Source organism: Chrysoperla carnea, chromosome 1, assembly GCF_905475395.1.
Source record: "Chrysoperla carnea chromosome 1, inChrCarn1.1, whole genome shotgun sequence".
Taxonomy (NCBI): domain Eukaryota; kingdom Metazoa; phylum Arthropoda; class Insecta; order Neuroptera; family Chrysopidae; genus Chrysoperla; species Chrysoperla carnea.
Window position 1 is genome coordinate 111,264,850 of NC_058337.1, and position 108,791 is coordinate 111,373,640.

Below are 108,791 nucleotides of genomic sequence, written 5' to 3' on the forward strand. Positions count from 1 at the left end.
GAGAATTTAAAAAAGTCCAGTTCTAAGTTATTCAATATGATAACTACCCATTGCCCATTTTTTTTGCTAATGGCAGATTAATTCAGGTTCAAAAGGCGCTTAGTTTTTAAGCTCCGCTTTATATAAGACATCTTTGAATCGAGAAACGAACTATCGAACTTAAAACCTAGACAGTTTAGTTTAACCTTTGTAATAAATACCAAGCCTTTTTAAGAGAATTCAAAAGTGTGGGAAAAAATTACCAATTACGTAAACCGAGACCTGAATCTCACGAAATAGATTGGGTTTGATAAAAAAAAAATTATTCATTTATAATTTAGCCCTTTATTGGGAGTTATAATTCTAAAAACCTGAATTAGCATCAAAATAATTTCCAAGAAGCGAGGATCCACTGTAAATAATCCCGTTCCCTTCCAGCATTCCGTATTCTCCTCTTCCTCTATATTATTGAAATAAATTACAAATCCGTGAATACTGATGTATAATAGTGTTCGCTGACTGAGCCGTGGGAACTAAATTCAAAGATTTGTTGAATGCTTGGAAAAAATCAGACTGTTTCTGCAAAATAAGGAAAAAATTGAACAATACCCACAGTTATTGGATGTTATTTGGCTTTCAAAATTGATGTTTTTGTACAGACGTATATTAACGTTTCATATGCCGACAAGCTTCGAATGCAAGAAGCTTCAAGGCACAAATAAAACAATTACCATCATGATAGTTCTCATTCGTGCTTTTGATGCTAAACTGCATGCTTTCAGGAACGATATTATTACAAGTGTTTCTCAAACTTCTCCAAACAAGATATCAAAGTTTCTTTTATGGCACGTCTATGGCCTGATTAAATATTTCTTTAGGAAAAATGGCATTTTGATACATCAAGATTCGCCAATCCTGTCCTATACTGTAAGAAGATATTTTATGCTCTATATAGATTTAAAATATTTTCGATTTGTCAAAAATAAAAATTTATCTAGTCAACTCTTAAAATAAAAATTTTATTCGACATTAACGACTAATGCATACATTATGAAAAAGGATATATAAAATATTATGGGTACCATTTTGAGCATTGAATAATTGTTTTATAAATTTATTTCGAAATGTTATGTTTGCAACATAAATTTTTCCAGTTATTGTTATTGGTAATATAAAGTTAATTTTATTTTCTTATAAGGAAAAAAAGGGAATTTTATTAAATATAAATAAAATATCTATCGGTACCAATTTTGGTGTTTATACAATCTAACTTTTATACAATCTGTATGGTACGAGAGCTGGTAATCCTTTTACATTTGATGAAGTTAAACGAACACTTCTATCATTGTTTGCATGAAAATTGTCAGTGCCAAACCATCATTATTTTACTAAAACTTTCTTAAGCAAGCAAGCGCATTGATTTTTCGTATAGCCTTCTATGTATTAAAAACGTTTAGTGCCGACATTTTATTGCACTAATGGCTGAAAATTCAAATCTTGCGTTTATTTTGGAATATACTTTATAATTATGGGTGAGTAGAATTTATACAAACAAATAATCCATCAGTACTTGTCGGTGCGTCTGTATGTAATTGTGTAACTTCTGTACGACTTCACTGATTGATGTTAATGAGAGAAATATTGTACAAAAAGATATTACCACTTAAATGGGCGATTCATTGTTCAAATATTGTAGTCTTAAAATACACTTTTTCCTTTTCTACGGTACGAGTGGTAACATCTTTTTGGACGGCACATCACTCCCGCAATTAAAGTGGTCACTTAACATTGTCCTATTAACATGGAAATATCTTGTTGAAAAGCTTTGTATATTAACGAATTTCCGAAGGAATTGGAGCTATTGCTTTTGTATTGATGATGGAATTTGCAAAAAATTTCTTTAAATGTTCATCGATCCTATCTAATAGATGTCAAAAATGAAAATGAAGAAGGGTTTTAGTATTTGAAAGGTCAAGTTCGTTAATGAGAAAATCGATCGATATATAGGGGTTGGTATGCGTAAAGAAATAATTTTGAATTTTTTCCAAATAAAAAATATTTTTTTAATTTTTGATCAGTTTTAAGCAAAAAAGTACCCTGGTGATATTTTCTCTATAGACGCATAGTTTTCGAAATTCTTGAAAAATTAAAAATGCAATGTTCGATTTTAAGTAAAGTGTGTAATTTTTATTTAATCTCTGAGGGAATTCGCTTTGCTAACGCAGCTCCTTCCCTTAGAATTTTTTGATTTTGTCAAATTGATGGTTCTTTGCTATGTTAGTCCATTACCTATTCTTGCTCGCAGTGACGTAGCCAAGTTAAAAAGCCATTTCGAAGGCCAGGTAATCACTGCGAGAACCAATACTTTAAATGTGTAGAGATCATTTCACTTTCTTTAAGTCTGAATAGCAAACCATTTACAAAACAACTGTTGTTTAAGAGAAAAAGAAAAATTGTGTGGTGATGCGAATGTATATAGTTAGAAATTGTCCAGCGATGTAACGGGTAACGGCTAGAATGTTTATATAAATTTATTATTTCTGATTATGACAGTTATATTGACCTTTTGTGTATGTATGTTAACAATTTTCATGTACATTTCTAGGTAATTTAGTTTGGATATATTCAAACATACATAAGGGTTTCAGTTAAATAAAGGGTTTTGTATTGGTACACCTACGTTCAAAAGAATTTAAAATAAACAAGAAGAATGAAGATAATCTTATACCGAAAACAATACCGCTCGACTTGGTAATCAGTATAACTAATTCATATTCCATTATATACAAAGTTGTTGAATAAAAAGTTACACCTTAAATGGGAGAAACACAATGTTCAATAAGATGTAGCCACTTAATATTTTATTTGAAAGCTCTGTAAGGCGAAAAAATATCGAGAGGTGCCGTGAGACACCCGGTTGGAACAATATTCTGTTCGTACCTTGGTACAATATAAATGTAAGGATTATTTTTTTTATTTACAAGATATTTGATTCTTTAAAGAATTTAATTTTATAGCTACTTTAAGTTTTTACTTTATGAAATAATATTGTAGTATTGCTTTAAAAAAGACATAATTCTGATTTAGTAGTCAACCCAATATATGAGTACATTACGTTTGGTTTGATTGTAAAGACATAACATATTTTGTAAAAAAAAACAAATTGACAATTATAAAAAGATTTTTGCCGCTCCTCAGAAAGAACTAGATAAGAAACTCATAAGAAAAAGTTGGAAGTTAGCCTAATTTATAATTTATAAATTTATATAGTGTAGCTATACTAATATTAATATTTAGTTCAAAATACAATTTTTAATTTACTTAAATATTCAATATATGTAAAAATAATTTCTTAAATAATTTTTTACGTATAGACCAATCTTTGTTTCTGACTATTTTCAAAATAACACTCTTTGCCCAATCTTATTTTAAAGTTTAAAATTTTGTAATCTAAAATTAATTTTGTAATGATTCATTTTCAATAAATTCGTGTGTACAAAAACTATATTGATTACAAAATGTTCTTATTGTTTTTCGTCACAGATTTTAGTAAGTACTGGTATGAAAACATGTTCATGCATATTTTGTTTAATGTTTCTATTTCTTTCCCAATTCTGTTTTTTATTTACAAAACGAACACATGTAATAGATACTTAAAATAAACTATTATTACCGTATTTACCCTACGTGATGCAAGAAAGTAACATAATCTTACGTCAATGTTGTCAAATATAAGTAAATAAATACTTAGTCAAATTGACAGATTCTAAAATAAAAAATAATATAATTCTATACCAACATGATCCAATAAATCTGATAAATAAAAAGTCATTGTTCTATAAGACTATAGCTTAAAAAACGGTAGGCCAATGCTTAAAAAGTTTACCGATTACGTCCCTGAAAAGATTTTGTCTTCAGTAACGGGATGTACTTTTTCGTGACCACTTTAAAAATCCAGAAAGAGAATATGGAAAAACATAATGCCAATACTTTTAGTGAGCTTCGCAGACTCCACTTTTATGGTTTCAACTGGTAGAAATTGCTAAAACGCGGGAAGTTAGCATGTTTCCTTTATTTCTAATTCAACTTTTTAACCACTTTTCTGTCCATTGTTTTCGATGAGTTGGTGAAATCAACTTGTGAAAAGTGTGCTAGGAAGTATAAAAGTAAAAATTAGTTTGTAAGTGGTTCGAAAAAAAAAAAAATGAATAATCAATCACTACTTTGACCAGCGAAAAGTATGTTAAGGAACATATATCGTCAGTCGAAACCATAATACAAAAATTGAACAAATTGCAATCAGAATTTATGAAATAAAATTTTTTAAATTCATTTTTCCATCAATGGAAAACAAAACTCGTGAGCAGTAGAAATGTGTTCTTTAAGTCATAGTTCCCCCTCATTTAATGTATTTTTTATTAAAATCTGTTTTGTAATGGCAGATACAAAACACAAACATACTTTACTGCTTAGCAAAATTGACATTTTTTGGTGAACCTAATATACGAAAGCAAAAAATATTCATATCACCTTCGCCACGTTGTTTAAGTCTATATTATTGGGGAAAGTATGACTAAAAATCTAAGCAAAAAATGTAAATTATATAATTGATATTTATTAATGTTTTTATTATTTTCGAAACAAATTGATATGCAAAAATCCCTTACAGGTATTTTTTTTATTCATATCAGTATAATGAAAATAATAAAGAGTAAAAATAATATGAACATACAATTAATTCATCAATTTTGATTTGTTAAATTTATGAAAATATTTAGATGAAACTCGTTGAGAAATCAGTGCATTAGATATTGCGCATTAACAGTAGTAAGCCGAAACAAATTTCTGCAAGTATATCCGTGTCATATTATATATTTTAATTTATTTTAATGAAGTTACATATTTATACACCAGAATTTGTACGTATCCATTTTCTAAAACTTGCAACACGTGTATATACACCTGGATATGGAGTAAGTCCACATGGTTTGATTGACCAAGATACCAAGCCAACTATTTTTCCATTAAAAGTTAATGGACCACCTGAGTCACCCTTAAAATTAAAAAACAAATGAATTTTTAGCTCTTAAAATACCTTGAAAACAAAACTTACATTGCATTGTTCTTTCTCTCCACCTGGACTTCCCGCACATAGCATACTATCAACAACAGTCATTCCACTATTACCACCACCAAGATGAATACTTTTACATTCTTCAAGGTCCACCACAGTAAGGTTAGCTTTTTGTAACCTAGTAGGTGAATATCCACTTAAGCTCTGTGTAAATATAGAAAATGTTGTTAAAATTCTTTTTCCGTTTTCTGGAATCTAAATTTTTTAAGCAAACTTTGGATGGGTTTAGTATAAAATAAGAATAACAAGTAGGTGGTCAGGTTAGAGTTGCTGTCCTGGGGTGGGACACACTTATACCATAGGGTTCGTTGTGATACCGAAAAAGGATAGTCCGTTTATAATAAATTTATATCAGTGCTTGTATAAAAAAGTAAATTTGTGATGTTACTGCATAAGAAAATTTAGTTACAAATAAATTACTTACCGAATTAACTCCCCAGCCAGCTAAAAGTACGTTACTTCCTGCCGGTACAGGGTCGTCTGTATCAGGTAAAATTGCTGGTTGAACGTATTTACCAAACACTGCTGGTTCGGCTAGCTGTGAAATTTAAAATTCTTTTATATACCTATAATTAGAGAGTTACCTCTCATTATCGAATAAATAATCCAAGGGAAGATAACAAGTAACTGAGCTGACTGTTGAAAAGCTATGCATATAGTTACATATTAATGCTTGTTTAGTAATTCTTAAAATTGATTAATGACACAAAATAAAACCGTAAGAGTTTTTGAAAAAATTGTTTCAAACAAAAGGAGCAATTTGGTCTTACTAATTTTTCTTCCATTTATTACGGTTTAATAAAGTATTAAAAGCTCTATAATCGAATCCACAAATTTTTTTTTCTAGAACATTTTATATCTAGAACACGTTATACAAATTTGAACTTACTATATCTTATCGTTTTTTGAGTTATCATATTCAATATTCCCAAGTATTACACTAAATTTAATGTAATCCTAGCATATGGCATAAAAAGGATATAGAAATTTTTATGTACCTTGAGTAAAGCAATGTCATTTTCTAATGTCCAGCTATCATATTTTTTATTAACGATTTTTGCTGCAACCGCAATTACTGTTTCATCATCAGCGTTTGAATCAATGTCTAAAACTCCGTATTGTATTGATTCGGCACTGTGAAAACAAATAAAACTTATTACTGGCTTCTAACCTTTTCATGAAACTCATCATCATAATGATCTATCTATCAAACACTTTTTGCCACCAAAATCAAAAAAATTTTGTTTCAGATTTTTTCCCATAAATACAATAATATATTTGTCACAGTTTTGGGTTTCTAAACAAGTAAGCGAAGCAGTATATTCAGGTTATTAGGCAGTTAACGCGCTTGATATATCGTTTAATAATCCTTTGTTTACTAGCAACGAAAACTGGTCAATAATTATTATGTGTTAAAATAAATAATATAAACATCGAAATTGAAAAGATAATTTAAAATGTTCTTACGATGGAGCGCAATGTGCAGCAGTTAGCACGTAATCCTTAGAAATTAAAACTCCACCACAGTTTTGATCACCACTGTCCCGACGTAAAGAAACCTTTTAGAAAATAATTTCTTATTAAATAAGTAGTCTTTAACTACACCAAAGATATGGAATAACTCTTACAATTGAAGGAACATCTCCTAAATTGGCATCTTCACCTCCTATAACTCTATTTTCAAGAGACGCTCCTAAAATCACAAAAATTTAATGAATTGAACACCTAAGAATATGTTTTCACTAAGGATTAATACCCAAAATTGGTATAACCAACGTAATTAGAAGAATACAAAATCGCAACATGATTATATATCTTGCTTGGAAGGAAAACTTTTTTAATTGTACCAAAATACTTGATTTTTAAGTGACTTATATATTTATGACACTTGAATTTTATCACTAATATTAATTCAATGTTATCTAACCTTGTATCAAATATTAAATTTTGAATGTTTAGGATTATTATTTTTTTGCCAAACATAGTCAAACTTCCATACGCGGTATACCTACCAATTATAGCGTGTTCAATAACCGCTGCAAGATAAAATTCAGCATGTTATGGACTAAATTTGCCGGTAGTGGACACCAAATATACATATAACCAAACAAACCATGATTATTTTTAGTTACGGGAACGAAGTTAGTCCCTTACTTTTGAGGTCGTATTCTTAGATTAAATTCCAATACCTAATTAAATAACTTGTGTAAATTTTCTAACTCAGTTTTTCTTATTTATGAACGAAATATCATGAAATTTGAGGTTTTGTGCACCTTCATAGCGTTTCCGAATTCATCTAAAGTGTTTTAAAAATATACAAATAAGCTAAGTTCTTTGTGGGATCAACTTCTTATCACTCTTATTCTTTTTTTATGCCAAAATATCATTTTTTTACGGTTAAAGGATTAGTTAATTCTAAAGGAGTGGTTTTTTTGTAGGAGTAACCTTTCTCGAGTCGCATTCCAATAAAAACCTTCTAATGGAAGGAGAATGTGACCTTAGTGATGGAACTCTTCTACTCACGATTTTTTTATCAAACAATAATTTTTTAAAGTTTTAAAATATCATACTTAGTGAAATGTATGTATAAAAATTATCTGAGATTATACTTCCTGTTATGATGAGGGAGTTAACAATTGGAAACAAAATTATTTTGTATTAAATATAAGAATGACTGTGTGAACAGGCGTTTCATATTTTTGATTAGGGTTTTCTACCAATAAAATATTATGTCAATTTGAAAGTTACACTGATGATAGTAGATTCTATGTGGAATCGATTGCTTTGTGTTTTGGCAGTCAAGTCAGAACGAAGGATAGTACAGGTCAATTAATGGGAGGATTCCAAAACAACGACAATGAAATATACAGTGCTCAAAGTTACCATTTATTTATCAAAGTAATTATTTATTTAAGTTACAAATTTATACACCAGAATTTTTACGTATCCAATCTCTGAAACTTGCAACACGTGTGTATGCACCTGGAAAAGGAGGTGTTCCACATGGCTTTATTGACCGTGATACCAATCCCACAACTTTTCCATCCAATGTTAATGGACCACCAGAGTCACCCTTAAAAGCAAAACAAAATTAATTTTTACTCTTAAAGTCCCTTGGAAGAGATAATTACATTGCATTGTTCTTTCGATCCTCCTGGAACTCCTGCGCATATATTACTATCATAAATAATCATACCATTTCCATTTTGATGGATACTTCTACATTCCTCAAGGTCTACAATGGTAATATTAGCCTTTTGTAATCTCTTGGGCATAAATCCACCAGTCTGAAGAGTAACAAAATTATGTAGAAAAGAGTCTATCTAGAAAATGTAAAAAATTTTTCTATGTTCGGAACTCCGTTAATCAAACGTAGGAATAGGTTAGGTAAGGTTATATTGGTTGTCCGTGAAGGACACACTTAGGCCAAAGAATCCATTGTGATACCATTTATGTTTTTATCACCTTTTTCGTTGATAATTTCATTTATAAACTCCTCAATTAATTTGAGAGGCCGAGTGCACCTTCTTCATGCATAAACCTGGTACTACACGAGTCCATCACAACTATTAATTAAATTAATTTTTGTTGTGACGGCGGTAATTGAACCCGCTAGCCTAGGCATACTGCGAACGGAATTGGTTACTCTTTAATCAGTTGAGCTACTAGGATTGACAAACGAAGGAATGGTAAAGTTAATTTTATAACTTACAGCTGTGTATCCCCATCCAGCTAAAAGAACGTTACTTCCTCCTGGAGCAGGCTCGTCTTTTTCAGGTAAAACTGCTGGTTTTACATATTTACCAAATACTGCTGGTTCTGCTAACTGTAAAGTTTAAAATGTTATATTTCTCTATTCTAATTTTCGAACTTGATTCCAATGGCATATTCAAAGATGATACATATGGGTTTTTTTACTTTAACTTTCAAACACTATTAGATTTATTGCAAACATTGTACGTTCAATTTATTTTCCATTTCGCACTTTGCAATAAAATACGATATCTTACATAATGGGTTATTAATTAACATTAAGATTGAACATTTATATAAATTTTGGTTGTCAAGTGCAAAAAATTCAAGAAGGGGACAATTCTAAATATTACCTACTATCCAACGTCGAATTAAAAATAAAGAATTCTTACGCACTTTTAATAATGCGATGTCATTTTCCAATGTCGAGCTGCTATAATTCTCATGCAGGATTATTGCTGCAATAGAAATGACTGTTTCGTCTTCAGCACTTGGCTCAATTTCGATAACTCCATATTGTATAGACTTTGGACTATTTTTGTAAAAAAACAAAATTAGGACTAGAATATCTTAACCATTTCTAACTTCGCTCTCATGCTAATATTATTAACGAGAAAACAATTGTGTCTAATGATACCCAGGGTATTAAACAATGAACCCTTTTAGTATATTTCTTGTAATCAATCTTTTTTTGAAAAGAAAACTTCTTCAGGAACGTTGAGAGATTTTTTTAACTTTTGGATGGCAAAATCTTATGGGTTCTCTAGGCAAACCGACATGCAAATATTAGTTGAATATACTGCACTATTAGATAAGGTAAGGTAACCATAACCTAACCTAATAGTTTTGAATCTGAACATGAATAGCGAAGCAAAGAGTACTAGTAAAAGAAACAGTTCTTACGAGAAAGCACAATGTCCTGCAGTTAAAACATAATCTTTGGATATTAAAACTCCTCCACAGTTATGTTCGCCATAACTTCTCAATGAAACCTTTTGAGTAAAATAATTTTCTTATTAGATAAAGAGTCTCTAATTTAACCAAAAAATACAGTAATTCTTACAATGGAGGGAACATCTCCCAAATCAGCATCCACGCCTCCTACAACTCTTCCTTCAATTGATGCCCCTACACACAAAAAGTAATTTATTAAAAGCTAAACACGTGATAAATGTCTTTACGAAATATTAGTACCCAAAATTGGTACAGCCAATGTAATTAGAAGAATACAAATTCGTAACATGATTAAATATTACAGTTTCAAGAACAACTAACGAATTTTACCAAAATATTTTATTTTTAAGTGTATTATTTTTTTGTTTAATACTTGAATTTTGCCTCATAGATTGCAAATCAATTCAGTGTTATCAATGGATGAAACAGGTAAAATTTGCTTGCGCAAATACAGATATGGTGCGAATGAAAGGAGACAGCAATAAAAGATAAGGGGACGCGAACAAATAAAAATTTTTTTTTGTTAATATTAAGAAAATTCAGGTTCTGATAATTAGTAAAGCTTTTACTTTTGTTTTTAACTAAAAATTAAATTAATAGACATTATTTTCTATTTTTTAGTTCAACTAGTTACAAAAGCGTGTTTTTTTAGTTTCTTTTTTTTTAATTATTATTTATTTATAAAAGATATGCCTTTTATTCGACTTTTCACCATTTTCGAGACGTATATAAAATGAAATAAAAAGTATGCTTTATTGAAGGAGAATTTACTACGATCGCGTGATACAAGTCAATAGTTAAATAGTTTTATTATTATCCAAAAGTTATACTTTAAAATGCATTCATTTCTTTTGACATTATCAATAAATACTAGAAATCATTACGCGATATTCAAAGTTTCTCATATTCATACGGCAAAAGACTCTAAGAAGAAAAATAATGTGTATATAAAGTGAAAAGACATAGACACAGGAATCACAGTCAATAAAAGAGGGAAATATTCACAATTTATTGTATAATCCCTAAGTAAGTTCATAATGTATTGAAATAAAACTAAACACAAAACAAAATTCGTCACACAGCAACTGCCTAAGCTAAACAAACTCTCTTTTTAGAATTATTAAAAATAAAATTGTCATTTGATTTGAACAAACTTAAACTTAAGTAAAATTCTCAGATACTCACACAACTTTGTATAAGGGAATATTTTTACTTTTCCCGGAAATTCGATTTTTGTGTTAAAGACCAATGTTGAATTTATTTCCATTTACATTGCGACTGTTCCACAGCAACGACAATGGGCATATTTGCATTAATATTTTTATTTTCTCTTTGAGTACTACAGTTTAAAAAATAGTTACACATTAAATTTTTGATGGTAAATTAGATATAGCCTTTCCATTGTTTAATACGGTAGTTGTCTGATGCCGAATTTGCCATATTACGCATAAAAATGTAAAACTAGAATTGATACAAAATATGCAAGTGAAATTAAAATTGATTATAAAACAAAGAAGTTATAAGCATTCAAAGATTGTTGTCCATCTTCTTTTAGCAAAACAAAGTTTTATATGTATTTTATATGTATCTATGGTGAAATCGAACAATGACGTCACTAATCTATATCTTCCTCTTTGTTTAATAAGGAATATTAAACGTTCATATTTTGCGAACTTCTATAGCATTTCAAAACCAACTTCATTTTTCTGTCCGTGCAGTGAGGGTCCTTCACCTGTAGTGATATTCACTCATACCACATCCCTGTTGATCCCCCGCCATTCGCTGGAATAGAGTACATTTATGATTCTGAAATGAGCAAAATCAAGCGTAAATTGCTTAAAACTTCGTTAATTGCCACTATACATCCTGGCAATCTGTATCTAGACAGATGTAGCCATTATTGACGTAAGGCTTTCATAGGGACAAATATCCCATTTCAAGAAAACTACTAGAAAGCTTTTAGCCTGTTTAATTAAGCACTTACAGCCATCATTGGCGTAGCTTCATTGTTTTACTTTGGAAGGCTATTGCCCAATTGTACCCCTTTTAGTTACGCTCATGATATTAATTTGTAAAAAAATGGTACCTCGACTATATGCTTTTAAAGATTAAAAATCTACAATTTTACCTTGAGAAACTGCTTATTTCAAAATTTAACAAATCAAAGGTTAATAATTTTTAACTTTCCGGACTATACCTTTACAACGCGAGGAATCACTGTTAAGCGGCACAAAACCAATATCTGATTTTCTTTCAAGTGAAAAATACGCTTAAAAAATATAATAAAACATACGTATATAATAAATTGAAAGAGAAATAAAATGATTGATTGAATTTTATAAAATAATATAATATAGCTATTTATTTGATCTTTATATGATATTTTATTATTAGGTACATATAAAAGAATGTATCTTCTACATAATAAAAATAGAATAATACAAATCGTTTTTTTTTTATACCTGTATATACAAATTTATCTTTATAAATACGAGACGTATGAACTGATTATGCAGATTATAAGCTCGATATTTTCATACTTTTAGTAAATTTTCTTTCGTAAATGTACATTCTATTATACAGTTTATCTCAGAAGACATTAACTGTGCTTTTAATGAGGTCTACCTTCTTTATTAAAATACGAACATGTTTGTTTGAATATATTTTTTTGAAACAAAACTAACCATCAAGATCTAAATGTAATCTAAGACGCCCATAAGATGGCCACTTTTGATACGAACAACTATTGCTTGAAGTATTTTTCTGTATCTTAGTTTATCTTAGAAGAGAAATCTTATAAAATGGGTAACCTAAACTCCTGACATGAGTAGATATCAATTATGTAACGAGAAAAGGCTTACTTAATTGAATGTCCGCAAATGGGGGTTTTGAGAACTGTGTCATCTTTCATATAACAAAAATGTGGTCAAGAATGTCTAGTGTCTTCAAAATACCATTGGTTACTATGTTATGAACAGCATTTTTTAGGGGTGTGGTATGAAATTTTACGGACCAGAAACGATAAAAAAATTTGCTTGAAAGCTGGAAAACAATTCACTTGGATAGTAGGAAAAATGGCTCCAAAATTAGTGATTTACAAACCACTTTTGTAAGAAGTGATTTCAAACATCAAACCTTAGTTTAAGAAGTGTCTATTTTATCTCTTGTCTTTCGTTTTTATAAATTTTTAATATAAAGTTTTTAAATAACTTTTGTGTTAAGATAATTTATTGTATTTTATAAAAGGTAATAAAAGTTTTCAATTTTTACTTCGTTTTGTCAACTTTTATTGCAAAAAGATTTATGGGTAAAAAATAAAAAGATATTTAATTACTTGAGGATAACTCCCAAGTTAATGGATGCCTGTAAAACTTTTTGGAAATTTTTTTATTCTCGAACCCATTAAGAACAAAAAAAACATTGTCAGTAACTTTTCCATGTCAATCATTTTCCAAAATCAGTCTGAGCATTGAATAAAAACTAAAATGAATAGGCCTGAATAAAATTTATTCAAGTTTGGACGTATGAAATGGATAATTGAGGTAATAATATTGTTTTTCGCCAGTATGGTGAATAAACAAGAATATTATAACAGATTATCGCTTATAAATAATCTGTTAACATCAGCAATATTGCTCTTATATTTTAAATACCAATTTACATTATTCGATAGAACAAGAAGAATGTATTCAATCACGAAATTATTCATAAACAAATTCGGATGCGTTTATATATAGAGGTTTGATGAAGCGGTCATATTACATTTTTTATAATCTATAATGATTATTGATAGTCACTACCGACAATTTTACATACCTTGAACAATTATACAATAGCTTTTATTATAGTTTGTTAGTCAATTTCTTTTTAAATAGATAAAACTTTATTATTAAGACTGTAACTATTCAAGCACATTATTAATTAGTTACATTAATTAAAAAGATTCTATTCAAACTTTATGATAAAAATAAATAATTTGTTTAATTAAAGTACTTACGCTTGTAGAGGCAAATGCTTGCACAAATAGTTATAACCAAATAGCATTTTTTTTATCAAAATATATTTTTAACACCATAGAATCAAAATAACATATTGAAAAGTATATTTCACATCTAGGGAGAAAAAGTAATAAATTTCTCAGATTTCATGTTCATTGACGTCGGAGGTGAAGCTGCGGGTGACACACATTAAATTAATCTTAAAATTACCACTTAAAAAATAAAAAAGAACGAAAGGTGTCGTGGGAACCTAGTAGAAGAAATTTTATTCCATTCGTACCTTGGTTCATTATGAATGTAGAGCTTACTTTTTTTATTTACAATAAATATATTCTGAAAATTTAAGGTATTAATTTTAGAAATCAAATACTTGATGATTGAGTTAATTTTATAGCTACTTATAGTTTTTACTGTATCAATTAATTGTAATATTAGTTAAAAAAGACATAATTCTGATTTAGTAGTCAACCCAATATGTGCGTACATTACCTTTGGTTATTTATTATGACATAACATTAAAATTTCTGAAAAAATTCGGCAAAATATTTACATGGCTTACTATATTAATTTACTCCTCTTGACCATTACCTTTGAGGACATAAAAGTGCACATTTCTTATCCATTGAGTTTTGGATAAAAGTATATAAGGCACTTTCAACTTAAAATTGCCAAAAGAATGCGAGAATACTTACTTATAGCTATGTCGATCGAGTCATGGGGACACCCTGTGTATTACAATTGAAATAATGTATCAAACAACACGTTTTCAATAAATAACATAAATTTAGTTTCATATTAGTTTACAGGATAGTAAGTAGTCAACTATTATACAACAAGAGAGAAAGTCCGTTGAAAAATCAAAGTCGTCCTTTTTACATATGATATTTTTGTATATCTTGTAGCCGTCGATATCTTGTAACACTGACAAAATACTCACTGATACAGGGAAAAATCGTTATATAAAAGTTTTAGTTAAAGACGTTTCATATATTCATGATTTAGTATGAATATAGCTTCAATTTAATATGATGTGATCAAACAAAGTCAGTTTGGTATCCTGTTGACTCCCAAAGTTTTCAGGACACAAAAGGCAAAAAATTTCTATGTCATCGTACAATCAAACACTACATGTCATCAAAAGTTTACCTTTGCTTGCAAAGAGTGAGAAGTGAATACCCAAAATGAGTATACTAACTCTCTGCCTTATCGATATGTACTAATTCAATAAGTTCTGCACAAAATTCTGTCCTACTATGTGGGAGTGCCTCTTCTACGAAGAAGATTATACACTACACATCGAACATTTAATTATATTCGACATGTGTATATATGATGATAAATGCTGTTGAACAGATTAATATCTATACTTCCATTGTACACACAAATAAATGGTATAATGTAATTTTCCTGGAAACCGCCACCTATGTGTTGAAAATAATAATCATATATGCATACATCCAGAGAGAGTGGGGCAGAGAAGTATGCGATTTTGAGTATACGACATGGGAAAGTATCAAGAGAGAAAAAAACTGTGTCAGAATAACCGATCAGCAACAGTTAACACACTGAAAGAACGTAATTGACAATATGTAGTTTAAATTTTCCGAAATGTGATTATTGACTTGGTTGTCAAGAAGAAAGTGTACGCTTGCAGTTTTCAAAAAATGATACTCAGTCACTAATGGAAGAAGTAAACAATTAAAACTTTTAAGGCCCGAACCAAAAAGAGGGGTGTTCTAAGTTAAGACCGCTATGTGTATGTGTGTCTGTCTTCTTTTTCTGTGTGTCTGGCTGTGTCATCGTAGCTCCTAAACTGATGTACCGATTTTGATATTTTTTGTTTTGTTTAAAAGGTACTTTAATGGAGAGTTTTCTTAGCTTTTTTCCATGTGTGAATTTAGGGTTTCGTACTATTATAGTATAAACAGTTAAAATTTCTTTGAATCATTTTTGAATGGCAGTCCAGCAGCGATACCACTGATTCAGCTGGCAAGTCCCAAAAGTGTCCAACATGCCTAAAAAAGTGTTTCACTTAAAAATGTATGGGATTTGTTTGAGTGCGTTTTCAAAATCGTACACTTAAGTTCTTCCTTGTATAAGTAATATGCGAGACTACTCACTACTCTACCATACCTATTAATCGCACACTTCAGCCGTAACTTGTATAAATAATATAGGACTATATACTTACTACTTACTCTACTATAACTACAACATTTAGTAGTGAGTGATTTTCCAATATTGCCGTACAATAGATTTCAATTTCCGATATTTGAATGAACCACTTCTATATGATATTGATGATATGTGAAATAATAATATATGAAATATTAAATATATAAAATATATAATGTTATCAAATCATATGTGTATAAAACATTCAACTGGTAGCAAGTTAATATTTGCTTGGTTCAACAAAATGCTTAAGGATGTATGAGCACGGTCGTGGAGGTATTCATTTAAAAAATTGAAATTTTGTGGCGTGTATTGTATTTGAAAGAAATGACTAACAAATTATTTGTTACACAGAAGTAATAATTTACCAATACTCCATACAATATTTTTAATAAAAACAAGTGAAAACAAACAATTGACTGAGTTAATTGTTGAAATACCATGTATAGAAAGTGTTGATTACTTTATTATATTACACATACATACATGTCACACATATACAACTGATATTCCTATATATTTGCGCTTTCATGTGTAAACAGCGATGTTTACGAAAAAATGTTTCAAGCAAAAGTTGTTTATTATTTTGTAAGGAACATTTTTTACATTTAAACTTTTGTTCTATCTCTAACAGTTTACAAAATGGGCCCTACGGACCCAAGACCTAATTGGCCAATGTTGCTCATTTACGAACTCGACCTCACTTTTTACGTCCTTAGCACGCTATACAAATTTCAGCTTCATATCTCTTTTCGTTTTTGACTAATCGTGATGACAGACGGACAGACGACAGACAGACAGATAACCGGAAATGGATTAATTAGGTGATTTTATGGCCACCTATACAAAAATTTTGTTCATAGCATCAATATTTTTAAGCGTTGCAAACCTTGGGACTAAACTTAGTATACCTTGGTATATTTCATATACATGGTATAATACGTGTGAAAAGTAACACAAGTTAAATTTACCCCCGGCAAATTTTTCGGGTATGGAAACCTAAACTCGCACTTGAAACATATCTAAGAACACTCTTCATTAAATTACCTTTAATGGAGCAAGTTTACCAAACGAAACAAAATCAAAATCAAAATCGGTTCATCCGAACAGACAGACACACACACATGGAGGTCAAACTTACAACATTCCTTTTTTTAAGTCAGGGGTCAAAAATGCGCTGAATCGAACTTTGTGCATTTTCATATCGAGTTTAATTGGTCCAATATGTACCAAACCAGCTTAAGCACAACTTCCTCTAATATTTGTATCGAATTAATATACACTCAGTATATAACTGCAAAAGATAAAGGTTGGAGTTAGGTAATAAATAATTCGAATACAAATGAGTTTCTTACAATTCTATTCTGTATTTTCCTAGAAACAATTATTTTATACAAATTATTCACCATTAAACACTCATAGTTAACTTCTTAATAAACATTCATAAATTAATATAATTCAAAGCGTTTTACACTAATTAGGAATCCATATCGAAATATTTTATTTATACCTACATATATTGCTATAACTCGTGATTATTATCTTGCCACAAGCTCTAAAAGCTTATAGCAAGTTCCTTTTACATCACAGAACACATTACCTTTAGGATACCATTTTTGTTTGTGAACATTTTTGATCAAAAATCTTTTCGTTCATGTAATAGTTATTAATACTAATGAAATAGCCGTAAAATATTATAGACAATACATGTCGAATAAACTTTATTCAATAGAGAATTGGAAACGAAAGTCAGAATTCGAAAAATTTTAATTGTGTGGTAATCTTAAAATTTATGAATATTTATCGAAGGCTTCAAAAGTCATTAAATACACTTCTCTTCGCGATCGATCGTAAAACGATGTTTTCAACGTGGTATGTATGTGCGTGATATGCTTCCAAACTGACGAATTCCAAAGTTTTACTCTTATCCAAAACCGCTCAACATTGGTGGCTGAAGAAGTTCATTTGAAAAAAGTAAAAATAATTTTGTTCTACAGTCAAATTAACCAAATGTTCGTTGTTCGAAGCCTTAAAAATTACTATTTTAGAGTCGGAAAATGACAACTCTACTTTGTTGCGGACAAAATGATTTTTTATTCAATTAATATTTATCAATTTAAAGCTTAATAATTGAAAATTTTTGGTTCACACTCGCCCCTAACCACTGACTACCAGATTTCCAGTTGCTCTTCAATGGCTGTTAAGTACTACATCTGGTTCTAGACCTACATGTGTTAATCAACGATAAAAAAATTATTGTTTACCAATTTACACAGCTAAACGAATATGATATAGTTTGGTTATATTCATTACGAAATAATTACACCTAACTAAACTAATGCACCTTGACGTATTAATAAACTAATGGACACGTTCATTTATTACTCGTGACAGTTTAACAAATACGTTAATTAGTTTTAGTTTACTCTTTTCATTAAGCAAAATTTATTTCGTTGATAATTCGAGACAAAATAGTCTAGCACATTGAAACAAACGATTGGGAAAATTTTTTGACAAAAGTGGTTTGGTAGATAGATATTACTGAGATAGTAGTCATGGCAGTTTTGAACGCTACACAGAAATACAAGTAAAATTTACAAAATTTAAAAAACCCGCGATAAATTTTTCGGGTACGGAACCCAAAAATCGAATTAGAACATACCTAAGAACAATCTTCATTAAATTGTCTTTTTCCTCACAGCCTTTTCCAAATTGAGTTGATTTGGTAGATCTTCGCCAATTTTTAGTTTTATCGGGTACGAAACCATAAAATTGCACTTTTTAAACATTGCTAAGAACATTCTCCATAGCGATCAAACTTATAACACCCTTTTTTTTAGTTCGAGTGTTTGATATATTATTTCTACGGAATCAATATTATATTATAAATACGTTTTTGGAGAAATATGAAGTGAAATTCCTCATATTCTTTTTGTCTACCAAGAATGAAGATCAATTTGGAAATAAAGAAAATGAGTGTTAAATCGTTTATTGTCTATGTACAAAATCATTCAAATACGAATATAAAATCTCGTAAATCGAAAATATACACTCGAGACATGATTGAAACCGCATTTTTCTTCATTACTAAACTTACCTTTATTTATTATTCTCCTAGTACGATAAAATACCTAGTGTCCTCCGTCGTATATCGTCAGTACCTGGCAAATAGTCCACGGGACAGTACTCTTTTGGTTAAATGGTGAATAAATACTTGAAATTTTGTAAAAGGCTTTTTTTCTAAAGTGCTGTGTTTTCAAACGAGCCTTATAACATCTGGTGGAAGCTATCGGTCTGAAAAAGCGCAGTAGATAATTTGTTGGACACTATGACCAAATGAAATTTTTTCGACCAAATTACTGCGCCGATGAGCATATGTCTACCACGTCGAACAGTGATTTTGTTGTTCGATACATAAATAAATAGTTCACTTTGGCTGAATTGTTTTAAAATTATGTTATCAAGTGGTCATAGTATCTGACAAATTTCCTTCTACGAAAAAGGTCGTAGAGAGAATGTTGATCATGTCAACAAGAGAATGTTGATCAACAAAAAAGGTGCAGCTCTGTGGCCTAAAAAATTTTGAAAATATACTTTCAAAACTTTGACAATAAGCCTAAGGACTGTTTCATTAAAGAATATGTAAGAGGACAATTAGTAGTGGTTGAAATACAGTTGAATACTTTAATTATTATAAAAAAGTACTTGTGTGCTTTACAAATATTTTTTTTCCTCCTCACAATAGAGGAGTTTCTTTTTTTTTTATTTCATTTCATTGTAAACTTCAAATGTAAACAAACACAATCTTTTGTTTTTGTAATATTCATTTTACTACGCTTTTTATCTACAACAGACGAATCCAGACAAATCTGGATTCATTGATCAAAATTTCTTAAGAGAGGGATTTTGAAGAATAAATAAAGTGATATAACCACACTTATAAGACTCTTTGCGAGAATTTTTATATATATGCAGGTCCCTAAATTACAAGAACTCTTTAATAAATTCTAAGAGAAAAGTCATTTTTCGAGACAAGCAAGTTGATGGATCGGAAAGTAAATCAGGAAGAAGTTGTCTAACGCCACCTCCCCCTCGACAATTCATACCACCAAAATACTGAGCTGACCTCTTCTGATTTAAGTATGAAACGAAAAGGAGGATGTAAACATTATCTTAGAAGGTATAAGAAAATGACATAAGAAGGGAATTGCTACTAATTGTCGTACGAACTAGAGCTGTGAATAATATAAAATAAATTATATATTCTATGATTTTTTGTTTGTTTATATATCAATTGATTGATGTTTATACCCTTTTCAACCGCCATCAATGTGCCACCTTTAGTTTCGCAGAGTCGCAAATTGAATTATTGAGAAATATTACGTTTAGTATGATTTTCCAACGAGATTTTACTAGTAGTTATTTTTATCGAGAATATGATCGATAATCGCTATGAAAATTAGATATTAAAGAAATGGAAAAATATTTTGCGTTTATTTTAGTCAACCAACTTATTTTAGATAAATACATTTTCATAATTCGATATACATGCATTTATAAATATATATATATACTTTTATGAAAATTGTGTAGTGTTTTTTTACAAATGGATGCAAGTACTTTCTTGACATTTTACACTAAAAGATAACGTCTATAAAATATGTAGAAAATAAATATGTGTAGATATAATGTGTGCAAAGAGTGTGTAGCTTAGCAGTGAATTTTTTCATATCATTTTAATGCAAAAATTTCTATAAATAATGCATTTTGCCTAAAAAACCAAAAATAAAAAATTATTACAAGGTCGGTTTCATATTTGTAAAAAAGCACAACCTTTCAACTTCTGGTATGTTCACGCAATAATTAGTATTCGTTGCAAAGCGAGTCCTGTAGCCCAACATTCAATCGAAATAACATAGTTATATAATTTAAATATACAAACAAGTGAAAACAATTGACTGAGTTAATTGTTGAAATACCATGCATAGTCAGTGTTGATTTCTTTATCGTATTACACATACAAACATGTGACACATACATAACTGATAATCAAGTATAGTACATATTATAAAATTTCCGCCTAATTGGCGCCCTCACGGGTAAACAGTGATGTTTACGAAAAAATGTTTCAAACTAAAGTTATTTAATTTTTGATAAGGAACATTTTTTACATTTAAACTTTTGTTCTATCTCTAACGGTTTACAAGATGGGTCCTACGGACCCAAGACCCAATTGAACTATGATGCTCATTTACGAACTTGACCTCACTTTTTACGTCCTGAGTACGCTGTAAAAATTTCAGCTCGATATCTTTTTTCGTTTTTGAGTTATCGTGTCCACAGAGGGACGGGCGGACGGACGGACGGACGGACAACCGGAAATGGACTAATTAGGTGATTTTATGAACACCTATGACACATTTTTTTCCTAGCATCATTATTTTTAAGCGTTACAAACTTGGGACTAAACTTAATATACTATGTATATTTCATTTATACATGGTATAATAGTACATACACTTTTACTGTTCTCATTAGCTACAGACCATGGCATTGGTCGTACGTGAGATACCCAGCTATCTTTGTTAAGCCATACTCACACGATCGGACAGTGCCAAAGTACGTCTAACGTGGACCCTTTCCGATAGGGCAGGCGAGTGAGATACGCTCCAATTATTTTAAGGCGGCTGAATTTTCTTATATTTCTTTCCATGTTAAACTTAGGTGAGGGAGATGTATGTCTCGCCCTTGAGAGCAATTGCGTTAATTTACGACGGCTAAGCACCTAAGCGCAAACGAAGGCTTGCCTGTCCAATCAAAATTACATTCTTTAATTATAAAACTATCTAAAAATTATAATTTATATCTATTACTAAAAGGACATAAGAATGGTTTTTAAATTAGCAATTTGCGCAGATTTTTTAAGTGCAAACTTCTTTCTTTTGGCACGTTGAGCACTTTTTAGAATAATAAAACTCTCATTATCGCTTGTTTGTAATTGAACACCTCCTCGGAGGGACCGATTTTGATGAAATTGTGTGTGTGTTTTCAAGTGTATGCGAGAATGGTTTAGATTCACAAACCTTCGCCTAGAATCACTTTATCTATTAAAAAAATCCGCATCAAAGTCCGCTGCATAGTTTTAAAGATCTAAGCATACATAGGGACATAGGGACAGACAGCGAGAAGCGACTTTCTTTTATACCATGTTTTGATTTTGATTGATTTTAACATTACATCTTACTATTCAAATGTATTTACTTGCGCTCCCACCATATCTATCCAGAATTGTAAACAGCTATTTGAAGAGTATTGAAGTATTATTTATTATTATTCAGGTATTGTGAATAGGTATTTATTAGAGCTATATGAGAGAGTCAGGACAAAGGTCAGGCCAAAAGCCAGTTATTTCAAAGTTCTAAGTATCCACTTCCGTCGACAGCCCCCAAGACTGACTGTCTTTTTCTTTTAGAGATGCTCTCAGATGCAAGATGTACTTTATCTTTACTCAATCTCATTAAGAAAACAAATATCAAAAATCCAACCATCATGAAATTTACTTTTTCGTGACATTGCTAATTCTTAAACCATTCAAAGTGTTGTATCATATTGTACATTTAACTTTTCCTGTTGACTATATTAGTAAACTTAAAAACCTTTACGACAGATGAACTACGTGAAAATGGTAAATACACGTCATTTATACAATGGTAGTGAATACGTATGTATGTGTATACTTATAGCATTTAACATTTTCTATGTCAAAGATTTTCTATATTAGGTCACGTACCTATTTATATAAATATGTATATTTGAACAAAATAATATATCTTGTCAATGATTATAAATATCAATTCAAAATCTGAGTGAGACGTTTATACATAGAATACCTACAGCAACACATTTGTTAATATTAAAATTCAAAAGTTTGAACCTCTATATTCAAACTTAAGTTTGTTTTAAGGTGTTTGTTTTGCTACGGTATTGTAAAAGTTTTGGTTTATATGCACGATACATGCATATAAATCAAATACATGCTTTGTAGTCAAATAATGTGATATTTTTAGCTTTACAATACCACGAAACTACAAAAATGTTTAATATATTGTGTGCAAGTGCTGCTTATAAATTTGATAATATAGATATCTCTCTTCAACCATCAATACTCTAAGTATAGTCGTCTCTGTTCATCAAATGATGGATCTTTGATGAGCTCGATAATTAAATTAAAATTTTGTTTTTATATCATCAACAACCTCATATTTTTATGGTATTATTATAAATTACAAGATTGTCTAAATATTTTAGATAATTTTTTATCACACTCTCTAGATTTTTTTATACCTATAGAAATATCCAATTGAAAATGGATAACCACCATAAGATTCATCATTTTTTCAGCCAACTTTGAACGATAAAATAATAATAAAGAGCCCGAAGGCCTAGGAATTTTTTATGATTCAGCACAAAAAATTTTAAATATTCTTCATTGACTTTCTTCTTTGAGGAACAATATTTGAGTTTCCTTCTGCTCAATTATTCTATTTGCGTGTGTCTGTCTGTCTGCGGCATCGTGTCGCCTAAACTAATGAATCGATTTTAATTTTTTTTTTGGTTTTATTTAAAAGGTAATTTAACGGAGATTATTCTTAGCTATGTTTCAAAAGCGAGCTTAGAGTTCTGTACACGAAAAAAATTTGGCGACGATCTTCAAACAGCTTTAAGAAAAAAAGAAATTTAATGGCAAGTGTTCTTATATATGTTTCAAGTGGGAGTTTATGGTACCATATCCGAAAAATCGGAAAAATTAGGGTTTTTCAATTTTGTATATTTTACTTGTTCATACTGCATATAGACGTTGATCGAATGGTGTAAATATGAGTTTTCTTTGTGAAAAATATTTGATGGGTAGTAACAAATTATAACATTTATGTTTTGCATAACTAAATAATGTCACCAAGAGCAATACATTGTTTATTATAAATAAATAGCGTGGGAAGACACACGTTTTTATTAAACAAATTTATTTTAAAATATTTTATACGTTTTTTTTTTTTTATTCAAACAGTAAATTATATAAGAAAATGTTTTGAATTACATAAATATTCATTCGTTGTCGATAGAAAATCATATGCCTTTTGAACTTTTATTGAAAGCAATACAAAAATAAAATACAAAGGATTTTTTAATAAAATAAATAGTTTTTCTTACTTAAGTTGTTTAATTATTAACATAATTATATGTTAAATTATAAACAAAAGTATCTAGTATATTTACTTAAGTTAAAATTTGAGCGTACTTTGGTTCCTAAAGTAGCATATACCTATCTGTAAACGAAGTGTTTCAGATATACATACAATGACGATATTATACAGCATATTGCGTTAAGGGGGCATTCAAGTATTACGTAAGCAAATTTCCTACGATTGTAGACCCCACCGCCTCTGTATAAGCAAAAATAAAAAATGATGAATCAGTTACCTTCCCTAAGAATGATAGGACGTTAGCATCAAAGAGTTTTTGGTACAAAATTAAACACCTCACCACACGACACTTAATAGTCAATAATCAGTGTCATAATCATAGAGTTATGAAGATGAGAACGCTAGCCTGTAAGTTGATGCGATATGATGAATGAGAAAGAAGACTGTCAGTGAGTTCCCCTGTGTCCTTGTCTAATCCACATACATATACTTACTAATACATATAAAAAGTATATTTGTACATATGATTATGACAAAGACACAGGGGAACTCACTGACAGTCTCCTTTCTCCTTCATCATATCGCATCAACTTACAGGCTAGCAGATTCCTCGCGTCCTCTATAACAGAGAACAGTGCACTTTATATATTTGTATAATTTGGGGGGAATTCCCCGAATCGAACATCGGTATAGTGAAGAAAAAAAATCTTAAAAAAAAAAACTATAGTAGTGTAGAGTCAATTTTCGGAAAACTCATTGATTTATCTTTGCTCTAAAGTAAAGGAAGTATGAAAAAAAATTCGGAAATTCGAAATTACATTATAATAATGGATTCCCATCCCCTAAACCTGATTAAAGAATATTCGAGTGACTCCTTTCTACGACCTGACATTCGTATTGCATTTAAACGAATATCGTTTCCGACTGCAGGTAGAAACGAAAATAAAGAAAACCAACAACTGATTGACAGTGTGATATAGATAATACTAAAGATTTGTTCAAGTATCAAATGTTTCAATTGTACCTACATTTAGTTCATTCTTGAAAACATGGATAATAAACGAGAATAAAATAAGAATAAAATATAAGAAACGAAAAATATTTCTGTTATTTTTTGATACAATACTTTGTTACATAAAATTTTTATTTTACGGTCGCTGAAGATAAATTTTTGAAGTCTATTCACTGAAATGTAAACACAAAGAATATTATAATCAATAATTCAAAAAAATTGTAGTATTTCATATACATATGTATGTGCGTTATCTGCATAAACATACAAAATCATTTTATACCATTTATAGTTTTCATGTACATGAAAAATTTGATAATTTCAAGTAATTTGAGTATTATCAAAAAATTATTATCATTTTGGAAAACTTTCAATCAATTGCTTAAAAAATAGTTTGCTAGTCATAACGAAGTTTCACTCCAACGTATCTTTTTCGTTAAAGTTTTGTAGTCCAATGACATTACATAAGAGCCTTCACCCGAATAATCTAAAACTTGTTATTTGTGTATTATAATCTTTCTTTTTAAGAAAAATAAAATAAAACTTGACTTTTAATAAACTAGTACAACCAAGAATTTGGAATAAATTTTGGATGACGATTTCATTCGAACTTATATTTGGATTGGAAAATCCTATTAAGGTAAAAAAATGTCAAAACTATACAGGTAAAAATTAAAACTGATTTTTTGCATCGATAATTTGTTATTTTTCCGAAAATTGTTATACAACTGAACTACTTCACTTTTAAGGAACATTTAGTATTGAAACAGAAAGAGTCACACAAAGTTTATACCAAAATTCTTTTCGTGTTTGGGTAAAACTTCATTTTACTTCTGCTATGTTTCAAGTACACTTTTTCTAGAGTTGCTCAATATTTGAGTTGTTTTATCGAGGCCAACTGTTTGAACTTTTAAGTGTGTTTTCGAGCCTAATAGTACAATTTAATTGATTCGAATATTTTTTCTAAATATAAATTATCTTAGATTGGAATTGAAAGATTGAACTACTTACATTAAACTGTGTGCTTTAAAAATGTACTTTGTTTTATTAAATGTTGGCCTCAATAAAACAACTCAAGTATAGATAGTTTGAAAGGCTATATTTACACGCGATCTCTAAAGCCGTAGTTAATAGACCAGTTTAATAACTCCGGCTTAAGTTAAAGCGTATAAATGTGATCTTATACTTGCGGACTTGCGAACAAAGCTGTCTACCAGATATATTTGGTGGTTGAAAAATACCCATTAATTAATATGACTTTTAATGCCATCAAATATATCTGATATACAGCTTTGTCGCATTTTTAAATTCCGCAAGTTACATTTGCCCTTAGTCTTTGCAATTTTGCAAGAATTTTTTTAAAATTTAAATCTAGGCAAATTTTTATAATTTACTACAATTTAAATTTTTAAAATAAAAAAATCTATGTAAAAAATACAATAATCATTGTAAAAAGTTTTCGACAATATTTTTTGTCAACAATTTTTTACAGTGTAATCCCTATCATGGTCATCAAAAACAAAATTTTCCAGTCTAAACCAAGCATTTTATAAAATCACATTTCAACATGAATATTTTAATTTTATTTTCTTATTTTCTTCATTTAATAATAAATTAATAATGTATTCAAACAACAACAACAAAATTAACATATTTTCACCTGATGTTAGAACAGTGTAAGGAGTGGGAGAGATTCATTTATTGTCAATAATGAATTGGTGCCATCACATAAAGTGGAACATGCAATACGAATGCTACAATTACGACATCTAGACCAGTATTATGCGATACATGCAAGACCAAGGTGATACTACTAACTATATGACGATGGTAGAACCATAGTGATCCAAGTATCATTTTTCTTAACGTAAATTTTGGCATGTGGGCATGATAAAAAACGTTATTCGCCCAGTGCCATTTGTCATCATTCTTTCTCGAGATATTCCAACCTCTTAATTAATGAAGTATTAATTTTTTTCAAGCATAAAACGAATAATAGGTTGGCTGATAAGTCCCCGGTCTGACACATAGATGGATATTATATTTTTAAAGAAAATAATTTATTAAAGATATTTTGATAAATATTATCAAGTAAAATCCATAATTACCTTAAAACTTAAAACAAATTTTCTTAATTTTCTCACAAATAGTAAAAAATTACTTGGATCACTATGATACTACCGTCTCCATATAAGCTTTATGTTAAGCTTTAAGCTTTTGTTTTTTATTCTATATATTATATGGATTAAAAAAGTGATTTTGAAATGTTGTTAGTTTGTTTATAAATTGTATAAACATTTTATTTAATTATAATTTTATTGTCTATAATCAATTCCATCGTTATTCGTATATTGATTACATTTGAATTAATTGTATACGATTACCATGCAATGGAATGCTTAAGTTCTAAACATATGTAATACAAGAGTAAATGGTGATCAAATTGGGTTTATAAATTTTTAATTTAAAATAAAAACAAAACGGTATAAGATATCAATCAGATATCAAAATTTATGTATCAGATTTTCAATTTTGTTTAACAAACAATGATATCATGGGAATGAACGCATTTAAAGTAACAGTAATTTAATCGTGTTCGATAAACAACGTGTGAGTTTCTTGATTACAAAAAAAGACTGTTACGTATAAGAGGCATTCATTAGTTTACATAACATCATTTTCAAATGAAAGTACCTTGATCCAAAATTTAAAAAATTTAAAAATTGTTATCTTATTGATACTTTGTTTTTATTCCAAATTAAAATTATGTAGCTCTTATTTGTATACATATTTACTATATACCTTGTAGCAAAAAACTACCTAATGGCTAGCCTGCTTCCTCAATCGTATTCACAAAGTCTACACAACGTCCAAAATGAAAAAGCTTTATAAGTGTCTTATACATTAGGAATTATGATTTAAAATTGAAACGAATTTTAAATAAGACGTTGAATTTGATCTTTACGAAGCTCTTTTAAATTAGTATAATATGTCGCTGCTTAGATCTAATTTGGAGATAAAAAAAATCGCAATTTCTTGAAGATATACGCTAAAATTTTGTATAAAACCATCGCAATAATGAATATACGTCACGTCCAAATTAGAGCCGTGACTTTTTCTTTTTAATATCGAAATAATTAATAAGTATAGTTAATCATTACAATATAAAACCAAAATCAAATTGGTGACTCGTTTGATTATAAAGTGAGGCGAACCATACTTGTTAACCGGATAATTTTATTGTACGATAATTGGTTCAAGATATTTATTATTCATAGAATTAAAATCAATACCATTTTTTGAATACCGATCTTTTAAAAATTTTAAGTAGTTGATAACACTACACATTCGTTTTGCAGGATAAACATTTTTCTGTGAAAAATAGTCTAAATTTGGTATAGAAACGTATCCAGCAATATTCTATTTACCAAAATTGAACCAGAAGTTCCAAAAAATTACTACTACGTACATATACAAACAAACAAACTTCATCCCTTTATAATATTTGTATAATAGTTATATCCACAATATTCGTTGCGTGCAAAATCGGTTTTATCGCTGTCTCAAGAAGATTTATAACTTCTATATTGTTTCGTTTCATATTTTATTAGTGTTTTCACACAATGATTTCATCATTTGTGTACCAATATTGCCTATATCTGCAAATAAATAATATCTGCATTTTATTATGCGCGCAACGAATGCGGAGCATAATGGTTCTATACTCATTTCACGCTGAGTCCTTACCCATTTAAGTTAATACAGTTAGAGGAGCAGTTGGGGTAATGGTATCGACCACAAAATGGACTTCTCTAATGCTCGCGAAAGACATAATTAAGAATTTTATTTATTCACACCAGGGCCGGGGTTAGGTACTTACGTTTAAGGTTAATCTGTTATTTTCAAGTAACCAGAAAAGTATAAAGCCGTTCATAATTAATACAAATTTATATTATGGAAATTATTAGTCTTATTAAGAATATTTCTTACTAGGCTCCCATTCGTTCATGCTCCTCTACTGTCTAATCTAAGGACCTAAGGGTAACAATCGTCAAATCAAAAATAAATAGACTAAAATATTTTGTTTTATAATTTTCATTATTTTAGGTACTAAAATTAAATTAAAGTTATAATTGTTAAATAATTTTACCAATAAAATGTCAACTCTCAATTTGATTATTAAAAAAAATCAACAATAATAAAAATTTATTGAACAAACAAATTAATTTTCAATTTAAATTAAAAATAAATAATAATAAAAATGTCAACAAATTGAATGATAAAAAAATATCACTTTTTTAAACCAATATATTATATATAGAAAGAAAATTTAAGCGGTAGACGGGATTTTTATAATACAAAATAAAAAAGAAAGGATTATTTAAACATTTCATTAAATTTAATGTTCCATATGGTTGTCTTTTACCTTTACTATTAAATAATATTATGTCATAAACAAAAATGTTTTATGTTATCTAGGAAAATTAAATTTAAAGAAAATCGCATATACCTATTTACACTGTTAATCTGGTTGCCTGTTTAGCATACATTCACTGAAAATTGTTTTACAAATGAATTGACTCGAAGCACTAAATTTTCACACCCTTAAACTTTTCAAAAAGTGTTTACATAATTTCAACACTAAAGTGCTTTTAATAAATTCTTTAGAATTTACAGTGTTATCATTGATAAATACACCTTTAGAAATAGGGTATTCCACTATTTTTGAAAAAGTACCTCAAAATGTTGATTTTGCTAATAAAAAGCCACAAAAAATTAATTTTGGAAAAATACACACGCTTTCTTGCTAAAAACTTAAATTAAATTTTAAACCTTTTTTAAACTGTCAAAAACGCTGGCATCCAATTTGATGACGTAATATCGGTATCATTATACGAAATAACACAAATAAGTTTGACAGATATATTCATAGACATCTGATTATAATAAATATAAGTACTTATTATCTATACATATATTATAACCAGCTGTCTACACTGGACCAACTGAAGGTCTATGGCTCATACCGATATGACATCACAGTAGGACTTGCCCTCGTTTTAGGTCACGTGATATACAATTTAAAAATTACGATTTTTAATTTTAATAATTTTAAAGAAAAATGTGCTTTTATGACTCGAAATCAGAATATTTAAGTATATTTTTACATTAATGTTAACTTTTTTTAAATTTCATAATTTATTTTTGACCAACGATAATACCCTATTCTTGCGTGGGCTTATTTGCCTAGCCTTACAACTTTTTCCCGTTTTATGTGGGACGATCTCTTTAAAAAAGCGCGAAAATTCTTACTTGCATCGTGACGAAAACATATCTAGCTTTATCGATTATCAATTTTTATTTGTCATTTGATGATATATCTCAAAAATTAAAGTCAAACTGATCTCCAAAAAATTTTTAAAAAAAGTTGTAAAAGTTCATATAAGAATTTCTTAAGGTGTATTTATCAATGTATGTTTACGGGCTCCGGGTCTATGTTTCTTCATTCATATAATGTTACATTACTCTTTTACTGGAAAATTTCTTTTTTGATGGCTTTTCTTTATCCCAAGAAAAATTAATTGTGGATTGTTTCTTGTTTAAAAAAGAAAAATCTTATATTTACATAGAATTTTCTAATACCTATACATGATGTTTATGTTTTTTAACATTTGGTTTTTTTCTTAATTATTATTATGGATGCAGAGATAAATTATTTTCCTTTTCTATAACATAAAATAATATGAAAAAAATTATCCTTATCCAACCCCCCCGTCTACCGTTTAACTCTGTTTGATGTTGTGTAATGGCTTTAGATATTGAACTTTTTTTTTTTTTTATAATTTAAGTAATGTACAAGTATATTTTTAATTCATTTATGATAATAATACGAGTTAAATGGTGTATCGATAATTTTTTTCACATTATGTTTGCTTCTTAATTAGAGTTTAAATGCTATTAAAAGATAGTCCGCCAGTCCTAATTCTCGGCAGCGGAGCGTTCTTTTTTACGGGAAATTTTTGAAGCTTCAAATTGAAATATGTATGTAAATTTGTTGTTCTAATGGAAAGATAATCAAGTAATTAATTAAAAATCATTTTTTCCATCTTTAAAAAAACCGAGGTCTTTGTTAATAACCACTGAATTTTTGAGGTACAATTGTTACGGTGGCGTTCAACGGACACCCCGTCTTATTAAAAGTCGTACATATTTGTTAGTCGATTTCTTTCTTTTTGAATAACAAATAATCAAATGTATTTCATTTGTTATTGGATTACCTTCCTTTGGAAATAACAAATGAACAAATGTATTTCAATTGTTATTCGATTATATTGAATAACAAATAAGCAAATGAGAAAAACGTCCTCAATTAAAAATTTCTTGAGAAAAAAACGCCCAAAACCGAGAATTTAAGACAAAATAATACATTAACGAAGTGCCAATGGTAATGTATTAGGCAAGTTTTTTTGGCGTGTGCCTGCGGGGTAAAAGTTTCGAAAGGCCAGAACTAGAAGTTAGGTTACAGAAAAGCAATGTTCGTTTTAGCTTTCCATTACGTTAAAGAGAGGTATTCGCTCGGGCATCAATTACAAATCCCGTTATTATTTTATTTAACACTCCGTAATAATAAACTTCCGTGATTCTTCACCATCGCTCGTGTAACAGGAATCTAAGGAAGGCGAAATATTAATCCATAACATACCTGTAGAATTTTTGAAGTTATTGGAAAGTTTATTTTAGATTTTGACAGATAGTTGCCGAAGTATGACTTCTTACCTTAGAATTTCAACTTTAACCTCGAAAACTACTAATCCAATCTGAGCATAAAATCAATTTTCAAATTATTCTAGTCTTTTCTCAGACTTCCTATATTTTTTTTTCAAGTTTATTCGATGCTCGGTACAAGACAGTTCTAGAAATATTTCTACGTTTACGATTTTAGTTGTTATTTCGGAATAACTTAATAATATTGTCAGGATTAAGCTGCTTGAGTTCTATTTACCTTAGACAGTAAATCTACATTACCTTCAAAGTAATAACTCTTCGAATCCAGATCCCTCTCACAACAGGCCCTATATATTGTGCTTTTCTTGTCATCTGTTTAATTCAAACCTGAATTAACTTCAGTCTTTTACTACAAGATAAAACTTGCTTAGCTTCTACGGTTTATAAAAGTCTTTTATTTAATATGGTCACACGTGCCACTTTTTTTCTTTTTCTATTACGTGTTTTTTAAAATTCTGTGAAATTCAGGGTTTTCCAATAATAATTTTTTTCAGTATTGATTGAATGAAAAATGTGTCAAAAAATTGTTTGTATTGAAGTAATTTTTAAAATATTTAGAATAATTGAAGTGAAAACTTCTTTAGGCGCGTTGAGCGTTTTGGTAGAGGGTAAAATCATCGGTTGGCGTCACCGACACCCAAATGATAATAGTATATCTATAGCTATGGGGACATGTACACGCGCAGTAGCCTGTGTACTCGTGTACACTAATACATCGACTATTTCTGACTGTATTATGTGCTTGTTGGTCGCTTTTTGAATAGGTATATATAACATTATATATAACATAATATTTTTACAGTTTGTATTTATATTTTGTTCAAAAAATTGCATATAATTTCAATTAGTCTTAATTTAAAAGTTCCGTTTTCACTTTTTTTTTTCAGTTCTACTGTGTCTCTTGCCGTTTAAAAATTGGCCTTTAATTTGGTATTTTATCAATAAAACTATTTTTATTGGAAAACCCTATACATTCAATATTGATTTGTCTTTCCCGGTGTTCTATAATCTAATCATATATTTGTAAGCTCGATCGATTTACTGTCCAGGAAAATTAATGAATGTTATGCAGGACTAATTATTTTTGGAAGATTTTTTCAATCAAATATGATTTAATACTTCTAATATGTGCGTATTTTACACATCTTACCTACCATAAGCCATTTATTATATTTTTAATGAATCGCCATTCGCATTTCAAAATGAAATTCAAAAAATTTAAAATATTTACTGAATACTATAAATTTTTAGCTTTCAATTATCAGCTTTCAACTAAGCTCCAAAGTTTTGACACCCTTTGAATTTAACGACATTATTACTGAATTATTATTTGAAATATTAAAAATTAATTTTAATTTTATAAAATTATACACATTATTAAAAAGAGGTATAGAATAACCAACAAAAACATACATACTAATATGTTTATAATTTACAGTAAATCATTTTTATTACCTGATCCTTTTAATTAACGCAAAGCACAATTTAACTAACGTATGTACATACGTATACGAACGAAACGTTAACGTTATATAAAAGTTATCGGAAATGTAGGATCATATTATAAAATTATGTTTTACAAAGTGTTTTATGCTTCGTATACACCTACGCTTTTATATACGCTTACGATGTTTTATATACTTTTACATACTAAAAATATTAAGTATACTTAATGTGTTATAATTTAATTAGTTTATAATATATATACAATGATTTATTTTTAATATACCGTGTGTATCAAATAAAACGTGGCTGCAACGAATCTGCCAAGCTAGGATAATACTCTTGTAGAACGTAACGAAAAAGTTTATTTCAAAATGACTGAATTTTTCAAACTAATAAGGTAATTTTTCTTATTGAAATTAAATAAGTAATGAAGTACACCTGAGAAAAGTTGCGTTTACTGCGTTTACGAATGGGAATACCCGAATAAATTTGCTTATTTTAAAACCATTTGAAGCCAATCATTGTTTGTAACAGCAATATAAATTATAATTGCCTGGCAGTTTTTCCGTTACCAACAACTCAGCACGTATATTAAAAAAAATTGGCAGTCATAGGGACTGCCGATAGAAGTGAAAACTTAGAACTTTTAGTATAAAAATTTGAAATTTCATAATATTTGAATTAAAATTATCAACATCAATCTGGTTTTCACATCTTTTGGCGCTCCAAGCAACAATTATATGCATGTTTATATGGTTATTTAAATATATAAATAAATATAGTTATTTAAATATTTCTAATAAATTCTTGTACAGCCCGTAATATATTTACATAACAGTGTATAGCTACAGACATACATTGTTAACACTATAAGCATGTCGGTGACACAAGATTTCACCCTTCCAAAAAGCGTCACACGGCCGCTGTGCATGCACCAGTCATGATCATGTTGGTGACGCGAGCCCATGACATTTTCTCCTATCAAAAAGTGCCCAACGTCGCCAAAGAAGTCTTCACTTCAAAAATATTTAAAGCATTTTAGTTTGGCTGTAATTTTAATATGTTTTATAATCAAATTAAGTCCAATTTTAATTTGCCAGACAGAAAAAAAAAAGGTGTACTTCATCTGTATCTAATTTCAGTGACGAAAAAAATATTTGGAATTCAGCCTCTTGAAATAAACTCTCGCAACCTGAAATTATGCACAAATTTTCTGCAAATTAACTAGAAACGACTTCGCAATTCAATATTTGCGTGTTCCTTTTAACATTTCTGGCATACAAATTTGAAATGTAGAAATATAAACTAGATCAAAAAATCATAAATGAGCCAGGTAATCATAAATGATAAGCCTGAAGACGAAAGGCTCGATTCTCGTTTATCAGACACAAAAATTCCTGCATATGAATAATTTCTTATATTTTACCAAATTGCCACGCTTTATGTGATACATATCCTATTTTAATATTTAATAATCTTTTGTTATGATTTGTGTCTATATTTGTTTAGGTTTGGCAAACGTGCTGATGTACGAAGTGCTGCTTTGGGAACATTTGGTGATGCAACAAATGCTGATCAACTTTTCAATGAGCAAATGGTAATTAAAAAAAACTCCTTTTTTTTATTTATACATTAAAAAAAAAAAAAAAAAAAAAAAAAAGTGGTTAAAGGTTCGTTTTATACTATACAATTTAACTTCCCTCACAATCGCAATAGCTTTGAAGTAAACATATAATTTTGAAATAACTTGTTGAAGTAAACATATAACTTTGAAATAACTTGTACATTTTCTTCTCTTCATTACTCATATTTCCAACATTTCAAACTAATTTTTACTTCGTACGGTAACGATTACCAAATTTCAAATTTTGACATGGCTTGAAACTGGAAAAATAAGTTTTATCGATGAAAATGTTTCAAGAAAAAAATGTTTGGTGTATAGGCGCACATCTTACGCAGGCATTAAACTTGACTGAAGGTTTTCAGGCTCAATAAAAATCTCACTTTACTCCCATAACTGGTAATAGATAGATGATCACTTTAAATTAGAAAGTTTTTATTGATTAAAAAGATCACATTTGATGTTCGATACTTTTCAGCAAACCGTAGAGTTTTGGCAAAAACAGACTAAAAAGTTCAATAAATGGATAATATTTTTACATGAAATATAATGTAAAAAAACCTCATGATATCTCATACTGCTTTGTTTTTATTCCTAATTAAATACATACAATTTAATTACCTAGAAGTATTTTTGTCAAACTTAAAAATCGATGGCACCAAACCCGCTCAGTTTGTAAAAATTTAAGTCAAAAATCAAATTTAGTATATTCAGGTTTAAGATTTTTTTTCGTACGATACTTTAAATGTGTATACGTTTTTTTAGTATTTAACCATAGTACGTATTAACATCTAGGTATTAAAAAACATGTCATAAAAGCTTCAAGGTATTTTTGTTAGATATTTCTATTCCATACAACAAGTTTAAAAGCCGCTATAAAAGTAACATATTGAGCATGTCATATTTACAGATTATATTCAAAAGAATATTTCTTTATAGTATGAGAGATAGCGACGTCACAAAAGATTTTATTCCTAGACGGTTGATTTTGAGTATTCCATTTCTTATTGAAACCAGGTAAGAATGAAGTATGTCTGTCGCCTGGAGTGGTTGCGATTATTAGTGCGCCTTCTCGCCAAAAATCATTTTAAGATATTTTTATTTTTATTTTTTTGGAACGATTTTTAGATCGCATCCAGCTGGCTAGTTTTTACCTGCTTGTTAGCAAAGCAGGATTAACCACTTCGCGCCCCGAAAGGTGAAAAAAGAAACAGCCAAATTTATACGAAAAAAGCGTCACAAGGGAGTGCCAAATTAACTGACGAAAAACTGCAAAAAAGGGGGGGAGGCAAATTATTTTGAGAAGGGTCCCATACAAGGCGGCGCCAGGTTATTTATTAAGACTTAAAAAAACATTTCACCATCTGATTTACACATCTTCCAGAGAATTGCATTGCCTAGAAGACCCGGCATGGGTTAATCAGGTGCATCTAGTTCATCCCCACTTCAATTCAATAACAATAGAAATATCCGAAATTCAGCTGTCTTAAAATAAACTCTCATAAACATGCCAGCTCTCGTACTATATATATATTCCTACAGAAACTAGAGTATAATATTTATATAAAGTACTATAAACACAGACTGCAGTATAGTTTCCCGAGATATAATAAGAGGGACCGCGTATTCATTTTCTTAGAAAATTTTGTATCCCCTAGGAATTCAAATTTCTTCTTATCACTTCTAGATATTAAATTTTTTTTAGAAAAACGAAAACCTGTGTAATTAATTTAAATGTATTACCCAAATGTAGTCGTTAGCCGTTAATGGGACACTCAATAAACATAATATAACAAGTGTATTTTTGGCCATTAATGAACTTTCTTTGATAATGATCTAATCTAAATGAAACTAAATTTAATTTTGTTGACTCTCTTCAAGACACAATCTTTAATGGTTTCGTACTTTATAATAAGTTAAAACACTTTCTCTCAGTTTGTTGTTTCAAACCCACAACTAGTGTAAATACTGTTAATTGAATGAATGTATATTTCCTGCCGCACGTGTTAAAAGTGTAATTTATATACACTTTTAAAATATTTATAGACACAATGGATGTTCGAAAATTTACCCGAGAAGTAGCAAGGTATTTAACTGGTTTCTGAATACCATCGCAGATTAAAAAATGATGCTATGCTATCTATTTGAGCCTTTAAAGAGTGTTTACTTTTAATTTTTTAATAATAATCATAAGATAAAAAATAAAAATACTCGATTATATAACCCTCAAAACTAAGATGTTTGATTTACTTGAGTTATTAAGAAGAGTTTAGATTTAAAAATATATCGCCATTTGCATCTAAACAGATTTGGTATCTTTGGTGGTATAATAGCTATAACCAATCGTAGACTTATGATCAGACCATATATGGCCGAATAAATAATCCATCTTTTTTTTTTGGTTTACGGCGAATTGATTAAAAATGCACAATCAATGCAGATATTTTTTTTACTGTCAAATAGCCTATTGCCATAAAATTTGCAGCATATCGGGCAAAAAGGTAAAATATCAAGACCTTGCTGGCACTTCTTCTTAACATTTCCGTGCACCATTATTCATAAATATGTCTAAACTTATACAACCCTCAATCTTTCCATCAAGGCGTTAATATAATGTCGAAATTCGTGACATAACTTTCCGTGATTAAGTCAACTATGGTCTAGTCCTCACAAATTTTTTTAAAATTTATTCTTTTGATGAACTTTCACTATTCTAATCACACTTTTCTGCATAAACTTTCATGATCTTTCATTTTTTAAACATCATGCTTTGCCAGCAACAACACTTGACTCTAAGCTGTCTTTGTTTTTTCATGTTCATCACAAATGGCATAGAATTCAAATCTCGCGTTGATTTTAGGACATCCTTTATAAGTGGGAGTAATACAAGTTGTATAATAGATCGGAAGGTTATACAGGGTGGGCCATTTTAATCTAAATGTCTCGGTTTGTAGTTAATCATACAAAAAATAACAACAAAAGTTGCAAAGTTTGATGGAGGACATTATCAGATGGAACCTAGTTCTTCGGATTTCTTTAATACCACCTAATTAAGATTCTAAACGGTACGACATAGAATAACACTTTAAATTAGAAAGTTGATCCTCATAGTTTTCGGGGGGAAATGTGACGTCATTATTGCATATTGCAATATGTGATTATTGCATTTAATTGAAAGAAAGTACGCCTAAAGTTTATAAATAATTTTAGGCCAAAATTATGGATACGAGCGAATATCCTCTATTGCCCTTGACAACTTTTGGCTAAAGAATTTTTCCGTAATTAGCGTGTTTTCTTTCGATTAAATGCAATAATGACATATTTTTAAATCATATTTCCTCCAAAATCTAACGTTTTTCGAAAATGTTTAAACAAAAATTGTTCGTTTTTTTATCAGTATCAATAGAAGATAGATAGAAGAGTATCAATTCTATCTCTTACCGTTTAGAATCTAAATAGGCCATTAAAGAAACCCGAAGGGCTAGGTCAAATCTGTTGTCGGAACATGATGTCTCCCGTCAAACTCTACAACCTTTGCTTAAGTTATTTTTTGATTGGCTAACTACAAAGCGAGATATTTAGGTGTACAGATTAAAATGGCCCACCCTGTATGCATTGTATCTTTTTAAGTAAATTTTCGACATTTTCTAAAAAATAAAAGGTATAGAATAGAACAGAAGATGTAATTAAGAAGAATGATTATCTAATTTTGTTATTTGATTCTGAATGATAATTTTTACATTTAGCATACACACGAAAAAGTCAATGCTATGTTAAAAAATAACATTTTTTATTCTGTACATGAAAAACAAGATTAAAAAATAAGTTCGAATTTTTAACAAATCATAACACGTTTTTCTATCTTTTCATTTCTTTTCCAAATTTAGTTCGTATGTATACTTATGCTTTTTTTTTCTGCCTCAACTTTACATTTATTGAATAGTCGACATATTTCATTGTATTCCTCCTTCTTCATTTTAAATTGTATCTTGGCCTATAATTTTCGAGTAAAAAAGAAGCTATTGAAAACAAATAGTTTAAAATGGTAGTAAAATTTCTTGTCAGCTAGTTTAAAAGATTGTAAATATTACTGGGGTTCTGTAAGAAGAATATGAACGAATTTCACAAAAATATTTCTTATACGGGTTTACTTTGTCTGCTAATGTGGTCAGACAAGAAGGCGAAAATGAAAAAACAACGAAAATAGGCAAGTACCAAATAGTATATAAATAACATCGCAAATTGAGTACAACCCATTCATTAAGCGATGTTATTTACCCCATTTGATACTTAGCCTATTTTCGTTGATGTTTGGTGTTTGTTTTCATGCCTAGCCACAGCATAAGATAAAATACGTCCAAATCTAATTCTATCAATTTTTTAATTTCAATATAAATAAAATGCAAAACATTTCAAATGTTTCACATTAAATAAATTTTTCATGTTTATTTATTAAATAACCAGATTTGTTTACAAATATTTTCACTTTATTTTTTCACAAAATTAAAAAACAAACAAAAATTTTTTCAGGCTGTTATAAAGTTAAAACAAAATACGTTTACCTAAATAAAAAGATGAAAAAATATTTATACGGTTGTTTTTTAATAAATTTTAGTAAATTTTTTCTTTGTTCTTACTATAAAAAAAAATGTGGTGAAAATTTCTTTTATTCATTTTTATTTGTTTGATGTTTTTTATAGAGTTACAAAATCCTTTTGTTAAAATATAATTTGTTGAAAAAAAAAATATTTTTTTTATCTTCCCAAGAATTTTTACGAGCATTTTAGGTGGCATTAGATGAATAGTTGCAGTCATAAATAATTGTGGGTTTTTCCATAGAAAATCTATTAGATAAAAATCGAAATTTTTCTGATACGTTGATTTTTAATGTGATCGAAGAAATAAATACTATAAAATATTAACTCATACCAGATTGTCTACCTCCTTTTAAGCTTAGTTTTTCGAAACCAACTGTAACGCGTTTTTAACGTGTTATTTTAAAGAGATTTAAAAGCAAAAATTTTCTAATATTTCAAAATTTTCGAATTTACTTAAATTAGTATGCTGAGAGCGCAAATAATTTGATATGGGCGCCACTTATTGGAATAACCCAAAAACATTTATTCTTTATGTGAAAAGTAGGTGGAACAATTGAATCGCAGCGCTGTTGTCTTATGAAATTTCCGGTAAATCACACGATTTATTTAAAAATATGTCAATTTTTCAATTGTTTATATGTTATTGGTATAGTAAATGTCAAATAAAAATTATTGAATAATAACAATTAATTTACAATTTCTGTAAATAAAAAAGACAAAATTACCCTATGAGCTTGAAGGCAAACATTTTTCTCGATTTTTTTGCAATTTTTTTATTTCGGAATTTGATATTTAGGGTAATTTTACAAATAGTCGAGTATTTTCTAAGACATCGCCTGTACACTGTATCACCCCTTACACGAGGCACTTTCAGCCATCAGAATAACATCTCCGTGTACTCTACATAAAATAAAATTTGTGAAGAAAATAATATTCGTTTTTCAACCACGTTTATTATTGTCATCATCAGACTCCCCGCCAATTTGTTATGTTTGTTTGTTTGTCCGTCCAAAACATCTGCAATTTAATTAGTTTTTTAAAGAGCCTTCTCTTTTTTTATTATTAATAATAATAATATACAATGTAGGGGAGAGTGTAAGTTACATACATCAAAATTTAAAATTTTTTAAAGCCATTTTTTAATTTTTGAAAATTTTCACATTAAAAAGCTTCTATAAAACCTTTGACCTATGGTAAAAGATGTATGATCCATGGCACAATATTATAATATACCATGGAGCACCCCTTCCTCCGATTGTACCTGAATGTTGTCTTTACAGTACACTATGGAAACAACATAAAATTTACGTGAATGAAACATTGAAAAACTTGAGAGGTTTTCTTTTGCTGACTTCTCTGAGCGCACATTCACGGCTTCAACGAATACTTTAATGACTGATAGTGAATGAGGCTTCTTTTTTTCATTGATATTTCGAGTTCCAATACTTAGTAATCCATAAAAAATGATAAAGAATTGTAAAATTACATGCGTATCAATTATCATATATTATAGTTGATATATCTTGTTGGTAGATCCAAGATACTTCACGTCTTAACAAACTTTACCTCCTCAACATATTAAACTGTATTTAAATGCCCACCATTAAGCATTTTCTTAAATATTATGTTATTAAAAACACAATAAAAAAACTTGTAAATAAAAGAACAGTAAGTGCAAATTTTTTTTACTTTGAAGCGCTTAAAAATACTATTTCTATTTTATTTGAAAACAAAAATACTTGGATTTGTTATTTCTCATTTACTTGCTATCTAGTAAGTAAACATTGTCTCTTTATAGATTCTATCTTACTTATAGATAGCGATAGAAATTATAGCATAATTCAAAGTAAAATGTATCCGTGGTACTACAGTTTAACCTATTGTATTTTTTGATGTTGTTTACACATTTCAAGTTGTAGGTACCTACATAATACCTACACAATTTTCGGAGTAGTTCGGGGAGATTTTTTTATGATTTTAATAAGTGATATCTTTTGTTATGTGGCATAATATTGTTTAAAATATAATTTTGTTTATTATTTTATTATTATTAATAAAACGTTCTACACACACACAAAAAAAAAAACTGAAGAATGAAATAATGTAAATAAATATTTTATTTATTAATTCTGTTATATTGTGTTTGAAAAATTTATTGTTTTCCTTTATTATTATGTAAAAAAAATTTTAATAAACCACTGGAAAATTTTTACTAAAAGCTGTCCAGTCGAAAATATGTGGAATTTTATTGTTCAAACAATGTTGATAATTTGACAAAGTGTACTATTAAGTTAATTATAAGCCAAATAGTAACCAATATTCCTGTCTGCTATTTCTAACAACAGTCCATATTAATTTAAATAGGTCTTATGGGCTGATGTTTGAAGTTTCCCAGTGTTTCTACACTTTCCGAGCATTTCTATTTCGATACTCAAATAAAACTAGAATGATACAAATGCAATAAATCATGATTCTATCTCAGTGTATCACGGTGCCCTTCTCACATTTTACTTCAGTTCTTAATCGACGCTCTGCATGTCATTTTTATTCCAAACGTCCACGGTAACACCGCGGTTATTAAAACTACTGTATCCCTTAAAAATGTAACTAAAATCACTTTTATTTACAGCGTTGAAATTTACAAATGTTTATCAATTTTCATAATAATTTCTATCAGCCTCATAGAATTTCGAAACCTCTTTTTTCTCCTTCCCGTATAGAATTAAGTGATTCGGAGAAATGAAATTGAGCGTCAAATAATCGTTCAACTCGTTATATGAATGTTTTAAAAACCATGAATTGTTTAGCTATAATACATAAATGTCCTATGAACTGTCAAAAATTATGATAAAGAAACATAGTTTTCAATCAAAAATTACATCTTGGTATCAAAAACTCAGCCTCAGGAAATATGGCTCATTCTGCTTCCTGGCTAAAGAGTTGTTCTAAAAGAAGCAAAATCAAAAATTTTCCTTGTTATCCATTATTTTCGAAAAATTTTGTTTCCTCTGCCGAACCATTCAAACAAACAAAATATGAGTACAATACGATATTAGTAACTGTAACTGGTTCAATTTTTTGCTTTTTATGCTAAAAACTTTATACCTTATACCTTAAGAAAAACATCCTTATATGATTTTTAAGAAAAATATAAATTTAAGTTATAATAAATTTGAAATATTAATTAAAAAATAAAATTGAAAATTAAGAAACTTGATAAGAAAGCGTTAATAATTTATTATAAAATACATTTTCAATTTAATTTCCGTTTATTGACAAAAATATTTCGATTTAAAATAAAATAAAACTAATATTAATATGATTTGTATTGTTTTACAGTATCATAATCCAGCCGAAGAATGGGGTGCTCAATATTCACGACGGAGATGAATTGTTACAATCATAACAGCCGCTCAAATAATAACTTCCTTTTAATCTCTACAAACAGCTTCTTAAAATACATATTTACACATACTGTTTTCTCCCAATCAATAAAAATAATTACCTCTGTCTAACCCAAAAAAAAGCAAACAAAATAAAACTGACATCAATTTTAATCTGTGGAATTTCAAAATATGGTTTTAAAACAAAAATTTAAAAAAAAAAAAAAATATTTCAAAATATAAAATATGTGTCAAATTAAAAAATTTCTTTCCTCATTTTTTAATGTTTTTTTTCAAATCCATATTTTATTTTTTCTAGTCCTAAGCTTATAACTTCGAGAAATGTTTATTTCTCCAGTTATAAATCTAGGATTTTTTATTCCTTTGTTTTCCAACATTTAATTCCTATGGCTTAATAATTTTTTAAAATTTATTTACCTGCACATTATAAAAAAAAAAGATAAAAATAAAAAAATTACAAAAAAAAAAAAAATAAAATAAAGTATTTTTAATGTATTTAAAAAAAATTTACTTCAATAGTTAGACTTCTGTATAAAAATAGCTACATTGAATCTGAATAAATGTATTACTAAAAATATAGTATTGAATTTATGTTTACTAAAAAAAACCTTATTCATCCTTTTACTATTTCAGAATATTAACGATTAAGTTAGAGCTGCCATATCAAAGCTCCGACAAGCCATGATGTGAAATTAATCTAATAGGGATATCGATGATTTTTTTTTGCTATTAAAAGCTCATTCAAAACAACCATGACAAAAGCCACCAAAGATTTGTTTATATCTCTTTCTAGCAAAAAAGAAGTTATATCATGGAATTCTGACGTCAAATACTATGCTCGATCTCTCTGTCTTCTATCTGTCAAAAATATAGTTTAAAGGGCTTCTATCATCCATAATTTTTGGCCAATTTTAATTTTATTTTCACTTTTTGTCATCTCTTTTACGTTATTTTCATATTTTGTCCAGAAATGCGGAAAAAAAACATCGATATTATCTTCGATATTCTTCTGTTGATGGTTTGTATATCCAGTTTTTCCATGGTTAAAAATTTATTATCCATCAAATAATTTAAAGTTAAAACTTGTCAGAACTGTCGAATTTATCTAAATATGAGAAGAATAATTAAAAAATCTGTTTATTTACTGAACTCTGGATGATTTATGTTGATTTCGAAAGCCTGGAGAAACCACACGATTTCGTCTTCCTATAAAATTTTCATAGGTGGCAGCTCTAGAATAAGTAGTTTACATCAATTGCGATTTCCAGAGTATCTTCCAAAGGTAAGTTTTTGTCTAAGATAGGTTTGTTTTTGAGTGACGATTGATCCTCTTTATAAATTATAATAAATTATCCCTCAAGACTGCTTTTGAAGAAAGTGAAAATTTTTTAGTGTCATCCTATATTCAAAATGATTATATTTTTTTGGAATTTTATTGCCAGCTTTTCAAAGTTTTGTTCAGATAATCATTAAGCAAACAGCTCAGAATCATTAAAATTAAGTCTAATTTAAGTAACACTGATTTGAAAAGGGTCCATGTATTTGGGATGATCACAATCTTTAGCAGAGAATCATTAGTGCGATCTTTCTTACTTCGGATTGCGGTGATTACCATATATCAATTTTTCGTATCAATTTTTATTAGAATCAAATTTTATTCAAGGTCCTAGCCCAGAATCCTCCTTTGTAACCCTGCTCCCTAAACAACTACAAAGGATTTCAAACTAACCCAACATAATTTTTGTCATGGCTTCTTCGGACAACGAGAAAAAATTGTAAAATAACAATAACAAAAGTTCGAACGTACGTACCACTGTGTCATTAAGATTTAAGGATCACATAAAAATCTGAACTAAATAAATATTCTTTGTTTAAACGCTTTTACATTCAAATAATTTTATTTTAAATGTACATTTCATAATCTCTCATATCATAATCTCTCAGCAAACACATATCATATCTCTCACATATGGGTTATACAGGATGGTTCATCAAAAGGTAGAGAACGTTAAAATAATAGCAATTTCTTACTACACTTATTGTCGGTAAATCACCCTTTTCTAGGTGCAGGCTGTTAAAATTTTGGAAAAAAAAACTATATTTTCGTGTATATTGCCATAACGCCTGTTTAAAAAATTGGAAAATTTGACAGTATGAGTTAAAGGTTCCTCATGATTTGAGATTGTTGGTGATTAATTGAAAAACCAGTGGTAGAGATGTGGGTAAATATTCACAATAATATTCTAATTTTTCTACAATTTCAACATCATTTAACAAGAAAAAGATGCTTTCGCGACTATAACTGTTTTAAGTTTAATTTAATCTACCATTTGAAGAAGTTCTGCCCTTATAACTTGAATCACTCTGTATATCATAACACCATTGCATTTTCTAAATCCTTCTTTTAGTTATAAATAATATTTTTGTATTTAGGACAACCTGACCATTGGGACCACTTAATTATTTTCTAGTTTATAGTTCTAGCTAGGTTTGTGAAACTGAAATTTTTTCCGTAAATACAAAACTTTAGTTATTTCTTGTTACATAAATATTCGGATTTGAGAATGAAAAACAATAAATAAATTTTAGTGACTAAATCATATTTGATAAATTCCTATTGTATGAAATGAAATGTACCTCTCTTGAGAGATACAATCATAACTCATAAAAACTTTTTTCAATAAAAATGTAAATATAAATAATAATTGTGCCTGTCGAAAATTGAATAATCAATTCAATTTGAGAGTTTTTGAACCATATTATTATTTTACCTGTAAAAAAATCATTTAACGCCTTAAGCTTTGCGGGCATCAAAATAGAAAAAGTAGAAAAATTTGTTGCAAAAATAATCTCATAAGGTTACAGTTAATATTAACAAAGGATATTCAATCGATTAAAAATTATTTACCATAAAAAGAAAGTAGACTAACGTATTTCTAACGACATTAAACTAACGACTAAAAGTAATTTTGCAAAAACTTATGCAAAAAGGTAGTTTTCAACTACATAAAGTTGTAAAAAAAATTACTGGCTATTAAAACAACTCGAAAAACTAGCTCCAATCTGATGTCAGAACATGATGTCCCCTATCAAAATCTACAAGTTATTTTTTGATTGGTTAACTACTAAACGAGGTATTAGCCTTTATAGATTAAAATGACCCATCCTGTATATATTCGATGTAGTTTAAATAAGTAATGGTTAAACATAATTATGTTAGAGCCTCGGTTATAGACGTATATGTCTGAAGAACGAAGATTAAGCCACATTATTCTTCTTCTTTTGTTCGAAGTGGCAAATCGAAACTTCAGTATAGTGTGACTTCCATCGGAGATTCAAGATCAATCGAAGTGATTCTTTTCCCGTCCGAGATATACTTACGTTGGGTTAGCAATCTTTTGGATTAATAATGAAAAATGAGCCTTATTTTTCATGATTGAGCTTTCTATTCGAAGACTATTGACCCGAAGTAAGATTATGTCTCGAATGAGTAATACATCATTTCGACTTATATTTTATGTTCGATGAAACTCTAGGTTTATAAGCATTATTCTAGTGCTTGGACCCTAGAATATGCTTTATTCCAGTGTCCAAGATGATTACAACTGAAAAAGAAATGCTTTGAGTAAAGAAATGTATTGCTACAAACTGCACTTTCCTCTCTTTTCCGCATTCTTTTCCATGCACACTTGCTTTTTAAATTATGTTCTGTATATTCGAAAAAAAAGCATTTACACGACTGACAGTATTTATGCGAATGTTGTAAGCTTTGTATTATAATAATCATAATAAAATAAATATTCTATTATCCAAGAGGAATTTGATATGAGAAAAATCAAACGATAAAATTCTTATTATTATATTTATATAATCTAGTGGATATATGATTTAACTAAATTTTCATAATCATAATTGCAGAATGTCAACATTTTAAAATAAAGCTGCATTTAACATGACAAGCAGACTGGCAGCATTTGTTTTCTATAAGTAACTACATAATACATAGATAGTCATAATACAAAATGTCTTTTTGAGATGTATATATACATAAATGTCTATATTTTACTTAAATCTCTAACAACGGTAGAAATTCTCTGTCGAAAAGAGGATTTAAATTACAAATCCATTTGAAACTTTTTACCACATCATTCTGACAATTTTTTACAAAAAATTCAGTGCTTGGATATAGTTTTTGAAAATTTTTTAATTCGTAAGTGAAACAGAAGTATAGTATCATCATGGTAAGTATTTTATACAAATAGTGAGACGAGGCCCAACAAATTTTGAATTTCCCTGCCAGCTTAAAATTGATAAATATGATGTCGCACTACAGACACTTCGCCTTGTTGAATGTCAGACAGAAGTCGTGTTGGAGAGTTAATCTCAAAATCAGAATCTAAGGGAGATAATCTTATTATTAGAGTATGAAAATAGCAAGATTTGTTAGATTACGTAAGGACACTACATTGAAATGTAGTATTATTTCGTAAAAATCGACATTATCAATCGGAATTTTCAAACTTCGGCTGCAATGACCAAGACTTTGAAAAAAAATTTGCAAAAAAAAACCATCATAGCTAAATACGTCAAGAATTAAAGAGATTTATACTTTATAGCATTTACCTGTCGGTTTTTGCGGCCCGTTTACCGTATACCTTCTGGTGATTTTAAGATTGCAGCACTTGCTATTTTTATCCCCCGAACTAAATAAAGGGGTAGTATTATAAGTTTGACCGCTCTGTGTTATGCCTGCCAGCCTGCCTGCTTGTTAGGTGTTTCGTTTGAAAGGTAATTTAATGGAGAATGTTCTCAGTCATGTTTGCAAGTGCGATCCGTACCCGAAAAAAACAAAAAATTTGCGATGATCCTCAAAATCAGTTCAGTTTGGAAAGGCTTTAAAGGGAAAAAGGTAATTTAATGGAGAGTGTTCTTAAATATGTGCGAGTTAATTGTTCCGTGCCCGAAAATTTGTCGGGGGTTTTTTTAATTTTGTAAATTTCACTTGTTATCGTTATATAAACATCTATGATCATTAAAACACATTTTACATTTAGACTGTCTGAATTGAAAGTACATTCAAATTCCACAGTGCTCTTTCCCTCCCATTTAAGCATACATTATTCAAAATGTAATTAATTATTACATATGTTATAATTTTTACATTATTATATAGACCTGTCAACGAAAATGTGGGTAGGTATTTAGAATATTCTATATACATGTTTCGGAAAGTAAATAAGGGTATTGTGTTGCTATGAAAATAGAATCCCAATTTTAAACAATACAGCTGAATTTTTCTTTAACAATGAGTTTTTTTGGAAAAAAAACACAGTACTTGGAAAGTTATTCCACAAGAAGGACTATCAAAGTTGTTTGAAATGAATGAAAAACTAATGTTCATAATTGACGAGAAATTTTAAAATTTAAATTAGAGAGTTATTCTGTATTTAAGTAAAAAGTAAAAATATTTTTTCGTAAAGCTAATAAATTCGTAGGATATCCTTACAATATAAGTACAAATAAATTTTTGCATTCATTATTCCACATTGATTTTTTCAACTAGTAAAAAAGGCCCCGGCATAAAATCAGGACTGATTGATTCATATCCTAGGTCGTAAGCGGAAAACCAATTTGCTTTTCTTTTATCTTTTTGAAAAGTTATTTGATCAAGTGTGTTCTAAGCTATATTTCCAGCAAATCAACTCAAATTACCATTTAAAAGACAAATAATCACAATCAGTTCATCCGTTTGGGAGCTACGATACCACAAAATCGGGTCTAATCGATTCGTTTGTGGCACCGTAGCTCCTAAACGAATGAAATTTTATTTCTTTTCTTTTTTGTAAAGTAATTTGATCGAGAGTGTTCTCAGCTATATTTAAACAAAATCTGTTCAGTCTTTTGAAAATCGTCACCTTTTTTATGGTTGTTATCGAGTACGGAACCATAAACTCGCATTCGAAGCATAGCTAAGAACACACTCGACCAAGTTACCTTTTAAACAAACAAAAAAATCAAAATCGTTCATTTATTTAAGAGCTACGATGGCGCAGACAAAAACCAGAGAGTTATTGTTCATGCATATAATTAGATTAATAAAATAGTATATCATTACCATGGAAACTTCAAGAATAAAACTCATGCACCGTGCGAATATGTTTTATCTCATTTGTTGTACGAAACTTGTATGAATTTTTTAACTGTTTGCAATTTTATTTTCTTTAAAAAACTAATGTGAATATTTAACTGCAGATTCTTCATATCTTTGTTTAATAATTAATATTCGGTTACTTTGAATAAAAGCATTAATTATATTTTTTTCTAAATTAATGTTTGTTAAGATAATTTTTATAGCTCATATATATTGCTTGGTAAAAAATGCAAAAGTTTAATTACGTCCATAGTATTTAAAAAAAAAAAAGAAATTAAACTTTATTATGGGACACCACCCAAAATAACTATGGCAAACTTTTTACAAGTTGACATACGTTGTAGTTCCAACTCTGATCCAACGTTTCAACAAGAACATTTTGAGAATTCAAGTTTTTTCACTATTGGTTTAGCTTACTAAACATTTTTTAATATTTTCTTGGGAAATTCATCAACACCAGAAATAATAATTGAATTAAAGAGAAAATTTTAATTTAAACTACTTATTAAATATATTTTTTGTTGTTGCTTCTATCAAAACTCTCTTTTAGTTACATTTCTTATTGTATTAGCAATGAGATTGAAAGAAATGTGCAAAAATTCAGTTTGATCGAAAACTTTCCGAAAATAATTGCAAATTTTGAACAAAATGCAAACACTCTTACGTACTAACGAAAATTGCAAAATAAGTAATAACTAAAAATAGTAAAGAAAAGTTGTCCTCAAAATATTTATACAATAAAAATACAAATATTTAACGGAAATAAAAGGAAATAACTTTTGTTTTCCATAATATAGATATGCTTCATATAAATAATAATTATTTTCAAGAAAATAATATGTTTTCTAATTGGGAAATATTGATTTTTCATATAACTTACAACAAGAAAGAAGATATTATTTAAATTACACAGATATATAGGGTATCTATTCGAGGTGTATGGTCCCCGACAACTTTTAAGAAATGCTTTAGAAACATCAAACTTAATTAGTTATCATTGGTTAGCAATAAATTGAATTTACATGGTCCTAGACAGATAGGTGTTTCATCGGACTAGAAATCGAATTAATCCAAGATTGTTATTACTTTACCAATACACAGTCTGCGGAAAAGGAGCATGGAAAGGTTCTGTGACTGAAAAAAAATGTCACTAACAAGAAAAAGTTGTAAGAAAATGTGTTCTTGACATGATTATTGGTTCCAGAAAATTCATACTTTAATTTTTAATCAGTTAAGACTTGATACTAAAAATATTAACCTACAACATCAACAGTCGAGTAAACGCATTTACTTCAATCCCGTAATCTTTTTTAATGCGTATTACGGTAAAAATAAAAGTAAATATGACAACTTGGTTAATTTTTTTCGTAATTTATTCTTATATCAATCGAAAATCTCCCCGTCTGCTTATTACGAAGAGCTTACATCACTTTCGCGTTATACAAAGCTTTTTTTACTTGTGTATACTGCAAAACGTATACATAATATTTTACTACATACCGTGTTCGAAGCAACAGGCATTACTGAAGTATTTATGAATGGGAGAACACCTGTTGACCTTTTTTTTTAAAAAGCTGTAAGCTCTGCATAGAAAATGATATACCATATACATTATTATTTACCTCATCATATACACAAGTACAAACATGCTGGTTCCAACAAAATTAGCGCTTAGAGCAGGTAATGAACTATACAAATTATTGTTGTAAATATTTGTATAAATCTACGATGTTATAATAGTTAAGAGTACGATAATATAGATTAGATGATACAATTTCAGTTTCTTATACAGGGTGTTCTCTTATTGATAGCAGAAAATTATACCAGTAAATTAAGCTTATCAAGACAAATGATAAAGCTCTTTACCATATTTCGATTTGAGGTCTAATTCGGAATATGTGTCTATGGGAAAATAGAAGGATTTATGCATTCACAAACCAATCAAACTTATTAAACGTAGTAGGTGTTACTTTAGAATATAGAAGAGACTACCATAAAACAATAATTGATTGTAAATTGATTTAATTGGGTATGCAATACTAAAAAAGCTATTTTGTTATAAATAAAGACAATATTACATATTTATCAAATTATTTCACCAATACAGAGGCACTTATATCTAAAATTTCTTAGGATTACACAACAACTTAAATAGATCATTGTGTTATCATAAGAAATTATTGGATACTTATAGGGCTCTGCTATTCACGAGTCTTTAACAATTGCATGATACTTTTTAAATAAGTTACATGTTTCGATAGTTATACCATCTTCAGACTGGAATTATATTTAAGTATGGAATTACCACACAAAAAACTTACAAATGTATTTAGATAATTCGTTTCCGTACAAATCTTTGAGTACGCATTTCATTAGAAGCATATGAAACATAAAGTATTCTCGGCTGTTTACATTCGAAAAACACCTGGATAGAATTTCAAACAAAAATAAAGCAAAGATAAAGAGAAATATGTTTTGAACGAAATGAAAAACATTTTACAAAACTGACGTTACTGAGGGCGTATGTTTTGTTTTCTTTATTTTATTATATAACTCGAGGCTTGAACATATTAATGAAGGAAACATTTTTGATTAATTTGTATACCGTTTATTTCACAAAAATAAATGAAAAAATTAAGGTATAAACTCTATCTCATTCGTTGTATGTATAGTAAAACATATCCTCACGATAAGCGAATAAAAAATTTTCATTACAAGTCAATTATTGATACTAGAAAAATTAATATATTCTGTTTATTATTAATATACAGAATTTCACTACGTATTGTACAGTAGCTTTCAAATTAATTGATTCCAAATATAAGCACAATAGTTGTTTACCGAAAATCGTTTTGAAAATTATGAATCTATAACGCATACTCTCTAGAAATATATGATAGTTTAAGGACAATTTGTCTGAAAAAGAAGGAATGAATTTATCACCATTTCAAAATGAGGTGAAAATGGAAATGACTCATTTCAACAAAAGGCAAATTTACAGCACAAAAAATTCCATGTCGTTGTTTTAGTAGAATTTGAATTCCGTATAGCTATACACTTCTGAACATCGAAGGACATATTGAAATTGAAAAGTTTTACTAATTTTAATAATGCTCATGTTGGCAATTACACTAGTTAATGCTTTTCAAAAAAAATCTAAGTCAAACGTCACTGTTTTTTCTAAACATGTATTCATAGGGCTCAAACTTGAACAGTATCTTAAAAAAAATATGTTTGATGCGCGCTATACAAGTATCTAATATCAGTTTGGTCCAAGCCAAATATAAGCCAAACCATATAATCTTTAAATTAAATCAAATCCATTAATTAATATTATTTTCTTCTTTTCCCCCCACTGTTAAGGAGTGGTAATGTTTTTCAAGGAGTGGTATCTTGTATGTCGTACATTTGTTTGTAAATTTCTTTATTACCTCGTATCTCCAAAACGACTCAATGGATTTCAACATTTGATTTGTTCCAATTTCATCATTACATTTGTCCCAAAAACCCAAGAAATAGTAATACATTAGTAAAAAAAATTAACAAAACTTATCGAGGTTGGTATCAAAATTTATTTTTGAATAATAAATTGATTTAAAAGTTTTAATATAGAATAATAAGAGAGTTTTTTATTGATGGTACACTAAAAGGTCTAAAAGAAAATAAAATAAAAAAAAATGAAAAACCCAACTGCGTTAGATAAAATCTGAAAAGAAAGAAACAAGTTCAGTAGTTTACATAGTGAGTTTAACAGTCGGGGTCCATTAAAATCTAGGAATCAAATCTGGACTTGACTGAGATCTCTTCATGAGATCTTTTCAGATTTTGTCTAACGCAGTCGGGCTTCATTTTTTTAAATTATTAATTTTATTAAAAATTTTTGATTGTACTATTAATTTATTGTCATTATATTTTGTAGGTTGAGCAGATGGTATAATTATTTTGGAATTGAAGCGTACATTTATACTTTACATTTTCATAAAAGTTTTTAAAATTAATAATAATAGCTGCAAGGTATTGTAAAGCTATGTGTATTATAAGATAAAGAAAAACGTTAAGTTTAGTGATTTTTAATCAGATTATTGTACAACATTCTAATGAAAAATAAATAACGGTTTTTTTTTGTCATCGAATTTATTTTTATTATGGTGTGTTTTTCTTTTTAGAAAATATGTTATCCATTTCTTTATTAGCATTTTACTTATTGTTTATGTTTTTCATTCTATAAATACAATGATCGTACCGCTTAGTTTTTTAACTATATACATATAAAAAAATACTGTCAATTATGATACTAAAGTTTATCATTTCCTATACATTATCAATCAGGTATCGTCTGTACTTTTAACGACATACACCGTGTTCAATAAATTCAAGACCCCCTGAATTTTAGTAAATAATTACTTTTAGAAAAAATATACTCTTTGCTTCTCATGTGAAATTTTTCTCAAAAAAAAAAAAAGATTTTAGTACAATAAACATAAATAATAATAAAAGTAAGTTAGAAATGTTTCTCGTTTTTCTTCGAACTGTCATAGATAAGATAAGAAAACAAATTTATTGTCTTTTCTGCATAACATTAAAATAATTGCTTTTTAAATCATTGCTATTATCAAGATGTTATACATATATATGCATATATAGGTACTTTATTATTATGTTTTATACCATGTATATATGAAATATACATAGTATATTAAGTTTAGTCCCAAGTTTGCAACGCTTAAAAATAATAATGCAGGAAAAAAATTTTGTCATAGGTGTTCATAAAATCACCTAATTAGCCCATTTCCGGTTGTCCGTCCGTCCGTCTGTGGACACGATAACTCAAAAACGAAAAAAGATATCGACTACTGAACACTGACTATGCATGGTATTTCAACAATTAACTCAGTCAATTGTTTGTTTTCACTTGTTTCATTATGGAACTAATATTTAGAAAATAGAAAAACATTTTGAAATTTTTGTTTTTTGTTTTAATAAATAAATCTTACAAGATATATATAGAAAATTCTATAATTTTTAAAATTCGTTATAAAAAATTTGTTTTTTGTTAAAAGTCGAGTGTCATTTGTCATTACAAATGATAAATGACGGAACCAGTTATAGTGAATGGATTTTGATTTTTCTCGATTTTCTGAATTTCTTATACTAATAAGTAAAAAGTTTACCTATTGAAACCATTCCACTAATGAAAGCGTGCCTTTTAATTAATATTTATTAATATTATGGAATGATATCCAATGATATCTGCGCTTCCACCATCAAAGATTTTTTAGTCAATCCGTTATCTTAAAGATCATGATCAAGAAAACCAGCATGTATTTTCATCGGTTCTTGGTAAATGTGTGAAGTAGAATTCAATCGGACTTTTAGAAGTAGGTGAAAATCACGTTCAAAGATTCCATTACATATATGCACAAAGATACATAGATACATATCAAGCTAATAAAAGTGTGTTAAAAAAACTTTGTTATGGACATCAAAATGAATATTACAACAGTTATTTAGATTAAAACGAATATTTAAACTAAAATAGGATTGCTTTATTGGTGTGTGCTAATGAAAAAAGTCCAGCTAACACTAGAAATTTGACAGGTTTAGCTCTTGGTATAGATTATAATTTTTGAGATATTTGTAAATCAAAATTTTACTCTCTAACTAACTGTATAAACTACCAACAACTAAAAATTGATCTTGAAACATGAATATGTTTTCATATTCACATTCCACGTCTATAGAATTCCTATAAAAAAGCTCTTGTAAAATAAATACAAACAGTTTTAAAAGTAATTATAATATGCAATTATTATCGAAAATCGTCTCGATATTATGCATTAACTAATACTTTGTCAATAATAATATTGTAGGTGATTTGATATTTTTCAGTCTAGACGTTTTAGAAATTAGAATGTGTTTGTTGCAACTCTATAATGAAGTTACAATAATCAAACAAACACTATTAATATCACTATTATAGTTAATATCTTTCTAAATACCTGTTGATAACTCGAAATAACGAACTATAACGATCGTATAACGGGTGTATATATAAGTTGAATTTGTGATAATGTATATAATTGCGGTGAATATCCACTTTACAATGTCCTCCGGGCAAAGAAAGGAATATAGAAAAAACTACTTGACTTGGTTAAATAGTCACTTTCTATTGTTTTATTTAAAAACTACTTGTTTCAATACAATCAAAATTTTCTGTAATCAGATCCTGAGTCAATTTTAGCGTACAATGTGCATACTCTTGTGAGTTGATTTTTCTGTACTCAATATACAAATTATTTCCTTTTTCCCAGTGTAAATATTTTCGAGACAAAGGAATTCGCTTGTCACCATACATGTAGAAAGGATAGAAAACTTTGTAGAACTTGACCACCCCAAAAATTGGTATAACATTATTACATGTGTATTATCTCACCAGAAAACGATTCCGCTAATTCAATGTGATAGTCTCGGCATTGGTGTAAGTGTAAAAGATCAATTAGAAATACACTTCCGTCGAACCCATATCTTGAGCTACAAACGACTGGAGTCGTTATTTTGGTTAAATAATGTATACTTAAACTTCTCTACCTAATTTAAGTATGTGCTGTAATACCCTGAAATGCATCTTAAAATTTTTGTTGCATACGCATCTCAATGGCAGGATCTTTTTTATCTCACTGAAAAGGTTGCGGGGCAAAATATTTCATGATCATAACATTACAAAATCAAAACTGACTACACTGTTCCCGTATTTCCAGTGTTTGTTTGTATTAATTTCATTCACTAGGCCCTTATGGTTAGGATTCTTATTAGCGACAATCCTTTTTATGAACAATAATTCTGAAAAAATCTAGTTCAAGATTTAAGTGCTTATTGTATCTGTGTGTTCGTAGCCATATTTAAAATGCGAGCTTAGAATTCCTAGCCCTAGATAATTTTCTAACGGATAATTTCGATTTTCTTGAGACATGGTTAAGAACACTTTTCATCAAATTAACTTTCATACAAACAAAAAATCCAAATTGGTTTATCCAAACCTGATTTGATGTCGGGGGTTTCTTTAAATTTTTTATTTAATGCCTATTGTTGTGGTATGTATACACAGGGAGAGGTGTTTACACAAGATAGATTATAAATACCCGTATAATAAGTTTGTAATCTAAATATAGTGTAGACATCTGTCATTAGAATCGAGATTCATTTCATAGACATACGTTTTACCATCTACACTGCCGATATTCAGTGTATCAGAAGCAAATGTTATATCGTATAATATAGGCTTCGTTGTGTATTGTCTAATAATAGTTCACACGATAATCAATAGACAGCATGCACCTTTCATTTAAAAGCTTTGTTATCAAATTTTATTCCCAGTCACGGGTGTGTATAATAATAGTTCCGTAGAAAAATTCATGAAAGATTAACTGGAAAATTTACCAAAATTGTCTCATATTTTTCATTTCATGCCTTTAGCCATGATCTCAACATTGTTTAATTCATTAATTCATATATCGAGTGATAGGCCTGCCAAATATTCGCTGTAGGTACATAAGACAGAAAGTAAATTATCGCACATGAAATAATCTAAACTGCCTTCTTATTCAGAAAAGCCCCGACCCTTTTCTTTTTAGATATCAAATAGGCTTTGAATCTGACTTTAGTTTTCCACGTCAAAGCTCAGTTCGTATTAATCATCGTATGGTATAAATATTTAGTCTTTCACTCTTTAAAAAAATCAAAGAGGGTTAGAGATAGTCATGGGAGCATTCGGCCTAATTTCGCTTTTCTACTTTAGAGCTCACAACGTAATAAGTTCTCCATACTTTTCAAATTTTAAATCAATTTTCTCCCTTATCGTTAAAATTTCCATAAGAAAACTTTACAAAAAGTTGGATATTCGGTTTCCCCCCAAAATAGCATTAATCACATTACTTTAAACAGCTCATGATATCAAAGATATTTCCACGAACAGGTTTAAATTTTATTGATTGAACGAAATTAAGCCTAGAAAATTATTTCCATATATTCTTTGTAAATTTCTATAATAAAGGTACCTGTGCCACAGGTGGCCCTATTTCTAAAATGGTCCACTTTCAAAATGTGATACTTGTAAACGCTCGAATAAATTTATGTTTCGCAGAGATAAAAAATATAAAACTGCAAGCTCATTTCAAAGGTAGCGGTCAGTCACGAAGCAAATTGCCTACGATTTATATTCTCATATGGTCAAGCTTCTTGTGTTTCTTTAGGAAAACAGTGGTTTTAGTGGTCTTTTTTTTAATAAAAACTTACTTAGGTTCAAGGAAATTTCTAAGAAGATAACACTTATCTGTCTTTTTTATTGGTTTTCATTAAAAAGAAGTAGTAATTGTTGCCGGAAGAAGTTGTTTCTTGAAAAACTCACTACAAAAATTTTCTACTGAAATTGCAAAGTAAAAAATTTTTATGTAAATTTGCAAGAATTTTCTTGTATTTACTTTAAAAAATTGATGATAATTATTTTGTTAATTGTTTGTACTTAGAGATTTTTGTTTCGTAGGAAGATTAAGGTTTGCTAAGGCTTAAAAAACCCATCGTACAATTATGAAATCATGTTATAGATTAAGTTTTACGTAAAATCATGTTTTTCATTTATAAATAAATGATGTGCAGGTATCTTAAGTATCTTGGGTAGATCCTTATAAGTTTTTGAAAAAATCAAAATTTTAAATCAAAAAGATTTTTTAATTACCAAAGCAAGCCTTTGCCAACTATATATTCATGTAAGATAGGTGTAGGTATACCGCCTGCATTTTTAACTTATGATAATGCAAGAAGCGCAGAGCACGAACAAAACTAGGCAATTCTATATTTCTTGGTATACTAGCCTTACCAAATTCTAACTACCTACACATAAATAGTTTTAAAAAAACAAAATATTATAAAAAATTTAAATATCAAGTGAAAACAAAGAATTGACTGAGTTAATTGTTGAAATACCATGCATAGCCAGTGTTGATTACTCTATCACAGTACACATACATACGTGTCACACATACATAACTAATATAACTGATTTTCCTATATAATACCTACTATAAAATTTACGCCTAATTTGCACCATCACGGGTAAATAGTGATGTTTACGAAAAAATGTATCAAACAAAAGTTGTTTTGTTTTTTATATTTAAACTTTTGTTCTATCTCTAAAGGGTTTACAAGATGGGTCCTACGGACCCAAGACCCACTTCACCTGTGTTCCTCATTACGAACTCGACCTCACTTTTTACGTCCTGAGAACGCTATAAAAATTTGAACTTGATATCTCTTTTCCTTTTTGAGTTGTCGTGTTGGCAGACGGGCAGACGGACAGACAACCGGAAATGGACTAATTAGGTGATTCTATGAACACCTATATCAAAATTTTTTTCGTAGCATCAATATTTTTAAGCCTTACAAACGTGGGACTAAACTCAGTATACCTTGCATATTAAATATATGCATGGTATAAAAACAAGATTGTCACATACGATTGCAAAAAAATAAAAATTATTGTTTATAAATTATTATGAAGAGTATCAAAAAACACATAAAGAAAAGAATGGGTGGGCATTTGGGCAAGCAAATCTTCGAATATATATTTATATATATATATCAACAAAAAAGTTTTAATGTTAAAACAAAATTTATGTAGTGCCCAAAGATTATATACTAAGAAAAATGGAGTAGGGATAACAACTGTAGTCGTGTAGATATTAAATTGTATCACAGATACACGTCCCCGGGAACACCATCCATATAAGGTGTCTCAAATAGAATATCTCTCTTTGAGTTTGTGTGAACGTATAACGCCAACCGTTAATATATTATAAAACGTTCTTAACTAATCTCTGTTTTCAACTAATGTGAGATGTTCGATTTTCAACAATAGACTCGTAACGTGGTAGCGTGCGATAGTTCTTATATTAATATCAGACTCCTACTTGCGCTCGCTACACTAGTTTATACTAACTAACGTTTAAGCGTTGAACGTAGGTGGATTAATTTATACTTTTAGCAGTTAACATTATTTTAGTAAAATAAAAATATGTATGTTCGGTGTTTTAAAAATAAAGTAACGACATATATAAAATTTCTTGAAGATATGAAAAATTAATTTTAAACAGTTGTAAAGAATATCTAAATTATCAATCATACAAAAAGAAATGCTCCAATCAAGAGAATCAATATTCAATTATCCTGAATTTATTGAGAGTACGAATACAGCTTTCAGAAAAATCAGTAATAAATCTATAGATGTCCAAATTTTAGGTTAAGTAAAGTTAGAGTAGCTGTCTTGGACTTGAACTTAGGGATGGCGTCTGTTGTGATACGAAAAAAAGAGTTGGCCAACTCCCGGCTAGTACTTCATGAACCAGTCAAACTTGTTTAAAAACAGCAAGAGTGCTTTGACGTCAACGGACTGAAGCCTAGAAATGTCGTCAAATAAAGGTTCATGGCAAGAGCTGGACAGTGACATAGATGAGACATCAATTCCTCCTCCTCTCCACTGTGACAGCTCCTGTAATAGTCACGCTACATTATACGGTTGAGTGGTTTAGCAGACCTGTCGCCTATCCAGTGTTCCGTAATATCCGCAAAGATTTTGTTCATAGAGGCTTTTTTAGTCGACACAAGATCTTCGGAACGCCTACTCAGGCCATATCTATATATATATATATATATATATATGTATATTATATTCAGACCATATCTATTTTGTAGTATCACAAAATTTTCCTCCCTCCATTGGCCTTTCTTAAGATATTCTCATTCACGAACAGCTTTCAGTACGCAAACGAAACTTCCGATTGATGCCTGTGCCATTTCTAGAAATCTTGTCGGCTTCACAATTCCCTGGCAAATTCCTGTGTCTCGGTACTCATATTTGGTTTACATTCATTTGTTCCACAAGCTAATTAAATAACATTCGTTCAAAGTGACTGATTTTATTCCATCAAAAATGCAAAGTTACATTTTTACTCTGCCACCTTATTGTTACGCTGGGTAAAAATCAACCACGATTTCTTATGAAAAGAATGTGGCACACTACACTTAGATAAAAGAGAAAGACTCTTCTGCAATGAAACAAGCGTTTTCTACTCCCTTTGAGGTTGTTCGTTAATGGCTAGCTAATAGATTAAATATACGTAGATTATTCCAAAATTCTATAGTATTGTATGTACTTATTATATCGTTCCATATGAATTGAAACATTCTATTAGAAAAACAAAATTATTTTTGACTTTAATATAAATAATTTTAAATTTCTGTTGATTTTTATATGTAAAATAAATAATATATAAGTTGGAACAAGTTCAAGATTCTCCAAATAGGTCAAACGTATACATTGAAGAAAAAATATATTCAAATTGTAAAAACTGTTGAAAAAAATATATCTATTCAATGGTTTCCTGTACAATACCACAAAGTTCCTGATAAGAAATTTGATTCTGGAGCAAAACCCATAACACTTAACGAGTACAAAAATCGATTTGAGTTTATATGCAATGCATATTATCTTAATGGAAGTAGTCGTGAACATAATACCAGCTACCAAAATATGTAACATAACAATATAATGCGTACTATTTATTTACGATTTTTGTGAAAAAAATGGATAGAATCACCTTAAAACAATAAATTTCATTCAGGTTGCATACAGGCTCACTCTAAAAGTGCCCTCTACTTTAAAATAGCTTCTGGTAGATCAACGAGCATATTGTAACAGTTTATATTTATCAGCACTTCCACCAAAATACTTCGTATTTTATAATAGGGAAGTTGCATGTTTTTTAATTTTATTTTTTTACAAAAGTTTACTAAAAATTATTGAGAAATTTTTTTTAAATTAATTTTTCATGTAATTTTACAATTGAAAATAGTTTTTCTAAATTCTAAATTGAAACGCCAGTGACGTCAACACATCGTTTTAGCAACGCCACCGCACGGAGAAATTGGCGCCCTCACGGGTAAACAGTGATGTTTACGAAAAAATGTTCCAAGCAAAAGTTGTTTTTTTCGATAAGGAACATTTTTTACATTTAAACTTTTGTTCTATCTCTAACGGACCTAATTGACCTATGATGCTCATTTACGAACTCGGCCTCACTATTTACGTTCTGAGTACGCTGTAAAACGTTTACGTTTCAGCTCGATATCTTTTTTCGTTTTTGAGTTATCGTATCCACAGACGGACGGACAACCGGAAATGGACTGATTAGGTGATTCTATGAACACCTATACCAAAATTTTGTGCGTGGCATCAATATTTTTAAGCGTTACAAACTTGGGACTAAACTTAATATACCTTGCATATTACATATATGCATGGTATAAAAAGCGTAGGTAAAACATAGAATTTCATTATATTTGTTACTAAAACGTTTTGTAATTAACTCAATCCCCTTCTGAAATACTAAGAAGTTGATGAAGAAGCTTTAGTGTTGAATAATTTATTTAACCTGAACCGAGAACCGGGCCCAAAGAGTCAGATCATCGCTAACTAACTCAAAGACAGCAATTCACTTACAAAGGGCGTTATTTTTTATAGAAATAAACTTTAAATCGTAATTAAACATACAAAATTAAAGTCAATCGGCATGATATTGGAAAGTTAATTTTATGCCATTTGTCTTAAAATATGACTTTGCGCGTCATAAGCACATCGGGTCTGACTCGAATGAAGCGTAAAGTGTGCCAGATACGAAAACCATGGTACACATTGTTTCTAATGAGATTCAATTAGACAGCTGACAGATGATTTGTGCACAATAAATTTTGTTATTCCACCTTAAATAAAATTCCACCTTAAAATTATACCATTTTTGTAATTTCTCACCTATGGACTATTTTCTTGGTGGATATTCTAAGCTCGAGAAAAGCAGTGAAAAGTTCGGCTTGCACATTGCGCTTAATTGAAGCTAGCCACGGTAAAATAACCTATCCAAAGAAGCCACGTGGTTATTAATATTAGTTTTACCGGTTGAATTTCAATTTAAAGTTTATTCATTTTAAAAAATCAGCCGTTAGAACTGTGTTTGTGTTAACTTACCAAAAATATTATTTATCTCTGCGTTTCGGCGAATACATTTTGAATAATGAATAGGTACAATTCATTATTTCTACAATTGTTTGATTGAATGTTTTTCTAAAATAGTTTTCAATAGTTTTTTTGGACAGGCATTATGAAAACATATCACGAGTAGTCAGAGATAATAAGCAATTGGTAAATAGCCAATATTGTTATATTGTTGACTTTGTTGTTCTATGTAGGCACTATGTTTTAAATATAACAATAATATTTGCCTCAAGTTATTAATATTTATAAATTTATATTCTAATTTAATTATTTATAATAAACTAATTTTCATGCGCTGATAGTTTAATTTTATAATTCGATCACCAGACTATCATAATATGTTTAAAAGTAATACATGCTGGTTTGTTGGTTTTAAAAATATTAAAAATTGTTAACATATGTACACAGTTACGCTTCCAAACTGAATTAGAACAAGTGAAATTTACAAAATTTAAAACCCGCTCATTGTAAAACAGCAGCAGATCAAATAGCACGAATGATTGATCAATTTTTATCTGTATACAACTCAATACCCGTTCGCTCTCTTAAGTTTTCTTTTTCTTGACCGCTATTCTTGACCCTCTCCTCACTTTACCCTCCAACGAGATCTTTAACGATCCCGATAGCAAAACCTTGAAGCTAAATTTCAGCTTGACATTATAATTGCATTGCTGCTGCGGTCAGATGCCATTGAATTACAGACAGGAGTCTTTTTTTGGATAAATAATTATATATGTAAGGGGCCATTCATTAATTACGTCAACATGATTTTGACGATTTTTGAATCCCCCTACCCCCAAGGAAGCATAGAGCAAAATTTAATTTTTCGGTAACACAAGCAAATTTGATCCGATCTTATTGGAATTTTTTTAGAAACCCACTAATTTTGGGTCAGTTTTTTTGGTTTTCAGCTGTGATGTCAGTTTTTACCTATCTATCACTTATGTGTTTAATTCCGAGACCAGTACACTACATTCTTGAAACCTATTAGAGCTAGGTTCATTTTGATCACAAGTTTGAAAAGTATGGCCCAAATTTAGTCGGATTACATACTTGGTTTATCAAAATTGGTTAAAATTTGGATGTGATAGAGCAAAATTTAATTTTTTGGATTCTGATGACGTCATAAAGTTAAAAAAATTTTCTCTGAATTTCTAATTTTCTTTAGTTCCGAAAAGTGCTTGAGCTCCGTATTTCCGCTGTGATAAGGAAAAAAAATTTCAATTAAATACATCCCAAAAAATAAACCTATAAAGTTTCAGCGATGCTCGCAACCTCAAATCGATGTGTTGAATCTGGCAGATCTAAAAGAGCTTATTTTCGTATTAGGTACTAACAATACAACAGGAAAAATCAAGTCTCGATAGTGCGCACATTCTACGCCGAAAGTTTCATTAATGACGTACTAAATTTTTTTATCATGGGTTATTTTGCGAAGGTATATCCTTTATAATAGATTATTTTTAAAATGGATATTTTTGTCAGAGTATCTTTGCCTGGAGTATTGTTGCTGGTATCATCTGTCCTAGTAGCATTTTGAAACATATTATTTTCATTTAACCCATTGCAATTTCACACATATTTATTTTGTAATTTAACCAGATCTAAGTATGTAAAACAGATTTCTTGTAATAAAATCCAATTTATTTTAAAAAATATTCAAAATTTAGCACATATACAAAAAAAAAAAGAATTTAAACAAACACTCCTCTGGTGTTCAACGAACAGAGAGACAAATAGTTTACACTTTTTCGCATTATCCATACACATTTGAAATTCATATTATAGAGCGATAATTTAAAAAGAGATACAATCATTTCATATATAAATCTGTCTTTATCTAATTATATAAATAATTTATAAATATGTAAAATTTCATTTAAATATAAAAATAAGCAAATACTAAACTAAGTCATTCTTATATATACTAATTATACTTTTGGCTTAACGCATGCGCATAACATATATAAGTAACGATTAACTATTGTACTCAATTAAAGACAATATCGTTAAACGGAGCCAGATCCGCTTGAGCCTTCTTCGCCCGCGGTCTCCACATTCCGTTCTGAACCTGTTCTGTTTGCTGACTTAATTGAAAAGGCCGGCGATAATAAACAGATTTTTCTTTTTAATTTTTTTGAAGTGTAAGTGTGAAAATTTTTCTGTGTTTCTGTAATCATTTTTTTCGCAAATAATAATATATAATTTTAACCAAGTTTCACCAGTTTATTTGAGAAAATTTTAGAGCGAAAATAAAATTTGTGCTACTCTCAACAGCTTTTGCAACAATGTGCGTCCTCCAACTTTAAAGTGAATTTTTTTAATAATTTAATAAATGATATTTATTAAATAAACTGGTGAAATTTATGTATTTTTATGGTGTTTTAAAGTGATTTTCTGTAATTATTTATAGTGATATATTTTGCAAAATTAATTTTTTTTATAAATTATTATTAATTTTTTGGATTCTGTAAGTGGTATGTAAAAAATAATACACTTAAGTAATAAATTACACTTAACGCACTTTAAACACAATTTACTTAGCATAATTTAAAAATTGTATAGTGTGCAATGATTGTTAACTTATCTTTGATAGTTCATTGTTATTACCTATATTGTTGAAGTTTTGCATTAATTGGCTGCCTTTCTATATCTCGTGACATAGAAATATGATGCCAAAGATTTTTTTTCATCCAGTATTGCAAATTAAGTTGTTAACTTAAATAATTTACTAAAAACTAGTACATTGCCGTTATATTCGAGCGCCACCGGGAAAACGATAAATCAAAGAATTTATTTTCCAAAATTGGAATACGAAGGACTATTTGTCCATGAAGATAAACAAATCTTTAGCAAATCACAGTTCAATTTTCTATGCAACGATGCGGTTTGATGAATCTTATTCTAAAATTTCAAATTTCTTTAATAAAATACTAAAATTTGGATATGACATCATAATCCTGTATTACTTTTTTCATCTAATTTTTACAATAATTATAAATTTAGTATTACAATAATTTATTTTATTTATTTAAAATTTTCTTAATTTATTTTTTAATTAAACTCATGTCGAAAAACATGATTTAAAATTTAAATTTAAATTAATCGTTCCAAAAATCTGGATTATAAAATTTTTTATTTTAAAAATATACTACAAATAAATATTCTTTTCAAATATAAAAAATAAGCTATTCTATAAACTCTGGATTCGATCCAAAAATGTTAACAGAGAACAATTAAGTGTAAACTATCTAAAAATAAAATCTTTTTAAAATATATAATATTGGCCAGAGTAGACTTTACGTCACATGTACAAAAAATCATTACTAATTTATAGTGAACATTTAATTGTATTAGAATTACTATTTATTTTAAAATACATGTCTTAAAATACGAACTGTAATATGAAAAGGAAATAGAAACAAACGTTAAAATTCGTTTAGCAGCTGGCTCGCTACTGAACGCGACTTCGAGAAATCTATAATTAGCAATATATGATCATCTCATAAAACACTATATGGTAGCCTCAACTAAATTTACTCTCTCGTTTACCGAATATTACCGAACACCTTGTATAGAGAATTAACGGTTTACGATTTACGTTTATGTCGACGTAATCAAAGTTCGTATTCAATTACATACGACTGCGTGATATTTTTATAATTATTTCATTGATTTATTTAAACTTTTATGTCGAAACTGATTTATTTTTACATAATTTCACAAGACCAGCCATACATAATTTGTTTTAAATTTATTTATTTTGACCATTATTTGACTTCGGAAAGCTGGAAAAATGGAAATAAGATGCAAGCCATTCAAACATTTCACATAAAAGTTGAAAAAGCCTTCCAATGCATATTAAGGTTTAAGAGTATTATAAGTCAAAAATTATAGATTCACTATCTACAATTTCCATCGTTTAATTATTTTATATTTGTCTGAAAAAAAGCTTTTTATTCAGTTTAAAAACTAGAAATACTGAGAAAATACTAAAATTTAGAAAAAAAAATGGAAAACTTAAGCCTTATGCAAATCCTAAAACCATTTTAAAATCTTGTATAGGAAATCATGATACAGTAAAAGCGTCCTTTTTTAGATACAAGGTATCAAAATTTTGGAAGAAAAATAATGTTTTTGTGAATATTGCCAAAACGTTACTAAAAAAAAAGGAAATTGGGCAGTATGGGTTAAAGACTTATTGTGATAAATTACTAAAATCAATGGTATGAGATATGGATCATTCTTTTCGAGAATTTATTGTGAATTCAATAATATTGTACCGTTTTTTTAAACAGCGTAAAAAATACCACTTCATTACCGAAATTTTATATAAAATGAATAAAGTTTCGATATTTATGGAAAAACTTTTTTTGAAATTTGCCGACAGCGATATTTTAAACAAACCACCTGACTTTGATAGGGCTTTCAGAAATTCGCAAAAATCTTGTAAAATCTTTTGGAACGCTCCAAACCGTAATTCGATTTTTTCGAGCCGTTTAAAAATTATGAGGGGTTTGCATGCACATATCACACGCAAAGGGTTCGAAATAGGTTCCTAGGACCTTAAACCTTCGAGATCCGATGAAAACTCGATTTTGAAAATTGGAAGGAATTCAATAGCTTTTCAACTTTTAAATATTTTTAATTTTTATAGCGGGGAAGTCAAAAAAATATGAAACTGTAATGTTTATAATTTTGAAAAAACTCTTACTAAGGAAAAATAAATTATTTTATTTATTATAATTTGAAGGTATTTCCAACACGATTTTACTTTTCAAAGCATTTTCGAGCAACGCGAGAAAAGTTTTTTCTATGAATTTCTGCTGTTACAACCTAAACCACCCTGATATTTTTACAGATAAAAATTTAAAAATATACTTATCTGCTCTTCCACCATCTTCCACCATATTTTTAAGTGTAAAATATAAAGATTGAAAATTAAAAATATAACTCGCTAAAAATAGAAATACGAAAAAAAAGTTTAAAAGTACTATAAATAGAAAGTAAATTTTGACTTTTTTACTTCTTAGTATTAATGCCAAATTTTAAAAATATAAGAAGAACAAGTTATTAATACTTAGGTGTTTTCTTTAGTAGTATATTGTGTAACGAGGGTTAAATTTTCAATTGCATACGATCATACGAGAGCGGTTCTAGATCTGATTGCTCGAGTTTGTAAGACACCACCTGCATAAGTTTCACCACCTTTTTTTTTTACAAATGTGGTATTAATTCTTTCTCTGTGCACAATTTTCCGTGCAATGACAAATAGCTACTTGTTCATTGAGGGCTACATATTTCTTGGGGTTTACTGCACCAGTTGCTAATTGGAGTCGGGTTAGTAAATTTGTTGCTTGCAAAGGACCATTAGTAAAGTGCCTTCAAAGGCCTTCAAAGTGCCTTCTTTTTACTGAATTCTTTCTTAATTTTCAAGATAATATGATGAAGAATATGCACATGCGTATCTATTAAACTAAAGATGATAGTGATGGTATCCAAAAGTTAAAATTAAAAAATTAAAATTCCCTATGACTTCCCCTATAAATTTTTCAATGTTAGTGTCACTCTATTGTAATGCAATTTCTAAATTAATTGAATGGTGTCAATAATTCTGAAATATGTCCTGATAAACTGCCCACTTGAATGTTTGGCAAACATACCAAAAACAATTATATTTATTTTTGAAGGTAAAAAAAAAAATTAAGTCGCAATTGATCATACCTTTAGGTATTTTTGGATGATGAAACACTTATTGATTTAAAATTAAAATTTCTTAATGAGTAATCAATTTATTTTTATCAAAAATGTAAAGCTTAATTAATTTTACTAAGCTTTTATTACTTTGTATAAAATTTTCTATTAATAGAAAAAAATATTTTAAATTAAAAATCTTTTGAAAATGTTCAAAATGCAAAAAAAAATGTATATATTAAAAATTTTGGAATCACACCTTTCGTAGAACACAGTTGCAAAATTCCATGTAAAACAGTTCCTAATTTTCTATGTAGTTTCTATGCTTTTTCTCCCAAACTATCAAAATTATTTTTTTAATTTCATAAGAATCACGAAAATAATGATTAATTTTCTTGTAATATTTTTCAGATCTCTAATCTCCCTTAACCATGTCTGACGAGGAAGAAGTTTACTCGTAAGTATAGATGAAATAAACCATCGCAAAGCTTTCAACTGCTTAATTTAGATTCAGCAGCTTAAAAACTTAAAAAATATATATTTATTTCAAAAAAATTAAAGATAAAATTTTTGCAAATCACTGACCACGTAAGGAGCTTATGCTTTAACAAATAAAACTTCACTATTCCGACTTTCACTATTCTATCATTTATTTCCATCCTTTTTGTAAATGCTTTTATCGCTATTTATCGCATTAAGTTATTGCATGATTTTTTCGTTTGCAGCATGGCTTTTCTTGATGCATATACACAGCTATTGGGTTCAACTAATGATTTATGTAAAGATTTAATTTAAAGTTTTTTTTTTTTTTTACTTAATTTTATAGCGAAGAGGAAGAATCTGAAGTTGAGGAAGAGGAAGTCGAACCAACGTAAGTGTACTGATTTTTACTGCAAATAAAATTGACGCTTATTGAATAGCCTTCCAGCATGGGTATTTAAAATTATTATTGGCGGGAAACAAAATTTCTGCGTCTGAAAAAAAAGGAATTCATTTTAAAGCAGAAACTGTGTAGAACTGTCATGACACATGGAGTTTTCTCACATCATAACATATGGAGTTTTCTTTTCATGTTTTATAATATTGGTTCGGGAGCGGACTGCAAAATCACTTGGTCCAACGGTAACTGACCCAAACTTTGTAATAAATCAAACCCGTAAAAACAATGGGCTTTGGCAACCCTACCAAACCGGGTGAAATTTATAATGCCATATTGGGATACCACCGTAACCCATAAAGTAACCCAGTAATTTTGACACGAAGTTTTAGCTTTCAATCTACCTTTTCAAGAAATATTAGGTTGCCAGGTCAACTTGGTGAGTAAAGTATGGTTGCCAACTTTTAAAAAAAGGTTGGCAACCTTTGAAAAAAGGTTGCCATACTTTATCCACCAAGTTGACTTGGCAATCTATTATTTCTTGAAACGGTAGATTGAAACCTACAACCTCACGTGAAAATTACCCGGTTACCTTATGGGTAAAGTTGGTATCCCAAATTTTCCCACTCCTTCCCACATTTAGATATGATGTTTGTGTTTTTCGCGGCAAATAACAATTTTAATTTAAACGGCGGAAATTTTTCTTTATTACCAGGATTAATATTAAAGTTACCTGAACTGGAAGGCACCAATTGCCAACGATTAAGAAGTTTTTACAACGAACAAAAATATTGCATCCAAAATTTTACTTGGCTTTATATATTTTTCATAAATTTTTGATGAAAATTAACAAAATAATTCTTTTATTTGCAGGAAGTAAGTATGCAACAATTTAAAAAAAAGCTGTGAAAAATATTTTCAAATCCGGTAAAAACTAAAAAGCTTAAATTTATAAAATAATTTCATTTTTTAAAACAATTGGCAACTAAATTCACCAATTAGAAAATTAGTATCCAAAATATTTACACAAAACAAAATTTTATCCTTTTTTTTTCAAATTATCAAAATCCAAATTTTTTTTTAGACAAAATTTTTTTGCTTTTATCTCTATAAATTAATTTTCAACATATTATCACTGACACAATCTATTTTTTGTTTTTGTTTATCCTACTCCTCCATATAAAAATGATACTTCCACATCCAAACTGTACGTTTTTTTTGGATATAAAACAAGACAACCAGAGAAAAAAATCGAGTAAGTCAAACACAAATAATGCCAAAACGTTTATTTGCTATTCTTACTGCCAGTGTTTAATTTTTTTTTTTACAAATTTTTGTTTTTTGAAGTCATTATTTTGAAGAAAAAAAACGAAGCCAAGCCTTTTTTTGTCTTATGTAAATTTTTCCTTTCTTGTGTTTTCTCAAGTACGATTTAGAAACATGAATATTTTAAAAATTTTATAATATTTTACGTAAATTTTTCTCGTAAAATTGATTTTTTTAAATCGTACTAAATTTTTCTGAGACTTTTATAAATGTTGTAAATAAATATTTTTTTAAATAATATTTCATGTGCTCACATCCGTTTATTTATCGTAAATTTTGGTATTAAATGAGATTGAAATTTTCGCAAAAAAAATCGCATTTTTTTGTCCGCAATGACATTTTTTAAACCAAATTTAGATTCATAATACCTCATCCAATGAAAACTTTTAGCACTTTTTATTATTTTTTGGATAATTAATTCATTTTTTACCAAATTTTACTTGTGTCCATATTATTTGTAATTTCAATATTTCGGCTTGGCTTTCGAAAGAAAAGACAAAGTTATATATATTTTTTTGTAACTAATTTTTCATAAAAAATTTTTGAAACTGGCAGTAATGGTTCTTTTAAAAAATAAATAAATGTTTGACGCTTGTTTGGCTTTTTATAAAGGGCGTCTATGTCTATATTTAATTTTTTTGTGTTTTGTATATAAAATTTGCTTTTTTGTCAAATTCTAAAACCATAAATCAAAATATTTTATTATTATGCTATAAATAGCAGCTGTAAATTTTTATCAACAAATAATCCCGCTTTCCAGTACACAAGCTTTTTTTTGAAAACAAAAGCCACCAATCACCTAATTTATTACTTTTTTTTTTCAAAAAACAGTTATACTCTCCATACGTGGGGCAGTGTTTTTTAATCACAAATGGATCATTTTTATTTAAAAAAATTGTTTTAAACTAAAAATTAAATATTTAAATTTTAATACTTGAAAATGTTTCATGTTTAATAAAAATATATAAATTAATTAAATTTTTTTTAAATTCACCATAAATTCAAATAAATAATCAATTTAAAATAACATACCTAAATTAAATCTTCTAAAATTTTAAAAAATACAATAAAAAATGAAATAAAAGTAAATTAAATTTAACCATTATGTAAATATCGTACATTTTTGTTATCCTTAGAATCAATATACCATAAAATTTTTAATTTTGATCAATGTGAAAAACAGTAGCTAACGAGTGAAAATAGCAAATTTAAAAAGACTTACGTAAGAAAAATAAGGAAACCTCGGAAGAAATAAGTCCGTTGCTTCATTAATACCGTGCTATTGATAACTGGAAGTTGCAACTCGCCAACTAGTGATAATAATTCATACTAATTAAAATCAGAAGTAGACCCGAATTCAGTAGTTACAATTTCGACTACCAGATGGCAATACTTGCACTTACCATTTTTAAGGCCAATAAATATATCATATAAATCCCGACATCTGATTACGTACCATTTATCAATAGTCAAAAATCCACTCAAACACTCAATGAAACATTCATATTTTTGTCGAAGCTTAAAATAATCACTTAAAGAGGCTCTTGAAAACATGAAACTCGAAAGCGAAGTTTAGGTAAAACATAATTTACGATGCGCCTATTAACACCCTAACTAAATTGTGAATTATAAGATAATCCAGACACGAAATCACTTTTTGACACATTTTATTGAATTTTTGTCCACAGTCAGAAAATAACATTCACAAATTCATTCAAAATAAAGAATTCCCTTTTTCGAAATAGGAAATGAAACAGTTTGAATCGTTCCAGAGATTCCTTACCCTAAAGCATAACGATCTATAACGGAATATCGGCTGGCTGTGGCTGATTAAAAATTAGCCATAAGCTAGTACAAAGTCTTCCGAATATCGATATACACATTGTATTAGGTAGATTATGAGAAAAAATCTTGCAAATTGCATTTTTGGAAAATAACGATACCATCAAAGTTATCTCTCTTTATGCTTTCATCATAGCTCGGGTATAGATGAAACATCATCGTGGAGAATATCATGTTTCATTGTGCGGTCGAGAATTTCCACGGAAGCTATGTGTTGGCGTTCAAAACACCGAAGAAATTGCAAAACTTTCAATCTCACCTATTCAATATTTTCGGATAATTTTACCTTCATCCCCTGAACAAATTTATCCAGGAAATAAGCAATCGTCATCGCCTTTTCTAGGAACTAGCCCTTAAAAAATCAGATCTCAACTTTTACGTAGAGGTCACCAAATGAGCATTCTTGTTTGATAAAAGCTGACTTGGGTAACTCCACCCAAATTCTAGAAATCTGAATTTTCCAAAATTTCAATTAAAATACTTATTTCACGTTGATAAAAATTGTAGATTTTGGTGAAGTTATTTGGATAAAAATAATGTACAAGAAAATTTCTGTTCTATAAAAATCAAATCATTGTAATTTATCATTATTTTTTCTTTTTGTTTTCTTTTATAGGAGTAGGCGAGGTACTTTAACGTAAGTTGATAGCATTCAAAGATATATATACCTTCACATTTGACGAGAGAGATTTGGGGTGAAATTGAACGTATAAAAAACACTAACTGTTTTCTACAACAATTTGTTCTGTCCCGATTTTTATGTTCGCCCTATAAAAAAACTAATAAATATTTAGCATAAAATTATTAATTTTCCTCTTCAATTGTCATTAATACGATTTACGAAACTTGATTAATTTTCTTCGCTATGAAAAATAATTTTTGTGCTAAATATTTGTGTTTTAAAAAATTTTGAATGCATCAATAGAGTTAGTAAATAAAATGATTTTTCAACGAAATTTGTAAATAAAATATGATTTTGTTTAAAGAAACTTTTTTTTTTCATAATTCGGCATGTAGTTAATTTTATTAAGGCTTCTGTTGCGTTCATTGCAATAGCTCTCGCCACATAAAATACACATTTTTGAGAGCTATAAATTCCAAATGGCAAAACTAGCATGTCGCTGCGTAATAATAATCGTTTTTCAAAATGGAATACAATTAACATTTTTTTTGGATTTGCTTTTTTTTTATAAATCCTTTATTTATGTTTCATTTTCTTAACTTTTTCTCAATTTTGAGAACAACAATATTTAACCCTTTTCCCGAAGAATTGTTAAAGTAAAGCGTTAAATATTATGTTGGTCTTATAAAGTTAAAAAAATTTTAAGCATAAGGTCTTTTCTTTCTGAAATAATTTTGTACAAAGTTTGTAGGCATCAAAATATATAGATAATCATTTTTCACATTTATATTCATAATTTATAGGGGAGAGGCACCCGCTGGAGATCCAGAATTCATCAAGGTAATATATTTTATTAATATTCAAATGTGACCTTATTTTCAAAGTTTTGATTTTATAGCGTCAAGATCAAAAACGATCTGACTTAGATGAACAACTCAAAGAATACATTAACGAATGGCGTAAACAACGTGCCAAGGAAGAAGATGAGTTGAAACGCCTCAAAGAAAAACAGGCTAAGCGGAAAGTGTCTCGTGCTGAAGAGGAAAAACGTATGGCTCAACGCAAGAAGGAAGAGGAAGAGCGTAGACAACGTGAAATTGAAGAAAAGAAACAACGAGACATTGAGGAGAAGCGGCAACGTTTAGAAGAAGCTGAAAAGAAACGTCAAGCTATGTTGGCTTCCAACAGAGAAAAAGACAAGAAGGGTCCCAATTTCACCATCAGCAAAAAAGATAACCAAGTAAAAATCAACAAAAATTCCAAATTAAAAAAAAAGCCTAACCTTAATATTATCAATTTTAGTTCAACCTCTCCTCTGCCCAACTTGAAAGGAACAAGACCAAAGAACAACTGGAAGAAGAAAAGAGAATTTCATTGTCCATCCGTATCAAACCACTTGCCATTGAAGGATTCAGTGAACATAAACTTCGTGCCAAAGCTCAAGAACTTTGGGATTGCATTGTTAAACTTGAAACAGAAAAATACGATCTTGAAGAAAGGCAAAAACGTCAAGACTACGATGTAAGTTAACAATAAAATAACTTAAGCTCAACAATAAATTAATGAAAACTTTATTTTGAATAGCTTAAAGAATTGAAAGAAAGACAGAAACAACAACTCAGGCATAAAGCCCTTAAAAAAGGTTTGGACCCAGAAGCTCTCACTGGTAAACATCCACCTAAAATCCAAGTTGCCTCCAAATATGAACGACGTGTAGACACTCGATCATATGACGACAAAAAGAAATTATTCGAAGGGGTAAGATTCATTTTTATTGAATTTAAATATATACTTCTCAGAATTATCTAAGTAGAAAATTTCAATTAATTTTATTAAAAAAATAAACTGTTGAACGGTTAGGGTTATAACACAGTTTATGCAGAAATGATGGAAAAAACATGGACTGAAAGATTGGACCAATTTATGAAACGAAGTCGAGGTCAGTTGAAATGACTCTTAAACACATTTTATCCAAGCACGATGTGTTTAAAACAAAATGAATATTGTTCTAAAATTTATGTTATTAATTCCTGTGTATTTTTGTGATTGCAACCCTCATCAATATCTTTTTACAATGAAATATCACTCAAATTACTTTCAACACAAACATAAAAATATTCTCTTCAACACCCACCCCCATTTCTACAAATTTTCATTAATTTGTGTCTAATAATATTTATTCCATTAATTGTTTTTAGAATTAATTTTAATGTTTATATGTTTTCATTATCATTAATTGCACATTTACATACATACATTTAGGGTCTTGAAGAACAAATTAAAGAATGTTCCGAAAAAACCTGGAAAGATAAATTTGGACAATGGGATTCCCGCCAAAAAGGTGAGTACGCACTAGGATTAATTAATCCATCACTAAATCACAAGTATTTTTATTTTTACAAAAAAGAACACTAAACTTTAGTCAACACAAACAAATTTGCAAAATAATCGAGCTTTGATGAGTCAAAACTTATGGTTTTCATTTTAATCTCTAAGAGATCAGTAGTTCTCCACGACTCTTATATCACGATCCGCAACCGAAAAGATTTGCAGATTTGGCAGATCTGCAAGAAAATAAAACTTAGAGCTTTTGTTTTAATGGTCAGCTCTACGAAAGAAAAAAAATGATAACCTTTCAAAAATATTTCACCTATTTGACTTATCGAAGTTCGCTGTCCATAAACCTAGCTTTCTGCGTAATTGTTTTGAATCTGTCCCAATTGTTATTTAAATGTGTTTTAATAATTTGTCAATTCTGTTATTTAACCACTCACAAAAGAGTATTAAAAATTGTTCTTATTAAACAAAAACTCTTAGTGCACACTCCGTTGATTCTGCTCCATATTTTAAGTCATAATAAGAGGCATTAAATAATTACTTTAATTTTGAAGACTTGCATGTCTGAACTACAGTAAAAACGCGACAAGTGTAACATGAATATTACAAATGACGGATATCTCTAAAGCGGAACCAACAGAGCGTTAAAGTTGTATCTAGATAAACAATAGACTTTTATCTGAAACCATTCAGATTTTCGTTTAGAAAACTCCTTTATAACGAAAATAGTTTGCAATTAACTAAATAATTAACCGTTAATTTTGAAACCTGCAAATACATTAATTAATTTTAATGAATAAATTACAGCACGATTACCAAAATGGTTCGGTGAACGCCCTGGCCGCAAACCTGGCGACCCAGAATCACCTGAAGGCGAAGAAGAAGGCAAGAAGGATGATGACCTTGAACCAACTTATGAACCTGAACCAGAGGAGGAAGAAGAAGAAGAGGAAGTAGTTGAAGAAGAAGTTGAAGAGGAAGAAGAAGAAGAGGAAGAGGAAGAAGAAGAAGAGGAGGAAGAAGAAGAATAAGTTACTCGTAATTAATGTAAGTTAAGAAATAACGCTGTAGATGGCACTAAGTAGATAATGTGTTGAAAAGACCGTACCTATAACCGAGATCTAGTCACGAGACAGCAAACTGTCAATCAGTCAAAAATCATTATTAGTGTCGTTCAACTTGAGCTTCAAATAATGCCAAATTGTTAGTAAATAACGTTAGCATCAATTACTGAAAACTACCACCATTTACTGCCATTTTGGCAATAATTGACGCTTATTTGATGTTAAAGACTAAGCTTACATTTTGAATTTCTTTCAATGGTCTTGATTAAAAATGGCGTGTTCAGATTTTAACTAATATTTTAATTATGGACGACATTTTTTATCAAAATAATAAAGAATAGTAAATAAAATGATAATGAATCAAATTACCGATCAAAATCCTTTGTAAATTTAGATTTGATTAAGCCCATCAACATGAAGTGATTCCTGAATCCATTGAGTACTAAATTTTTAATACCAAAATTTGTATTCAAAACTTAGTTCGTTAATGGCATGAAAGCAGAATTGTCTTGCTGAGTTGAATAAAAGCCATTGATTTCCACAGCCCAAACTAAGTTTCTAGAATACATAGCCGATAACTCATTCAATATTGACTTGTGCATAATTCGGTTTATGTTTTTTTATTTCAGATTAAAAAATAACTATTTTCACTCTGAACTGATGCTGACTCAATTTCCAAGTGGTTCCACCTGAGCGGCCGTCATCTTAACATCACATATTAATTATGTCATGTATACAAAACAATTTGATGCTATAAGAATTATATTTAATTATAATTATTATTTACGTATATTTTCATTTGTGTAATTTACAAATAAATAATTTAAAAAAAAAAAAAAATACCCAAGTAAACTCAACAACATCCAAAATATTTTTCAGCATTAACAATGAAATGGTATAAATATAACAATTGTTCTGCATAGTTTTATGAAAACAAAACACCACATAATACTTATTTTATTAATTTTAATTAAATAAAACACTTTTACGCCTATCACACTCAATATTTGTTATTTCATTTATTTATTAATTTAATTATATTAATTATTTGTTTATTTATCTTTTAATAAATTATAATCAAATTATATTTTAAACTGTATTTGAATGATGTAAATAATACATATAACGGAATCATTTTTTATTCTTTTATCACTTCCTTTAAAGTGAAAAACGCGAGACAAAATAGTCCATGTTAAAGATGGTTAAACATAATAGTTAACGATGGTTACTACAAAAATATGTTGACCATATTTTAACGAGTTTCCTTATTGAATGTGAGAGTACCAAAATCTCGATTATTAGCCAGAACTGCATTATTTTTACTTTAATGTGAACCAAATGAAGATGAAATGATATGTTTACGCAAGAACAAATGAAATTTTCACGGGCCGAGTATTTCAAACCTGTTTGGATCAACTGAAACTCATAAAAATACTACTTAGGTTGTACAAAATTGAGTTAGATGGAATAATTGGGTAAAAAACTTGAATAATTGTTATTTTCTGTGTCCATATCGTACTCTAACTTGTCTCGTACAGCCAGAATACTTTCACGGTAGAAAGAAGCGTTTGCAAAATTATGTTGATAAACTTTTGTGCCATAATTTTTTGATTTCAATACTGCGAATGATGGCACAAAAGATTATCAACACAATGTACTTTTTAAACTATTGAAAGAATATTACCTCAAAATTTCAGCCTTGTGGAAGTAGGACTACCACACCTATGACAAATTTGCTATGGTCTGGCACATATTTGCAACCGTCCCAGATGGTTCACTAGCTCTTGGACTATTTAGTTTATTCAAATTTAATTATTATGAGAGATGTATTAGTGAAGATTGCGTGTTTTTCCAAAATGTTTTTCCAAAATGTTTTTCCAAAAATTTTAGATATTGCAGTTTCTTCCACGTTAGCACCGCTCCATGCCTAAGTGTCCATTCAAAAGTTTAAGGTGACAAACAATATGGGTTTATAAGTTCTTTCGATTTACAAATAATAATATGATACTTTATTATAGTGAATTACTTTTCACGAAATAGCATGGGAGTCACCGATAAGCGGTGGCAACCTCATTAGTACTTGATAAAATCGAAAAGATTGAAACACTGTCGTTATAGAACACATCAAAAGGAGACATTGAAATTAAAATTTTAAGTTGTGTTTAATTAAATTATATTTAATAAAACTCTCTTCTACAATGAATATTTTAAGGAAAACCAAATTATATATAAAAAATGCAATATTTATATTTAAGCAGAACATACTTTACTTCGTGTACCCTTTTTCTGTGACTTGTTGACTTTCTCACCTAAACTTAGGGCCATTCCCTGTGAAAGAACAAAAATATTGAACATAGAGAAATTTTAAACTATACACAAATAAAAAGCAAAAATATACTTACTTGACTCTTAGCACGTATTCTAATATGGCCGACAACTGGACTATCTGGGTTGCTAATCGACTTTTCAATACTGAGATTAGCTAATGCATCTTCACCAAAAATTGATCTTGCATACATATTTGCTGCAAGGAATCCACACTGACCAGATAATGCCTTTTCCGGTGTTAAACATTTCATGTTAATACTTTTCAAAAGATACTGTAAATATTCGGATAAATCTGTAATTGTTGTGTTCACTGATACTTTGTTCTCCCATTCAAATTCAGCCCACATTTTTCGGAATTCACTATCGTTACAACTAGCTGGCATTATATAGTCCATGATATCAATGGGTATATCATTTAATACCACAACATTTCGATCAGATGCTGCACCAGTTACATCATAAACTGTAAATTTTCAATAAATAAGTTTCTTGCTTTATTTCTTACCATTAATCATTAGATAGGTCCTCAAAAATTTCAAATGCTACTTGTTAAATTATGTAATGTATATTTGCTAAAAATGGCTATGTAAACCAAATGTTTAAAGGTCAATAAAAATATTCAAATTAAAATACTTCTTAAATTGTCAAATTATCACTTTTTTGGGTGCCAAATACTTGATTAGGTAATTATTTTTATCCTAATTGTAAATACAATTTTTGAAAGCGTCACTATTTTACTTGCATTAATTTATTATTCAAATTTGTAAGGACTTGTTTTACCATTTGTACTATAAAAGTTAAAATAACTTACCAATATTTCCAAATATTAAACCATTTTCTGTTGAGGCAACTTTAACATTTGCTTTAATATTACAAAAATCATGAGGCGCCAATACAACAGGTTGGGGTTTTTCAACTAATTTAAGATCCCCAAGTGTGGCTAGTTCTAATGTACAATTTTGTAACGTATCACCTGGAAAGAAGATTAAAAAATATTTAGCTGGGGTCAATAATCGTCTAAAAATTAAACTCACTTGTCTGATTCACAATTAAAACATCTAAAATAATGTCATATTGATTAACATGGACATATGCTTCAGCGTACACTGGATCTGAGAATCCAGTAAGTTGTTGAACTTTATTTAATTTACTGCTAGATGCAGTAATTTCTGAAGCGGTTCCTTGTCCTGGTGTATGGCCTCCAATCAAAGCCTTCGTTAACGATGCTTCAAATACATTTTCACCGCCTAAATCATTTCTTCCGGCGCTTAATTGTAAGAATAATATTGGATCATCGGGTTGTATAATTTGGGCATTCTTTTCTTTAGCTTTTTGTGTAGTTACATCTTCTTCTTCGTTGGCAGCAAGCATCGTACTTAATGCTTCACGACATTCTTTGCTGAATATGTTTACGATTTCGGATTTGCGTTCAGATAGCAAGCGAAGACATAGATAAAGCTGTGTAGCGTCGTCATTTGTTAATGGTTTGGATGGTAGACCTAAAAAATAGTAAGTAAAAATGCGGCTCCATGTAAAATATTAACCTATTTATTTAGAGACATACCTGATTTTCCTAAATGAAGCATCGAAGATATTATCAACATTGCTTCTGTACAAAATGCATTATGTTTCTTTGGATCTGGCACTAGATTGATGTAGCGCACAGCTAATTTTGTTAAATTTGATCCAATAGCCGTTGCAATAAAGAAATCCCCATTCATTAAATATCCTCTTAATTTGGGACGATTTTCTATATCTTTTTTGGAACTAGAACAAAAATTACTTTTTTTAGCCAGTGTATGAAAAACTAATGGAGCAGCCATAGTATGGTAATTTGAAATCATAATATCTTGTTTTAAAAAAAAAAATTCCAATACTTACGTAACAGTGTTAAATGCGGATTGAGAGGCGTATGTTCCATCGGATGTGACTTTTTTTATTGGAGTCATTGGAGTAGCTGATTCCTCATTTTCAGATTTTTCACCAGCTACAAGCTTCATTTCTGCTTCCACCAAAGGTATCTGTAAATCAATATTTCATTAAACTGAAAATTCTAATCGTGTTTGATAATTTAAATCGTTCCTCACCTCTCCCAGTCCTAAATGTATTTTACTCATCGTGGCTGTAATATCTTGTAACGTATTTGCATATTCTCCAAGAATCCATAACGCTGATCGATGTATAGTTGATGTTTTAATACCACTGAAGGCATCCAAAAGATTCTCAATAATGAGTGGACGAAGATTTTCAAATTTCTGAATAGCTTCTCTTGCGAAGATTAAAACATCAGCGGCCGCTAACTCATTTGAATCGGATAAAAATTCAATCAATACTGGAATAACTGTTGCAGCTACATCTGGAAACTATATATAAAATTTTATCGAAAGTTGTTAAAAACATCTTTGACTTTTAATTTCTACCTTAATACAGCACATATGAAGAGTTCGAACTAATAATTGACGGTATTTTCCAGTATCCTCATGTTCGACATTATGCGTTTTCGCAACTTCTTTTTTTAAAACCAAGACCATCTCTTCGATATTTCGAGACGATACTAAATCCATTGCTACATGGAAAATGAAATTAATCATAATTTTTTCGAATTTTGTATCCAAATTTGAATATACGTACCCAAATTTAAAGTTTTACGACGAACTTCTAAATCTGGACAGGCTAATGCTCGTAATACATCCATGGCAAGATCTTGCAATACACGCTCAGTTGTAGGTGATTCTCGTAGAGCGATTAATCGATCCAATACAATTAATTTTACATTGTTGTCACTTTCTTTTACAACAAGTTCGATGTAACAACTTGCAGCGGCCTAAAAATTCATTTCAACATTAATATAGCCAAAATATGATGTCATTCTTGTTCTTGGTTTTCGTGAAAACGATGTTAAAGTTACTAGTTTAAGACTGGTTATTGAATTATAGGGAATAGACGTTAAACACACTAATTTAAGGTTCATAACTCGAGACTCAGAAATGTCAGCTACTTAATAAGACCACAGTATTTATTAAAGATTTAGAAGTATCTGTACCCATTTACAAAACATTCCTGTCGTTAGTTTATGAGATAATTAATCTTTGAGAGGTTTTAAACGTTAATATTTACCTTAACTGCTGCTGGTGCATTGGACAAAGTCACCAATGTTCCAGCTGCTTCGTATCGTACAGCTGGACTACTCGAATTCAACAAATTATAAATGCAGCGGATGAATCGAGATCTTTCGTTTGGATTTGCATGACAAACCTAAAATTATTATTATTTTAAAAAAAAAATTGACAATAATAAGATATCAAAACTATTTACTTTGTAAATTAATTCTACAATAACTAACTGTAGAATATCGCCAAATGAATTAACTTGATCCAAACAAGAAGCCAAATAGGCCAAAGCGCGATCTTGATCCGCATGTAAAAGCATTAAAAATGCATTTCGTTTACAAGACATATCTTGTTCACCATCCAAGTAATTAGCAATTAATTCTGGGGCATCAGGAATTAAGAACTCAAAATTCCTGTTTAAAAACAATTAAAATTTTAAAAATTACAAATTTTCGAGAAAAAAAATGTTACTCTTACCTATAAATCGTAAAAATAGCAAGAACAGCATTTCTACGAACATACGAATGTCGATGCTCTAAACATGTCCGTATTGGGGGCATTAATGGTTCAATTAATTCTGGTTCTTTTAATTTACATAGAAAACGTAATGTGGAACCTCGTACAAATTCATTTGGATGTTGTAAATCCTAAAAAAATTATATCGAGTTATTGTTAAGTTCCAATAAAATAGGCCATCCAGCAAAAAACTGATTGGGCAATATATGATGATCAACAAGTGAAAACAAACAATTGACTGAGTTAATTGTTGAAATGCCATGCATAGACAATGTTGATTGCTCTATCATATTACACATACATACATATCCCCATATAATGCATACTATACAATTTGCGCCCTCACGGGTAAACAGTGATGTTTACGAAAAAAAGTTTCAAACAAAAGTTGTTTATTTTTTCACCAAATTAAAAAGTTCACCACATTTAATTGTCAGAATAAAAACAATTTGAACTGTAAACGAAAACTTACCTTTCGATATGCATCACAAACCAAAATCATTTCCTGAAGTAGTTTACCATCAGGTGATGTTTTAGGAACAATTTCCCAAAATATTAACAATAATTTTTTTAATGTATGATCAGGAATGGGTAAAACAAATCGAATTATTATCATTAAAAGACCTGGAGGTAATCGCTCTCCCGATAAAATCATGTGTATTGTTTTCTTCAAAGCTTCAATTTTCACTTTCACATCGCCTTTTTCTAAAATAGATTTATGATGTTATTTCATTGGTTTGCAATTATTATAGCAATAGTTAAATCAGTGGAAGTCTAGCCATTTTAAAGTAGGTAAGAATGGCCAGTATATTCTATGGAATTTGGCATATTCAACTTTCGTAAATTTCTATGATGAGTGTCTTAATATATATTTCGAAAGAAGTTGTTTTAATTAAATCGGGTAGTATATGACTTACAAAATCAAAAATTTACGAACTCTTTTTTCCATTTTTCATAAAAGTCATTGGCTGCTCCTCAAATAACTCATATGTAAGCTTACTCGTATTTGGTATAAACACTTTCACCGACTTTCTAAAGCGGGTCAAAGTTATACCGACTTTAAGAATGACTAAATTTGAAAAAACGTACAAAATAGACTTTTTCGAAGGTCGATGGATCTTCTTATTGGTTCTGCTACAGTATTAAACTAATTAAATACAAAGAGTTATAATTACCCAAATCAGATTTTAATTGCATATCATTGTACGGTTCTGTGTCCGATGGTGAATTGATTATAGTGTAACACGGCTGCTCGACTGCTGCCATGTTTCTAAATTATATTTATTTAAATCTGAAACGAAGTAAATAAAGTTTTAAATACCATCTTCTGTTGAATTTTCATCACTCATGTTCAAGTTATTGATAGATGTCAAACACAAATATTTTTGAAAATAATACAAACACAAACTAAATACATATGAAAAAGTTTTGTGATAATTAAAATTAATAAATATTTAATTTTACCTAAATGTTAATTAAATTAATAATCTTTTTAATACAAATTATTTATTGTATTTTCAATTATATACGTGTCAAAAATTACCGACAACACATTTATCGTCGTAAGAAGCTGTGACACTGTATGATACAATATGCGCATGTATTGTTTTTGAATTTATTGCGGGAATTTGAAGTTTGATTATAAGATTGTCGATTACAAAAAATCTTTTTACGAATTTTAATATTGAGAGAAAGTATTTGCATCAAATGCAAATTTCACACAATTGTATTTTTTACCTTGAAGTTAAGTATTAGAAAAAATTAAAATTCGATTTTTATTATAAAAATTGATTTACATATTTTAATCAATAATTTTATACATTTCAAATGAAAGCAACAGCTCCATTTCCTTCGGCAAATCGCAAAAAACATTATGTAGTAATGAAATATAATAAAAAAAATTTGTATTCTGTTTTATAGAATTCATTAATATTTAAAATAAAAAATATTCTCTCCGGCGGGGAATCGAACCCCGGTCTCCCGCGTGACAGGCGGGGATACTGACCACTATACTACCGAAGACTTGAAAGTATCTACAAATTTGTAGCTTATTAATATAATATAGATATAATAATTGCAATACAAATACAATGCTTCTATAATAAGCTATGAATATCATTATTATACTTTTCTATTTACAGTAAATATTATTATCATTTTAAATTATCCTTAATTATATTTGCTCATACAAATACAATTTTTATATTCAAAAATAGTAAAAGAATGCATACTACATGCATTCGTCGATATAATTAGTTCTACCTAACACAGAAATCGAGCACTTCCCGCGTTTGCCAATTTACAACAATAACTACATTACACCCAGGTACCCATTTCTCTGAATTTATTGTGATTGTTATATAAAATAATAATATCTGGATGACCGAGCTTTGCTCGGTATTCTTAAAAAGACACAAATTTTATCACTAATAGAAGACCGTTTTAAATGTCTCCACACAAATACCAATTTGAATGTCCCGGTAATGTATTTTATTTCATTAACTACGATATACACCAATAGATGTCAGGAAGAGTTATAATTTGCATTGTATTTCATTAACTACGATATACAGCAATAGATGTCAGGAAGAGTCATATTTTGCGATGTATGTTTCAGTTTTTCATGAAAAAACGAATAAAACGACGTTTTTTTTAAAATGAAACCTTGTTAGATCGACTTATCGCCCCAAAAAACCCCTACATACTCATTTTCATGAAAATCGTTGGAGCCATTTCCAAGATCGTTGATATATATATATATATATATATATATATATATATATATATATATATATATATATATATATATATATATATATATATAAGAATTGCTCGTTTAAATATATAAGATATATTATTATCATAAAGATAGATAATCCTAATTATCTACCATAAGAAATCGAATTTTCTACCCTTTAATAAAAGTCTAATTTAAAATATTTGTAAATAATTATTTAAATTTTAATAAAATGTAATGATAATTTATCTTTTATCAAAGGGTAACTTTGGTCATATAATTATAATTTAGCGATAATCTAAATGAAACTCGTTGAAACTGCGATAGCAGGTTTAAGTTTTAGCTTATTACGCTTTGTACTAAGATGGTATAACAATAATTATGCGATGGTGATTGTAGTGTAACTCATAGATTTAATGGTACCCAAAGATCAGCACCGACTCTACCCCCAAATTAAGGTAGAGCGAAATCGTCTTTCGGCGCCTTTATTTTCCAAAAACTAACTTGTATTTCAATAATCAACACTTGTGAAATCGTTTTTTGCATTTGGCATTTTGGCGCCCCTTTCAACTTAGGGACTATAGCGCCAGCTCCACTTGCTCTACCCTTGGTCCGGCGCTGAAGATGATATTGAATAAGATACGGGATATAATAATATTATAAGTGCAACCTATCAGAGCACATGTGGAATAATTTATTATCCTGATATCATATCATGGATGTAGTTTACACTATCGGAACTATATTAAGTAGTCATCAAAACGCAAAGGTGGGAAATTCGAAAGCCACAGAATTTCGAATAAAGTGGCAAATTTCAAAAAAACTTAGAGATATACACAAGTAGGTAGAAAAAAAAAAAATTGTTTGAGATCATCATTTTTTTGATGATTGATTGGTTTTAAAACGTAGGGCATACTAAAAATAAAATATTGACAATTTAATGGAAATTGGGGTATATTATACTTAATAGACTACAATAACTAAATTTTTCGGGTGAAATGATCCACCAGGAATCATGTTGAAAAAGATGCTCCTATATGTAAAAGTAAGTTTAAGCACCATGGTGGTAGTTTTGCGCGAAACAGGTGAGTACAGGTGAGAATATCAAAGTCACACACCTTGGTGTCTTACCTGCACCAGCAAATATATACGACGTTGCTGAACACTAACTCTGCATAAGTATTCGAAACGAATTACATAAATGCCGCACAATAATAAATTACGTAGAGCTTCGGAAATTGACGGGAGACCAAAATTTTTTTTAACTTCCGGTATTTTTAAGTTACCGGAATTGGAATTGTTATTTTTTTATATTTTTCTTACATAATACAGAAGACTCAGAGAACAATGGACAGGAAATATTCAAAAAAAAGTAAGATTATGAAAAGAAAAAATTAAGTATGATTATGTTTCACTAAATTCTCTTTGATATTTTCACAAGAAGCCCAAAATGGAAAGGTAGGTATCATTTGCAACTATGTCGATCATATGGATGGCTTTTATTTTAATATCAATTTGCAAATTTTTAAATTCACACCTACAGATCCATAATGATATCTTCGATAATGAAAATTCTATAGAATTGTTAAATAAAATTATTGATAAATATTTTGAAGGTTTCTTAATAATTAAATACGAAATATCCTACAGCGATTTTGTTACTAAATTTATCAAGTCTTTAAAAACGTCTGTGGAATTAAGTGGATATGCAAATAAACGTTCCGATAATAATATTTACTTAAAACCAAGTTATTTAATATTTTATAACGATGCGGATCAAATCTGGGATGAATTATTGGAGTTACGTGGACGAAGTGGATGGAATTCAAATTTAAAATTTTTATTTATTTATCAAAATAAAACAAAAAATTCATTGCATAATTTGATTAGGGCAATCTGGGATTCAAACATTATAAATTTTGTTGTGATCACAGATATTTTTTACTCGAATCCAAAATTATTTACTGCAAATTTATTTAAAAGCTGTCAAGCAGAAATTCATATTGAAATTTTAAATTCCGATACACAGCTATTTGACATCAATAAGCGTATGGATTTAAATTCTTGTCCAATGATATTCTTAAGTCGATCTTGTAATCCATTTTTAATTGGAAACAATGAGACAATTTACAGTGGAATCCAATATGATTTTATGGTTGCTGTTGCAGACTATTTAAAACTTAATATTACATATTTACCACCTATTGAAGGAAAAATGTCGGGTCATGAGATTCATAAATGGATGACTATGTATATGAAAGGAATAAAAACAATTAATTATCCAACCTGTTCAGCTCTGAAGGATCCAAAATTATTGAAATATTTTTCAATGTCTCCAATGTCTTACATAGACGCATATATATTTATTGTACCCGCTTCTAAACCATTACCCTTTTGGAAAAGTTTTATTTACTTATTTACATGGGAATTATGGTTGGCTTGTGGATTTATTTTACTCTTCATTGCGTCATGTGTATGGATGCTCTTTAAGAAATCAATAAATTATTCATTTTTTGAAATTTTTATAATATTTTTTCGAATAAATTTAGGTGAGTTTGCTACCTTTTCATACTATTACTACCCCCAACCCCCCAAATCCAAAACCTCAATTGCATAAAACTAGAAAACAGATAAAGATGCAGGGTCGAGTCTTAAAATACGTATTTTTGAACTATCTTCAACTTTTACCCTTTATTTGTGATCGAAAACGAGTTTTTGGGATTGATGATGTATTATTTCCCAAAAGTTCGTTATCCATTATATAGAAATTGACTTTCATAACAAGACGTTTCGTCCCTAACAATTTGGGGCATCATCAGTTAATTGTACATTATTGATATTATTTTTTTTAGGACTACCTGCTGAATTAACATTAAATAACAGAATATTACGATTGATTATCTGTATCTGGTTATTTTACGGTATAATATTAACAACATGTTTCAATAGCAGATTGATTAGTACTTTATCAGCACCTATTCCCAGCCAAGAGATAAAATCATTAAACGATTTATTTACATCAAATATCGAACTTTATGTGCAAGAATCATTTTTTAAACAATTTCAAGAGCTATTTATAAATCATACATATTATTTTAGTAAACATATCGATTATTACTACGATTTAGATGAATTTCTAAAAAATTCAACATATGCAACGGTGACAACAAAATATACTTATATATATCATCAATTTGAGCATTCTCAAACTATTGGTACAAATTACTCTCAATTATATGAATTATCTGACCAATGGATATATTCATTACATTTTCTATTTGCTCGAGGTCATTTAATGTTTGAAAATTTTAGTAGCGCAGCATTAATGCTACATGAGTATGGTTTTCAAATGCAGATTTATTTTTCATATATTAATGTAGAAAGAAATTTTAATTTCCATCGAGTGTCTATACAAAATGTAAAATCTATAAATATCGAACAATTGGGTTTTCCATTTGTTTTATTATTAATATGTTATTTGGTTAGCTTAGTTGTTTTTATTTCTGAAATTAGATTATATAATTAGAGGCAATCGTTCTCAAAATAAATACTTTTAAAAGCACAAAGTTTTTTACAGTACTAAAAGATAAATATTAGCTTTTCCGTAGGAACCATAAATGTTGTTGTATTATTAAATTTATAGCGATACTTTATGTAAATAATTTCAAAATTTTCGAAAGTATTTTCTAGAAGTTTTTTTGTTTTTCTAGAATGTTTCACAAACCCACTAATTGAAGTAAACCTGTAAATTTTCAACATACTTTTTTTTAATAGTTTTGGAGAAAATAGACACCAAAGTTTCTTCCTAAGTTGCACTCTCAAGGGTAAACAGTGATGTTTACTAAAAAAACAAAAGTTGTTTACTTTTTATAAGGAATAGCTTTTAAATTTAAACTTTTGTTCTATCTGTAACGGGAACGGTTTAAAGAGAAAAGAATGTATAAGGGAAGAAGAAGATTCAAAATCAAACGAGCGATTTTAACAGAAATATTGGAATGCCAGAATACGTTCTACCTTTTTCAATACTGAAAATAAGGATAGTTCATAATGCGGAATGTGAAACTTTATACGGGCGTAGACGGCTTATAATGCAGAGTTCTAAAAATATCTATTTGTGACTAGATTATTGCAGATTAGAGGCAAATTATTAGACAAAATTTTGTTCGAAACACTTTCCTGCCAAATTTATTATTTAAGTTTTAAGAAAATTATTTCGGATTGAAGCTGTTTGTTGCTTTATAGAGGATAATGATTTAATATAGTCTTGTTTGTTATGTAATTCCTACGTTCGCATACAATTTTCGCATTAGAAAAACGCGTTCCTCACTAATACCTATTTCTATTTTGAGCAATTAAAAGAGCAGACTGTAGTTTGTTCAATCTTTTGTCCGATGTTTAAGACATACAGCCTGGAAGTTCGTTGCATGAAGTTGCGGGCATCAGCCAGTATATTATAATAAAGACACATAAACCTATTAACTTAAATTCGAATGTGTTATTGTGTAAATTTTATTTCCTAATAAAAAATCTATTTAAAAAAAATTTGTTAAATAATAAGTTAAATAATTTTTTTCAATAAGTATTATGTTCAATAAACTATTATTATCAAAAGGTAATTTGACGAACATAATATAATTTAAAATCGATATAGTTAACGTGGTTGAAACTCGTTGAAATCGCGACAGTTGTATATTAACTAAATACAGAACTAATCGGGAATTTATAACCGTGTATCAATTATCTTATTGTAGATAATTATTTTACCTATCATTTAGTACTGAACGTTTTTGAAGAAATTAACGAAAATTTGACCGTTTTCAAGATATGTATTTGCAAAAAACCGCATTTTACTATTTTAACGTAATAATCTAGTATTACGTCCTGAGAGGCATTTATAATGGACAGTAAATACTGGATCGACTATCATCGACTATAATAACTTCTGAGAAAAAAATTTGTTTGATTATGGAAAAAAATTCATTTTTACCAGTCAATCATCGTCAATTTTGACGATATTATCATGGATTTCACTATTAAAAAGTCAAGTAAACTTTATTTCAGCCACTCAAGTAAGGGCGCCAAGAAGTTAAATTCAGCGCTGATTATACCACAAAAATTGAAAAGGGACTATATCTGAATCGAAAATAATTTCATATGAGGCAGTTTTTTGTAACCCCGACTAAAAAGAGGAGAATTCTAAGTTTTATATGTCTGAGAATCTGTGTGTCTGTCTGTGGCATTGTAGTTCCTACAGGGATTTTATTTGTTTGAATTTGATCAAGGGTAATCTTAGCTATGTTTCAAGTGCGAGTTGAAGGTTTCGTACCCAAAACAAATAGAAAAGGGGGCTCTTAAAACCCGGCTAAATATAACCACAGACGAATCGGGTAGACTTGATTTTGTGTCGGGGGTTTACTGTGTTATATTCATACATTGGATGGACAGAATAGATTCTAGATGATTATTATGTGATTTTTATATTTACGTTTGACTAATTTTCTCTTTTGATATTTTGAAATATTTCTTTGCAACCATGTTTATAGTTGGTATAACTTTTATTTTAGTAACATTTATAAAAATTTTAAATTCACAATTACAAATTCCTCATATCTACGATAACGAAAATTCAATAAAATTATTAAATAAAATTATCAATAAATATTTCGAAGATTTTTTAATAATTAAATACGAAATATGCTACAATGATTTTGTTACTAAATTTATCAAGTCCTTAAAAACGTCTGTGGAATTAAGTGGATATGCAAATAAACGTTCCGATAATAATATTTACTTAAAACCAAGTTATTTAATATTTTATAACGATGCGGATCAAATCTGGGATGAATTATTAGAACTACGTGGACGAAGTGGATGGAATTCTAATTTAAAATTTTTATTTATTTATCAAAATAAAACAAAAAATTCATTGCATAATTTGATTCGAGTAATTTGGGATTCAAATATAATAAATTTTGTCGTAATCACAGATTTCTTAAATTCGAATCCAAAATTATATACCGCAAATTTATTTAAAAGCTGTCAAGCAGAAATTCATTTTGAAATTTTAAATTTCGATACACAGCTATTTGACGTCAATAAGCGTATGGATTTAAATTCTTGCCCAATGGTATTACTTAGTCGTTATTGTAATCCATTTTTAATTGGAAACAATGAGACAATTTATAGTGGAATCCAATATGATTTTATGGTTGCCGTTGCAGACTATTTAAAACTAAACATTACATATTTACCACCAATGAAAGAAAAAATGTCGAATAATGAGATTCATAATTGGATGATTAGGAATATGAAAGGAATAAAAACAATTAATTATCCAACATGTTCGGCTCTGACAAATCCAAGTTTAATGAAATATTTTTTATTATCTCCAATGTCTTTTATGGACTCATATATATTTATTGTGCCCGCTTCTAAACCATTACCCTTTTGGAAATGTTTTATTTACTTATTTACATGGGAATTATGGCTGGCTTGTGGATTTATATTACTCTCCACAACAAGTTGTTTACGGATGTTCGTTAAAGATTCGTCATTTTTTGAAATTTTTATATTTTTATTTAAAATGAATTTGGGTGAGTTATTTAATTGTTTAAGTTTGATCCGAAACAATTATTCAGTTAAATTTTTTTTATTTAAATAGTTAAGAATTTGTCAATGTAGACATTTTAAAGTAGTCCGGCCGTCACCTGACTAGTCAACTAGTCAACTAGGCAATTTGTATGACGTAAATGCAATAAAATGATCAAGAAATATCGTAAATGAGTCAAAAACCAAATTTTTTTATGTTTTCTTTTTGGAAAGCGCCCTAAAGTAAAGTTTTTTTTTGCATAAACAGAATCTGTGAGAAATTTTCTTCATGATGAAAACTTTTTTGAAGGTCAATCACCGATTAATTTTGTACAATGAACATTATTTTGAGTTCTTCCATAAGGTACAATACCTTAAATAGACTTGTTACTATTTACTACTATAGACGTAATAAGACGTTTGGCCGTTAATAAATTGTGGCATCATCAGTTTCTTTTATATGATTGTTATTTGTTTTTTAGGTTTGCCTGCTAAACTAATTTTAAATAACAGAATGTTACGATTGTTCATCTCTATCTGGTTATTTTACGGTATAATATTAACAACATGTTTCAATAGCAGATTAATTAGTAGTTTATCAGCCCCATTTACCAGCCAACAGATAAAATCGTTAAACGATTTATTTGCATCGGATATCATACTTTCCATACAAGAACGTTTTTTTATTCAATTTCAAGGTTTATTTATAAATCATACATATTATTTTAGTAAACATATCGATTATTACTACGATTTAGATGCATTACTAAAAAATCCAGCATATGCAACGGTGACAACAAAATATATTTACATACATCATAAATTTGAACATTCTCAAACGATTACAAATTATTCTCGATTATATGAATTACCTGACCAATGGATATATCCATTACATTTTCTATTTGCTCGAGGTCATTTAATGTTTGAAAATTTTAGTAGCGCAGCATTAATGCTACACGAGTACGGTTTTCAAAAACAGATTTATTTTTCATATATTAATGAAAAAAGAGATTTTGATGAAACGTCTGGGAAAAATGTAAAATCATTAAATATAGAACAACTGAGTTTTCCCTTTGTTTTATTATTAACGTGTTATTTAATTAGTTTAAGCGTTTTTATTTTTGAAACTAGATTATATAAATGGAGGCCTTCAGCTCCGAAATATGTTTAACCATAAAGCATCAGAAATAAATGAAAAGTGATTCTTTTAAAACTTGAATAAAATAATGGATAAACAAATAGATTTTATTTTTGAGTTTCTACCCAATCCTTTCCGTCTTGCTTTAAGACATACAACGACCCAGGGCTACTAACGATAAATAATACACCAAAAAATACACATATAAACATCAAATTTAGATATACATAAAAAACTAAAACCTTCATATCAATCGTTAAAAATATTCGTCACAAAAAGTTTGCACCCGGAAGCTATAGTTCAACCATACATATATGTATTTAAGACATTATTATTTTAGGAGGAAAAAAGTAATCAATTGTTGTATAAAAGTTTACAGTGTTTTAAATAGTACCGCATTAGTGTAAGTACATAATATACAAAACCAGATAGCACTTGCAAATAAAATTTGGTAATTTTAGGGAATTGAAAATAAATTATCTTCCCGTCAATAATGCACCAAATGGGTTGAAAATGGTTACTTAGGGGTTTTTGGGATCAATTTTTGTATTATACTAGCAGATACCCACCCGCTTTTCTAGGCAATTTCTCCTTTAAAAACAAAAACTATCACGTTATAGCCCTCACTTATCCTCCCTTTTTATCCTCACAGTTTTATGGATTTTAATTTTTTGGTGGGGAACTCTTTTTTGAAAATGAAGTTTTGTCCATGATACCGCTGACATTGTAACTTTCCATTGGTCGAATCGTTAAATTAACCTGATTTTTACCCCATCCACTGTAACTTCATGAAATTCCAAAATAAAAATTTTTTTACGATTTTCTCGATTTTTTCAAAGGGATCCCTTAAAAAAATTGCAAAAAATTGTAGTGAGAAATTTTTTAGTCTCCAATCTCGATAAAACTCAGTATATAAGGTAATTTTGACCCAAAAAGTACAAAAATCGGGTGCATTTGATGACTGGTCGAAAATTTTTTCACAGAAACACAAATTTATTGCCTGCATCATCATATAATTTTTATAAAATCACAGTTTTTTTAGGAGCGTAGGTAAGTAAATTAATAAAATGATCTGATAAAATTCATAAAAGAAATAACGTTTAAATATAAATTTATTTAATTCAAATTGAAATTAATATTCAAGTAAAAAACATTTTACTGATCATACATTCGATATTATAATAAAATAACAAGTGAAAACAAACAATTGACTGAGTTAATTGTTGAAATGTTATAAGCAGTGTTCCTTACTCTGTCACATTACACATAGGTACATATACATGTCACACATATATAACTGATATTCCCATATAATACATACTATACAATTTGCGCATAATTTGCGCTCTCACGGGTAAACAGTGATGTTTACAAAAAAATGTTTCAAACAAAAGTTGTTTATTTTTTTATAAGGAGCATTTTTTACTCTTAAACTTTTGTTCTATGTCTAACGGTTTACAATATGGGTCCTACGGACCCAAGACCCAATTGACCTATGTTGCTCATTTACGAACTTGGCCTCACTTTTTACGTCCTTAGTACGCTATAAAAATTTCAGCTTGCTATCTTTTTTCGTTTTTGAGTAATCGTAATGACAAACGGACAGACAGACAGACAACCGGAAATGCACTAATTAGGTGATTTAATGAACACTTATACCAAAGTTTTAGTTGGTAGCATCAATATTTTTAAGCGTTACAAAATTAGGACTAAACTTAGTATACCTTGGTATATTTCATATTCATGGTATAAAAACGTTGCCTTCATTCAAAAAGAGTTTTGCTTCATGGAAAAATCTGTGAAAATTACACAGATTATCACATATTTAATATTATAGCTCACATAATTTAACTTTGCAACAAACATTTAACAAGAATAAATTGTTGTCATTGGTTTATAGAGTAAACAGTATAAATAAGGGGTAGTGTAAAATCATCCCTTCTATCCTATATAAATATCATAATTTACAACCACGCCTACCATTTTGTATCCGTTTAAATATGTTGAACGTTTATATTGTGTCCGCTTAGTTTATCTTCTTTGACATATATCTATCTCAATTTCAAATACCTTTATTTAAAATTATACCATCTCTTTCTTGTATCAAATATTTTACCGATGTATATAAACAGTGATTCTAAAATATATTCACACCTTTGGATGAACGTCTGAAATATTGACTTTTCAAGTCATGTATCCGGCCCGTACTCATGCACGCTATCCCAATCTGGTCGAATTGAAAGTCCCCCTCGATTTTGAAAGTCCGCCTACGATATCCGACTGAAGCTCTCCACAGAGAAATTGGGTACCCCACAATCAGAATCTTCATCTAAACCATTTCGAAATCCTATTTCCAGTGATATCGCAAAAATTCTTTTCCAGAATTCAATGAATTGGGCCAATTTGACTCGCGTACATTGCTTTTCAGGAAACGATACCGCATGTCACATGATGTCGATTACAACTGATTCGGTGTAATCTAAATTGTAAATATTTTTCTTTAAGTCTACTTTTAAGAACGGTTTATCCGCCCAACTTAGGTTAATTTTAGATATCAATGATTTTTTATATAAGATATTTCCACTTCCACAACGATGCATGTAAAATGTTTGTAGATTTCGATGTATTTATTTAATAAGATGATGTATTAGAGGTAAAGCTTAGGTTAGGCACTATAAATTCTGAGATGTATTGTATTTTTACTTTATAAATTAGCGATATTAATAAATCATTTTCAACTGCAACTTCATATTCACACTTCCATCGCAAGACTACGTTATTCTGGAGAACATTTTTTGGAAAAAAGTGAATCTAGATAAAACTGATTAAAAAACTAGGTAAATAATAAAGGACAATGAGAGATCCATTTTCATCAAGGAATGAATGGCAAAGTTGGGCTATAGGAGCAATTCCCTATTGTAGTCTCTATATTTCATCTCGATTAAACCAGTTTCAACAACAACTAAAACTGAAATAAGATAGGTTAATTCCTTCGGGAACTAGGATGTTACGATCAGATACATAGAGAGAATAAGATTTGATGACATGAATCAATGAATATTCTTCTTTTCATTCCATTTATTTCATTTGATTCCGTCACTTACTTTGAAAATGCGAATGATTTGTACTTAAATAAGTTAACCAATAAGATAAGAATGATCTTGATTTAACCTTTTTCAACTCACTTTTTCAACTTCAAGTAATTTTATCAAGAATAAAAATTTGAGGGACTGTTGTCAAGTTACAGTGTTCTCTTGTAGGGCGGCTGGAAAATTTTATTTTGGGCTATATAGCTTAAAATTAATGAAAATCTGTTTGGGGTGATAAATTAATCAGCGAATAATTGAATATAAAAAGCTAAAATCATTTTAAACGGCCAATGAAAGAACGAAGAATCTGTCATTTGACACTCCTAAAGTTGAAAATTTCAGCGTTGCTTTGAGTCTATACTCGAAATAATATCGGTTATCCGATGACAAATTACTTCTCGCATTTGTCAATTATCCGTTCGTCTGAATTTCGTCCCAAAAGAGTGTTCATCAATATTAAGCTTGTAGTTTAATAAATAAAATGAGAATCTAAATAAGTTGAAAGAAAATCGTCTCGAAAACATCTAACCATTTCGAAATCATTCTATATATATTATGATTAACAAGAATACCTTTATAAAATATAACAATACAATGTATTATATATGGTAACAGGTAACTTTAGATTATTATTTGGAGGGGGTTTATTTATGGTAAACACCCTTAAAAAGAGACCTTCTAACTAGCATCATTTAAATAAAACATATAGCACACTTTTGATTGTCAAATTAGTTCACTACTTGATGATGATTATGTAAATAAAAATCTTCTGAATTAGTACACACGAAACTTAAGTACGCAACGTTACTTAAATCATAGTCTAAAAATGTTACCAAAAATAACAAAATTCGACCCAAAAACACAATTAATAAACAAACAACCATCATCACCGCGACAATTTTTCGCACGAATTTATGGTCACTTAGAAAATGAAACAACCGCAACAACAAAAACAGAAAAATCGGATGAAAATGTGAATATAAATAATAATACAATTATTGATATACTTGATACTGGATCATCATCAAATTCGAGATCAGAATCGGGAACGGATTCTCCAGTGTCACAAGATCATAAACATAATTTAAAAATCTGTAAAAAATATCAAAATTTATCGTTTAATAACAGTAGTGTTGTGTCGGGTGCAAATCATGAGAATAAGTTATTGCCACAAATGTTTCCCTCGATAGTGTCATCAATGTTTCATCATCAATCGAATATTGGTACTGAAATCAATGCATCATCGACGAATTCAACGGTTGTACAACATGGATTTTTAAATTCGACTACTGTTTTGGGACAAAATTATATTGGTGGACCAGTTGCAACGAATGATATACATTTTTCGGCGGGATTTTCTGCTTTTTGTAAGTCTTTAAAATTTTTTAATTTAGCTTAATGTCATACAATTAAGCGCTCAGTAAATGATTTGATGTGAAAATTTTTTTTAATTTTAAACAACGAAGAAACCGAATGAACGGAATGTTTTTGTTTGCTATTTGGACGATTGATAAAGGTAAGTTTGGTAATAATGAAAAATGCGATTTTTTCGATTTTTGTGGTTCACTTTTCGTATTTTTCGACTTTTTATGTCTGCCGTTTATGCCAAAGGAAAATCTGTTGTCAAAACGTAGAAAGCAATAGCAGGATAACTGTCGACAAATGCAAACACGCAAAATCCAATTTTCATAACTTCCAAACTGGAGGAACGATTAAACCAAAATTATTTATTTTTACCAAACTTATCAATCGACTAAAAGACAGGCAAAAAAGCATAATAGAAATTTCGCTTCATCAAAATTAGTATTGCTTTGTAGTTGTATGGAATCTTAGTATTTTATATATATATAAATATGAAATACTACCGCTGGGTCTAGAAGCCTGAACCATTGTACACACTTTCCTTATGTAACTAACGTAAGTGAAAAAATCGAAGAAAACCACAAAAAAACATTTTGGAATTTGATGAAACTAGGTGGATGGGGTAATTTTGATCCAAATTTTTTAAAAATCAGTTTAATTTAATGATTGGATACAGAGTTTCTGAGATATCGCAATATTTTGATCGATTTTACTCCGTATCCCAAAAACTGTTTGTCCAGTCATCAAATGCACCCGATTTTTGTACTTTTTAGGTAAAAATTACCTTATATACTGAGTTTTATCGAAATTGGAGATAAAAAAGTTTTTCGATTTTTTGCAATTTTTTTAAGGGGCCCTTTGAAAAAATCGAGAAAAACTCCAAAAAAAAAATTCCAAAAAAATTTATTTTGGAATTTGATGAAACTGGGTGGATGGGGTAATTTGGATGAATAAAAATCCGATTAGTTTAATGATTGGACCTATAGAAAGTTACAATGTCAGCGAGTATCATGGGCAAAAATTCATTTCCAAAAAGGTTTTTTTCCAAAAAATTTAATATATATAAAATTGTGAATAAAAGGTAGGATAAGTGAGGGCTATAACGTGATAGTCTTTAAAAAGGTGAAATTGTCCAGCAAAGTGGTCGAAAATGAGCCAGCAATTTGTATAAACATAGACTTTCCTTGATAGTCTATCTCGTCCTAAAAAAATTCAGACGCTATTTAGGTACCAGTTATATTTCAGTTTTGCATCTTTTATGTTAAAAATGTTTTTTAGAGGGGTTCTAACTAATGATGACGTCCTAAACTACAGTTCCAACCCATTTATCGGGCTAAATCCTAGACTATTATTATTATGGACTTATTAACTATGTTCGAATCTTCTTTTTTACGCTATTAAGATAGAAAACATCAAACACTTGGTAGTTTAAACTAAAAGTTTAATCCTATTGTATGATTCCGGATATAAAAATAATAATTTATCTTATTCGCTCGATGAATTGTATTGTATTTTCGAAAAATCTAGGAAAAAACATTTTATTATTATGGCTCTAATAAAGACGAAACTAAACGAACTATGAGATTAATATTAAACGAAATTTTGAAATATATTGTTAGAGAGAATTGTAAAAAAAAAAAATATATATTGTTAGATTTAAATTTGAGTATTATTTATTTTTATTTTTTAATGTTGGAAAATAGAAAAAAAAATTTTACATTTGTACAGATTATCACCATGGAAAATAATACTGGTCAGAAAACGTTCTGAAGTTTTCTCATAGACAAATAACAGCATAATAGAATAAATAACATTAAATAAAAAAGTTTGAAGAAACCCTCGACACAAAATCAAGTCTGATCCATTCATTTGTGTCGTCGTAGCTTTTTAGCGAATGAACCGATTTTGATTTTTTATGTTTGCTTCAAAGGTAAATTGTAAGGTTAGTTGTAATCGGGTACGGAACCATAATATCGAACTTGAAACATAGACATGAAAACTCTCGATAAAATTACCTTTAAAAAAAAAATCAAAAAAATCAAAATTAGTTTATCCGTTTATTGGCTACGATGGCACAAAAATAGGTCTGATAATAATTGGTTTAAGACATCGTAGCGCCTTAACGGATGAACAGATTTTCTATTTAATTTGTTTGAAAGGTAATTTGATCGAGAGTGTTCTTATCTATGTTTCAAAAAAATTTGCACATCCGTTAGAAAATCATCACCTCTTCTCTAGATGTTATCGGGTACAGAACGCCTCGATCGACCATGAATACTCTCGATTAAATAACTTTTAAAATGAAAAATCGGTTCATCCGTTTAGGAGCTACGATGCCACAGACATGCACACGGATACTCAGATACACAGATACGTTAAACTTATAGCATTCCTCTTTTTAGACGGGGGTTAAAACCCATTTATACAACACACAATAATAGTATTTTGTTAAAAAGAAAACTTTATTGCAAATGTTGCTACTGAAAAGTTTTGGTGGAGGCAACGGGAAGTTATATAACGAACTGCAATAATTATTTTACTCATTGAAATTATGCATGTATCTATGCGTGATAGATGGGGTAGTGTAAATAATTTAAAAAAATATTCGATCATAATTAGAGGTTCTAAAGTGTTTCAGAATAGGTTAAAAGATACTCATTAACTGAGAAGCGAAGACACACAGATATGCACATACATGTGATAACAGCCCGCTTTTTAGTCGGGGATTAAAAAATATTTATTAACTCAAGGAATATTTTCTTGAACCAAGAATATTTTTTATTGAAATAAGAATTTAATAGGAAAAATAAGAACGAAATTTGAAGAAATTTACTTGCGACAAGAAAAATTTTTAGCCAGAAAACTATTTTTCCCGTTTTAATGAAAATGATAACTATTACCGTATATTTTTGAAAAAACTTTATCTAATAATAAACTCTACTGTTCAAAGATTTCAAATCAGTAAGTTTTTCGAAAACATAGAAATGATTTTAAAATAAAATATTCATTGTGGGGTTGTTCAATCTCTGCACCACTAATTGGAAAATTAATAATCTTTAAATGGCTGAATTGTCTACTAATAAAATTTTTTTGCGAAAAAAATTAAACTGAGGAAAAAGTAAAATATAATTTTAAAGAGCCGACTAAAATAAATAATTTCCATGTATGCAAATAATTTTTAATCTGTCAAATTATTGTATTCTTGAATTAAGTATCGTTGGCCCAAGGAATAATATCGTTGAGCCAAGAAATATTTACTTGTTATAAGAACGCCAACACCCAAGTAAATGCGTTTACTTTGCAGTTTGAAATCGAACAATAGGTTTTTACGCAAAATCAAAACAGTTGTTAAAAATCGTGGCCTTCTTAATACTTTTACCAGCCTAAAGCAAATAAACATGGCATCTCTGTGGCATCTTGGACATTAAATGATCCATAACAAGTGATTCTGGACCTTTTAATAAGTTTCTATTAAGGCAATACAATAGATAGCAATAAATTCAAATAATATTTACAAAACAAATGAAAAATTCGTGTTTTAACCAGAATGAATACACCAATCAAATTTGATGCGTAAAAAGTAATTAAAACAAGAAAACAATACAATAATAAATAGGTATAATTAATATATAAATTTAAATTCATTTATTTATTATTAAAATAATTAATTAATTAATAACAATATCAATAGTTACTTTCAATTATGAAAACAATCACAATTTAAATTATTTTAAAGCTGTTAATTACTATCAATATTGAATCAGTTAAGTGGAAACTTTGATAGAATTATTAGGTATTATATTATACATAGTTCATATCGACCAGTATCGTAGCTAAAGAAGCATAGCTTTATTAAAGGTACTAGATTGGGTCCTTTATTAATTATAATATGTTACAAAAAATATAAGTACCTACTTCGACATTGTCTTGAAAAACTGAAATAATCTTCGAAAAAGGTGGTAAAATACGAGTGCAGACGCTGCTAAATCTGCCCTTCATTGAAAAATTCTAATGATTCTTTATCGGCTGATCTGATTTTCTACAAAAACAATGCACTCATATTATATTATTCACCTTCGATGCTTTTACGATCTGATATGCATAGATAAAGTTGAATTAATTACTATTTATTTACTCAAAATCCTTCAATTTTCGAAAAACAAAATTGAAAGAATTGTACCAAAAGATACTCTCACGTAGTTAGAATTGAAAAAAAAAACACTTAGATTTTCTACTTGACTTGCTTCAAGCCTTTTTTTGCATGCTGCCGAATAATTACCTAAGAAATTGGATGATGACTTCCAACAAAAATATACGTTTTGTGTCGGTAAATCCTTGTGTTTCCCTGTGACATCGTAGTTCCTAAACGGGTGAACCAATTTTCTTTTTTTTTAGCTTTGTTGGAAAGGAAATTTGATCGGGAGTGTTTTTAGGTTTGTTTCATTTCCGAGATAACAATTAGAAAAGAGATGATGATCTTCAAACCTAAGAAACCGAAATATGTCTAAGAACACTCGAACAAATAACCTTTCAAATAAAAAAAATCAAAATCGGTTCATCCGCTAAGAAGCTACGATGCCACAAAGTTATATTCCCTAAAGTAGAAAACTTGGAAGAAATCAATAAACTCAAAAGGCCAAATTTGCGAGACTTTCTGTAAGTTCGAATATTGAATTCATATTTTAAACTTTCTGAGGCAATGATATAACTGAGAAGTAACCGCCTCTACTTTGAAGGGCTAGCCCTTTCAGATTCCACCACATATCGGGTAAAAACGGTCGCTGAAATGTACTAATTCCAACAGATTCGAATGTGATTTTAATAAACATTTGTGCCGAATTCTATCCGTTTCTAAGAAAACAGGTTAACAAAAAGTATGGGAAATATAAAATATCATTTGCGCCCAAAATTGTTTCATAAAGCCGCATATATTTTTAGCATTTATACGTCCCTGATTGCTACCAACATAGAGAAAATAATGTTTGTTATACAATATTACAACTCATAATAATAATAATAACTATGTAGAGCTATTAATACCAACATAACAATAAAATAATACCCTTATTGTCTGTTTATATTTAATATCAACAATAATAACGCCTTTTATATAATAATAATATGAATAATATGATGTATATAATGTTATATTCTATTATATATAAATGGGCGTAGCATATAACGTAGCACCATCATTGTCAAGAAGAAGATATCATGTTTGTTTTAACATCGAGGCAATATTCGTAATAATGGTGTAAATTGTCTGAAGATATCATTAGGTGTACTTATTGGTCATGTAATAGAAATAAGTTCGTTTTCTGATAATAAAATTAGGTAATTGTCTAACCTATAAAGTTAAGTATTATTTTGGAAGATTAAATAGCTGTTAAAATCTTGATACTAAAATTTATATAAATCTATCTAAAATTTTGAAAATACAAAGCCAATGTATTTCTAAGTAAATATTAACTTTCGGTTTTGTCCCAATTTTTAGCCCAATTTATTACAAGAGCGTTCACTTGCAATCTCCTGCCGGGAACGAAAATACACAGAAAAAGACTAAGAATTTTGATTTAATGACTGTTTAATAAAAACTTAAGGCATCTGGATTGCTGTGATTTGATTTTCGCCTAAGTCGATAAATTGAGTGCCTTCCTCTATTTTTTTCCTAAACATAATAAAACACTTGCGTCTCTCATCTTTGGCTAATTCTAGGTCTTAGCACATCGTATCGTTTAGGAGACCTAATTTGAAGAGCGTTCGTTCAATTTCATACAAAAATATGTATTCAATTAATGGAAGGATATTAATTTTTTTAATATGGAACCGAGGTAAAAATGGAAAACTTTGATTAGGTGGACCTTTCTATTCATATTAAAAGCTCAGGTAAAGTTAGAAACCTATTTTTCGCACTGATTATCGTGCTGACCGTCGCCAAATTACCAACGAGTAACATACGCACGATAAGAGTAATTACAATTAGCTAATTCATACTGATGATGACTACATGGTAGTTGAAATACGTTTTCCGTTACATAGGGATAATAATGTTCCCATACCGTAATTCTTTCATAATTCCATATGTTATTTGTTATTGATGAGAATTACACGTCTGGATACCTATTTTATCAATTGAAACGCAGGCAGCATCCAATATACCTACATGAAGCTGTAATTATAGTTATAATTATTAAATTAAGTATAAAGAACACTATATTTATACAAAACACACCCTAATTATAAAATTCATGTCAAAACAAATTAATATTTTATTTTTATTTTGATAAATTGAATAATATTATGAGTTTTTGAAATGTAATTTATTTATTTATCTATTGTTCTCATTCATAAATAAAAATACTAGATGTAATGTCCGCTGTGGCTTGGGTTAGCTCAACATACATTTCTCGAATATTTTGTCATGTTCGAGCATCTTTGTACAGTTCACTTCTCAGTTAGTGAGTATTTAAAGCCTCTCATTATGATCGAATTGTTTTGGCAAAGATTTTTCACCACCCCCGCAATCACGCATAAATATGGTTTAGTAAGGTTAGCTTATAGTGGTTGTCCTGCGGTGGATCAGACTAAAATTATTGGGTCCGTTATGGTACCGAAAATAGGATTGGCCCATCCTCGGCCACTACTACTTCAGGGCAGAGAGTGAGCCCATCTCCTTATGACAAGAGCTGGACGGTGACAAAGAGGATGAGACATCGATTCCTCAGGTAGGCCCAGTCGTTCAGCGTATCTACCACCTGCCAGTGCTCTGTAATAATTGCATCGATTTTGATTATAGAGGTCCTTTGAAGTGACTATGACCATATCTGCCTTGCAGTACCACAAGTGCGTTCCTCTCTCCGTTTAAGATTGGCCTTTCTAAAGATTTTCTCATTCACGAGCAGCTTGCAGTCCACAAAAAGAACTCCCAGATAATTATTAATGCTTGTTTACACCAAATTTATCAAAGTTAACATTAACTTAAATTCCTCAAAACCTATGACTTTCTCATAGTAGTTTATTATCGTCTTGCTAAATATATATGAAACTAGCGTGATAACCGTCCGCTTCACTGGGCTTAAAAGTAATAATAGGATTGTTTTGTATAGCTAAAATGTATGCACAATATATCAGAAAAGATAGCCATGGATTGATTGACATTTACCGTTTTAAATTTTCACAGAAATCTGTAATTTATGGTTCAAAATGGTGATTATAGGTGGAACAGTAAAATGTCAGTGTAACTTAAATTTAATATATTTTATAAATTATATCTCATGTGTTATTCTTATATTTGACCATATTGTTGGTCAGTTTCATTCAAATTCATTCGGTAGTTTTTGCGTAACAAACAAACATCCTTACTTTCATATTTTTAATATATAGGGATATATATCAAAATACTAAGTTTTATTTTCTCAGCTAGTCCTACATAAAACCTATACTTAAAAATCGCTTCAATTTTTCACTTTAGTATTATGAATCATACTGTATAAACTTTAAATACGTATTTCACTAACAATATAAATAAAATTCTGTTATAACAATAATTTTACATACACACATTTATTTATAACAGTATAATATAACGTTATAACGCTATAACGTAGGTACCATATAACGTAAGCATATTTATGGTAAATAAATGAATTGTTATTGGAATAATATTTATGCCAGCTTTATGTAGAGTAGACTAACAACTGTTGAAAATCTCAGATCAATTTATTCAAGCAAAATGAAAATCAACGCGCCAAACTGTGTTCTGTGTTCTGTGTTCAGTGTTGAGTGTATCTATTCCCTATTGTTGTTAATGTTATATGTATTTTATCCATCATAAATAATAATATAAGTTTTATATGAATACGATATACATATCTGTTATAGATGAAATGCAGCTTTGCACACGAGATCTAACAATCAATTTATAAACCAAATTATAAATCTTCAAATAAAAGACAAAAATTGCAATTTTATTAGGTAGAAAAAAAAGTAGAAATACAAGTCAAAATACAGATAAGTTTGCTATGTTATATTGACACTAGCTTGATACCAACCCGCTTTGCTGGGTTTAAAAGTAGTGTCCACCTCACTTGCTCTCACTGATCCCTCTTCCATAACACTCGAAATAGAGATAGGGATTGTTTTACACAGGTAAAATATATGTATGCACAGTTTTCCATTTAAAAAAAAAAAGTTAAATAGTCTTACGTCTACCTGTCCGTCCGTGATCACGATAATTCAAAAACAAAAAGAGATATCAAGCTGGAATTTTTAAGGCGTGCTCAGGACTTAAAAATCGAGACTGAGTTCGTCAATGAGTAACAGAAGTCAAGATTTTGTAAGCCGTTAGAGATAGAACAAAAGTTTAATTGTAAAAAGTGTTCCTCACAAAAAAATAAACAACACTTACCCATGAGGACGCAAATTAGGTTAAAACATTATATAGTATGTAAACATGTATTTTATTGCATCAAGTATACACGTATTGTATATATTTTAAATGTGTACGTTACAAATCAAATTATATTATTATGTGTTTGTTTATAGCATATACTATTCCCACTGAGGAAATGAGATATTCTTATTACTTTGTGTGTAAGAGTGACTATCCTTCTTTACTTACATGACGAAAAAAAAAGATATAATCAGCACTGTCTATACATGATATTTCAACAATTAACTCAGTCAGTTGTTTATTTTCTTGTTTTTTTATAGATTCTAATGTTAATATGAAAACTTCAACTATTTGACACCTCAATTCGCTACCCGCTGGGTATAAAACCGCTGCATATGCAATAATGTTTGTTGTTATGAAGTCCAAAATATTTCTTAATAGCTAAATTTCAGAGAACAGCCATAAAGTTTCTTACATTTCCGGACTGTACGTGCCAAAATATATCCCCGAGCAAAAAAATCACACTAAAGCTTCCTTTAATATCCTAAACGTAAACTAAACTTTTTTGTAAAAATTTCGAATTCATTAAAACTGTTCGAAGTAAAAAAAAGTTAGATACAATAATACACTAACAACAAGTTAACAATTTTTGCGTTGATAATATTAATTATTTATTAGGATATGTGTTATATTTGAAATCTTACAAGTGAAAATAAATTTATGCCGTTTACATTAACAATCTGTTCTTTTAAATAATTATTACCTTTTTTTATAGAATATTAACAAGGAAATCTTGTAAAGGTAATTTCCGTAAGTAAATAATTGTGATTCATTTATATTAAATGAAAAAAATAATATATGTCCGTGATTAAATATTATTAGATACTTATTTATCTACGGTCAATTGTCTTTATACATCCATATGGTTCTTCAAATGTCATTTATCATGCATATATTATTTACTATTGTTATATCATGTGGAAAATATTATAGTAATAAGAGAGGGTGACATTCATATTTATTTTATATTTAGGGTAAATTAATATCCATTGGAAAAGTGATACATGATATTTCAACAGTTAACTCAGTCAATTGTTTATTTTCACTTATTTTTATGAAATTTAATGATTGATAAACACGCCTATAATAGCTTGCTATTCGAAAAGTATCTCTGGCTATTTTTAATTAAATTAATTTTAATCAATTTTTTTTCATAACAGTTTTTTTAAGCAAGCTTTTACCATTATTTTCGCAATTAAATTATTTTTCTTCTAATACCAATTTCGATTGGTTAACATATCGGTGTAATTTCCTATATTTACTTACCTGTTCATATATTACCTGTTATCTTACGTTATACCGGTCTGTTAACCAATCGAAATTGGTATCAGAAAAAAGATAATTTAACTACGAAAACAATTAAAAATAGCCATGAACACTTTTCTCTTTTACCGTCACCTGTACTATAAACTTTCTTCTCCATTTCACTCTGGAGGGATGGAGGGTTTTTTAAAAAAGCTTTTCCGAGTTTAAGGCTATTATTTTATATAAGAAATTTTTTCTGATAGAGAAGGTAAATATAGTAACATTAGCCTTTTATAGCAAGGGTAATATATGTATCGAATTTCGTTAAGTAAGCGAAGTCTGTAATGCAAAAAAAATTTACGTTAATATTGAAAATAAAACAAATATTTGTAATTACTAATAAATCAATTGAATATGTTTTCTTCTCATATTCTAGTGGCACGTCGCCGACGGAAAGAAGGTCGTGCACCGCGTCGACAACGTACAACGTTTAGTAGTGAACAAACATTACGATTAGAAGTGGAATATCATCGTAGTGAATACATATCACGTGGACGACGATTTGAATTAGCTGAATCACTACAATTAACCGAAACACAAATAAAAATATGGTTTCAAAATCGTCGGGCTAAAGATAAACGTATTGAAAAGGCACAATTAGATCAACAATATAGGTAAGAGTTTTGATGTTTTTTTTTAAATTGTTTATATTCTTAAAACGTTAATTTTTCGAGAAAAAAAAGTTCAAGTTCTAATTCAGTCAATATTTCGTATGATTTTACTGACATCAAAAACAGGTTGAATTTTTCCAATTTTTGCATCTTTATGACAAAAAAAGAAAAAACATTCATAAAAATTATTATTTAAAATAATTCAAATACTTATTAGCCATTAATATTTATAAGTGGTAATCGGAAAACATAGAACCGGAAAAAATAGATGGAAAATTTCATAGTCCCGGAGTATTGTTGTAATTACGAGTTGATTGGGCTGAGTATGTCGACCTTTGAGGAGTTGGTTGGGTTTCGAAGTTTTTAATCCTTGCGTTCAAAAATGGGACGCTATAATAGAAATTTTGTAGGATCTATTTTTTTCTAAATCCTTTATCGGCAGACACTAAAACTTTTTGATCCTTTAATATTGATTGACACGAAGTATCAAAACGAGAAGGGGACCTAATATTTTCTTGACCGTTGGTTAAATAAACATTTAAAATTATTTTGTACTTTTAGTAAGTATATTTCAATGAAATATACTTACTAAATTTCTACTTCGTAGATTTTCCATTGTGAAATAAGTTAGATTTGTATTGATTCATCAAAGTTTCTTTTAAATTTTCTTTTTTTTTTTAAAAGAAAAGTTTTATCTACTGTTTATCTCGAAAATTAGGATTCAAATTAAAGATCCCACTGACTTTTCAACTAGTTTTATGCAGTACCTAGTAGAAGAAGTATTTATTTTTTATTTTTTTAATAAAATAATAATTTCGTCAATTCATTTTTTATTATTATTGTCGATCTTTATTATTTTAATAAATTGTCTAATTAAAAATAAAATACATTTTCTAGTTTTTCCTGTCGTATATACATACAGGGTGTAACAGAAATAATGCATACAAAGTATTATATATAAAATAAGATATTATTTTTAAACGCTTAGTTCATTAAATTACTGAAGTAGGTAAATCCACACAGTTTATATAAGTTCGATGGTAAAAAAGTGCATTCATTTTATGAAAGTTTAAAAAAAACAAGCCAAAATAATTTTTCAAATAAAGCATTTTTCACAAATGTGACAAAATTTATCAAACATGTAAAATTGCACCAAGAAAGAGAGAGTGTATATGTACGTCCTGGAATATTGCAAGTTAAATTTAACCTACTTTTCGGATTCCGATTGAGTTGAAATTTTGCATATATAAATCGACAATGTTTTGTTAGGGTAAGTATGACCTTATTTTACCATCGCTTCCCCCATATTTGATGTATATACATATGTTTTATAGTTTTAAATTAAAAACTGTAAGTAAAATAAATTTGAATCTAATGCGAAAAAATTGTCGATTTGCAGACAATTTTTGAAAATATCCGTAACATCATTATTTGATTTAGATTAGAATTTTTTGGTCTAATTATAATATTACAATT

At 29.0% G+C, this 108,791-nt stretch overlaps 3 protein-coding genes across 7 annotated transcripts; 1 reads left to right on the plus strand and 2 right to left on the minus strand.

Moving 5' to 3' along the window:
* Positions 1-4,835: 4,835 nt before the first annotated feature.
* LOC123293500 (transmembrane protease serine 11F-like) lies at positions 4,836-10,139 on the minus strand. Its single transcript, XM_044874352.1, has 15 exons — positions 10,061-10,139; positions 9,930-9,994; positions 9,770-9,858; positions 9,224-9,398; positions 8,826-8,939; positions 8,245-8,400; positions 8,057-8,186; positions 7,041-7,149; positions 6,870-6,967; positions 6,742-6,806; positions 6,581-6,672; positions 6,112-6,247; positions 5,538-5,651; positions 5,093-5,257; positions 4,836-5,032 (listed from the first exon to the last, which is right to left on the minus strand). The coding sequence occupies exons 1-15, from the start codon at positions 10,107-10,109 to the stop codon at positions 4,883-4,885; spliced, it is 1,707 nt and encodes a 568-aa protein (XP_044730287.1). The 5' UTR covers positions 10,110-10,139; the 3' UTR covers positions 4,836-4,882.
* A 54,162-nt stretch (positions 10,140-64,301) lies between these two features.
* Positions 64,302-76,858, plus strand: LOC123305993 (troponin T, skeletal muscle). Of its 5 annotated transcripts, none has more exons than XM_044887850.1 (11): positions 64,302-64,458; positions 68,420-68,465; positions 68,835-68,879; positions 72,670-72,690; positions 73,479-73,515; positions 73,574-73,915; positions 73,978-74,196; positions 74,260-74,433; positions 74,536-74,614; positions 75,820-76,059; positions 76,706-76,858. In XM_044887850.1, the coding sequence occupies exons 2-10, from the start codon at positions 68,440-68,442 to the stop codon at positions 76,041-76,043; spliced, it is 1,167 nt and encodes a 388-aa protein (XP_044743785.1). In that variant the 5' UTR covers positions 64,302-64,458; positions 68,420-68,439; the 3' UTR covers positions 76,044-76,059; positions 76,706-76,858. The 5 variants fall into 5 exon arrangements, with proteins under 5 accessions (XP_044743785.1, XP_044743784.1, XP_044743786.1 ...); XM_044887849.1 differs by lacking the exon at positions 74,536-74,614 and adding an exon at positions 74,938-75,016 and having other exon boundaries at positions 64,303-64,458; XM_044887851.1 differs by lacking the exons at positions 64,302-64,458; positions 74,536-74,614 and adding exons at positions 70,120-70,140; positions 74,938-75,016 and having other exon boundaries at positions 68,442-68,465; positions 68,835-68,883.
* Positions 76,859-78,279: 1,421 nt separating this feature from the next.
* On the minus strand, positions 78,280-83,594 carry LOC123305981 (coatomer subunit beta). Its single transcript, XM_044887827.1, has 15 exons — positions 83,495-83,594; positions 83,206-83,321; positions 82,503-82,735; positions 81,992-82,161; positions 81,720-81,927; positions 81,522-81,659; positions 81,036-81,228; positions 80,825-80,970; positions 80,492-80,767; positions 80,286-80,425; positions 79,969-80,171; positions 79,439-79,903; positions 79,216-79,377; positions 78,479-78,867; positions 78,280-78,404 (listed from the first exon to the last, which is right to left on the minus strand). Exons 2-15 carry the CDS (start codon positions 83,294-83,296, stop codon positions 78,327-78,329), a joined length of 2,892 nt encoding a protein of 963 aa, XP_044743762.1. The 5' UTR covers positions 83,297-83,321; positions 83,495-83,594; the 3' UTR covers positions 78,280-78,326.
* Between the last annotated feature and the right edge of the window lie 25,197 nt (positions 83,595-108,791).

Coding starts and splice junctions, on each gene's coding strand:
- LOC123305993 (XM_044887850.1), top strand. CDS start 68,440: ATGTCTGACGAGGAAGAAGTTTACTC. Junction 68,466..68,834: donor GACGAGGAAGAAGTTTACTC/GTAAGTATAGAT, acceptor TTAATTTTATAG/CGAAGAGGAAGAATCTGAAG. Junction 73,916..73,977: donor TCAGCAAAAAAGATAACCAA/GTAAAAATCAAC, acceptor TATCAATTTTAG/TTCAACCTCTCCTCTGCCCA.
- LOC123305981 (XM_044887827.1), bottom strand. CDS start 83,296: ATGGCAGCAGTCGAGCAGCCGTGTTACACTATAATCAATTCACCATCG. Junction 81,660..81,719: donor TTGTAGAATTAATTTACAAA/GTAAATAGTTTT, acceptor TAATAATTTTAG/GTTTGTCATGCAAATCCAAA. Junction 79,904..79,968: donor GCTTCATTTAGGAAAATCAG/GTATGTCTCTAA, acceptor ACTATTTTTTAG/GTCTACCATCCAAACCATTA.
- LOC123293500 (XM_044874352.1), bottom strand. CDS start 10,109: ATGTTACGAATTTGTATTCTTCTAATTACATTGGCTGTACCAATTTTG. Junction 9,995..10,060: donor ATTGGCTGTACCAATTTTGG/GTACTAATATTT, acceptor TTTTGTGTGTAG/GGGCATCAATTGAAGGAAGA. Junction 7,150..8,056: donor AAGTTTCAGAGATTGGATAC/GTAAAAATTCTG, acceptor TTTATCTTGCAG/CGGTTATTGAACACGCTATA.